The sequence below is a fragment of the Apteryx mantelli genome, chromosome 14 (genome assembly GCF_036417845.1).
Source record: "Apteryx mantelli isolate bAptMan1 chromosome 14, bAptMan1.hap1, whole genome shotgun sequence".
Classification (NCBI taxonomy): Eukaryota; Metazoa; Chordata; class Aves; order Apterygiformes; family Apterygidae; genus Apteryx; species Apteryx mantelli.
The window spans coordinates 13,426,460-13,546,989 of record NC_089991.1 but is presented as its reverse complement, the minus strand read 5'-3'; the positions used below and the strand labels follow the sequence as shown (position 1 = coordinate 13,546,989).

The window sequence follows — 120,530 nt, the reverse complement described above, 5'->3', positions numbered from 1 at the left end:
TCCCAGTGTGGCATGCAGACCCTGCGCTTCATATTCGGGTTACGCTTTTAAAGCAGCTGAGTACCTACCTGCTCTGCACATGCCTTCGTCATCAATGTAAGGGGTTAAGTATGTCTGTGCTTTTACTTAGTGGCTTTTTCCACTGCAAAAGTGCTAATAATGCTTCAGTTTTTACTTTGTAATTCGTTCCATGTATGTTCTGAATTACGAGAGGCCTGAAGAAAGTCTAGTGCAGCGAGTGAATCACTTATTCTAATCCTTACCACAAAGAAACAACCAAGCCAAAGGAACTGTAGCAAAGAATCCAAGTTTTAGTTAATTAAATCGCACTAACTCTTTTAAGTTGAAAGATGAATAATGTGTTAGTAACTATCAAGTAAAATGATCTAAAACTTTCGATGGCTATCACAGTTAAGTATACCTTAACAATTTCTTGAAGAAAAATGGTCTCATTTTGCATTAGGATACCACTGATATTCATAAAAATAGCCAGTCCTTTAAAATCCTTCAGCACTGTTTGCTTCAATATCTGGAAACACTTCCGAATGTGAAGAATACAGGATCTTCAACAAATTATGTATTCAAAAATACTACCTTTTCAGTCAAATGTTCAGTACTCTTTTTATTCCTTTGGAATGCAGGGTTAAGTTCAGACGAGCTGTACCCAGCCCCATGTACCTTTCCTCCCCTGTCTGCACAGAAAAGCATACATTCTCTGAAACCGAACATTGCCTAATACTTGCATTTCAGATGGAACCTTGAGCTGCCAAATGGCACATCAGTATTGGAGAAAGTGACACTAATTCCAAGGCAGTAGACTCCATGTCCATATCTTTTGGTGTTCTGAGAATGCTAAAAATCTTGTATTTAAGGGCCGTAATTCTATAGATTCAAACAGTAAACATTTATCCTTTCCTCAAGGTTTTAACCAGGTATGAATGGTGCCTAGAAGTTGGGAGTTGCAAAGGAAAGAAAAATGGTGTCCAGTTAGCTTTGCACCGTCAGACTAAGCGTAAATAAAAGCAAATTATACTGATTATTTATTTGTATGGTGCAAGTAGTTTAATGTTTAGAAATGTTTAATGTTCTGTCATGATGAGTTATGAAAGGGAATCTTCATTTAACAGCTCAGATACAAAGAGCTACCTCCCTTTCTCCTTCCCCAGTGTCAAAAGCATTAGCAGCTCTAAATTGCCAGTAATTTCAGAAATTTCCTCAGGAGTTTTAACTGAGTTTGAAGTATATGGTGACTCCAACACTAGCAGAGTTAATCCTTGTGAGGAGGGACATCTATTATAAAAGCATTAAGAGATGGCCTTTTGTTTAGGGACTCTACAGAATCCTAGTAAGAAACCACAAAACAGTCTGTTCATCGTCTTTCTAGAGGTATTGGCTGTGGAACAATTTGGCTCATCAAATACACTGTGTCATCTTGAAAGAAACAAGGAGACAATTTTTTCTTGGAATGCAAATACAATGATATTAAAGAAAAAATTCCGGACATTATTTTTTTTTCTGAATCACTGTTATTTTTGTTTTTTTTTTCTTTTCACTGAACACAGATTTTCTGAAAAGTGGGGGGGAAAAAAAACAAGTAAATATTTGAGACAAGTAAATCATTTAACTTCTAGCTTCTTTCCTCTTCCTGAGCTCCATATGGTATCAGGTTTTAAAGTTAATGTATTTCTGTGCTAAAAGAACCTTTGGCCCTAGAAAAAAACTGTCTCTAGATTTCTCATCCTCCAAAATCTCGTGCCAAGGAAACGTAATCTGAGATTTGCTGATATAAAAACATCAACATGTGCCACCTGCCCATCTCCCTTAGGTTATATGCCAAACCTGCTGCCTCTGTTTCTCCAGATTTCCCCATCATTTTTATGATAACAAATCCCCAGAGAAAGCAGTTTGTCACCATCTTTTAATCTTAAAAAACTTGGCACAAAACTCCCATTTTGTTCCATCATGCACATGATCCTTAGCAACCCCTCGCCCAGCACTTGGGCATTGTTACTGAATCACCTCCCAGTCTTGAAGCACTTCCTTCTTTTCTCTTGCCCAGCGGCTTTCACATGGTCCTGTTTTTCCCTGTGCTTCTTAGCAAAGAGCTCTTCCGGCTGCATGTGAAGGTTTTATCTTTCCTCTCTGGACCTGACTGTGCAATAGCTCTCCCTGGTCCTCTCCAGACTTCTAGCTTGGGTTTATCAGTCAGCAGATAAAGGCACCTACTGACCCACTGATTTCTCCCAGCTCTTTGCCCTTTTTAGGTCACCTGCTTATTCTTTGGCATAAAAGGCATCAGCAGGCACACTGTCCTCCTGACCTCCTTCTCTGACCACCTAGCTTGGATTCTTAAGAGTGAAATCAGTAAACCCAATTATTTGCTGTCACTAGCTTTCTCCAGTCTGAGCTTTGAAGCTCAGAAATGTCAATAAGCAGGCCTTTGCCTGATACGCCAACTCTAAATCTTGTGTAAGGAAACTCCTGCTGCTTTCTGTAGGATCCTCCTACTACAGCCCAGCTCACTGCTTCAGCTCCAGCAGACTGTGTCATATCCTAGTGGCTCTACAGCTTCATTACAGGACAGGTGGGCTGTACTGAAAGCAGCTAAAAACGTGTTCTTTTCTCCCTCCCTCCTTATCCTTCCTTCCTTGTACAATTGGCATCCCTTCAGATTTGGGCCCAGATTTGCAAAATACTGCATGAAGTTTGGAGATGGAGAAGGTGGAAACTGCCTAACTTGTTGCCCAGAGAGTCAAATCTCTATCTGCTTATCAGAGCTGATACGAACCTGCCTCCTGCCTTGGCCAACTTGTTCAGTCACTTACAAGAAAAGGAGGGCTGGTATTTCTTGTGAGAGACGAATCAGGATTAGTTTGCACCCGCCCATGCACCTTCTTCTGTTCTCTTTGGTGAGACCTTGCTTTTCCTTCACCACTAGCTTGATGGGTCTGATTAATGTAGTAGTGAGTGGGAAATTCCAATAGTAGGGCTCAGCCTCTCCTGTCTTTTTGCTGCCTGGTTGCACAGACAGTGAACACCAGTCCTGGAGACACTGCCCTGCCTCTAATGAGACTCCGTCAGGCAAACATGCCGAATTGCACTCTGTTAATTCCCAGGGGGTTCTTATAATGAGACAGAAATTATTGAGGCAGTCAGCTATAAGGTACTAGCCAAACTAAGGGGAGGACTAGCGGCATGGTCTTGTTACCTGGTTAAGCATCAAGAGCTGAAATGAAGAGACTATGTACAAAAGTCCCAGTGTCTGGTCATGGGTCTCCAGGCTCTCAAGCATGGAACCCCCTTGCTGCAAGCACCCTCTTTAATTCAGCATTCAATGAATGCAGCCATACTGATGGCATTTTACTAAGTGTTAATAGTTAATGTAAAGGAAAATAAGGACAAAACAGAAGAAACTTTAAGCTACCCTGAGCTTCTTGGACTTCAGCCATATGGGGGAGCAGCCAGGAGACTTAAAGCAATCTTCCTCAAGATATCCCATATTTTCCTATGTGCAAAATCAAAGTGATACCCCTGGAGTTTGATGTTTAACCTGCTGGTCATAGAAGGCCCCAGTGCCAGACACATAAAGGTCTAGATATGGCAAGTCTGCCTTATTTGGAAAACCCATCAGACTAAGTAGAAAGATGCATGTCCTAGCTTTTGAAAAGTATTTTATTTATGTATTTGATTATAAATTCAGCCACATCATGCAATGCTTGGCAGAAGCAAAAAAGAGCCATAAAATCAACTACTTCGCTCTCCGCCCTTCTAAAGATTTCTATCAAAGATGAGACAAATGCCAGATAAAAATGAAGCAGGTAAAGGGAAAAGAGCATAATAAATAATCAAGGATGCAATGAATCAGAGTCCTTAGGTAATCAAAATACTTTAGTCATAAAGATACCAAAAGGAAATAAGCTCTGTCCATGACTCAGGACTACATATCTCACAATTGTATTGCAATCAAGTAAGAGAGTGTTCTATACAAATATCTGTACAGAATTGCTATGCTCTTAGCACATGCCATAGTCCGATATTGTGTCCTAGAATCAAAAGCTAATTAGCTGTTAAAATTTTCAGTATATTCTTGCAGGATAGAAGGTTTAGTTAAATAATCACTGGACTCTAATATACTTTCTTACATTGCTTTCATCTCATCTTTTGCCTCTCTTTGCCACCCCAAGGTCAATATATGAGATATTAAAAATATGACTGGTCTCAAATTCAGAGGAGTATATCTTTGCTAATACTGTTGCAGGCCAAATGTATGGGGAAATACAACTGCACTGTCAGCTTAGTGTCTAACTCAGAAAATCTACCTTCCCAGATATTAATTTTCATCCCAAAGCTTTGTGAGCCTATGGCAATATTGAAAAATATATATTTTCCAATCTACTTGAAATGAAATCCTTTACTTTTGCCATATAGCAGCAATTACAAAGTTCTTATCTTCTGGATCACATTAATTTATCCTACAATAGAGCTACCTCCCTTTGCTCCATTTTGGCAAATTTTTGCATCAGCCACAAATTCCAGTCTAATAAGCCTAGCAGTGAAGAGCAACGTGCACTTTTCCATCCAAATTAGATGCTAAGCAAGTTCCATCTAGACAATTATCATCTTCGTTTTTGTCAATAAATCACATTGGTCCTGGGTTTTATTATGTTAAGCATTTCAATCTTAGTGTGATATTGTATTATCTGTGATGAGTGCTTCAAAGGCAGCATTAGAATTGCCTAGTGAGGGCTGCAGAGCTCTTCAGTAAGGCATGATCAATCTGAACCCGGCCTGCTCCAGAAATATCCTCTTCCCGCCTTGTCCTCACCCTTCTGACAGCCTCTGGTGAATGTGACTCCATTCATGAGAATTAGTCATGTATGGAAACCGTTTCTGCAATGAGCCTTCTCTAAACAGGTCATAGAAATTTTTACCAGGGTCTCAGAAATTCTGGGAGCCAAATGTTGGCATTAGAGGAAAGGTGAAATCACTTAGTTCCTCATCCTCCCTGGGGAAAATATTGCTGCCCCAACAGTGTCAGAAACGGTTTTAAAAAAAATGAGAGCTGCTTGCCAGCCAGGTGGTAGCCATATATCCAGGAACATGCTGGTGAGGCCCCCTGTCTAGGAGTGCAGGAACTGCTCAGCATCCTGCAGCTAGTTGCTCTTTCACTCTGCTAAAGAGAGGGAAAAGTAATGCTCCAGTTCTCTCATAACATCCTGTGGCTGGAGGCACAGGAATATGTGTTTGTAACATAATTTTCACTGGGGAAATGGTAAACTGGTATTTCAGAATTGGATACAGAGATGCTGACATTTCCTAAGTATCATCAATTTAGAATACGCATGAGATTGGGGGAATGGAGTTACTTGAAATAATATGCTGAGTAAATCTCTCGCTGTCTGTGCTGATTTGCAGCAGTTCAGTAACTTGATATCTGCAGCAGTAGCACTAAACTGCATTGACTGGTCATGATCCCTTTGCCTGGGGTGAAAGCAATAACTACCTGGCAGATAGAAAGAAGCCTAGGTAATAAAAGTGCCGAGGGACAGGCTCATTTCTTTTGCCTCATCTGAGTGGTTGAGAGCAGCTGTCCTTCGTGTCCTGCTGGCTTGGAACAGTAGGGAATATTTGCAAAGTCACCTTGAGCTACTGCTGAGCTCCCAAAATTTGGCCACACACTTTCTGCTATGCTGACAATTGATGTGTGCAGCAGACCAAAGGCTGCAGATCCATTACAGTTTGGCGTGTCCATTTAAGCCAGAAAGGGAAACATTGCACTAAATCTAAGATGGGTTTTGCTGAGGTTATTATTTTTAATTCCCACAATTGGTTATATATTGATTCCACAAATGACAGAATAGAGTTGTACCCATCCCTCCAATCCAGTACACTTGCAAAATAAAATGATGAAAATCCATCTGCCTTGCAGAAATGGAACCAGAATCTGAGACCACCAGGAGCTACGCTGGAGAATGGTAGTGCTTGTGCAATGTTTGTTGCTCATTTTACATTGGCTGTGCAGTGCCTCCAGACATGGCCCAGCAGTGGAGATAGCAGCTTTCCTCCTAGGGCAAGAATTCTCCACCTTTTAGTCCTCAGAAGAGGCAAAAGAAACCAAACCTGTGGAAATAATGAAAAGAAAAGCTCTTGACTTGACACAGGCATTAGTACTGTTGCTGCAACAGCAAGTCATCGAGAAGACTGAATGTGTTTGCTGTTTTTTTTCCCATTGGCCATTTTTTCCCAAGGCCATTTGTGATGTTAAGTGAGTTTCATTCCTTATGTGCCAAGTTTTATTTTCTTTATCCTAAATGGTCTTATTTTAAGTAATTCATCTTGTGTGAGCTCACTAGGCAAACTGTTTTTGCCCTACTGGGAGTCTGCCTGACATTTTTTCTCTGTCACATATTTTCTATGCAGACGATGGTATGTGAGGAGCTTTTGGCAGGTAGTAGAGACTAAATTCTTGATAAGATTAGCAATAGCTGCATCTGGTCCCAGTCCTCTGATTACTGACTGAATCAAGCATCATACGCCATTGCGTTAATTCTCCAGATCCCCTTTTGTGGAGGCTAAAGGAGCGGGCTTCAGTCCTCAGTTACAAGAAAGATTTGTGAATGCTATCTGCCAAAGAAGTTTGGCTATGGAGGAATGTGAATGATTCTCTTATTTGGAGTCATTTAGGAATTCATCAAGCCCAGCCCTTCTCAACCAGCACAGAAGGCTTTTGGGCCCAGTCTGATCTATGGCTATGGAGATGGAGCTCACATTTTTTGTTGCTCTGGAAAGGATTTGTCAATTAACCTTGATCTGTCCAACTTCCCTCAACCCAGTCTACGTTTACAGACACTATAGGCTGCCAGGGGGCTGCAGGAGACTTAGAAATGCATGAGATTACATAGAGCCTGCCCGGAGCAGCGAGGCACGTATGTGCATGTATTGAGGAGGCTGTATATCACTCTTAAATCCTCAAAGCAGGGAGATCAGCACCAACACAGACCATGAATCACAGAACCCTCTGTGAAATATAACACGCTTCCTTGTAATGGTAAGGGCAGCAGGAGATTACCAGTTTCATTGTACTCCCCATCATCATGTAGCCTTCAGGGGGAAAACCAGTGATACCACAAAGGGACCAAAACTGGTGAATTCAGTCATACCTGTATCACACTAAAAGGAGAGGGAAAGTGACTAATGGATAAAGTTCTGTATCAGGGTCAGGCCTTTTCCAGGCTGTGGCTTACAATCTCAGTGTAGTTAAAGACACTGTTAGTGACACCCAGGTGGATTCTCTCTATGTAGATCTCTAGCTATCTCCCTGCAATTGTTCTGGAAAAGCATTAATATGTATTATATTAATGTTAATATCTCTATCCACAAATCCTAATTTATATAAAAGCACCAAGAATTGTAGCCTTTGATTTCATAAAAACTTTTGTTGACAATCCTGGTTTGCAGTTGAACTTTTTTTATCATTATTGTCTTTTTGTGGTTTTCTTTACCTGTCTGGAGAAGAAACACCCAGACTATGAAACTATGTGTTAGATCTGAACCACTGCTAGGCTTTACAGCAATGAAGGGTGAGCTATCTGACTGGTAGTGCCCATGAAGTCCCTCTGTGCAATCAACATATGCAATAAAGGCGACATCTGGAAAGCATAGCATGTGTTTGATCAGAAGAGACTATCTGTATTCATGGAGATGTAGCTAGTAAACCATCTTTGTACACTGAAGATCTTGGTATTTTGCATGGTGCTCTGAGTCTTCTGTCGCAGAAATGTTAGAATGTGGCTTAGAGACTGACCAAGCTGGTTTCATACAAAGAAAATTCTTTGCTACAAAGATGACTTGTGTTAAATGTGATAATCCAAATATGTGGCATGGGCCTAAACAGCTTTCAATGACAGCCATCTACAAACAATGTTCCCAACAGTTACTTTCAGCTGGTGGTTTGAAATCAAACAGCCCTGCTTGTCTATATCTGTAGCCATTTATTTTGTCAGTCCAGCCATACAATGAGAACAAGTCACAGCAATTAATAGGATACAAATACCGTAAGTACTATGAGACAACAGTCCACACGTTGAAAGCCAACAGCAGCTGGAGATTTTCCTATGCTCATGTTAATTCTTAGCACTTGTTTTCTAAATTTGCATGTGCTACAGGAAGTGCTTTTGATAGTAGGTATGTGGGGGAGGTTGAGACACTTGGAAAGTATGCAGAATTAGAGGACATTTTTGAATGTTTAACTTTTTCTTTCCATCTCAGTTCTGACTTTTTTTCATCTCTCCTTTACTTCTGGGAATATGTGTACCATTCACTTTGTTCACATCTGCTGCTTCCAGCACACATCCTTTCAGTTGGTTTTATACTGTAGATATACAAAAGATGGAAAAGATACACTTTACTGTAATATTAAAGTACAATTTTATTACTGTGTTAATGGCAAATTTGACAAGTTCATTACAATTCCAGCTTTGCATTGGCTTAGAGAAAATATTTCTTCTCCCTCCCATTTTGAGTAAGTGTCTGGTTTGCACAGAATATAGACATTAATATGTCTGCAGAAAACTGGGCTCACAAGATAAATAAATAACCATATACTTTGATTAAAAATGTACTTCTAGATTTGAGGCTGAATGGATGTTAAGTGAAAGCAACAATATTGCTAAACTGCACTGTGTAGTTAAGACTCCCTTTAACAGCTTACCTGCATCTCTTGCCTCTTGTGCGCTCCATCTATTTCCAGTTATACAAAGGTTTGTGAATGAGAAAATAAAAACATTGATTTTGCAGTCTTTCCAAATATGTTTGCACTTAGGGCAGGACTACATTGTCCTGAATCCCCCTGATAAACAGCTGTTCTCAAGCACACTCTTTCAGATTTTACTACCAATCTGCTATAAGAAATGCTTGTCAGAATGCGCTTTTTTCCCTCCAAAATTAAAAAGTGGTGAAAAAGTAAGATTTTATTTTGAATTTTGCAGACTTCTTTGCAAACTGAACTTTAGTTGCTGAAGAGCAGCAATTAAAAATATTTAAAATTCCTTTTTCCTAAATTTTTTACAAAAAAGCTTATAGAAAAGACATACCATTTTCTACCCATCAGCACTATCTGGGCATTGAACTAGTAGTATCTGAAGAGAAATACTGTTTACAGACTTAATATATCCTGTAGCATTTGGATTTCTCTGGGAATTCCCTCAGGCACTAGGTTTGCTCCAGCTCCTTCTCGTCAATGGGAACCCCTCTGTGGTCTTTCCTAGGAGTAGGCTCAGACTTTTAACAAGTACTGAAGCAGAACCACTCTCTCCCTCAGGCTTGAAATAATGATTTCTCTGATGCATTTCCACAGACTTCTGCCCACTACAGTTTTTGAGAACTGTACCCTGCGCCCAGAGGCTGCACTCCTGCTGGTCTCACCTCTGTCAAGGAGAGGAGATACATGCTACAAAATACTGTTGATATTTTTAGGTGAGATATTTTCTCTGCAAGACTCACAGGCCCACACCAGAGTCCTAAAGAATAACTAGTATTTTTGAACACTTATGCTTTGAAGAGGTATCATCAGTTGAAATCCCATTATAAAGAAAAAGCATTGAATGTTAGTGCCTCTTAAAACACAAATCACATCTTGGAAATAATGAAATAGGGAGGTTAATAGGTCTGACCCTCTCTTTGGAAGTAAAGGACAGCCTTCTAGAATCTGCTTGGCCCTTCTTAAGACCAAATTGTGGAAGCACAGGGCATACAGTCCTTAAATGAACAACTACTGGAGAAATTTGCAGGGAACATTTCATAAGTAAAGAAAAGGATTTACCTGTTCTGCCCTATCTGGTTAGTGAGTTCACCTAATAAAGGCTAAGAAGAATGTTTTACAAAACTGATAGTGTATTCGAGATTGGGACTTGGTATTGCACACTTGGATCTCATTGTAAGGGATATATCTAAACTGGGGTTGAGGTGGGCAAATGAAGAGGATGTTTCTCAACAGTATGATTGAACATCCAAAGACTGTGGAGGCAGGTGAGAGCTGAAAACCAGGACTAAATCAGAAGAAGCAGGCCTCATTTGGGGTAGAAACAGATTCCTTCTTTCTTATTCCCAGAAATGGTCTTTTTGCCCCCTCCGTTCTCCTCTCTCCTCTATCCCCATGCTGTATTCTCAGCCCCCCAAAATCCCACTTGAGCTCTCACTTCAAATCCCCAGTTGATCCCTCAAGGCCACACACATATCCCCTATAAAAGAATCAACATTTGCAGGATGTGAGCACAGCTCACTGGATGGACCTTGTCCATGGCTTGCCATTTTCTGCTCTGGGTCAGTTGTGTGCTGTAGGTGGGTGCGGGCAGATCACTTACTGGGCACCTCCCGCATCAGCAAGTCCAGCTGGGACATGTATTCGCACATCAGGCTTCTGCATCTCTTGATTCTGGCCGGATCCAGTTTCACTACAAATATTTCCATCTTGCCAACCTTGAAATTCTGATTCTCAATCCTAGGACACACAAACAGTCATTTCATCAATGAAAACCATCTAGCATTGGACAGTTAACAAACTCTAATGTTAGGCAGGCCCAATTAATTAGGAAGGACTCTATAAAGAGGAGGATGTTTTGACAATACAGAGTATCACATAAAGAGGTCTCTTTATGCAAGTTATGCGAGTTGCAATTTTTATGAGTAACAATTTATTAGACAATACTTATTAGACCTGGATGGGAACTTTCAAATGCTGAAAATGGGAAAGAGGGAGACATTTTGCAAATATTCTTGTGTGAATAGTGTTTGACCTGTTGCAGGCAGACTATTATTGTAAGCAGAGTAACCACTGTTGTGAAAGAAAGAAAATGCCAAATATATTAAATGGTGTCCAGGCTTCTGGAAAATGACTTTGATCCCACAGGCTAGATTTTGACTTGCGGCACAGCTATGAGTAATGAACTGTGCTGCTGCCAGCACAGCCCCTAGGTACACAGTGATTCAAAGTTATCCTCACAATCCAAGTTCAAACTCAGCCTTAATTTGTACAAGGTACAGAGATGACATCTTAAAATCCAGCTAGATGTTAGAGTTAGCCCTTCATGTGACTGAAGAGTTTATTGCTGCAGCAAAATCCATAGAGGATCTTTAACTTATTGTTGGCATGGTTTTGCACTTCTGAGTTACAGCTGACACCCAGATGTCAATTAGGAAGTGATAAGTCATAAATCAAATGTACCACTTGCAAGAGAAGGCATAATAAAACTGTCAAGCTATTAAGCCTGTCCACAAGCAGAACCAAAAATCCATGGGAAAATGAGCCAGTTAATTCTGCAGCAAAAAGCTGTACACTGTGACTTAAGTGCAGCAGTGTCACAAACACACACCTAGTGAGCGTGTTCTTCTCAGTAACTGAACCCTATGGTGTTCATCTCTGGGAAAAATATCTTTGTGGTAATAAAAGTTAGTGGTTTTCATCAGAATTGAGTAAGCATGTAGCTGCCAAAGAAACTGAAACTAAAAGGGACCACTGGAATGATAGGCAAATATGTCTCCATTATCATTAATTGTGTGGGCATGGTGCACTCTTAACTCAGCTGAAATAAAAAACAGGTTTGCAGTGTAGGGTGTGAGGATGGAGGGACACAGACAGTGGTTTTAGCTTCCCAATTATCAATGTCATATTTTATTAAAGAAGAAAACAAATGTTTTTATGTGGAACTTACCTATCCTGTGCCAGTTTAAATTCCTACAAAGAGGATTGCCAAAAAAAGAAAAGAAAAAGAAAAAGAAATTGTTAGTGTGATGTCCAGAAAGGGCAGCCGGCTGAGAAATGAGTATATTGATGAGGAAAAGTGGAATGCTGCTGCATACTTTGAGGAAGAGGAAATCATCTGGTTGCTCTCTCATCTTCTGTAAAGACTGAAGATGCTGTGTAGCTTCATCTCTCTTCTGTTCCATTTTCTTCTTCAGTTTGGTAATGGCTGACAATTGTTTTTTCTCAATGTATTGGATGTCACTCAGGATCTGCTGCTCTTTCTGATTTATCTCTGCCCTGATCTCTTCAAACATCTTCACCAGCTGAGAAGTCACTGTTTTCGTATTGGTCTAAAAAAACAGATAAGAAAATGATGCACTGGCTCAGGAACTCAACAATTCAGCTTAGTGTGTCTGTTTGTTAATTAGGATTGTATCTGTCCTTTCCACTGCATTTAGAAGGAAGCAGACAATAAGCATTTGCTTAGAGTATCTGATTAAACAGAGGATTATGAAAATTATCTTGATATGGTAACAAAATCAGATAAAATTCAGCTAGCAAGGTGAGAACCACATCGGTTCACACTGAAAACCCCACTTGTATACTCAAGGTGCTTTTCTTTTATTAACAGGAAGAAAACTTTAAAAACGTGTAATGATACGTACAAAGTGTGGCCTGCAGATGACTGGGAGTCTGTCAGGTCTGCAGCCTGGTTCATGCAACCACATTACATCGTAGAGTTTACCAACTTTTTCCTTCTGTGTAGCTATACTGGGATGCCAGGAGAGAGCTTGAAATCTGCCAATTTCTTACAACAGTGTTCCTTACTTTGGACTGTATCTCTTTCTGCTCATCCGTTTCTCTAATTGTTGGCTGCATATATAGTCCAAAAAGGATCAAGAGAACACCTGAATTTTCTTCCTGAATCAGCCATTGTTCTAGCCCAGAAATTTCTCTGTTCCTCACTTCACCTATTTATATTGTAGATCTAATAGTAACAGTAGTTAGTACTTTTTATAAGGAGCACTGCAAGGATGAATTAAGTATTGTAAGTGAGCCAAACCGGATCCTGAGACTTGAATAACCCCTTATTAAAATAAAGTAGAATTGCAGAGGATTGATTTGACTGTTCCCCAGTGGTTTGAGGCGGGACGAGGAAGGCAGCACAGGCCACACTGTTCCCATTGGCCCAGGCCTGAGCCCAAATGCCCCAGTTCTCCACACTGCGCCATGGTGGTCCTTGGTCCAGCTCACGTTGCAGGGAGCCAGCTGGCTCCTCACGCTAGAAAATTTGGGTGCGGGCTCTGGCTCTCCCTTGAGTACTTCCCCTTTAGGTACTGTGGACACAAGTGGCCCTGAGCACCTGGGCTCAGCTCTCGAAGGCATCACCGAGCGCTGCAGTGGGGTTGTCTGCGACTCCGCAGGCTCATGATGGCAGGCTCTCCTCCCACGGAGACAGCCACGGTGGCACTGCAGCCAGAAACTGCTTGAAACTGCTGCCAGACAGCACTGCCGCGACCACGGGCAGCTGTCGGGCCCTGTCCAGGGGCATGCCTAATATTTTTAGCTATTATTAGAGTATCTTTGCAGCTGCATCTCCTAGAACATTTTGCTGAAGAAGATCCTGTGTTTTAGTTGCCGTCATTTATTTCATATAAATCATGAAGGAAGATGCCCTGAATTTGGTGTGACTTGGACACAAACCTTGAGCTGATTCTCACTTTTCTGCAGTTCCTCTAAGGCGTTAGCTATAGCGCTTTTATTTTCCTGCATCTGTTTCATGGTGTAAGAGAGAACGCCCTAGTAGAAGGAAAGAGAGCATTAACATTTATAATGGGGAAGCAGCACAGGTAATTTTAAAACAGACTGGCAGCTTATGGAGCTGATGAAATGGCACGTGTGACTTTTATCTGACTGTTGTCATAAGCACTGATTTCTTTACAGTGAGACCTATAAAAACTATGTTTACTTGCCTCATCATAAAGATAGGGCATAACTGGAAAACTGATGTGATTCTTGGAATCTTTGAACTCAATGTTTAATTTTTATATATGTGTGACTTAGGATGAAGAAGGTTAATAAATAAATAAATTTCACTTAAATAAACTATGTTTATTTATAATAATTAAATAAATAACTAGAGTGAAGAAATTTCACTTCATCTGTTACAGCTCTGTTCCTGCCAAAATCCCCACCTGTGCCTAATGTCATCCAGATCCTTAGTTTTCACATCTGTCAGCATTTGTGGGAATTGAGGACAAGATAAGCAACCATCTTTTCATAAGATCAGCCTAACACTGGTACTCGACTCACACAGCTGTTTATTTTAATGGATATCACAATCATTGAATGTTATTATAATGAATGACAGCACATTTCAGAAGGGATCTTAAACTTCGTTCTTCAGGGATTAAACAATCTCCAAATACTATTTATCGAGCTGTGGCGTGTTTGGGACTGGTTACTCTTCACCTGCCTTCAGCAGTGTTTTAACACCGGGAATATCTGTTAGGGGCCACTGACAGGCAGAGCTGCCACATTCCAGTTTCTTCTGTCCCTTTAATAAAAATGATGCAAGAAAGCTTAGGTTTTCTGTGAGATATTTGTCACAGCTGGAAAATGTTAACTTTTGAAAAAATAAAAGACAGCTAATCAAATTCAATTGGTTCCTTGCACCAAAAACCTTTTACATTTCCTCCTGAAGAGTTGCTTTCCTGGTTTCCTTGGCTATTAGCAGAATTTTTTCAAAAGACAAATACTGCCACTGAGATCTCAGCTTACTCACGGAGAAGGCGTCCTGGAAACAGGACAACGTTGCTCTTTCACCAGCTCCAGGGACACAGGAAATGACTATTTTTCCAACACAAACTACTTCCATTCAGGAGCCCTGAGTATTTTATATCTACTTTGGGGGAGAAGGTTAGTTTGTGAAACAGATAACCCCAAAGGATGTTTCTTGCTACTTCCCTAGGAGGCTGTGACCTGTCCTCTGCCCAGAGAGAGCTTTTCCTGCCCACACACTAGGTTCCTCCGAGATGTTTTTTCCTTGACTGTAAACTGAGCCCAGAAATTTCACAAGGACAGCAGCAAGTGAGCGTAGCGAGCGCATTACATCCCCCCGATCCCTGCTGATTGCGGAGCCTTTCGAGGCCAGCAGCTGGGTTCACAGGAGGGAGTTTGGGTGCTCCGGGGGAGCCTCAAGCTCCCGAGAGACCTGTGGGGAGGCAGCCGGGGTGTTTCCAGGGAAGCGCCCCGAGTGGGAAAACCTGTTTCCCAACCCAAAGTTTGGTGGAGGGCAACAAAGGCTCCGCAGGGGGAGAAACTTCTTCATCCCTGCAGGCAGTCGGATGAGCCGGAAAGACGGTGGTTAGCTGCGTTCTGCAGTGCGCCGGCGCTGCACCCGCGCTGAGTACACAAGACCGGCATGCGCGTCGGTGGCACCAACCAAAAGGGGCCCGTGCCTCCTCCTTGCTCCCTCCCACACACACATTCGCCTAAACGCCGCGCGGCCCAGCCTGCAGCTGGCGTTACAGGCTTTGCCCACCCTCGTTCCAGGCAGCCCCAAGGCCTTCCTCTGCTCTTCATCCTCGTGCTTTGGCAACCCACAGGCAGTAATGAAGGCAAACTCCACCGCAATGGACCAGTCGCCACTGGGGCGAAGGCTGAAATCCCCCGAGGCGATGCCTGCCTCCCCGATTTCTCTGTGAAGGCCTTCCTGCCACCTCCTTGGTATCCCCCTCTTCCTCCCAGTCCTTTCCCAGGAGCTGTGGACAAACCCCACTCGGGCTGGGCCGAAAGCCCCTTACCAGCTCTTTGTCATGCGCCTCCTTGAGGGTGATGATGCTGTGGCCCTTGTGGGACCCCTCAAAGGAGCACAGCATGCAGATGTACTCCCTTTCGTCCTTGCAGAAGCACTCCAGCAGCCTGCCGTGCTCCTGACACTTCCTCTCCTCCACAGAGTGGCCTGCGCCAGCCTCTACCAGGACATGGTCCTTCTGCGAATCCTTGGCATTGTGTTTGTTCAGATGGGCCTGGCACAAAGACCAGCCACAGGTGAGGCAGGTTTTTACTGCTGGCTGGGGTTGATCAAGGCAAAAATCACAGGGAACCATCTCCTTCCTCTCTTCTGGATAGCTCTTGCCTTCTTCTCCTTTGGAAGTGGTGGCCAGAAAGGTCTCCACGATGCTGCATAGCTGGAAATTCTTCTGTAGCTCCAGGATGGGCCCTAGCTGGATTTTACACATTGGGCAGGAGTAGGAGGCCTTGGATTGCTGCTGGACGCCGAGGGCCCTTTGGATGCACTCCTTGCAGAAGCTGTGACCACAGCTCAGTGACACCGGGTTTCTGTACAAGCACAGGCAGATGGGACAGCTGAGTTCATCTTCCAGGCTAGAAACCTCCCCAAATTCTTCCTTAGCTTTTGCCATGGCTGCAGAAATGACGCTTTAGCCAGTTGGTGAGAAATGAAACTGAAGAGAAGCCTGTGGCTTTGTGCCAACCTCGCAGCCCGGAGGCTGCAGGGCCTCCCTTCCTTCCTCGTGACCGGAAGGCAAAGGGAGATCTGCTGTCTCCTCCTGTCTGACTCAAAAACACCTTCTCCAGGCCTCGGCAGCCACTTTCAGCTTTTACTGTCACTTGCTGAGGGATTTCTGCAGCTGAAGGGCACTGTTCAGGCACCACCACTCTGGTGGAAGCAGGATGGTGCTAGGGAGGCATTTACAGACATGGAAAAAGACTGAAAAATTGCCCTACACCTCCTAGTAACATCCTCCATTCCAGGCCAAGGGGAACAAACTTAAGATAAAGCCAGCTGAGAACGTAATGAGGCCTGGTTGGGATAAGCTAGCACTTTCCTCTCTGTTGTTTGGCCCTTTTCTTGCCCTTCTCCACAGCAGTTACAAATGCTCCCCCAAAGGTAAAACAGAGAGAAGTCACTGTAAAAGCTTGTCAGGACTGGCTGAGGCTGCTCTCCTACCTCCACCCAGCTGACAAGGAGATGGGGGCACTGACAAAGCCTCACTGAAAGGGCCCATAGGACAGGACTCTCCCTGTAATGCGGCACAAGCCCTGCTCACCTCGCTCGGTGCCCCTGTCACCTAAAACCAGGCAGAGCAGCAGTACTGCGGAGCAAGGCAGAGCCCGCACATGTGCATTGAGGAAAAGCAGGCATTTGAGACCCTCCCGTACACATGTTGTTTTTCATACTGTTTTGGTGTAGAAAATGCAAAAGACAAAACAGAGCCACTTTCTTCTAAGACTAAACAAGGACAAGGGGTATCTCTTCCTCTCCAAAGCGTTTGGATAGGTAATATAATACAACCATAGGCATGAATTAATTCAAGCCCCATATGGCACAGACAAGAGGCAGAAGAGTTTTTCTCTTTATTCCTCCCTTTGCTAAGAGGTTTTGCCTAGGTTTCAGGTGAGGTCAGTCCAGCTATACACACCCTTACTGAGGGCACAGGAACTTTGAAAGTAGCCCCTGCCCCGAGGCTGTTGTAATGCTTGAGGTATTCATATTTCACAGAGAGGTCCTATCCAGTACAGTGCAGTTCCTGCTAGCAAAGCTAGTCCACCTAGTCACAATTAACACAAAATGGGCTGGGTAGATAAATCCACAACACTAATACTTGACTTTGATACAACATTTTAATTTCTGAAGATCTCAGAGTCCTTCAGCAAGAGTTTGTAAGTATTATTATAGTACCAGAAATTAAAATTGAGACAAGAACTACGTAAGTGATATACAGAGAGCTCACAGGGAACAATAGCAGCAGAGAGTAAAGGAAACCAGGTGTCTTGGGCCCTAGTATCTACTCATCTCTCAGGCCAGACTAGCTTCTGTAATGGATGGCTTAGATTATGCAGGACAGGAGGGAGAGGGAAGAGGTAAAAGCTGATGCAGAAGAGCAAAGATCAGCATTGTCGCTTGCTAGTTCCGTAGCAGTTAATGTTATGCCATAAACATTTTTATAAACTAAATTACCATTGAATTTTGCAAACTAAATTACTTTAATAACGTGCAGCCAACACAGCAATCTATACAGCTGAGCAAAAAAGTACAACTTAACAATATGTCCACCATGATTATCAGAACAAATAAGATATGAGCTATCGCAGTAAGCCTCAGAGCATTATGACACACTCCATAATGGCCTTGCCCTCACACAGACGTGTCATGCCAGCAACTGTTGCTCCTATAGTAATATGGCAGACACAAAAGAATGATCTTTCCTGGTTTTCTGAAAACCTGATAAGAAACATTTAGTGATACAGGACCCCTTCCAAACAAGTTTTCCCATTCTCTTCTCATTCATTTCAGCCAGTTGTTGCTGGAACATCTGAATCTTCTTACAGCTCCATGACAGGCCAGCCCACCCCCTGTCCACTTGCAACCCAAGTTGCAAATACATCAGATTAGCACAGAGCCTCTGTGCAGCAGCAGTCCCAATACATATAGAACCGAGACCCAGTAATATAAAACAGCCTTGCCTCCACATCACTACAAGAGCATCAAAGTGCCCGCAGACAGACCAGAGCTAGCAGAGACAGGATATTTTGAAGGAATGCCTACTGTTTTTATAAGCCTAATGCTCCCAGCAGGTATTCCATCCTTGACAGACTCATTATAAAATGACACTCTATTTCCTGTGCAGTCCAGCTCGACCCTGATCACACTGAGGGCTGTTTGCAAGTTCTGTTCTGTGATCACTGTTTCATCAAGGAACACACTGAGGCATCTGCCACACTTTTGCAGGTAGCAGTTAAAAGAGGGATGTGCCACTCCTAGTCTCCAACACTCTCCATGGCTGGTGTCCATCTCCCAGAAGTGCCAGCCTTTTGAGAAATGCTATATTAAATATATATACATACATACATACATATATATATATATATATAATTCTAAAGGGGGCAAATAGCAGCATTTCCTGAAATGAGATATTTCACAATTCCTCTTCCCCCTACAAACAGGGCAACTACAAGATTTTAGTTTTCCATCACTATCCTGCAGAGCTTCATTAGGCATTTTTAAAAACTCCCCAGATTAAATTCCATGCACAAGAAATTTATGAACAGCAGCATGGCCATTTTGCAAATACTAGTTTGATAAGGATCATTTGAAGTCATTTTCCAGAACTCTCCACACTTCCTAGTGTGAACAGTCACAAAAAGTTAATTCTACACTCAGGAATTTGCTTTTATTCAAACTTTTTCTTGCAGATAATGCATTTCAATACTGCAGCATTTTTCTGCTCTGGATGTTATCCTCTCAGGAAGCTGAAACAACAGCAGTGACCTGGGCAACTACCTGAAATTGTTCAAATGAGGTATATATTTACAAAAACATGGATACGAGGCTTTTTATAGTGAGAAGCCAGAAGAAGTCTGGATTATGTTTACAGGGGTCTTAGAGACTGAGCTCAGGAGCAGCCCTGAGCATTGTGTGCTTCTTAATATACCCAGGGCCTGGACACATGGCAGGCCGATTTAGTGTGCATTGCACACTGTCACGCATACTCTGGACAGTGACTTCCCACCCCAGCTGTACGCAGGCCTTGACCATAGGCTCACTGTCAGCAAGGGATCAAGCATGGTCAAGAAGGCAGTAACAGGGGAACTCTCATTTATTGAGTTCAACTGGACAAGGATCCCACTGCACACAACATCAAAACAGTACATAGAAAGAGTAGAGTATTTACATCTTAAGACAAACTCCACCTGTTTCTGTTGTTAGGAGTTCTCAGCTTTCTCCATGCATTGAATCAAAGTTACATAACTTGGATGCTACAGACACAAGATATAATTTGCTGTTCTCTTCTCTTAATCCTCCTACAAAATTCTTAAGACATCTGCATCTCTTTACCCAGAGCCAGGCTGTATTAAAGGCATGTCCCAAAGTGCTAAAGCCCCAAATAAGTTCCCCTTCTATGCTCACAAGAGAAAATAATCAAATATAGTGTTAGCAATCAGTTCTTATAGATGTCCTTGGCAAGCCTGCTGTCTTACTATAGTCCATCCTTAAATATGTTCTGTTAGTTTCTCCGTCTTCTCTGTCACTTAGTGAAATGGTTACTTTCCAGGTGGTGTTTTGAGTTACAGCCGCATCTCTGAGATGAATTGCTGGAAAAGTCTTAGAACAGTCTCTGTTAATTAATCCAAAATAATGAGTGGCGCTGGCAGGTTTACATCAGCTTTATTAGGAACTGCCTTCTTTCTCCTAGAACATTCAGAAAGGCATCAAAAGTGCAGCAAGTTGTGGAAGAAAACATCCCTGAGCAGAGAACTGCATCTCCTACTTCACAGCTGAGCTTTATGAGGAAAATAAATAAAGCAGCTTCTGTCCCACCTCAGTCCCTCTGCAGCCTTACCTAGGACTCCCCCTCTGACCAGTCCTTCCCAGAACTCAAATCTCTTCTACATCACTAGGATGAAGTTCACTCAATGGATAGCTTTGTCTCCCTGGAGGACTGCATCTCAGCCACCTCAGCCCCAGCTTTTACCAGCACACAAGCTATGGTTCAGATCTACAGTTATAGTCCTCAAGTTCACATGGCAAGAGCTAACTAGCCATCAGAAGCAGCCTCTGGGATTCTGGCAGAGCAAACTTGAAGTGTTGCATTATCACAGCAAAGATGCAACTGCTGCACCTGAACTGCAGGATGGGGCAAGGCCAGGATGGGGCAACCTGTGTGCACACAGCAATGGATTGTGTTGTGGGAACAGCACAGGGCAGGCACAAGGAGAATGATCCAGGAAGAAAGCAATGAATATTGCAGACTCGCAGCTTCTCTGCTGCTAGTGTCATATAGCACTTTTTGGCTCCTGCTGCATTCGGTTATGAACACTCATGGAGTGGCAGGTTTGTTCAGCAAAACAGCACCACGTCTTCTCACCCTTCCAGCATTGGCTCTCAGGGCCATCAGGAAGCAGCCGGAGAGAGCAAGCACTGCAGATGTCCATCTGCCCAACACAGACAGCAATGCAGGATGGAGGAAGATTCAGGATATCAGAGTTCATCCATACTTTGCGTGCCCACACAGGGACCTAAATATTCAGGAATTCCCCTCAGAATGTGTCTCAAGGGCAGATGCGGAGGGTACAGAAAAATAAGCCACATTGTATTTGAAGATTCACACATGACTTCAGTTAACATATTTGGGCTTCTCCAGGTCTCTGGTTAAGACAGGTTCAGAACATGCATGCTGAATGCGCAACCAGCATGAAAACGACAGCTGTGTGCCTCCAGTGTGTGCAAAATGGGCTAACAGCCCAGAACTGTTAGAGCATTAGTCATTAGAAGTGGAAGTGAAATGCAATAATAGACCATCCAGTGAAGAGTTTACCTGTCTCGGATTGCTTCAAAAACCTTCATTGCTTCAAAAGTTCTCAAAGCTGTCAGGGGCAGGATCTTGCATTCCACATGCTAAATTTCACTCAGAAATGGTCTGTTTTTTTCTGGGCTGAGAGAAGTAACTAGTAACTTAGTGCCTTTCCATATGATATACCAAGATGTCCAAGGGACCAAGGCCAAGGGACATAACTGGCCTTCCCCAACATCTGGCAGTTGACTACTAAACACTGCCAGCAGTAATCGGGATATGATCTCTTTACCTCTGTAGAGATTTCAGCACCTCTAGAGACTTTGGTTCACTGCTTTCACCAGCACCAGTATTAGATGGTAGATGAAAAGGTAGCAGTTCTTGCACTTTGCTTGCTACTATACATCCTTATTCTATGTTGAAATTTTTTTATTGATACATTGGCTTTTGTTCTTTTTAAAGAGGGGTGAGGAAAAACAGTTTATGTGCTTACTGCCTCCACTAAGCCTCCTTCATTGTTTGAAAGTAGCTACACTACCACTAGCAGGACACAGACGACATAAAAACAGGTTTGTCGTCAGAGTAGCCTTTAGACTAGAAGGGAACATTCCCTATGTCCAGGCCAGGACTTCTAGTCCCAACATTTCTACTGGTGGAGGAAGGCAAGTACTAATTTTGTACAGAGTGAATTAGGATTTGGATACCTGTATTAAACTCCTTGCTCTTTCAGAGTTTTTAAGGTAGGTATTTCCATGCTGGGATCAAAAAAACCTTTGGACAAGCTTTTAGCCTCATTTCTACCAATCTCTTGGATCCACAGGCTAACCTGAAAGAATAGCTGGTTGTAAAGAGGCTTAAAATCACTATAAAATGGTCTGCATCTTTCCCACAAATATTTTAGGAATCTGCAAATTGAAGGTTGAAAAATCAACAAACAGGAAGCATGGACTCATCAACATCAGCTTTCATGCCCAAAGGCCATTTGGAAACTGAAAATGTATTTCCCAGTCAGCGAAGAAATTTATTTATTATCCTTCCTCAAATAAGAAACCTAGAAAAGATCTGAGAATCCACCCAGGAACTGAAAAGCTTTGGGATCTATGATAAAAGTAAAAATAAAGAAAGCATTATCTCATCAGCCACCAGCAAACAACCATCACCTAAGCTGGGACCTAGGAACAAACCTTTATTTCCTTCTCTTGTCCCAGCAGACTTTCTAAGCTTTCATTCAGCACAGTTTTGTGTCTTTTCACTGTTTGCAGAATTTGAAGAAAAGCCCTCTGAAAATAACCAGAGGTAGGTATCAGAATAGCACAGACATACATGCCTAAAAACCAGCACTTTTTGGAGCAGAAAAAGTTTGTTTGCTGCACTCTCTCAAGACAAATGAATACATAAAAATATTACTGTAATATTTTATTGCCAGACAAATAGCACCATTATCAGCATGGAAAAGATACTTTCAAACAGAAAACTGTTCGCATGTAATAGCAACGCATAACGCTACTGTTTATTGGCACTATCTTCTTTTGTTATTCTGTCCTTAATTTTATATGGCTCAGGCTGATTTTCCTGTTTGAAAGTGCAATGAGGACTAGAAGCAGCAACAATAAGGCCTCAAGCACTCCATTAGGCACGGCACGATGGAAAGGTAGCTGTTCACGCCCCGTATTTTATATCCCGAGGGCCAAGCACATGGGCAACCTGGGGCAAAGCCAGGAGCAAACGCCAAACGTCCCGAGCCCTCGCACATGAAACGGGGGGCGCCTCCTCCACGCTCTGCTCTCAGCGAGACCCCAGACCACGGACACCCGCGGCCGGGCGGCCTCCCACCTGCGCTCGGCGCAGAGCCGCCGCCACGGTGACGGCAGCGCCGCTGCAGCGCCGCGCTCCGCAGCCGGATGCGGGGCTGCGCCCGGGCGCGCTCCCGGCGGCGGCGGCGGCGGCAGCGGCGGCGGCAGCGGCGGCGGCGACGCGCCCGCCCCGGGGCGCGGATGAGCGGCGCGGGCGGCGGGGCAGCTCGGCCCGCAGAGCCGCCGCCGCCGCCGCTGCCCCGGGAGCCGCAGCGCCCCGCGCTGGCGAGAGGCAGAGGCCGCAGCGCGAGCGGGCCTGGCTGGCTGCCGGGGGCGGCCAGGAGCAGCAGACGCTCTCCAGAGGCCGCCCGAGAAGCGGGCGCCTGCTGCTCGTGCTCCGCCTCCCCGCGCACTGGGAGCGGCGTCCGTGTCCTCCGCCCTGTTGCTTCTGTCTGGTCCTGCTGGAGGCATCTACCGCTTTCCCCCGGCCCCGCGCGCTCCCCCAGCCTGGTCCCCCCACTGCCCCCCTGGGTCCCCTTCCGCGGCAGCAGGGACCCGCGTGGGCGCCTCGGTGCAGCAGCCCGGCTGCTGCAAGGAAAGCGTAGCAAATAGTCAACACCTGCTTCAACACGAAGAGCATGGCCGAGAAAAGGGGCCTTTGGTGTTCATCTGTGCTCTGTGCAACTTCTCTTTATCCCCTTCCTCCTGTAGGTATTTCTTGAGATAACACCTGGTGATCCTCCATCCTTAAAGCCTGTCCCGGTGCACACTGGTCCTTTTCCCCTGCCCCAGCACTGCCAGGTTCTTTCATCCCTTCAGCATTTGAATGGAGAAAGGCAGGAAGGAAAAGGTTCAGTGAGTTTTTTCCCTCACCTGCACTTCACCCAGGTGCCCATATTCAGGATGGGCCCCAGGTGGGTTTATCATGGGCCAGCCCTTCTCCAGGGAGCTAGAAAAGCACCATGCTCAGGGCTGCTCACTTCTTTTCTCATTTGAGTTGCTAAGTCTTACAAGTTAGTTTATCCTAGAAAAATAGGAGGGAAGAAAGTACACCTTCATTAGGGGAGAGAGGAGAATAAAGGCAGCTTATTTATTTTTACTATTTTAGAAATAACTTACTTTTCTTTCTTCTCTGTTTGTATGAGTGCTCCGATTGTACCCAGCTCTTTGTACTGCTCTGAGAAGGACTAGCTGCAGGTATAGCAGTGTTTGGGGTTTCTCCTCTCTTGCAAACATGCTAAGAAGACTGTGAACAGATGTGAGAACAAGCAAGAGAATACATACATAGAGAGATGAAAAATAGAGAATAGGATTTACCTTAAAGATGAGGAGACGGGTAAAAATATATTGCAGGGGAAGAGCTGCGAAATGTCGTCATGAGTGGAGCAGCAAAAATGAAGGGAGAGCTAAATTCAGTTTCTGTATTAAAAATTTGTGATGGCCAATGATATCTTGGTGTCTACCTGCTCCTTTTTCTCCAAAAAAGAATAAACTCATGGGTTAGGAGAAAAAATGACTTTTTAACTAACACTGCTGTGAAGCTGAAAATGACATTAGCTCTTTGTTCTTAGCTGCTTTCATTTGACTTGTTTTAGATACCTCTAGAACCCCCCCTTCCATCGTCTGCTTTCCCCTTCTCTTTCCCTAATATTATTTCTCCAGGTAGTCCATAAGCTGGACTGCAAAATCCAAGGCTCTCACCCCCTTCTTTCTGAGAAGCTCTTGGCACAAAGCACGCTGTCGGTAATAGTGTCTTAGCAAAAAATGTTCCCTGTGAAACCCTTGTGACAGATCTTGCTGTCTGTGGTGCTTGCAAAGGCTGGTGTTATCATGCTGCTCTTGTCTGCTCCTGGATTCCTGAGGACTTGTTAAACAGATATTGCTTTTACCAACCAAGACTCCTGAGCCTGTGCCCAAGCAAGGATTCTGTACTTGGTTAAATGCCCAGAGGATCACTTCTCTGTGGCAGCAATATTTATTTTACAAGAATTCATGATATAAAGCTCCTCCTAGATGATATTGACCTCCCAGTCCTGTCTGACTTGATGTATCTGCTGAGGATGGGGAGAACTATTCCCTCCATATCAGAGTGCAAGCTTGTTTTCAGCTTGTTCCCCCTTACCACCTCCCTAATGCTTTCTTATTACCTTGGCCCACTGAATAGTGATGTTTCAGAGATTGTCTACGCTCTCCAGAGAATGTTTTTTATTCCGATTCCTAACCACACTGTGTCCTTCATCATTATTCTTCTCCCCTCCATGGTGTTTGTGGCTTTGTACTTCATTATTGCAAATCCCTGTTGCCAGAGTTGTCTCAAAAGTGAGTAACACTGAATTCAGTGCTCACCTGGCTTTACTATGCCAGTGTACCTGGCTTCCCCCAAGCCAGATGAAACTGCTGCTTTTCATTGCCCTTCCACACCTCCACTAACAGAGGCAAAAGAGCAGAACTTGCATTTGCAAAGGCTGTCTGTAGTGCTAACATCACCAGCTGACTGCTGTGCTGCTGCATGCATCTCAACCCTAAAGAGCTAGGACTTTGTAGGAAAAATCCTCTGCTTGATCTGTTGCTTGGAGCCCGTGAAGGCTGCAGAAGAGGTTTCTTCTTCCAGGAATCTGCATGTACTCTGTGCGTTGCTGTGGTCACTTACCGTGCCCTGCTTGCAGACACGGGCTGCCCTCTGAGAAACCGCTGTGCCACCGCTGCATGCCGGCTGCTGCCAACTGCACCCTCGCAGCCATGCATGGTGCCTTCCATTTGACTAGTCTGGAATCTTGTTTATTTACCCTTAATTAATTAAACTTATTAATCCCTTGATTGAAGAAAAATTAATTTCCTTAATTTCCTTCAGGATTTTGGATAGCTGGCAGATGCCAGAAGCTGCAGATAAAGACCACTCTAAATAATCTACTGTGATTCTGCGATTCTGTGGAAGGTAGCAGCTTCACTGTCTACCTTTTTTCTCATCTGCAAAGATGTGTGGGTCCCTTCCACCAGACATCACAGTTAGCACTGAAGTGAGAGGTAAATTCAGTAGCAGGAACAGGGCTTATACCACAAGTACATTGGAGAAAGCAACAGTTTAGTTGTCAGATGTGTATATTTTTCTGTATATTTTTAAAATAAAACAATATTTAAATTCTGGTTGACTTTGTTTGCAAAGAAAACTGAACTTGTGCAAAAGAAAATGATTTCTGTTTCCTGGATGTAAACTTGAAGGTGACCTGAAACCCAGGACTGCGGAAGCTCTCTGAACAGTGTCCCTTCCTTCACTGCGTTGGAGAGCAGAGGGAAAGAGCCCCATGCCACATGTATGCCATGGGTAGCATGTGTTGCCTTTTCTCTTCGGACTGCTGAGTTGTTGCCGGAGCTGAAATTTTGCTGTTCGCAGTGAGGAATGGAGATGGTGATGAAAACAAGGGCTTTCACATGAGAGTTTGCCCACTTAACAGTAGCAAGACAAATCCTTTCTATGCCTCTCTCCAGACCAAGACACTGAAATTTTGCAGACCCACAGAAATGCAGATTCCTAACACAACAGGGTGTCAGGCTCAAGGTGTAAATCTAATCCCACCTCTTGCCTTATCTAGCAGATTCTACAAGGGCACTAAATCTTCAGTGGTTCAGTGTGCTACCAAGAGCATGGGGGGGCATCATGTCCTCTCTTTTTGGCAGGATTAGGTCCCAGGCATGTGTCTGCTAACGCAGTGTGAACAGTTTCCCTTTAAAATCATTGCTATTGTTAAAGTGATGAGGAGGTGATCTTCTCACTGCTCTGCAGTCTGTTGAACAGCAGCCAGGCAGAGGTGAGCTCTCAGCAAATTTGTACAGTGCTGGCAGACCTCTTTTATCCCTGTTGTAGCAAGAACACCTGCGGGAGATCTGGTGAGGAGTCGGGTGACTGGCAGAGTACGTGATAGCAGCCCTGGAGTGTGCTCACTACACCTTGACCGAAACCCATCAGGGCCGGACATGCCTATTCCGTTTTGTCAACAACGTCTAGCTGCTCCTCAGCCAGTAGCTACCCACGCTTAGCATGATCGAGATAAAAGGGGCCCTTAAGATACCCATAGCGAGTCCTGTCTGGGTGTCCAACCTGTGCGTCCAGCAGCCTCCCATCAGCGACCCCTCCGTGTGGCTCCCAGGGCTCCTGGTGCAGTTTGGGGTGCAAGTCCTTCATTAAATCTACTCTGTTTAATGCCTCAAGGACCTTGAGTGTCCTTCTACACCTGTATCTGACCCTCCCTTTCCCACCTTGCGGTCACATGTCTTTTAAGAAGAAATCTTCAGAGTTTTGTAAAACTGATATATAAACATTTGAAAGCATAAAAAATTTTTTTGAGGGAGAACTCATTTGTCTGCAGTTGCTTTAAAAGAAATTTTTTTAAAGTGCTATTGTGATACAGAAGGCAGCCCATGGCTTTGTGTCATGCTAATCAATGAAAGCCACCAGTTACCTTGAGAAACTTTGCTGTCGCCAAAGCATCTGCTGTTCCTACAAGCAGTGTAAATCTCAGCACTCTTCTCTGCCCCATTAGCTGCTTTATTTTGAAAATCATGGGAAACGGCTCATCCTCTATGAATTTGATGCCCTCCAAGATCTGCTCCTTTGTGTGGCCCAGCTGACAATGGAGCTCTTTGGAGTGATTCTTCAAAGCTTCTCAGCTCATTTTCTTGGGTCTTAAAAACTGTTCCCAAAACAAGCAGAACAAAGAGACAAGTCCAGAGTTCAGGGCTGTAACTATTACTAATGCTAGTATTGTGACATGGAAATCAAAGGGAGGAATATTTTTTTTGTGTCTGGGACTTTTAAAAATGAGAACACCTACTTGAGATCAGAATTGACGCTGAAAAACAAAACCTGGAGTTTTTGGCTGAAAATTGATTTTTTTTTCTTGGCCATAAAAGACCCAAAGAAATATTTCCAGTTGAAATCTCAGTTAACACCTCCACCCTTTCCTCTCCCCCTTGCAAAGGTTGCAATGAAGCCTCTTCATTTTATTATTATTTTTTTGCACACATCGTTTCAGAGCTGCTTCTTTCAGCATCTCTAAAATCTTCAGATATGTTTGCAGTGCAGGGGGCATGAGCGAGCAGAGCTGAGCCAGACATCAGCCCTGCCCCGTGCATCAGTGATGTCCCCCTGCCCTCTCCAGCCATCTGCAGTTTCTTCGGTGGTCAACCTCTGCTTAGCAGCCGCTTGCTCACAGAGGCAAAAGTGCGACTGCAGAAGTGTTGAAGGGATTTGGTTGACAGTGCCAGCAGCATGAGCGGCGATGCTGTACCCCTCCCCTGAGGCTATCCAAGGGGCTGCCCTTTTGCAAACCAGCCTCTGCAGCAGAGTACACAGCCGGCTGGGCAATATTTTCACTCTAGCTTTTGGAGGTCTCTACTCCAGACTCCCAGAGGAGCGAGGTGGTGGCCTTTGGGCTAGTCAGCAAAATAGCACAATTGGGTTGTCCTAGCACAAACCATACAGCACCTCTTGGTCATTGGGAAAGGAAAATGAAAGCTTCCTTTTCTCTGGGAGCAGCTAGGATCTGCTGAGAGGCAGCCTACATGGGAAGTGTTGGTGGTATGCTTCTTCAGATACGCTCAGAAGATTGACGCAGTAGGATGAAGATGCGTCAGGCAGAGAGAGCAGGCGATCCCATCCTCCTGCTTTGGCGTTGACTTGTCCTTCTGCCCTCTGGGACCGGGGCTAGGAGTCAGCATGGTGCGACATGCACCCGGGGTTCTGCTGGCAGGGATGCATATCCCCGCACTTCTGCTGGCAGAAACCAACCCCCTCCTCGATGTGCTCTTGGCACAACTTGTGGCCACGGCTCAAAGATGTGGGGTCCTTGTAGATGTCAAACTGAAAAAGAAGCAGAGATGCTTAGAAAAGGGGAGAAGTGGAGAGCCCCACCACTTCTGCAGATGGAGCAAGATGCTTCCTGAAAGTCAGCGACTGGCTAAAGCACCTTACCAGCTGCAGCTGCCTGCTGAAATGGTGCCAAGCTGGGTCCTGTGGGGCATTGCACCCCTGAACAACAGGCTTGCAGGTAGCATCATTAGCAGCTCCATTCTGGGCTTTCTCTGGTTAACAGGGGCTGAGCAGGGTTTGTAAGTGCAGTCATATAGGGGTGCTGAATGTCACATGAACCAAGGTCTCTGCAGATACTAGTTGGCCCATTTGTTCATAACTGACCTGGCACAACAGTTGGGTCAACTTCCCTCCTGTTGTAGCGGTAGTTAAAGGACCTATTCAGCCAATCCTGACTGTAGCTCACTATGTAATGCAGGCAGCAAGACCATGCAAACATAAGGAGGTAGAAATCCTCACTCAGACTCAGCAATGTGGTAGGTCTTTGAGGAGTAGGATTAGTGCTAGAAAAGCAGGTGGCAAGAGGAAGTTATCTTCTTACCTGCAGGAGATTGCTGAGAAACACAAGGGATCCAAGTCTGAGTTTGAAAAGGTACTTGGATGTAGAGACTGTGAATGAAAAATTAAAATGTATCCAGCCAAGAACTGGGGGAGAGAAAAAGAGGGAACACAGGTTGCAGGACGCAAAACTAGCTGCAGCTAGAGAAAATTCCCCACTGGCATTTAAAGCAGCACAGCAAACACGGAAGGCAGAAGCTGCAAGTGTCTTATGGAGGGAGAAGCAAAGCTTCGAAGGGAGCGGTAAATAGCAGTGAAAGCTGTGAGGAATCACTTCTAGGCATGCGAGGCAGTTGCTGAGGACAGAGATCAGTATAGCTGCACAGACAGAGAGGTCCACAGAGCTGGCAAAAAGCAAAGAAACCAAACCTTTTAGCCATTTGTCCCTGCAAAGACACCTGTTAGACCTAGACAGCAAGCAGGGACTGAGGTATGCTGAGAGCAGGCAAATGCATACGTTATTCTAAGTGACGCCTCTCTGGTCTGGGCATATACCAAATAGCCGAGGCCTCCAGAGCCCTCCCTGACTGGAACTTGTGTCACACAGAAGCTAAAATCAATGTCTGAAAAACAAGGAATTCCTGAAGTCTGATTATAGCACAAGGCTGTGCTTTCCTGCCAAAGGAGTCCTCGTGTATTCGCCAGCACAGAGATAGCAGTTTGCCTGACAAGGCTGAAGGAAGGATTAGATATTGGATGTCTACGCCTGAGGCACTGATATAAATTGAAACTAAAAGGCCAGCCCGGGACAGCTTCTCAGAGACGAACAGTGAATTAAATCCCAAGTAGCAGCAGTGAGATTTAGCAGCACCCTGGACTTACGGCTGAAAATAATTTTGAGACAAGAGTAACTTTTAGTGCATGCACAATACCGGCCCTCAGAAGCTGTTTCTTTAGCAGAGCAGCCTGGTGAAGAGAGATGGGAGAGCCTGTCAGAGAAGGACAGGAGCTGGCTGAGACAGAGACCATACAAGAGTGAAAACACTGTAATTTTTTTTTCTGGAAAATCTGATTTGGAGAATGAGACATCCAAGTGCATATCTGAACCAGCTCAGGTGTCTTTAAAGAAAGCCATTCACATAGTGGAGCAGAGGTGTTACTGTGCAACACAGGCTAACTCATCCTTATTCTCTAAAGAAGAATCTCTGGAAGTAATGATGGGAACACAGGCCTAGCAGAGACCTCTTGGGTTACCAAGTCCACCCTTGCTCTCACTGCATGCTATCTTTTGTGTAAGCCCAAAGAGCTCTATTTTGAAGTTCCTTAGATGTCTTGCCTGTGATCCTACTGGGAAGCTCCCACTTCACAGCTTTACTGGCTAGCAGCGTCTCCTAATGTCCAGCCTAGCTGTGTCTGCGGCTGGCTTCCGCCCAGTTGTGACTATGACAGTGCTGTCCTTCAGCTTCAGTGATATTTGTTCCCTCTCAGCCTTCCTATTGTTAGGCTAAAGGGGCTACTCTCTTTAGCCTCCTCTCAGCGATAGTTTCTCCTTTCCCTCTGTCCTAATGCTGCTCTGCATCCTCCCCTCCGGGTGGGAACACTTTGCTCCTAGCCCCTGCATTCATTCACACTTTCCCTTGGGCAGTTCTGAATCCACCCCAGCAAATCTGACTTCTTCAACAAGGCAACACCAAAATCATCTTCAAAACACAGGTTTGTTAAGCTACATCGGACATTCCCTTCTTGGGCTCTAAATCAGAACAGACAAAGCTCTACGAGGGAGGAGCTGCTTGCTGGACACTGTTTAAGGTCAAACATTTAAAAGATGCTAAAGACGTTCCTTCTTAGACCAAGGGCATCTCCCCAAAAGAGCCACAACCTGCCTGTAGACCCTTCACTCCATGAGCGAGTATTTGGGTGCACGAGCTGTTTGCTCGCCCCAGCTTGGGGTTTCCAGGCATTCCTTTGCGGTGCCCCAGTTAGTCTGTCCTGCCTGCCTCCATTCACTTACAGAGCTTTCTGCAGGATGGGGCAGAGTATATCCCACCAAGGCGGTGGAGTATGGGACAGCCACAGTGCCAGCCGGCCCGGCCAAGCCTGGCAGGCGTGGGCTCTGCCGCTGCCCGCCTGGCTGGGCCGGGAGCTGGCTCTCCTCGCCTGGCAGGGAGCCTTTGCGGCTGGTGCCAGAGCAGGGGCACCCAGCGCTGGAGATGCCAGCCAGCCAAGGTCGGCAGCAAAAGTTGTCCCTGTTCACAAAAGCCGGTTATTGACTTCTTTTCTCCTCCAGTAATAGGAATGCATTGTTTCCCTGGAGCAAGAGAGAAGGCAGTCTCTGTTCCTCCGGCGGGCAGATAAAGGGGGAGAGGAGGCATACAAGCTGCAACAAAAGCAGCGGCCGGGTGGGTGAGAGGAAGCCGTTTTACCAGAGAGAAATTTATGCCAACATGAAGAACTGTCTGTCTTTTTTTTCTTTTTTTTCCCTGAAATTGATGGAAGTAATTGTTGGGATTAATTGATCTGCCAGATTGATTTAGTGAAGTATTCATAAACAACTCCTTTTCAGGCTTTAGATCTGCTTATGAGATGGACAGATAACAGTCAAGAAATGGCAAGTCCTTTGTTTTCCGTGAAGCTGCCTGGGAATGAAATGTCTAGTGATTTGGGTCACACCAGAAAGGACCATCCTTAGCTGCCACTCCGACCTTCACCACAGCCCCCTTTCCCCCCACGCACCCACCTGCGCCGTGCTGCTGGGCCAGCACACCTCTTCCTGTGGGATGGCCCTGGCCTCCGCCAGCCCTCGCTCCCGTGGCCTCGCTCCCATCTCCTCCTGCCTGCGTGGCCTCCAACACGGCGCTGAGCATCCAGCTGCGTCTGTTGCTGAGTTCCTGGATTTCGTCCTTGCAATGTCATGTTTTAATCTGTCGTGCCACTGGCAATGTAACTGCACCCTGCCAAATCTTAGAAAAACATTTCTTTGGTGGCCCTAAAGCCCTTTTTTGGTCTCCAGACCAGAAAATGGCAGGGAGATTGGCTTCCCATCCATGCTCCATTCGTGGTGCCTCAATCCCAGGGAAAAGGGCAACAGCTTTGGGTTTGGAGGAGAGTTTTGACTTGTGGCTTTTGGACAAGAGATGCAGAAGGGTTGTCGGTGGGCGGGGGACTCCCGAGCTGGGGTCTCCTGCAGGCTGGGCTGCACGGAAGATCCATCACCTACTACCCACACACCCAGCAGAGCCCACTGCCAGCCTTGCCTCAAGGCGCCGGCAGGTCTTGGACCGCTGGGACGGCCCCGTGCTCTCTGGATCTGTTATCTGAAAGCTACTCTTCTAGGAGGGCTGGCTAAGTTCGTATAAATCAGCAGAATAAAATGGCAGGGACAGCTCAGCATATTACAGAGCTCCTCAATTAGGGCTACCGAGGCACTCCCACCTGGTGGCATCACTGAATAAATTCTGGATAAATTCAGTGCAATGCCACTGACCTCGAGAGTCATCCCGGGCACAGCTGGGGACAGGTGTTTGCTTCAGCTTCCTGGCTGTGCTGGCACACAACTGAACAGCACTTGTTGACTGTAGGTGCTTTAAGTAACATTTCTGCCAAGAGTCTGGACTCTCTGTTTATACGACTACCGAGGACGCGATACGCCGGAAAATGGGTGTTAGCTCATCTTGGCCGTCTCTCGCTGACAGCAAGATGGGTCCCCAGAGACCCTTCTTCTGGTGTCGTGTCGGGGACTATATAAATACCTTCAAAGACTGGTGCTCTTAAGCCATATGGTTATCATCACCTGGGGACTTTTCCATGTAGTTTCAATTTTTTCTTCTGATCCAGCCCTTGCTCTGTTACAGCCTGTTATTCCCACTCAAACACATTCCAGGAGCTCCAGCACTGCCTGCCCTCCTCCCTCAGGCTCCTTCAGCACATGCTGACCCCAATCATTATGAATCCTGAGTCACGACATAAAGCTAGATGCTGAACTTACGTTGCTAGCATTTACTGCAAAGGGAGAAGTATGGTGTTTCACAGTACAGGCTGATTCTCTTTCCGTTAGCCAGCATCCAGGCCTGGAGCAATTCCCGCTGAAGTCTCCGGGAGCCTCTCCTGCTGCCGGTGCCATGTCTGCAGGAAAAGCAGTCGCCCCGCAGGGTGGCCAGTGTCTGTTGGAGGCGAGCACCGTCCAGGGGATTTCTTCTTGGAGGGCCAGCTGCTCATTTCACATGGGCTTCCCAAAGCCCGGAACATCAAACCGAGGCTTTTCCTGCACACTTAGCTTAAAACAGTGAATACTTCTATTTAACCAAAACAAGTCGCACTTAAAACAGCAGTATACAGGGCTTTCCTGCACTCCAACTGCACACGTGAAAGCGGTGCGGCTGCGGAGCGTGGCGCAGGAAGGACGGAGGCTCCGAAGGGGACGAGCCGGGGAGGCTCCGCAGTCCCCGGCCCCGCGCGGCGCTGCCCTCCTGCCGACCGGGGCTGTGGCACCCGGCGGTGCCCGCACCGTCCTCGCCGGCAGCTCCCGCTGCAAGCCGGGAGGCCGCAGAAAGCACTTCGTGAATCACGGAACACCTCCTCCCCGAATTAAGTGTGCGCTAGTAAACTGAAGTACTGTCAGCACAGACTTGTTGCTTTGTTTTTTTCCACTTTATAGTATATATGTTATAGTTTATTTATAGGCAGATCACTTCACTATTTACAGTACATGAGCGTAGAGATTCTACAGTCTTTGTGATGTAAACAAGTAACTCCACGGCAGGGGGAGTCTGAAAAAAGAAGCCAGTTCTGAAGTATTTACACAATTTAAAATAGAACTTTTATACCCACTGGATAGATATAGATAATACATTGAGCGATTTGGTTAAATTATCTATGAAACTATAGAATCTGACAATGTAAAAATACAAGAAAACGTTCTCTTGTTTTAGAAGGTAGACAGTTAAATCACACTAGAAATAAATCTCTTTTTAAAAATAATAACAATAATAATAAAGGAAAGGCATAAGAATCCATGCCATCTTTTAAGGTTAAAGTATATTACATAAATAAGGACACAACGGAACATAACTGGGGAAAAAAATTAAGTGAAATATAAAAAACCGCTACCAATTAAAAAAAATCAGACTAAAACCTTGATTCTTAATCACAGAGGGATCAATTCTGCTAGTTTTACTTACTCTGCAAATAGAAAATCACAGAGTTAAGTAGTACTTACTCAGCATGAGGAAGGGAGGCAGAATTGGCCCCTAATAGCAGTGTCCTTTTATTCAAAAAAAAAAAAAAGGAAGAATTTAGCTTTTATTATAAATAACAAAGCAGATGTGCCCCTTTTTAGGTGAAATTCTTACACCTTTCTCAAGAAATGCATCAATTTAATCTTTCTCTCTTTCTCACATGCATACACACACTCCCTCCCCCCCCTTAGTATTTAACTCAGTTTGGCTCTCTGATAAATAATGCCCCTTTCAGTGCCACCTGGTGTGTTACAACCAGACTTCCTAAGCTTTTTCCTGATTCCAGAACTGATAAAGGAAGAGGAATGGAAACCAGAAGGCTTTATTTGGTTCTATATTGCTTGAGATTGTCAGGGAGGGACTAAGATGCTTAGAACAGAAAGGGTTCCAAGGCTCAGCTACAAATAATGATGTGTTTCAGTATTCAGCGTACTTCCAAAAAGAAAAAAAAGAGTACAAAAAAAAAAGAAAAAAAGTGCTGGTCTGTAATGCTCCTTTGCATGTACCAGTGCTGAAATCGGCCACTCAAACTGTAACCTAGTGACTGAGCTGCGTGTCCTTTAAGGAAGATGCACAACTCAGAAAGCTATGCTGGGTAGGAATCGGGATAAACCTTTTCTTTGGGGCAACATCAAACTTAAAACCCTGGATTGTCCTCTGCATTCAGCCCAGACATTCAGAAACATTTACTCCTTTCCAAAGAAGTCTCAGGAATCCACTGGATTCCAAGCCAAAAAAGTATATCCCATCCTGAAACAATGAGATTTCATGGGGCAAATCTGTGCAAAAAAGTGAATGGGCATTTTGCCACTAAATTCTTCACATTTAGCATTTCCCCACAGTACTTCAAGGAAACTATCAGGAGACATTCTATAGTTAGGGAATTTTTAAAAAAATAAATCTCCTCCTTACTTATTGCCTACCGTAATATACCCTTTTGCTCCCATCTTGTCTCTGAGAGAGACCCCTTTTCCTGGCAGCATCCCCCTGGCCTTGCAGGCGCGGGCTGCGCCCCGTTGAAGGCCAGGGGAGCCCCGTCCGGGGCCGCTCGTGCCGCAGCACATGGCCCATGTGCAGCGAGCTGCGGCGGCCTCAGCACGTGCCCCCGCCGGGGCGCGGGAGACGGGGCCGCTGGGCTCCCCCTCTGCGGCCGGGGCCGGGCTCGGCGGCGCTTAAAGCTACTCCTCTGGCGGCAGTGCCCCTCGCCGCGGGCACCCTCCCCGGCACCGGCGGGCGAGGATCGGGCTCCCGCAAAGTGCTGCGTGCCTTTGGCTGCCCCGGCACTGCGGGTCTCCTCTCCCTGAGCAGTGCTCGGGGCATCTCTTTGCGGTGGGAGTTATGTGCCTGCCCCTGTGTCCTCTGTAGGATCCAAAACAAGATCATAATCCGCTAACGGAGGAAACTCCCATCCGCACCTTGTGCCGAGACCCTCCTGCCTCACCCCTTTGCAGACTAGAGCGCTGCGAGCTAAAGAAACCTTTATATTAAAAAAAAATAAAATAGAAACTTATCTTTCACCACAAACCTTGCGTGAGTGATTCTAAACCTAGTAGATATTCACACCTGTGCTTCTCATGTTAAACATCCTCCACACTCACCAAGTCTTAAGAGTCGCGGGCAGCCCTTGGAGCTGACCAGCAGGGACTGCAAGCCTCGGCCCCTCTGCTTTTACATTCAGCAAGGACAGGTTGCGGCCGCTGCATCGCCACCCAGCTCCTGCTGCAGACGGGAGCGCACTTCCTGCACCTCTGTGCATATTGCAAAAGTCCAGGAGAAATTTCTCAAGGGAGGAGGGAAAATAAGCCATCCAAATTCAAAAAAAAAAAAGAAAAAACCCTACCCCTTCCATTTATAGGCTTCAGGCAACACGAAGACCACTTATTGCATCTCTTCCTATCCTAGAACTGCAGTACTGATGGGCTCTGTGCGTTACGAGATCTTCCTTTCTCCTCAAGAGACCCTTACTCAATGTGCAGAAGCTCTGCAAAGGTCATTGGCTGCTGGCTGACACGGGAAGTCCAGCCTCGGAAAAACAGTGTGAAATTTTAAATCTGGGTACACGGAAACCAATGCTTGTGAAGCGACTGAGTGATTCACACAGGAGGAGGCTCCTTCCGGGCTCTGGAAAGGCCTCCCCCGGCTGCTGCATTCAACCCTTTCACGTTCGTCACGTTTGATGCATTCTCCATCTGGGACCAAGCCCGGCTCCGTGGGCTGTGATCCGGCCTTGGACTGAGCAAGGAGATGGAAGAATTCCACTTAGCTTTTTTTTTTTTGATTGATCGTTTTCTGAAAAACATCAGCACAGCACAGGACAGTACTACCCACCCTAAATGTGTCGCTATATACATTCTACATAAGCTCTATAGCAATCACATGTAAACATCATTGTTGTGAGGAAATACTAGGACAGAAAAAGGCAAAGCTACAATGAGGCAATTGCCAATAGCAGATGCTCAGTCTCGGCCAGAGTTACTTGTGTATGCTAAGTTGGGATGAGAAGTGGGGGAGAGCCTGTGGCTGCTTTACAGGAGTGATGTCGAACCTTGCTGCTACTCTGGGCTGAGACTGAAATGGCACAAGGACTATTCCCTGACAGTGTTTATCACTGGTGATAAGATTTGGGAACTGCAGTTCAAATCACCAAGAAGTCTGTGGGACGTTACACCACCTAGCTGGTCGTTTTCAGAACCATGGGTTCCACAAAAGAAGGGAGAAATAACCAGATAATTGTGCTGGTATCATTGCTTCTGGTATTCTTTCTCCTGCTAAAGATTAGCTTATGCTGCAAGTGGCGCAAATAAGTCCATAGAGCAAAGGACCACATCAGCAGGATTTGGGTTCTTGGAATTGAATCTCATGCAATTGCGGAGACTTTGGTCATTCTCCCTGTAAGATGAAATAATATCCCCACCAAGCAAATGAAAATAAAAACCCTAAGTCATGTATAGGGGAGACCCCAGAAGACTCTAATCTATCTATTGGCAGAGTTAAGGCTATAATATTCTATCTACATAGGATGGCTGAATCCCTAGTGGTCTCTGTGTCTGGAAAGCAAATGGAAACTATGGAGATGGCTTGATGAGTCAGCAAGACTTCCTCATCCCTCTGGGAAATGGTGTCTCTGGTCTGCTCTTGGTCGGGTTTCTTCCAACCAGTGGTGGGGTCTCTCCCCTCCCAGCTCTCCCAGAGATGGAGGGCAGGTTTGCAAGCAAATTTCACGGGGAGGCTGCTTTAGCATGCCTTAAATCCAGCGTTGCCGGGCGGCCTTGCCGGCCCCCGGCGAGAAGCAGAGCAGGTTCGTGCTAGCCAGCAGGCAGGCCAGCCAGGAGCCATGAACACACTGCGAAGCTGTGACACTTCCTTCACACTGCTAGACATGAGCCTTGGCTGAGGAGACAGAGAGGACGGCAGAGAGCAGGCCAAGATGGGTCGATGGGGGTAGGGGGAAGGATTCTGGCTGCCAACCCGGTGCTGGGAAAGTGTATGGCTTTTAGATACCAGTCAGAGAAAGGGCAGCGTGTTGGAAGGGGCAGAGATGTTCAGCTTAGCTGCCGTGTCCCCTCCCCCCTTGCTGCATATGTGGATTTTGGGCTTGCCGCCAGGCGGAGATGAAAAGAAGGATCTTCGTGCCCCGGTTCCTCTGCACGCGGTGGAAGCGAGCTGCAAGCGAGCCGCTCTGCCCCAGCTGGTTTCCCAGCCACTGGAGGGACTGGAGAGAAGCCAGTTACGTTGCACAGACCCTGCGGGCAGAGGTGCCTCTGCCCGCAGCAAGATCAGCCCGTCCCAGCAGGCTGCCCAGGCAGGACCGCGCTCGCCGTGGGCTCAGGCTGCCGGGGCGACTCCCTGCAGGCTTCTCTCTCCTGACCCGAAGGCAGGTGCCTCGCTGGGCCAGCGACGGCTTGCGGGCATCGAGCCCACGAGCCCGCTTTGGTAGTGTTTTACTGCTGCATCCTTCCACCGCTCTTTTCCTTCACGCCTACCAACCTGCACCGCTGCACGGCACGAAGGGCGCCAGGCCGGCCGCTCCCGACCCCTCCAACCTTCTCGCGCCCCAGGGCTGAGCTCCGCATCTGGGCCAGGGCTCGGGGGCTCCAGCCACGCGGGCGAGAAGAATGGCTTGGCAGCAAAGTGGGAGACCCCAACCCAACCGCAGAGCGCCCCGGTTCGCTGGCGGGGGAGGCGGGCGCCTCCGCGACCGAAGGGCGAACGCTGGCTCTGTGATTCTGCTCTGACCCCCCATTTGCTCAGTGGCAAGTGCCTCATTACAGTGCATAGTTAAAAATCAAGGAAGCGGTACAATAAATCTGAATTACAGTACATCTGAGCCATAAATACATTTTTTAAGTATATACTTTTTTTTCTTCTTCTATTAAAAATTAGTTTATAATCCTGATTCTATTCACAATTAACAATTTCATCATCACACACTACGGACAAAAATGTTATGGTGAACACAGCTGCAACTCCACGATGGGAGCACGGGGTGGGGGAGACGGGGGCAGGAGACGGGGAGAGGGGACGGAGGGCTCCTAGGCTCACCCTAAAACGACCAGTCAGAAGCAGGGAGACTAATGTGTGGCAGTGAGACATCAACACCATGGGGACTCACAGACAGAAGCAGCTTTGTTCAATGTAAACATCGATTGAAAGGGACAGCAGTCTCTCTCTCGCGCGTGCGTGCTCTCTCTCGCTCTCTCTCGCTCTCTCTCTCGCTTTTCATAGACTGAATAATTTCTTTGAAAACGTAAACATATTGGAAGTGCCTTGACTGAGGTATTGAGGTATTCCTCCAAGGTTAAGGCTGTTACCGATGCAGGCTTAGCTGGGCCTCCTGCAGCAAGCTGTCAAAATCCATGGTCTCGTACTTGCTTTTCACTGGAGTTGGGGAGGACTCTTCTGCGTTGCAATCTGGGAACGGCAGGGACACAACATGGCAGGGTCAGGAAGGCCAGGCACCCCGGCCCTGCAAGCCCGGGCACCTTTGGGGAGAAAGGTAGCTGCTTCCTGGTGCCTCAGGCTTGTACGAAGGTACTCGTTCTCCTACAGATAGGGAAACTGAGGCACGGAGGGGCACCTGCACGCTCCTGCATTACTGGAATGATGCATCGCGGGACCGCAGGGCACCAGGAGAGGGCGAAAGGGAGACGGGCTGCCCCATCCTGAGCGCAACCAGGAGCAGGGACAGCTCCTGTGCCACAAGCGCTGACCCATCCTTGGGCAGCCTCTGCGAAAGGGGGAGCCCAGGTACCCACTGAGCTGTGCCGCCTCAAAACGGGGGACAGTTGGGGCAGCTATACCCCAGGCTTGGCTTTACCGAAGCAAACAGCCTCCCAGCACCTGGGGGCTTGTTCCTGAGCAAACCCCTCAGGAGAGGGGATCTCCATGCGGGAGGCAGTCTGGGACGCCCCATCCCACCGCACTCCCCTGCCCAGCGTGGGGAGTGGAAGACCCTGAGCAATTGCAGGTTTTCACTCCAGGCTCTGAGCAAACCCTCGAGCTACAGCTCCCCCGTGCTCCCAACTGTGCTTTCAGCTGATTATAACTTTAGTGTTAGCCATCTAAACGAGAATTTCACAAGTAGGATGTCTGCCTCTGACTCTTTCTTGGAAAGTTTTGGTGCAGTCTCATGTCCAAGAATGAGCTAAAGTGGAAAAATGTGCTGTTTCTCCCCCATTTGAAAGGAACAAACAGCTGTTTGGCAGACAGGCTCTGGCACTGCCCAGCACTGCAAGCCACACATCAGCAAGACACCTGTTCCCAGGATCGCAAAAATCTGGCCAGATCCAGGTGAGTTCTGAGCCTCTGAAAAATGGCAGTTTTCATATCATCTAGCCAGGTTTGTGACAAGCGTTGGAGTCTGCCTGTAGTGTTCCCCCATCTCTCACATCAGAAGCTAATCAGGTAGTGCCATTGCAAAGCCCAGGAAATTTAGGAAATGCCAGAAATAACATTGCCTAATTTATGGCAGCTCAACCCCTGTGTGTGTATATTTTTGATAGAGACATTAACGGCATAATTTCATTTTGCTTTTTCCATCTTATCCCGTACACATGACAAATGGGATTTTGAGAACGAGCCAGGCTGTGCAGTAAGGAGGTGACTGTGGTCCTTGCAGCCATCAGCTTATGAGGAAGAGAAGGGCTGGGAGAGCTGGGACTGGAGGAGGTTCTCCTGCAGCAGAAAGGCAGTTACATGCCATCCTTGACCCCCCTGCCAGTAACACTGCACAACCATTTGCCAATGCTTTCATCACGGAATACTATCTGTTTCTTATTTCTCAGTGCCCAAGATGGGAGACCCTGGGATTTATTTGGGTGAATAAATGCACCCACAACCAAAATCAGAGTGAGAGCTGCTCTGAACAGATGAAATACAAGGTGCTGAAGGATCAGGCAGTACTGGTGTCAGAAAGGGCATCGAGGTAAGTCAAGCCTTATAGCTTTATTTTCTGGGCCTCAGTATCTCATCCATGAAGTGGGATAACAGAACCACTTCACCTCCTGCAGAGGATATAAAAATAAATGTATGGTGTTTGTGGAACACCTGAAGATCACAGTAACAAGGACTAAGCAAAGCCTAGATCACATTGCTCTTTCAGGACTAGCAGAGGGTTTTGCTCCTGTGCTTTACATAAGGCCCTATCACCCGCTGAATGAGCAGGTAAAACAAGACTCTGGCTGACTTTTTTACTGAATAAGGCAGGGGATCTGGTGAAAACAGAGTGTGTGCTTTCCCAAATCCATACAGCACAGAAAGAGTTAATGCAACCACAGCACATCTAAGTGTAGTCATTCTGGATGAAAAGGACCTATCCAATGTGGATAATCTGTCCTATGGAGCAATAAACAACCCACATCAACTCTTGGGCTAAGGACTGCTTTCTCCAGCAACTGGGAAGGGAGTTCTCTGCTGGAAAATGTCCAAACCCCTGAAGAAACACAGCTGAGGAAGCACGGGCTATGCCTCAGCTGAGACTCAGTAGTTCTGGGGTGTGATGTTATTTACAGCCAACACACTCTGGGTCCTCAGGCAAGTTGCTTTTCTTCTCTATACCTTAGCTCAGCCTCTAAGGCTTTGGAAACTAAGAACAACTACATGAGTCATAAGGAGAGCAGGTTTAATTACAGTCTCTAAAGAGGTTTGGGATCCTGCATGACAAGGGTTCAAAAGTACAACCTGCTGTTACAGCTCTGCACTGATAAACAAGACACTGTCGACAAACCAACTCTTGCTTTCTTACCCAAGTCAGTGTATCTGGTCCAGAAGAAGTGCCCGAGGCCACCAGAGCTGAGCTGGAACGAAGGCTCATTCCTCTTCCTTAGTGAGGGGCCATTCTTCAGAGATAAGGCGGCATGCTCCGAATACCGGTAGGTGATGAAGCCATATTTATCCCCCCTGAGCAACCAGAGAAAGAATTCAAGATGCGACAGACCCCACAGTCCCTCATTTCTTGTCAGCGTGCCTCCCTGAACCCCGCACCAGCCAGCTCCTGCCCCCCATGTTCTCCCTGTGCAGGGACACCCTTGCAGTGGGGACAGGTACTGTTTGGGGCAAAAAACAGCCCCGGGAAGAGGGATGCGCTGAGCCTCACCTCCCAAAGTGCTGAGAGCCAGGTGCAGCCCAGCTCAGGTCACTGAGGGCCTCCGGGTTGGGACCTGTCCAGAGCATTTCACCCCACCCGCACAATGTTAGCAGCCCGCCGACTTCGCACACTGCAGCTGGGCGCACAGACGAGCATGCAAAGTCTGGAAGCAGCTGCCGATATTGCTCCCGGGAGAGAGGGGTTGCCTTTTGCTTCCGCATCCCGAGGGGAGGAGGGCAGGCACACAGCCGCCCCATGCTCCGCGGGCTCCCCAGCGCCCACCTGTTAGTCCTGGACAGGACCTGACACTCCACGATTTCCCCAAACACTTCAAAGCGCTTCTTCAGTTCGCTGGAGCTCATGTTGCTGGAGAGGTTTCTGATATACACCACCCGGCCTTCCCCCTGGCAAACACAAGCCAAATGTTTTAGGCTCCCTCCCTGACCCCAGCCTCCGCCTTTGCTGATGGATGATGGAAATGCAAGTCTCCAAGGAGCCCGCCTGCCCTTGTGATGCAGCATTGTTGCACCCGCTCTGGAAACTGGGCTTCAGCAGGGTTATACCACACGCAGGCTCAGCCCTGCACTAGCCCCGTATGTCATTTCTGAGAGGCACAGTGCTGTCTGTTCACCAAGTCACAGCTAGTTCAGGTGTCACTCACAGGGAACCTCTACTGCAGGGCATAGCCATACGCCACGTCTCTTCAGACAGGGTTTCAGCCAGCCTGAAGCCACCACACAGCCTTTCTTCCCTTTCAGATTTCTCCTGCAGCTTCTCTAGCTTTTTCTATGTTAAGTTGCCAGGAAATATTCTTGAGAATTTCTGGGGGCAAAATTCAATTGTTGTGCAGGGAAAAAATGCCAGAAGGGTGTGTATGAATGTTTGTGTGTGTGTGTGCATGTGTACAGCAGTAGAGAGGAACAATACATTACTTCCCTGCACACACAGACACCACTCGCCCATGCACATACACACAGCATTGCCATGTGCCTCTGCTGCTGTCTCTCTGCAGTGAGGCTTTCGTCAGTAATGGCTTAGCAATTTCAGGGATTCCCCTCGTTCACCACCCTAATTGCCAATTCCAAGTGCGTAGAAGCACTGACGTAGGATGCTCTGGACAGTCCTGTGCCAAGGACTCTGTGTATTGCCAATTTCCAATTGCTTCTGTTTTACTTTAGGTTCCCCCCACCATGTCCTGGTTTAACACTGGCCTTGCACCAAGGGATGCTGAAGCCAGGGCTAATATGTGCTCTACCGTCTCTTTTCTGGAGCAGGAGATGAATTGGGGCCTGTGAAATGCTTTTTCCCAGTGCTGACACGAGCGGCAGCAGGAGGAAGCTGTCTGCTGCCCCTGGAAGTCGGGCCACTTCCGCCCCATTCAGTGTGGTGCCCGCAGGTTACTTACAATGGCCTTTTCTCTTCTCTTCTCCGTCTGGCCCCGGTTCGCGTTGCCACCTTGACACTGCTCACTGTTTTCACATCTGTGAAGCAAGAGAGGGGAGTTCAGCCCCAAAAGAGGATCCTGCAGGAAAAGCTTCAAACATCCGAAGGAAACTGAGGCACACTAAATTCTGCAGAGACGGTCAGGAGCTTGGGAAACACAGACAGCTAAAGAGAGTTGCATGGGGATGATCCAAAAAGCATTATGCTTTTCTGAGTCAGGCCACTTTCTTTTGCACCTGCTCTGACACTGAAGGCACTGGGAAATCCTTACTTACAGACGCTGTAGGGACTCCATAACCAGCCCTTGCCCTTTCCCAGGAACTGCTCCATCCTCTGCCCATGCCCTGTATGCTCCCAGCACTATGGAAACACATGGTATTTCGCTAAGATGTTGCTTTCTCTGGCCATAGCAGCTGTTGATGTACTATCAATTATTTTAATGGATTTTCTTTAATTAATTAGTATTATTATTACTTGGGCTAACAGACCAGAGAGATCCTGAGCTATCATGCAGTACCTTTGGCTAGAGCTTGGACCCTGGCTCATGCTAGCCAGGGTGCACAAGGAAACTTGAGCGATGCTGCCTCAGGGCTAATGCCAAAAGCAGGGGCCTCCAAGACTTCTTCAGGGAAGCATTGATCTCCTCATATCAGCAAGAAACAGAAGGGCCACCACGCTAGGTCAGGCCGAGGGCCCAGCATTGTCTCAAGGAGTGGCCAAAAGCAGGTTTCTAAGAAATCACAGGGCAAGAACTGCCCCAAATACTTCTGTCTGTAGCTCTTGTACTGGTTTCTGTGTATTTATCCACTCACAGTATACTTGTCATCTCTTGGCAGGCTTCCTGTTTATGCTGATTCAGCCTTCCCCTGACCCTAGGCCAATTTTTAGCATCCTCAACTTCCTGAAGAAAGGAGCTCCACAGATGCATGCAAGTTGTGTGATGAACCACCTGGCTGTGCTTGATTTGAATCTGCCCCCTCCTAGCTCCATTTGGTACCCTGTAGTTTTTGCATCAAAAACAATAATGAGTGGTCAGTTCTTATTTACCCCCCCCTTCAGGGATTTTACGAGACAGTTGCATGCAGAGTTCATGTCAGAGCTGGGACAGAGAGCTCAGTCAAGCGCTCTGTCCTGCATCTCTCATTAGCAGGCTGTCCCTGCCAGACACCTGCTGCCGAGAGCCACCGATCCCCTACCTGTCACTGCCCACCTGTACCTGAAGGTGCGTCTGCTTGCTGGAGATCGGGACCGGCAGCATGAAGACCCCGAGCTGGATCTGCTCCGAGAACAGTAGTGCAAACTGGTCCTGGACAGGGGGTTTCTCCGTAGGCAGAGCTTGGTGTCCAGTGGACTATCGCAGTGTTCTTCCTCCTCCTCCTCTTCCTCCTCCTCCTCCTCCTCCACTGGAGAGCCACTCTCGCTGCAGCTGTCATCAAAGACAGTGTCATACTCAGGGGTCTTACAGAAGGCCATGTCCTCATCATCAAGAGCACTGTCCAGAAAGCCAAAGTGCTTGGTTAAGCTGGCTCTGATCTCCTGGTCTCTCAGCTGTTTGATGCCATCCTTCCACAAGATCTCGCTGCTCGCCTCCTTGCCGCTGAGGTCCAGCCCCTGGTAATGTGCATCTGGGACCCTCCTCTTGTGTTCAGTCTCCACCTGACTTGGGGGCTCCCAGGACTTGAGCACCTTTCTCTGGAGAGCGGCCTCAGGCTTCATGACCTGGCAGTAGTCGTGGTCCCCAAAGGAGCGCGAGAAGGGCCGTTTCAGCACTCCCTGCTGCTCGGGGAGAGCTGGGCGTGTGGTGGCTCGGCTCAGGTGGGCGAAGAGCTCTGTCCTCTCAGGGTGCTTCTTCAGGGGTTTCCGGGGAGCTGCCACATCTGGTGCAATCCCAGGGCTGGTGGTGGTCGTATCCTCCTTCCCTGCCTCCTGGGGGATGTCTGGCTTGTACAGGTCCTCCTCAGCTGGTTTGTATGGCGGAGTGGTGGGCGGTGTGAGACCTTAGCCCCCCAGAACAAACCACAAGAGTCAACTCTCCAAGGAGAGTTTGTATCAATGCAGCACTACACTGTGTTGGGAGAAGTGGGCCCAGGGAGTCTCCAGAGGGGACCAAACCACTGCCCCACAGCAAGTCAATCCCTGCTCCTTATTTCTTGCCTCCTGACCTCAAAAGGCCCACCACAGCCAGTGAGTTGGAGGCCAGCATCAACCATAGGGGAGGCTTTTCCCTTCTCTGTCCCCTTCTTCCCCAACTTGAGGTGGTTTGGGGGCACCCTGAGCTGTGCTGAGGGACACCTCGGGCCAGGCCCTTCCTTCCCTCTGCCGCACATCTTGTGTGTAGTGTTAACGCCTTGTCTGATCTCAACACCTGAGTTGGACCAGACGTGCCCAGGGAAGGAGGCTGCTCTGGAAACCTCCCTTAATGTGAGGCTGTGTGGTGCCCCTCAACCTCCACCTCTGTGGCCTCAGCCATCAAATGGCAATTTGGGGAAAAACAAGGATGCCTGGTACCAAAGGGACCAGTGGATTCTTCCTGCACTCCCAGCCTGTGTAGAAACGCGCCCTGTCCCAAACATGTTCACAGCACCTGCATTTCTAAAGGAGAGGCCTGCAAGCTGCTCTTGGAGCTCCTGACACAGAGGCAGCACACGGTAAATCCCCTGGGTTTACTGCACTGGGAGGGCTCCTCGCATGGGAAGGATCAATACGATGCGTCCCTCAGCTGGGCACAGCTGAAGCCGGGTGACTCCAGGCTGAATTTAGGGCAATGTTACCCCCTCCCAGGATAAATACTGGTGATGTAGGAAGGAAGCACTGTCCTACCTGCTGTCCCACACAGCTCCACAGTCAGCATTGGCTCAAAGTTTCTCTTCCCAAAGGTCGGGTCCCTGGAGGAGAGAAAAAATGGGGAGAGAGGAGGTGTTTAGATGAACCACAATCCGAAAAAGGAGGCTTGTACTCCTTGGGCCTGCAAAAGAGCTCTGCGACGTGGTCAGAACCTGACGGAGCAATCTCAGCAGAGCACAGCTGCACTTGGGAGAGGGGACCTGGGTGAGCAGCGTGCCCTGGCCGCCACCACGGCGGGGTGAGCCACAGCCTGGTCTCTGCACCACGTTCTACAGGGCCCAGAGAAAAGCCTGCCCCAGCCCCAGGCCCCAGGACCGCCCCAGCTCCTTGCACTGGGGTGACGGGCGAAGCCGCAGCCCAGCACCAGCCTCCACCCCACTACCCGCCTGCGGCTTTCCTGGTCTGCTCCGTGAAAGCAGCTGCACTGACGCTGCAAAGCGCGCCCAGCCAGGCGCAGCGGGGCGGCTCTGCAGCCCCAGCACGGTTTACTGAGCTGACACAGACTCTGCAGGCACTTACGTTTGCGCCAAGGACAGGGTGAGACACCTGGGTGTTTCTGAAAGACAGGGAGAGAAGCAGCATTACTAATGGAGCCGTGCTCCCTCCGACGCTGGGGCGCGCGGGGAGCCGGGGACAGGCCGGGAGCGTGCCGGTCCCAACACTGCTCCGTCCCGGTGTGGCGGGTGGCTTGGAAGCAGGGGCTGCTCCTGCCTGCGGCGCGGCAGCGTCTGCAAGAGGGACGACGCTGGGCTGACCTGGGGGGCTGAGCCGCTTGCGCTGACAAAGCGCTTGTTGGTGAAAGGCTGTGGATAGCTGCATTTGGGGCAGCAGGAAGGCCGAGCCCCGCCGCCAGGCACAGGGGACACAGCGGGGAGAGGCAGCCCCGCGGGATGGGGTAGCCCGGTCCTTGCTGGGTTAGTTATAGCATCTCCTACAGAGTCTCCAGATGGAGCCGAAACCTTGTGTTTGTCTTGGGCTTTCCACTTGCAGCACTCAAGGAGCTTTCCAAGAGAAAGCCCATCTTGCTATACGGGTGGGGAAACTGAGGCACAGGCATGGGGGGAGCAGGTTGGGGCAGGGTCCCAGAGCGGTCCCCCGACCACCCATGGGGCCCAGCAGCGCGTGCGGGGCGGGCGGGGGCAGGGCTGTGGTGGCGGCCCCGGGGCCCCTCACCTGCTCGCTCCAGGAGGGCACAGCGGCGGGTCTCAGCTCCGTCGCCCCCCTCGCTGTCGCCCGGGGGCAGCGGCTGGGGCTCGGCCGCCTGCGTGGCGCTCCCGCTGTCCCCCTCCTCTGTGCCCCCCACCTCCACCTCCGCCGCCGGCTCTTCGGCCGAGAAGCTCTCCAGCGCCGCGCACGGCGCTGGCTCCCCGGGGGCCTCCCAGGGGCCTCGGCTCCCGGCCGGCTCGCTGGGGGCGGGTGGCTCGGGGGGCGGCTCGTCGAGGAACGAGAGCCAGTGGCCCAGCTCTGGGTTGAGTCTCTTGGAACGGCGGACGGCGTACACGGCGCTCTCCGGCCTGCGGGCCGCCTTCCCCGCAGCCAGCTGGCCGGCGGCGCCCGCGCGCTTCCCAGCGTCGTCTTCGAGGCTGCTGGGCTCCCGCAGGGCTTCTGCCTCGGCCTTGGGGCTTTGCCATAGCTCAGCCTTCTCCGGCGGCGTTTTGGCTCTGGATCTGCAGGCCCCGCTGGCGTCCTCCCCGTCCTGGGCCGGTGTCCCTGGGGACCTAGCACCAGGAGGCCTGGTCAGGGAGGCATACACGGGTTTGCTCAAACGGTATGGCTTGCTCACGTCACACAGAAGGTCCCGAGCTAGGAGCTCCTTTAGGATGGAGAACGAAGCCCTGGGCTTCTTGCAGCCACCGGCCGCCTGCCAGGCACAGCCCGTCCAGCTCTCGGCGCTGCAAGGGGGGCACGTCGGCAAAGCGCCATCCGGCTTGGCTCTCTTGAAGGGGCTGCTGCAGGGCTGGGGCTTGGCGTCGGCAGCGTCGCGGGCGGGCAGCTTTCGCGGAGGCAGGCAGTAGGTGTGCATGTAGCGGATGAGCTCCACCACCGAGTGCATCTCCTTCTCGCAAGAGAACTGGCTGCCAGTGCTGTCCTCTGAGGAGGAGGGTGGGGTTGTCACGATGTCGCCGGAGCTCAGTGAGTCCTCGCTGGAGTCACTGTCGTCTTCATGATGGGCGCAGTCACCCAGGGGTGGGTGGTGGCGGCTGCTTCGACACTCCTCAGGGGCCCGGGGGGCTTTGGTCTGCGGGCAGGGAGCCGTGGAGGTGAGGTGTCTGTGCAGCTCTGTGCAGCTCCGGCTCTGCGCCTGCTGGAAGTTTGCCTTCCTGTCCCGGGGACCCTCTGCCTTCAGAGAGGAGAGAGGAGAAACTCAGCCCTGAGCCCTGCAGCGAGCCACCTGGCACATGGGCAATTACTAGGCACAGAGGAAAAAGCCACCAGGGGTAACAACCCTGCCCAGCATCCTCTAACCACCGCCTGCTCCTCAGCCTGCCACGTTCATGCTAACAGCAGCTGGAGCGCCCGAGCGCAACGAGGACACATGCTGATCTCAAAGGTGAAATAGCTCCTCCTCGCTACTAGGCCTGCAGTCTCTGGGGAACCAGCCGTTTCTCTGAGCCCTTCATCCGAGATGGCACCCATTTGGGGTTGGGCCACGACTCCCCAGGAGCCCAGCTGGCTGGATGCACTGGGGTTTCACTGGGCTTCTCTTAAAAACATGGCAAACAAACCACCATACGATAAATAACTGAGCTGAGCTGCACTGACTCATGGGTCAGTCATCTCTGCCCTTCGCTAGCTAATTCTTCACGATGGCTTGTCCTGCCCAAAACTGTCCATGGGGCAGGCTCCCTCTCCCTGGCGTTGTGGTGAGGGATTGCAGCCCCTCTGGAGGTGACGGATCGCCCATCATGGCCCTCCTCCTCTCGCCCCCAGCCTGCTCCCAGGTCCCCGGTATTCCCCAGCCTCCAAGGCAGTGCTGCCTGCTCCGTGTCCTAGGAAGGGTTTCTTTAGGAGCCACCAGTCTGGCAGCGGGGACCACACCGAGTCCTTCCCCATTAGCAGCTGACATGCAATGATGAGCCTTTTCGGTAGGAGGGTTTTTCTGCTGTTCCCAGGCAATCTAATTTGCTGGGCCTAATGCACTGCCCAATTACCATTATCCAAGTAGAAAAATCTTTGATGGCAACTTCTGCTGGATTTCAGGAGATTAGTTTAAGTGACCGGGTTAGGTTCTGCAGTGCTGCATGCTACTCTCCTCGGGCTAAGCCCAGCCGATCAATACCATGTTTGATTGTAAGTAAGTCCCTCAGGGAGGAGGAAATGAGGGGCTGTGAGGGAATGTGAGGGTTTTCACAAAGCAGTGCTCAGTGAAACTGGGAAAGTCTGACCCGCACTGGGTCAAAATGAAATTGAAACATTTCTTGACAGAGAACAAAGCCTGAAGTTTTTGCTGAACCTGGACTGGAAGTAAAGAGGAATAACTGAAAACCCAGCTAAGCCCAAAGCAGAAATGACCAGAAAAAAAGCACTGGATTGACTGCCTGTGACAGACCCACAAGGGAAGTTCTTCCCGCTCCTGCTCCCAAACCCCTTTTTCCCTGTAATCCTCATGGGACTTGGCCTTGTCTCTTTTCCTGCCAGATGCACCCTGTGGTCCATGGGCACCGCTCAGGGGCTGTTCATGCTCCCCTGACACCATATCTGGTGATGTCCTTTAAGAGGACGGTTTCCGAGAGCTGGGCATTGAGAGGCTCTCGAGCGTTCCCTGTGGGGCAGGCCCGGGCTCGCCAGCATGAGGAAATACCTTTGTGCAGGGCCGTGTGGGTCTGGACTTAGGGGTCCCCGGGCGCCGGGCACTCCCATCTCTCTGAGCCTCGCAGCTCGGAGGCACGTGCGATGGAGAGAGAAGCAACTTCTTCAGCTGCAAAGAGAAGCGGTGAGAAAAAGAATCGTACTTGCAGCGAGAGCAAGGCTCACGAGCAGACCCCGAACGGCAGCGGGATGGTGGCTCAGCTCCCAACCACTGCAGCCTGAAGGGTCACAGGCCCCACGGCTCACACCACCGCTGGCCATCTCCATTGCTTTGCACTGGATTCAAAAAGGGGAAAGGAAAAATCAAAAGCAGGGAGGAATGTTTCACACCTCCCTGGGTGCCCCGTGGCTGCAGAGAGCACCACAGCCTGTGGGAGCGGGCAGGTACGTGCAGTGCTCGGCACTTGAGGTGTTCAGAGCAGCTGCTGCCGTATTCACCCGCGTTTCCAATTAGCCCCCCACCAGGCAGGCTGGGGCGGGTGGGAAAATGAGGCACAGGCAGGGGAATTTACTTCCCAGGGCCATCCCCACTCCGATGAGACACGCTGTGTCTTGGCTTCCAAACTTCTCACTCCATCAATTCTGTCCTTAGGTGACAGAGACTTTACATTTGCATGAGTGACTGATTTGGACAGCTCACTTGGGTCCCCTTGCAAGGCTCATTTAGCTGTAACATGCAAAGAGGTCCTCGATTCATTAATTAGCTTGCAAAGCATTCTGCAGATGTAAGACCCTATGGGAAATGCCAAGGATTTATTGAGGATCTTTCCCCACATGATTCTTTCAAGAATTCCACTGTGATCCCATCAGGAGGGTCAGAGTGGGAATTTTCCTTAGGTTATGCACAGCATAGTTATTTCTGATTGCAAGGCTAGCATAACTTTCTTCTACTCAAAACTTCTTTTGTTAAAAAAGCACACCCAGCAACAACAGCATTTCTTATTCCACCCATGTTGCACTAACAACTGAAGGCAACAACAGATCAATAGCAAGACGACTGCGTAGGCTCCGTGGGACTGCACGGAGGAGACGGATCTAGGGCTTGGTCTCCCAAGCTGGCCTGCAGACTTGGAGACCCCCTTGTCAGGCGCTGTGATTTTTAAACAGTGATAGAAATAGGAGGTTCCTGGGGAGGGGAATGCCAGGAAATTTCATCGGGGTGCCTGCCGCTTTAGGCGTGCAGCTCCTGTTGGTATAAGCAACCAGCACCTTTCTCCCTCCCCCCCTGTAACGTATACATCCTATATATACACATACATATTGCGTGTGATATATACACCCACCTGCGTGCAGGGCCGTGGGAGGTGGAAATGCACGCTCTCACCACTGGATGTCACTCCTCCCCGCCAGAAACCAGGGCTTTTGGGGAGACCCGGGGGCAAGACTAGGGGGTCCCTGGGGGGTGGGACAGGTGCCACCAGGCTGCAGCCCACCCACAGGGTGCCCGTGTCCCAGGGGACCTCCTGGGACAGCAGTGATTTGCGGCAAACACCGCTAGCTAGTCCGGGCCAGGATGGGGAGCGGGGCTGGAGCCCTGTTATTGCAGGGTCCCAAGAGGGATGCTCAGGCTGAGTCCCCTCTGTCCCTCCAGCGAGCGCAGAGGGGAGCTTGGCTCTACCGACCCCCAAGGCAGAGCCGGGGCAGCAGCGACCCCCCTCCCCAGGGCTGCAGTGACAGGGCTGTGCCTACCCCGCTGTTCATGGGAATGGGGCTGGGATGTGCTAGAGAGAACCCCCAAACAACCCCACACCTGGGCTTCAGGTTAAAAAAAGGCATGAGTCATGCCAAAGCAGCCACCATCCATCTGGCACCCTCTGCGGTAGCCCAGAGCCCAGCTCCCACCCCCTTAATATATATATTTGTATACACACAGCAGCAATCAGCTTTTTCCCATGAGGATGGTGATGGAGGTGACAGCAATGATGCAGAACATGTATACGTATACAATACAAGTATATGCTTTGGTATTGACGGTTAAAGAGAGTTTTAAGCCTAGAATGAAAAAATTCAGACCTTTGCTTCCTATCATACCCATGCAGCCGGCTTATCAGGGGCTCATCCAAATCCACCTTAAACAGTAGGAAGTGGGTTCTTACTAGAGACAGCTCATCAAACTCGGGGGCCTGGGACGGCCCCCCTGTGACCGGGGCGGCGGGTTTGGGGGAGGGGGCAGGCGAGGTGTAGGCATGGTTGAGCGTGTCCCCCTCTTCCATAGTGCGAAAGGCAGCCAGGCCCATGTCATCTCCCTGTATATCATCCAATGTCTCGGTGAGGGCTGCCAGCAGCGCTTCATTCTCGCTGTCTATTATCTGAAAGGAGCAGGCAGAGAACAAGAGAGGGAATTAGGCTGAGCAGAGGGAGCCAGGAGACTTTTCTTTCGGGAGGGACTTTGGGAAGAGGGGCAGGCGCTGCGTGGCAGTGGTGGCTGAGCCTAGTGGCACCCAGCACCATGGGGCTGAGGTGCATGCAGGTGGCTGTGCCACCAGCACCCCTGCCTTCCCATGATCCCAGAGGGGAACTTGGAGGGATATTCCCAAATGAAGCAATAAGACAGGGCTAGAGGGAGGAAAAACCCAACTGGAAAAGGGCTGGAACATCCATCCATCCTTCCCACCTACCCCCATGGCAGCCCCAGTGGGAATAATAACAGCTCAGAGCATCTTCCTCTCCACCTCATCACGAGATGATCAGTAGAGCATATGGGCCCTGCAGGAGAGCTGTGGTTAAAAGTCTCCTTGCCCAAATCCTCCCGCTTTTGAGTTGTGAGCCCACAAGCTCCTGGTTATCCCCTCACCGCTGAGCTGGGCTCCGCAGCTGCTCTCTCAGCACAGCCTCAGAAAACAGCACCCACCAGGACAAGACTGCAAGGACAGGCCAGGCACAGCTCCTCGGCCCTCCATGGGGGACCGTGGGGCTGGAGGAGACCCGAGGGGCCACCACCATTCCTGTGCAGCTCTCCAGAAGGGCAAGGCAAAGGGAGGGAAGAAAATGTCGAGGCCTGTAAGCCCAGCTCAAGGCTGCCCAGCGGAAAAGAGTGCATGACTCCACTCCCAGAGGGCAAGGACTTGCAGGCCGGCAGCCTCCCGCGGGCATCAGGAAGCCAGACACGTGCTGCATTGCTGGCAAGTTACCACAACTTGCAATAAGCAACACGGATTTTGTTTTCACTTAAAGTCTCCAAATGCAGGAATCTCCAGTTCACCTGGGAGTCTCAGCCCTCATGTTTTACAGACAGCTACTCCTAGCCTCTGCCTGCAGAGATGAGAGAGAGTGGATCCTAAAGACTCCGAGCAAGGCCAGTGGAATTATATGTGTCTTACACTATAGCTCTTCTGATCTATTTTTTTAAGTGCATGGCATGATCTGGGGATGCTGACAGGCGATTTGTGTTTGGGGCTAAGGCCACGCTGTCACATTGCAGTGCTATGATGTGAGGCCAGTGTTTGATGGGGCTAGAAAGGCACCCGCTGCCTCGAGACCGCCCTGTGCTCCCCGAGGAGGCCCCGCAGGGCCACGGCTCCTCCGGTCACGTCTCTGCCCATCGCTTTCCGCCTGACACTGCTCAGCCCACTGCTCCCAGCCCAGCTTTGGCACCGGCTCTGCTGATGCGCCTCGGCCACAGCCCCCAGCCCTCCCAGCACCATCCCAGGCCTGCACAGCTCTGCAGTTCTTCCTCCAGTCGGAAAATATAGCACAAATGCACAAAACAACGTGCAGGAGCAGAGGAATGGCTGAAGTGAGCCAGGAGCTAGATCTTTTTGGTCCTCCTCCATAATAGTCTTAATATAAACCGTGTCCAACAAGAAGCAGGATACCATCAGATATAAAATTAGCATGGGGGTAAATTCAGGCTCCCAGGGAGGACTGTTGACTGTAAACGGCCTCCCATATTTCTCTTATTTTGTTTGAAAATTAAATATCTTTTGTTCCATGCCCTAACCCTGCTTGAAGATACTAGAGCAGACTCCAGGGAAAGGCAGCAGGATACTCCATTTTTGGCTCCATTTCTTTTCCTCCTGTTATTGGCACGAGACTGCTGTGCATACAAGTTCAGTGGGATACATTTCATCATATTCTGCTGCTCCTAATGGGCCTGCCTTTTGCATTTCTTTTCTGTTTATCTTTTCCCCAGGAAGTTCAGCGGAAAATATGCATCTCGTGATGAAGGTCTGTCAGCTGGACTGGACCATTTTCAAGCACAGCATCAGCACAGCATAAAAGCCAGAGGGTTGTTATTATGGCCAGGTTAGCAAATATTGGGATTTTTTTTTCTTCTTTAAAAATAAATTCTCCTCCCTCCAAAAAATTAACCAGTGCCAAGTCCCACTGCTGGCTGCTAGCGGGCACCAGCAAGCTGCTTACAGAAGAGGAGGGGGGCTGCTCTCCTGCACCCCTCAGGAGGGCACAGCAATCCCATCTTGTGAGGATGGGGCTGGCTGAGGACACAGCGGGAGAGGAAGGAGGGCCTCAGGGTTTGGGGTGCAGACTCCCGGGCCTGTCTGCTCCCCGATCCCGGGGAGCCTCAGCAAGTCCCTTGCACGAGCCTGTGCCTGGGGCCTGCACTGTGCTGACAGCTGTCCCGGTCCCCGCGGAGCACGGTGAGCTCAGCTCTCTCATCAGCAGAAAAGTGCATCTTTGCCTTCTAGAGTGATGCACCCGAGTTTTATCCAGCACTCCAAGGAGTGCTTGCTTTCTTTAGATGTAGCTGTAAATATCGGCTTCAGCAATTAAAAATAATCCAGACTCATTTTTTTAAACCAACTCTTGACTCTCTGGTTTCCTCCACCCTGCTGGTTGCTCGAGGTGGCGGTGGCGGTGCTTTATGGGCACAAGTGCCCTCCTCCCGCTGCAGCAGTGAGCGGGGTCCCTGCCTTGTGTCCCAAGCCGAGACTGGAGCCAGATGCAGACAGGTGCCCGGGGTTGCCCCCACACATGGGTGCCCCCAGTTTGGATTTCCCACAGGGCCTGGCCCCGGTGACGCTCTGCTTTACATGCCAGGCGCTGGTCTAGGGACATGACACCCATGCCTGCCCGTGGCACCTTTACCCAGCATCAGTTCCTCCACAAGCTCACACCGGCACAGTGCCGCTGCTTGGAGCAACTCCCTTGCTCTCAAACAGTGCCGGAGGCGCCCGGCATGCAGGGATGCAGAGGGGACGCCGCAGCCAGGGAGCCGGATGAAAGGGGCTGCTTCCCGCTTGCGGGAAAGACGTATTCCTGCGCTGTGCCGCCCCATGTGCTGTGGCCCCAAGACTCCCCCACAGCCTCCCCAGCACAACCTGCCAGCTTGGGAATCAAGCAGGATGCGCTCCGCACTGGCTGTAATTCCTTTTTAATAATACATTACAGGAGGGCTGGCTCAGCAGCCCTCCTCTACTCTGCCACCTCCTCATTAGCCTTACTCCGCTTGCTCCATTTAGACACAGAGCGCAAATTAATGGAGCGCTAATCAGCTGGGGAAGAGATATTAATAGTCGCCACCTTTCCTCCCTCCTTCTTCCCCCTGCGTTCCCCCTACCTCTGTCCTTGGGGCCCCTGTGCCGGGCTGTCACCTGAGGGGGAGCGAGGGCTGGCTGCCCTCGGCCGCGGCTGGCGCCTGGGAGGGCTCGGGCTGTACGCGCGCTTGGAGAACTCCCCGCAGAGGCTCTGCACCCGAACTGAAACCCGAACTTCAAAACGACGGCGAGGGTTTCCCACTGCTCCAGCCGGCGCTGCAGGAGGCGCACAGAGAGCAGCGCGGGCACAGCGCCCTGCCCCGAGGGAGCGGGCACGCCAGCCCTGCCCGAGCACGCTTTCTGCAGCGCGCCAGCCAGCCCCGGGGCTGCACGCGCAGCCGCGGAGCGGGAGACGCACCCCTGGGGCCTGCGGCGGCAGCGGCGCCTCCCGCGGCGGCTGCGGTACCTGGAAGAGCTCGGAGTCGTCTGTGCTGTACTGGCTGGACTCGGTCTCGGAGTGCTCCGCGCACCACTGCAGCTCGCTGAAGCAGCTGGCAGAGTCAAAGTCGCTGGCATCCAACTGGGACAAATCAATCTCGGGGAAATCGGAGTAGAGGTGCTCCTCACCAGTCACCTCGTACTGGGGAGAAAAGAGAAAGGAGGTGAGCCCGGCCACTCTCTCCTCCGCTTGCTGCCCTTACGGAGAGCCCAGCTGCGCACAGGGCCTCGCAGATCGCCCGGGAGCATCCAGGCTGTCCTCCCACAGTGACAGAACGACCCTTGCTGACACTGGCAGATGGCAACAGGCTTCAGCCTCCTTCTAGAGCAACAACCTGTGGAGATTGCAGGCCAGTTGTGAGCCCAGGGTTGAGCTCCAGGTGGAGCCGTGCACGGAAGGAGCGGGAGCCTTAATGCACCATCTTCACCACTCAGTCCATTACTTGGACCGCAGAAACATCTCTTTAAAATAAGCCTTGGTAAATGGTGCAAGAAGGAGCAATTACACGGCAGTCAAGAGAGCAGAGAGCACCTCTTCACTGTGTGTTTAGCAAATCGGTTTGTGCAGCCTGACACTGGTATGGGTTGTTACTAAAAGCTGCCCTGCAACTGGCAGCAAATCCTCCCGAGTCCCTCTTGCGCGAAGCTCTGTGGCAGGTGTTGAAATAGCAGACTTTGCATGGGGAATAGCCTTGTCTCCTCTGGTGAGCATAAGCTCAAAGCACAGCCACCCAGGCTATGGCAAAACAGCTGTTTGCGCTCTTAAATGAAACTTAAGCTATTCCAGCCTTTGGTGATGTAAGAGGGACATCCAAGGCTTATCTAGCTGCCTGGAGAATCTGCAATAATAGAGGGAGGCAGGAGACTTGGGGAGCACACAAGATAGCAAAGCACGAGGCAAGGCTCTGGGTGGATGTCTTCACAACCGGTCAGCTCGGCCTTCCCCATCCCCTCATATGAGCGCCTCGACCCCATCCCTACAACGTGGCATCCCCCAGTGAATGCCCAACACTCAGTGAAAATCCTTCATGGGAAGGTGCATCTCCTGCCAGCTGAAAGTCACTGTGAAGGCAATACAGACCCTGACCCCAGTATCTCCTACCACGTCCACCTATCCATGTGCACACAAAAGGAGAAGAACGGCATAGAAAAGAATCAATGTCTGGGTGCACACAGGGCAATCTAAGCTCTAGGAACCGAGCTAAAAATATCCATTTAATCACAGAAAGCAGCTGAGACCTGCCCTGTTTCTACCTCATTCCCAACTGCTGCCTTGCCATAAAGCTTCATGGCTCTCTGAGGAGCAGAACAAATGATTGCATTAAGCACCAGAGCGGTGAAAGCCTGAGCCACCGAGGGCACAGCCCCAGATGCCAGCCTGCCACTGCCCTGCCGGGGGGATGCATCAGGCTGGTGGCACTTGCTGGCAGCAGGGGCCAGACCTCAGCAAGGGGGAATGCAAGGGGAGAAAATCACATTTAAAGTAAGAAGTGGCCTTGGGCGAGTGCTAATTCGAAGCCTTCCCATCCTGTTTGCATGCCCCAGATTACACATGCAAGCGTGCACAGGGGAGGCATCTGGTCCCGGCTGACGCTCGCCCCTGCCGCGCATGTGCCTTTGGTGACACTGGCTTGCATTGTGGCACTGCTGCAAGCTGGCACGTGGTTGGGGTCTCTATGCCAGCGAGACGGCAACGCTCCCAGGGATGTCTCCATGGACAAACCCCCATGCTGGAGGGGCCGGGAGGCAAGGCACAGATCTGAGCCTGGCTCCTACCGCATCGCCCATGCCTGGCCTGACCCGGCTCCCACCACTGCCGGCAGCACAAAGCCTGCCTGCACCGCCACCTCACTGCACGCTACCGGCCCCAGGCCCTCAGCTTGACGCTGATTTTGCCCCCAACATCCAAGCCCAGGGTTCAAATCCAGAGGTGAAAGGTCTGTTGCAAAGGCTTCTGGTATTGGCTGACTGGTGGGAGTTTTCTGGTGATGAGGGAAGCAAGTTTATTTACACAGCAAATGGATTTCGAGCAGACAAACATCTGAGCACATATGAGAGGCTGCAAAGAGAGAAAAACACTGTGGCCTCCACTTCTGAAGTGCCCTAAAAGGATCTCCTCTACAATTCAATGGAAAGAAAAGGCAACTTCAAATAAGCTGCAAAAATGGAAAAGACAGGATTTCTCTCTTTCTCTTCTCTTCTTTTCTATTTTGTTTTAGTTGGGATAGTCTGGGATTCTTGATTTTGTTCCCATAGCCTGAGGGAACTGTGTGCCAGTGCTCCCCAGTTGGGTTTAGGACACCACATACCACACCACAGGACGCTCCTGTGTACATACATGTGCCACCTTTTGCATTTTTCATCCACTTTCCTCCCCTTCCCCCCCCGGGGATAGCAGGAGAAAGGGTGAATGGTCTGAGGACCCTGCAAGGGCAGAGGGGAACGGCTTGGCGCCCCATCACTGAGCGAGCCCCAAACCTGGGCACAGGAGCTTACCAAAGGCCAGAGTCTGGCCGACCACCACGGTGAGGTTTGCCAGGCTCTGCGGGTGAACTTCAGACACCTGCTCTCACCAGCCAGAGCAGGGCAAAGCGCCAGCAAGGAGCCAACAGAGAAACCTGATCTCCAAGCTCAGGGGGGCATCGTTCTCCCCAGCGTCCTTCCCTCTGGCAGGGCTGCCTGAGATAGCCTCCAGGTTTACCAGGTATATGCACTTCGTGCCAAAGGACTTCTTTGCTTTGCCCAGCTGTGCAGAGGGGCCCACGTGCCTCCAGCAAGGGAAGAAACAGGACTGGACAGAAGCTCCTCTGAAACGTGCTCAAATAGCTCCTGCTCTCCTGAAGGGCAGCAGTGAGCATGCAACATGCTGCCAAAGATAAAGGGCAAAAATAATGTCTAGGGCAAACCCTTGGAAGCCTCCGGGATCTGTATACTCCATGCATGCCTCCCAAAGCTGAGGCTTTTAAAACTTTCCCTGCAAAACGCTTCTCCCCGCTCTCAGGTGGCCAGAACATACAAGGCGGGAGGAACCGCCGAACCAGCAGCCCAAGGGTCCTGTCCTCCGCACTCCCCGGTCTGGGGGACACAGTTTTTACTTTTATCCTAGCTCTCCTTCCCCCTATCTCTCTCTGTCCCCTCAGCTCAGGGAGGGATCCTGGGACTATTCCGGGATTAGATGCCCTTTGCCTTTCAGATGTTTCCATTACCTGTTGTGGCATGCCCCTGCTCTGCTTCCACCGCTCTTGCGCCTGCTCCAGAAAAAGTCTCGCAACAACTTTGGCTCCCCCTTTTCCCCAAATCTTTCCATGGGAACAGAGGCAGAGGCTTTTATTTTTAGAAAAGCCATACATACGTGCATATATATATGTGTGTGCGTGTGTGCATTCAATTAAAAATAGCAAAGCAGTCAAATTCTCCTGCTCCTTTTGATATGCCACAAGGGAAAAGATCCTGGTGCTGAGATCACAAGGAGCAGCTGACACCAGTGCTTGGGACGTCTTTTGATCAACTTCACAGATGTGACATGTCCCCATTGGCAACAGAGCTGGGTAAAAATAAACTCCTGCAATCTAATGCCACCTCAGGCGCCGAGCTGCCCTCTCTTGGCACCCTAGGGACCAGCAGTCAGTACCCTGGCACTGCCGTGTTGCTTGCACCCATCCCAAGGCAGCGGCTGGCTCAGCTTCCCAGCAGAGGAGACTCCCAGGTTCCCACCTAGCACGAGTCAGGAGTGCCTGAAAAGTCATGTCTGCCTGTATCAAGCCCCCTCCTCCGATGAAGAAGAGGGGAGAGCCTCTGTTCAACCAGACAGCCTGCACAATCATCCAGCCCAGAGCTCCCTGTGCTGTAAAGAGTCATTTCAGGTCAGGAGTGCAACAGGGGAGAGAAAGCTGATCCCGCCAGCGCAGTACCAGCCCCATCAACGGAGGACTTCAGTCTCTAGAGGGAATCGATCAATTCAGGCACCTTTAGCCTGGCATCCAGCTCACTCAGCAGTGGGAAAAGCACTGCCTCTTGGCCAGCTGCCATGAGAAGGGAGACTCAAGGCAGGGTGGGGGACAGGGTTCTCAGTTCTCCTTTCGGGGACAGGACGATGGCAGGGGAGATGCAGAGGGCTGACCTTGCTGCCTGTGGGCACTAGATCTCATCTGCTCTAACTTTCCCTTTTCCCACCCTTTCCATTTCCTGCTGCCTTGGGAGAGGAGTGAACTTTTGTTCTAATTTTACTTGGGAGTTTGTAGGAAAATCAGCCATGGGTTCTTGGTGTGCAGCCAGCAAACACCCATGGAGACATGCTTGAAAATTCGGAGCCATCCTCCAGTCCAGACACCTGGCCTGTGCGCACTGCAGCATGGCTACATCCAGAAAGTTGCAGGGAACTTTGTGACTTGTCTGATCAATCTCTGTAAGGGAAGAGGGAAGCTCAAGCAATGAGGACTCTGTACCAGTGCCACATACCTACATCCTTTGGGGAAAAACAGGAACCAAAGCCTCACCACCTCCTGGAGCAGGAGTGAACCATAAGCAGCACCACACAGAGAACTTGATGTGAAAGCAAAAGCTGAAAGGTGGAGGGCATTCGGGGCAGACTTCTTAAAGGCTTGTACTCTGGCCGGGCACAGAGTGCCACTCCATATAGCACATGATATCTCACCATAAATGTCAGGAAACTCATGAAGTTCAACAAAGGGAAGTGCAAAATCCTGCACCCGGGGAGGAATGACCCCATGCACCAGGACTGGCTAGGAGCCCACAGCCAGTTTGAGGGCAGCTTTGCAGAGAAGGACAGGGGATCCTGGTGGACACCCAGCTGAACACGGGTATGCAATGTGCCCTGATGGCAAAGAAGGTTAATGGTACCCTGGGCTGCATTGGGAAGAGCATTGCCAGCAGGTCAAGGAAGGTGATCCTCTCCATCTGCTCAGCACTGGTGAGACACATCTGGAGTGCTGGGTCCAGGTTTGGGCTCCCCAGGACAAGACAGACACAGACATACTGGAGCAAGTCCAGTGAAGGGCCACAAAGATGATTAAAGGACTGGAGCATCTCTCATATGAGGAGAAGCTGAGAGGGCTGGGCCTGTTTAGCTTGCAGAAGAGAAGGCTCAGGGGGATCTTATCAATGAGCATAAATATCTGGATGGGAAGGTGTAAAGAGGATGGGGCCAGACTCTTCTCAGTGATGCCCAGTGACAGGAAAAGAGGCAATAAGCACAAACTGAAACACAGAAAATTCCAGCTGAACATAAGACAAATGTGAGGGTGGTCAAACACTGGAACAGGCTGCCCAGAGAGGCTGTGGAGGTTACAGCCCTGAAGATATTCAAAACCCAACCGGACATGGTCCTGGGCAGCCAGCTCTAGCTTTCCCTGCTTGAGCTTGGAGATATCTCCAGAGGTCCCTGCCAATCCCACTATTCTGTGATTCTGTGATCAGCCTTGTCCAACCTTCATTCAAAGATGGCCTCCTCGGCTTTCTTTAAACCATGAAACCTCAGCCTTAGAAGAAAAGCAGTCACAATTATAGGACAAAGAGGCAGCTGATACTCACTTGTATGTTGCAAGGAGCTTCGATTCTGTAGAGACTTTGCTTACTGAGAGGACAGAGCATCAAAATTTTTATTAATTTACTACTAAGCATGGACAGTACTTCCCTGCCGTGAGGAGCTTATAACTTAAATCATGAAAACAGGGATTGCTCTGGGCGGCCGGCAAGGACTCTCCTGCTGAGAGGTTTGTGCTTGTTTCATGTCCCTTCCAGGGGCTGGAGGCGTTTCAGAGCACTGATTTTGCGAGTTCCTGGGGATAGTTTGGAAAACATGAGCTCTGGAGCCTTCCTCTCGAGTGCCCAACACACAGCAGCACTCACCCCGCTCTGAGCCTGTAGCGTACATGTTCACCATTGCTAAACTAGCAATAGAAAGTGCGGGGGGCAAAGCTCCAAATCGGCCAGTGAAGGACTTCCAGAGGTCACCTAGACAACAGTCCTATCCTGGGAAGCATCGACTGTACCTAAACTTTTCTGGACAAGTATTAGTGTAAGTTCTTCTTAAACATTACAGGTGATGAAGGCTCTATGCCTTCTCCTGGAAACCCAGTACAAGCAAATAAATCCGAGTGTTTCTGGTAGCTTTTTGGCAGGTATTCACTGTATTCCTTGGGGCAGTGATTTAAAGGGAGCAGCCCAGGCGCTGGCTGATGCCAGTCAGCTCCCTTGACTTCAGAGGGGCTCTGAGGAGGGCACCGACAAGACGATGTGGTGCTCAGACTCCCCATCACTTTGGGAATGCCCTTTTCTCGTAGCTGCTTTTCACAGCCCTTTTCCCTCGCATTGGCAGCAGCCCTTGCAGAAACAAGGCAGAGGGGGGGCTGGCATGGAGGTTAGCTGCCTCTCCCTGCTGGATCGGGAAGGCGGTTGATGGGGAAGACCTCTCCTTGGCACCATTGCTGTGGGCTGTTCTGCCATGGCTGGGGAAGGCAGCCCAGGTAGCTCCAATGTGGAGATTTTTAGAGGCCAAGTTCTGCAGCAGAGCGTGGGCAACTGCTGGCCAGAGCTACATCCAAGGAGACTGTTTTCAGCAGAGCTGTGACTTAATGCTAGCCCTGGACATCGTGGGGACAGCAGGGGGGATATTTCTCCAGAAAGTTAATTTTCAGATCTTTCTTCTGCTTTGGAGCAGCTTTAACTCTGGTGCAGGCACATGTGAAGTCTTATCTTTGCAGAGAAATGAGGTTTCTCTCCAAGCCCAACTCTAATTCAAATATTGGATTAATGAGACAGGAAATGTTTTCCTCTTTTTCAATGTGAACTTGGGCTCCTTGGACTAAACCACTCCCCCCGCTATTAGCGGTGGTTAGAGAGGCAGGTTTGGGACCTGGCTGATGACTTTCCATGGGCAGCAGTACCTGAGCCAGGCTGCCAAGAGCAGAGAGCTTAGCTCCATTTGCTGCAACCAGCTTGCTCTGGGGAGCAGCCAGTGCCACACGAATGCAGCCTGTTCACTGTCTTCTTGCCCACAAGGCTAAAAACGGGAATTTACCACCTGGAGTACAGCAACCTTCAGGGCAAATGCTTATGCTTTGTTTTTGCCTTATCTGTGGCAGTTGCAGAAGTCAAGCTTTAACCCCATGCCTCTTCAAGACAATGTGCATTTTCACCTCGGAAAGAAACAGAGCGACGATGCTTTCTCTGGACAGGGTCTTTGAAAAACTGTAGCTTTGCTACCATGTGAGCACTGAATTAGTGCAAGCCAGCACTTCAGCAGCATCAAAGCCAGCTGCTCTGCGCAGTGCTGGGCCCTGCTGGGCAAGCAGCATCTCATTTCTCCTTGCCACTTGCTTACCTGGGCTTTTAGCAGGCATATGACAACCAGACCAAACCCTGCCGTCGCTGGGGGGAGGGGGCGGGGAGAGTATTAGGATATCTGAAAAGGCACAGACACCGCTGATGAAGAGATATCAGGCAGTGATCTCTAATTTGTGTTGTAGAGGCAACCTGTCCTTTCTGACATGGCTGGCAGCCACGGGCAATACAAAGCTAAAACTGAGGCCAACCAAGAGAGCTAAGTCTGATGCCTGCGGTGCTTAATAGCTTAGTGCGGCTGTCGAAGGGGCAGGGATCGTGAGGAAGAGATGTGCAGGCCCTACTGGCATGGGGTTTTCTTCTCTATCGCACCCTTCCCATGTGGCACCACCAGTGCATATACCCGCATCTCACGGTGCAGCGCACGTGCATGGGTTTCACTGCCCCTAGAACAGCACAGGTGGAAATTTCCCTTATCTAGAAAACTCTTGGTTCCAGCCCCTTGAAGTTGTGGCCAAGTATTTTGCAGCAAGGCTCAGAGCACCCTGGGCAATCACATACAGACTGTGCTCATGTTTAGTGAGGCTGCAAAAGTTTAAGCTTCTGAAGTCTGCCGGCACTAAAATGCTGCTGGAGTGAGTGCAGCAGCTTCTCAATAACTTAATCCCGTTTCAGCCTGGAAGGCCAGATTTACATTGTCGTTTGCATAAGTGTCCCCAGGATGCTTTGCAATTGCCTTGTCACTCACATGTCACTTTGCTGCTCTCTTCCCAAACAAAAAAAAGGAAGGAAAGCAGCGGTTCCTCGGGAGGCTGAAGGAGCCGACGATGCTGGTCAGAAACAGGCAGGCCATCTACTTGCAAAGGAACAGAAGTGGTGACTCATCTGTGCGCAGAGCCTCCTCCCTCCCCACAACTAAATGCCTACTCAAAGCATTAAGGGATAAATATACATTCACACACGCACTGAAGACAGAGAGCCCCAAATTAGCCCGTAGCATTTAGGCTGGGGCCCAAACCAGCACAAGGTGAGAAAATGCAGCGAGCGTGAAGTGTTGGCTCCCTACAGCTTCTCCCTCGGAGCCACACAGGCAACACCATCTCCAGATCCACTGGTGCTTGCTCTTGCTGAGGGGCACTTCCAAGGCAGGAGGAGCTTCCCCATCCCCATCCACACCCCAAGTCTGTTTTGGAAAAGGAAATAAAATCCTCGGGCAGGGTTTTGGAGAGAGCCGCCTGGGCTTATCAGGGAAATCCGTAATTACCAACTGCCTGAAACACAGATTAGGGCCATCCAGGGAGACAGACTTTATGTGGGCGACCTCTCGGCCGGACGGCGAGCGACAGGCACGCTGGTGGCACTGCAGGCACGGCCACCAGCCCTTCCACGACCTTCGGTACGTGATCCCCAGTCAGGGTGCCCCTGCTGCGGGGACGGGATGTTGGGCAATGCACGGCACCTCCACCTTTCGCCCCGGCGCGAGGAAGAGGAGGGCGAGGGGAGCCAGCGCCAGCGCCTGCCCGTGCACGCAGGAGCCGCCGGGCGTGCGGCGCCGTCGGGACGTGGTGCCGAACCCGGCACCCACGCGGAGGGCCCAGCGCAGCCCTGCAGCGAGTGCGCTGCCTCCCAAGGAGAGCTCCCAGTTACGCCAGAGCTCAACTGGGCGCAGGCAGCCGGCGGTCCTGGCGCCCGCAGGCGGACCGTGGAGGGGGCGGCAGCTCCCAGAGAGGAGGGACCAGCGCAGGGCAGAGGTGGGCACGGAGGAGAGTGCTATAAATAAGTGTAAATACAGCAGGGAGGCACCTGGCCAGAGCTGTGAAGGTCACCACGGCGCGTGCCAGCAGATAAGCAACCCCCCTCCCCACTGGCATTTGACAAAATGTCACTCCGAAAGAGTGAGACGCGGTGTCGGGTCGTGCCTTTTGTCAGGCCGCCCCTCGGACGCCTGGTATTTATAGCGCGAGGCACAAAGCCGAGGGCGAGCGGCTCCTCCGCGGGAGGCAGCGGGGGGAGAGGAGACCCTGCCCGCAAGCACAAATATTTGAGGCGGTGGAAGGAGGCAGCGGGAACGCCGCCCCGCTGGGCGCAGGGAGGAGCCCGCGGGCCCCTCGCCGCCGGGCGGCTCCCGCCGGGCCTTCTCCTGGCAGAGCGCAAACATCCCGGCTGCGCGCGCTCGCAGCCCCGTGCCCCTCGGGACGGCGAGGCAGGGCGGCAGCTGCAGCGAGCGGGGCCGCCGGCGCCGCCGGGCAAGGATGCGGCTCGCTCCGGCCGCCCTCCTGTTTTCCGGGGGCAGCAGCGCAGAGATCTCCCGGCTCCCTGGGTCCGCCCAAAGGGACATGCAAGATCTGGCCATCCTGCTGAAATGGGGGGATTTAGCCCTCTGCACTCCCTGGTTTCTTTGTTGTTCTTAATTTGTACTAATTCATTTTAATGATTCAGCCCAGCCAGCAAGAGGGAAAAAAGCACACCACTATCATTTAAAGCCTGGACAAAATAAATAACAGGTTCATCCTTTCTGCCTCAGAAATAACCATTATTTGTCCGCACCGCTGCAGCGCATGGGGGCCCCGGCCAGGTTCAGGGTCCCCCGGTGAGAGGCAGCGTGCAGAGCAGTCGCCCTCCCCGAAGAGCCTGGCAGGGAAGCGCAAAGCAGGAGAGACGCGGTGGGCACGGCCGGGCGGCTCGGGAGCGCAGGCGCACCAGGCGCCGCTGCGGGCACCCGCCTCCGCGCCAGTCCCGAGGTGCAGGCTGCTGGGAGGGATGCAGGAGCCGGCGCCCGAGCGGGGAACCGGGGTCTGAGGCATGGCCCACAGCCCTAAACATAAAAGTGTCCTCATCCACTGCCTTTTGTCTTACATTAGAAGGGTATAATTAAGATCAACCACGAGATGCGAGTAATAGGAAATATTAAACATTAACTGCAAACAATAAACATGAACTTGCCAGGATATCTTTGATATGGAGGAAAGATGGAAGAAATTGCAGTAAACCATCCCTGAGTCATAGCGTGGACCCAGAAAAAAGGAGCCTGAGATACTGGTAATAAGGCCCTGAATAAACAAAGGTGCATTGGAACATTTTAAACAAAGGTGTGCCGAGTTTAGGAAGAAGGGCGGCAGCAAAGTACTCGTATCACAGGTTACAGAGTTGCATTTTTGTGCTATACTCAGCAGCCCTTTATTTCGGACTCCAAATTACAGAGTCCACCTTATTTCTGTGTGAACTCTGGAACCATCCAGTTAACGGCCGCGAGATCCATCGCCGCTCGCCGCACACCAGACGAACAGAGACGGCAGCAGAACTTCAGCTGCATTGGCCCGGCAGCTTTCCCCGAAGAGCCTCGCCGCCTTCCCCTGGCGCCGCGGGGGAGATGCGCTGCCCCGGCGCCGCACCGCCGCTTTGCAGCGTGCCGCGGCTCGCAACACGGGGCAAGGGCAGGAAACAAGGAACGAGGGTTATTTCCCCCGCTGCAGGGACAGGGGGAAGCAGGGCAGACGTAACCGAGAACGTGACATTCCCAAAGAGGGACTCTCGTCTCTCCACACCAGCTAATGGAAACAGCACCTGTTGCCCGCTGCTGCGCTGCCAAGCGCGCTGGCCGGCCGCGCCGCGCCGCGCCACGCCACGCCACGCCACGCCACACCACGCCACGCCACGCCACGCCGTCTGGGGAGACGTGTCCCGGTGCCGACGGCTGTCTGGGCAGCGCCAGCGCGCAGGGCACATGCGAAATGCTGACGGCGGCGCTCGGCGCGCAGCAGAAGGACAGGCGCCCTGCCGAGGTCGCGCGCTGCCACGCAGGTCTGGCCCTCCTCGCTAGAAAAGCGGGACGGCTTCATCTCGTTTCCCCCGGCGCGAAACTGCACCACGCCAACCCCCCCAACAGCCGGCTCAGCCGCGGGCAACGCTGCCAAGACCCCGCGGCAAAGAGCAGCACCCCCCAGCACGCACGCCCCGGGGGCCGCTGGCAGGTGAACCTGCCTCCTTCGCTCGACGCGTTGCCCCCTGCCTGGCTGCAACGCCGGCAGGGCCGGCACAGCTCGAGCGCCCAGGGGCCCCATGCCGAGGGCGCCGGCCAGGCACGGTGCGGCCAGGTGGGGATCAGGCTGCCAGACACGCTGCTGGCATTTCCTAATAAACTCCTTGCTATCTGCCATGCGCCAGAAAGCAGGATCGACAAACAGCGACCGGCGCGTGCTACGGCAGGTACAAAAACGAAGGGGGAATTGAAATCTCAGATGGGAGCAGATGGGCTTTGGCAGTCAAGCCAGTGGCAGCAGCAGCAGTGTGGAGGTTTGAGCCTGCCTGGAAAAGCCTGTGCAAGGGCTAGGCATGGGAGGAGGAATCTGTCGGGATCTCAGCTTGGGAGTCGTTCCAGCCCAGGCCGTGCACTCCATGAGCCTTGGAAACAGGGAAACAGCCAGGAGGCAGCTCTTATGCTCCAGTTCAAAGCTCACCTCCTCATAGCAGCATTTCTCCAGCAGGAAAGTGCAGATTGCCGGGGGCCGCGCCAACTGGGAAGGAAGTTTTGGAGCAAGAGGTCACACAACAGAGCAGCTTTGAGAGGTGTTTTGGCCCAGCAGCTCTCCACAGATGATGCCTACAGGGCCAGGAAGCAGTGGGTACCTTCACTGGTGGGGGTTGTTCAGCTGGAGACGGCAAAACCCCATTAAACCTCCTGGGAATCTGCTTTGCAGTGCTGGCTCTGCAAACTGCAGATATGTTCAGTGGGGTCAGGGAGGCTCGAAGCCGCCGCCACGATGCCGCGGGACAGCCCCAACCTGGTCACTGGGGAGCAGGGCTTCCTCCCTGGGGGTGCAGGCCTCAGCAGTGCTCAGGGCACATGCCTGACCGCCTGGAAACCACAAACCCTGCCATACAGCACATGATGGATCCCCCTCGGATCAAGATCCTTCCCTGAACCTCCCACCTGGTGTGGCACACTGGTCAGCAGAAACACACCAGCATCTCCCCCAGCGCTTGTGTCCCCACGGCTCCTGCGCCAGCCTAAGGGAAGTCCACATCTAGGCCGAGCTCCTGCTTTATGGAGACATCTCCTTCCCGGGAAGAGGAGGTGAAGGACTGTTCCTGCTCAGAGACCCGCACCTGGACAGTGGGAGGAAACGCTCTTGCCCACATGAGGCAGGCTGGGGAAGCCGAGTGCCGGGGGTCGCAGTCAGGCTGGCAGCAGAGCAGGAGGCAAAGCCCCCGGCATCTCCCCGCACCGCCACGCTCCGAGCCGCACCGGAGGCAGGGGGGCAGGCGTCTGACTCATTAAGGAGCTGACTATTAGCCATCTCTGCTTGTCACAAAAATTCCCCACAATAGCAACTCTCTTCTTTTGAAAGGCAAAAATGACCAGGCAATTATTTTCAGCCCTTCCTCATCTGATGTTCTTGGAGCCAAGAGCCACATGACGGCTGTGGGCAGAGAGACGCCGTGGAGACGGCCTCTCCAGGGGACGAGGTGGGTGCGAGGGGCCGAAGGAGAAGCAGCCCTGCCCCCTGGCCAGCAGCCCTTTCATCTGGTCACCATCCTGCGGGCTGCCTTCAGCAGCGGGGCACCCAGCCTCGGGGCATGGAGATGACCCACATCCCTCCTCCCCTGCCCACTGCACTGCTGTCTGCTAAGAGGGCAGGAGGACAGCACAACCCTCCTGGGTCTTTTCTGTCCTGAGGATATTGCAAACGTCCTCCCCTCGCCCAGCGCTCCCCAGCTAACACCAGTTTAGCTCCATGGGCACCATTAGCCCTGATACCAACAGATCTTCAACAAACTCACAGGCTCATCTGCCCCCCCACAGCTGGTCTGATTGGGGAAGAGCAAAACCCTGCCAGGAGGCAGCGAGCAACTGACTCTCCGGCTCCCAACACTGTGAATACCAGTGAGGTTGAACCAGTAATAGCACTAGGAGGAAACCAGAGACGTTTCCCGTAGGGAATGTGGTAGAAATCACCATTTAACTGCCGCATTGGGTTCTCACTCTAACTCCAGAGCTGCCCGCGCTGCAAAGGCAAGCGCACCTTCACCCACACTCCTCCACAAGGCATTACATGCAGCCACAGGCTCAGGATGTTCAGTGCCATCCTGCTCGTAAAACTCCTTTTGACTTTGCCAGAAGCCACAGTATCGGCCTGTGGTCCCCGGGAGTCCATGAACCACTTCTCAGGGGCCTGCAAAGGCAATGTGGGAAAGCCAGTGTCCACTGGAAAATGGTAGAGAGAGGTGTCCAGCAAATAGCCTGGAAAGGGCTGACCTCCAAGCCCTGGAGAGGGTTGTGGAGGGACTGCTAGGTCAGGCTCTCTGCAGAGCCTGTTCTTGCAAGGGTTTGCACTGGAGCGGCTCTCTCCTTCGCGGGCTGTGATTTCTCCCCTCCCTGGGACTGCATTCCCAGCCAGGGCTGGAAGAGCTGTCCCCGATGGGCCAAGAGCTCTCCGACGGCAAGGTGGCGGGAGCCATGGTCTTGGCGCTCATTGCTGGGTTTCCATCTTTAGGCTGACAAATGACAGGAGAGGGGAGGACGGTACAGGGTGAGCTATAATTACTGAAATACCCTTCTTCCCTGGCTTGGGACACAAAATGCAGGACTTTGTGGGTGGCAACGTTGCGTTCAAGGGAGGTAACAGCTCGGCACACAACCCTAACTCTGGCTGCCACAACTGGAGGGAAGGCTGTAATTTTCAGCAAGTTTTGGCGGATTTTCATGACGAGGCACTCTGTGTCAGCAGAACCGTGGCCGTGAAATGGGAGCTGAGGTTAAAGTCAGGCTGAATCCTGGCCCTTTACATATATATCTGAAGGGGGGAAGGGGGACATAATCTGCTGACTGCTGTACAGCAAAGCCCTGCGCTATCACTTTGTTAGGTCTAGGGCCACCGTCTCCAGGATGCTTTTAACTTCCCAGAGCAATCGGCGCCTTTTCAGATCTTGCAGTTTCTCCTGCGTGCAGCAGGGACTGTCTGGACAGCTTGCCTCCATCCTGGGAGCACTTGCAGTCCACTTTGCCAGGGAGGTGGCACGTAGGGGAGGGAGAAAAGCCCCTCTCCTGCCTGCCTGCCTGCCTGCCTGCCTGCCTGCAGGTTTTGTGCAGACGTACAGGGACACGTGGGAGGACCCCTGACTCACCTGCCCGTGGAAGAAACCACGTGCCCCGCACTCACTCGGCGTCGCTGCCTGCGTCGCAAGGCAGCCGAGCACCATCTTAGGGCTAATCAGGACAAGGCAGGAGACAGGGAAGGTTCAAGCCCAGACTAAGACAGCGCAAGGAAGATTTGCCCCGCATCAGCATGACCTCCGGGCAGGTCACAGCCCCAGCACACCTGCTTCTGCAAGCACCGTCAGGAACCGTTGCTGAAAGGCAACTCAGTGCCCATTGCTCCGAGTCAAGCATGGGCACTCCTGGCCCCGCGGCCGGCTGGAGGCGAGCTTGGGGAGCACACAGTTCCCAGCACCGCCGGCACACGTGCCTGGCCCTGCATCCTGCCGGAGAGCCCTCGGCCTCCCTTTGCCGCTCTGCCCCGGGGTGTGGCGGCGGGCGCAGGCGGGTGGCGTGCCAGGCTCCCCGCTCCGCCTCCGACGGGGCTGGAAGCGCCAGCTCTCCCCAGCATGGCACAGCACGCAGCGAGCTGTAAAAAGCAGGTATTGTTCCAGGCGAACAACGGGGGGGCCGGCTTGCCAGCACGGGAACACGCTGTGCTCGCCCCCGCTACCAGGTGTGGGGGCTCGGAAGAGCCTGCGCTGTGCCGAGCTCCCACGTGAAAAGTAGAAAGTTTTCAGCTGGAGTCGCGAGGCGCCTGAGGATTAAAAGAACCAGGTGCTGAGTAGAAAGGGCAGAAGCATTCGGATCTCTCTGCACCCTCCCGCCAGGCCTGTTTATTCGTGCCCGGGCCCATACCCCAGCGGCGGTCGGAGCGAGGGCCCCGCCAGCCCTCTCTGCAAGGCTGGCAGCCGTCAGCCACCGCTCGCTGCGCCCCGCCGCCGCGGGACACCTCAGCGCTGCCCGCGCGGGAGCCCCCGGCAGACGGCAGCGTGCCCAGCTCTCCCCGCCGGCGTGCTCCGATGTCCCCCTTGCCAGGGTGCCCCCGCCAGCCACACGAGCGAGGAGCGGGGTTCCTGCCTGCCCCTTCCTGCTGCAGTGCCCCAAGAGCACCCACGCTCTGGATTGGAAACTCCCTCGTTTTTCCCTGTCGGCTGGGCTCGTTAGCTTGGCACTGCAATCTCCCTTATTAAGTTACTGTCCATTTTCTGGAAAGCGCCTGGAGGTGTCCTGACCTGAGGAGACATGTCCCGCCCCAAACGGTAACCACTTTGCTCTGCTCCAGCACGATTCCTCCCGCGGTGCCCGGGAAGCCTGGCGGAGGGGGTAGGCGGAGGGGGCCGCGGGGCCGCCCAGCCCCGGACGCCAGCGGGAAGGCACAGTGTGAGCCCGGCTGCTCTGCCGGCTCTCCAAGCAGGGTCGGTGCCTCCGCTCAGGCCCCAGCCCTGCCGCCAGCCCACAGCATCTCCCTTTCCCAAAGCAGTGTCTCAGGCCAGGTAAAAAAAGCGGTAGGGAAAGGAGATGCCAAATGGCTGGGTGTTTTCCAGGCTGGGATAATCCAAGCTAAGAAATCCATGGTATTAACTAATCAATGGTGTTGATCTATGGTACCGTTCCAGTTGTCAAGTGGGGAAACTGAGGCATGGGAAGGTGAAATGAAAGCAGGTTATAACAGGACTCAGGCCTCACGGCCCCAGGCTGTGCACACAGCCCTGCGAGACGGATCATGAAGGTGTGATCCCTGACCAACATCCCCGGGCCCGGTGTGCACACACTGCAAACACCAGAGCTGCGCTTTCACTAGTATAACCTGTTTTGCGTGGGGATTTCCCAGCACTACACCAACAAGCCCAACACACCGCTTTGCCCATGCCCACGCTGGCGGTGCTCTTCGGGCTCTGGTATCCCGGGAATACGCTGGTATCCCCCAGGCCAGGGCTCTGCCCGCTCTGCCCTTCCCCGCCGCTCTGCAGGGAGCGACTGCTGGGCCTCGCAGCGGGGAGCGGGGCGCCGAAACAGGCACCATGAACCCCCTGGCAGCCGAGCAGCGGCGCTTCTGCAGAGATCCCCCTGTCCGGACAGGGCCAAGGACCCAGCTGCTCCCTCTCCTCCCTCTCACCCCGCCAAAAGTGACTCACCCCAGAAAGAAAGTGCTCTGAGATCTCCAGATAGAAAAATCCCTCCAAGGGCAAAATGCTCATTTAGGAGTACATGCAAACACCAGCATGATCACACCGCACACAAAGCTTCGCGCCATTCAAAATTATCCCCTGCGAGGAACCACGCCTTTCACCTCCCGAAAACCCCAGCCCAACAGGCACTGGCGGGGAGACATAGGGGAGCTGCACAGGGGTTTTTCCGCCAGCTGAGGCCATGGCTGCTTCGTGCCGCGGCTGCTCGGGGAGGACCCGTCTTCCCCTCCGCGCTAACCAGTGCAGGCGATGTCCAGGAATGTGACTCCCAAGGAGACTCAACCAGGACGTCCCCTGTGCTTCAGTCAGACCTGTCGGTGTCCCTTTTACCTGCTCGCATCCTGTGTCAGCTCCCCCACAACGGTGCCCACTCCCGAGCTGTGTTCACAGAATGGTTGAGGTTGGAAGGGACCTCTGGAGATCATCCAGTCCAACCCCCAAAGTTCCCACCCAAAGCAGTCATCTTTGACACCATGTCTAGGTAAACTAGGGATCAACCTAAAGCTATTGATACTGGGGCAGGCTGGCCTTGAAATCCAGACTGCAGTCTGGATCCAGGAGCTTTGCGCCCTGGGAACCGGTCTCACTCCAGATGCAGGCTCAGCCGCCTCGGGGCCAGATGAATCAGAGCCGAGGGTCACCTTCACACCAGAGCCGAGCACGGGAGGCAAAGTGCGCTGGCAGCGGCGTTTCCTGGACGGGCCCGAACCCCTGCGCTGGCACACGAAGGGGTTAAGGCGATTGCTCAATACGCCACCTTCATAAACTTTGAATGGCTCCAGTGCCTGGCAGCGGCTCCCGAGTCATGTGAGCGGCTCCAGTTACTCGGGACCCACCTTGCTGCGCCTTTGCCTTGTTTTTATCCGATCCATCTCCCCGCTCAAAGGAGGCCATCAGTCTCTCTCAGCTGCCTCCGCTCTCTGTGTCAGGGGGCTGCCGGGAGGCAATGCAGCCAGGTGTCCTTGGGCAGAGGCGGCTTCACCTCCAACGTCACCTTGGCGAGAAGTGCGGTGGCTCGGCAGGCCAGCAGGCAGCGCCGGGTCAGTGGGAGCGCCGCACACACGCGGCTCCTGGCAAAGCACCACCGGGAGCCTCGCGCAGCCCCGGCCTTGCAATGCCGGCAGGGCAGGCACATCTCCGCAGCAAACGCCTCGGCCTCCTGACCCAGCACTCAGGCTGTAGCCTCCTGAAACGTGGTTTCCAACCATAGGCAACCGGGTGGAGCCGCACATCCCCAGACAGGGCTGAGCCATGTCTGGTTATGTAAACGGCCACAGGAGCTGTTTCAACTAGTTGGACTGCTGCCTTGTGGTCAGGTGCCTTCTTCCTCCTCCCGAAAGAGCCGCTGGCTCCTGGCACGTCGTGGCTGCCCCGGCGCCCTTGGGTGCCTCTGTCCTCCGTGCTGAACGCGCCACGGCTCCTCGCACCACCCACCGGCACATGGCCTCCCGCGAACAAGGGTCTCTCCTCCCTTGGGTGTCCCAGGAGCTCGGGGCAGGAGCGAGGGCTCAGCATCGCCCAGTGCGGCGTGCTGTTCTCCTCTGACCGTGCTGCACGGCAGCACCAAGACGCAGCTGTGAGCCAGCCCTGTCAGCGGGTTTCGCAGACCTTGAGGTGTCCTCAAGCATCCCCGTATTGCCAATGCACAGCGTGCATGGAGGAAAGTTCACCCACGAGCGGCTCGCACAGACTCATCCCTCGTTGCGCTCGGCCGGGAGCAGAGTCAGGGGCCATGCAAACCCCAGTGTGCAGCAGAGTTGGGAAAGGGGCTGTTTGCCACGTCGCTGATGAGGTTTGCCCATCACTGCAACCACACTGGGATTTTCCACTCTGTCTGCATCCTTGGCAGGTTGCAGGAACCCAAGCAAACTGCTTCTTGCAACCTGCTGCAATCAAAATTTGAGGGATGCAAGAGCATTGGGGGGGGGGGGGTACAGACAGAGCAGAGGCAGGCAAAAAAAAATGCTGAGGTGCTGTGAGCCACAAGGGAGGCATCTGGCAGAGACGGTCAGCCTGTCTATCACAGGCCAGACAGGCCGCTGGCTTCTTCAGCCACATTTAGGTCTGAAGGCAATGCCTCAGCATTTGGTTTTCCCTGTAGAAATTCTCCCCAAGTTTCTAGGAGGTGAGAGGATCCGGCACAGGAGAGCATATGTTCCAAACAGCCGCCGACGCATTGCAGAACAGGGGGAAAAACCCAGGATCTGAGCACCATGCATCATCATGCAAATCTCATCCTACCCATGCCGGTACCAATCTCACTTTGCCCAGGATGGTAGAAAACCTGCAGCGCAGGCCACGTGCGGCTTCACTCTGAGCAGCCAGCTTCCTCCTTTGCACAACACTTCTGCCTCTCCTTAAATTTCAACATGGATTGCAGGGAAGTTCACATGTTCCTGTTTGAGTCAGTAGGGGCCTTGGCAGCCTTGGCTCCAACAGGGAAATTTTGCCTAAACACCCCCTGGCTGCTCGCACCAGCTCCAGCTCCACCGTTGCTAACACTGCCGCGGCCAGTGCAGATGGACTGCTGCCGGCAGTTTAAGCGCCATATGGATTAGCGTAGCTCTGAGTGGCATTCGATGACAGAGTGCTGAAATGCCAAATGAAGCCAGCGGCTCATCTGCACCAGGGGCTCCCCGCGCTCCTGCCGCAGATGGTGTGCAACCCAGGGGACCCCAGTGGGAACCTGGAGGGGGAGGATTGCTTTGTGCTGCAGACGCAGCCTCTGCACTGCTCTTTGGAGAAGAGATAGGAATCAGCCAGCAAAGCACATGGGAGAGTGTGGGGAGAGCGATCCCGGCCTGGCTGCATCGTTGGCTTTGCCAGGAGAGGAGCTGACACCGGGCTGGGATGACACAGAAGATGGCTCCAGCCCTGGAACGTGTTTCTTTAGTACAAACTTCTGTGCAGCTAAATGAGGCTTTTGCCAAACCAGATGGGCTCTGAGCCAACTCTCTGCCAAGGCTCCCTGGCGAAGGATCTGCTATACATCTCCCTCACCGGGTGCCAAGCTCTTGATGAGGGTGCTGGGTTTACTGTGCGGCTGTTGTTGGGGGGGGTTTCCGGCTGGTGCTGGATGTCCTTGACAAGCTTTTCCACAAAGGTGGCATCAAGCTGGAGGAGCAGGGAAACCTGCCTGCACTGAATAGTAAAATCCACTGGCAACACTGTGACACTTCTCCAGACGCTGCATCTAAATATAGACTCCTCATTTATTACCCTGCTGGCTGCTGGATTTGGTGCAAAAGGAGCCAGGGTGCCTGCACTAACGCTTCCCTTGCCTGCAGCCTCTGCCAGACTTCAGCCAGCATTAGCAACTCGATCAGCACACAAGCATGGCACGGCCACGCTGCTCGGCTCCTCTCCGGCAGGCCCACTGCATGCAGGCGTCTGCGGCAGGAGATAGGAGAAGGTGGGGAAGTTTGGCAACTGTAATATTACCCTTTGGCCATGTACTTTCACTAGCGTCCTGGCTGTACAGAGCCTGAGGGCTCTGTAAGCTTCTGAAAATTTGCCGGAAACAGGAGCTGAGATTTGCACGCAGAGAGCAGTCTAGTCCGGGTCTAACTGCAGGGCAGTTCGCTGGGATGGGAAAAGACTTCAGAGGATAACTGGGCTCCTCAGTGAGGGTTCATGCAGGAGCCATTTGGTATCTCCACAAGACCATTTTTGGAAGGCTTTTGACCAATTGGCCCCTCAACCACAAATCAGCATGCTCGTGAGAGACTCAGACAGAGTTCCTTCTTTCTTGGAAGATGTCTCAATAACCAGAAGGGCATCATGTCCCAGGTCATACTGACAGTGGGATGGAAAAGCCAGTCCTAGCTGGGAGGGATGCAATCTGCTATATAGGGTGGTCATTTGTGTATGCTTTTTACCAGCCCTGAAAGGAGCAGCTTCCAGCAGGTGCAGCAGCTGCAGAAAGAGCAGCACAGTTACTCCAGAGCATCTGAAAGAAAAAGCGGGCGATGCTGGCAAAGTCTCTGCAGCACCTTGCTGATCTAAGCAAAGGACAGTAGCACAGCAAGCAGGAGCAGCCGTCCTCCTGCGAGGCGGATCAGACCTGCCACTGCACAGCAGTCAGGCTGGCAAAATTCAGCTATGCCTCGTCACTGCTGAGAGGACCAGCCTGGATTATAGTCACATCCCATAGGGAAAGCTGATACCAGCACCAGCTTTTTAAAAAAACCTCACTGAATCAAAATGTCTCGGTGCATCCCGCCACCCTCCTTCTCATGCTCAGCATTTGATTAGTGTAGGATCTCTCAGAGTCTCGTTCTTCTGCTCTCATTGGCTTAAACGGGGTGCAAAACATAAAATCTACTATGAGACTACTCTTTTTGAATGTCTCCCAAGAAACAGGAAAGGCACTGGTCTGCTGTGGGTCTGAATCCCCCAGCTGTGTATCCCAGGGGATTTCTAGGGATGCCTGCAGTGAGCAAGTGCTCCCTCAGTGCAAAGGGATTCCCTTTGCTTTTCATGAGACAAACCGTAGTATCCATAAAATCTAACTAGGGATGCTGAGCCAGCCCCTGAGAGATCTAGTTTGATGTAGCTTTCCTGCTGATGAAATGCAGGTATGCTTCATAAGCCAAAACAGCCAAGGATGCCAGGGATCAATCTGGCTGCACTTACTGTCTCTCTGGGACTACGGGCGAGGGATCATTTGTGCCAAATGCTCAGGTCGCACAAGGATTTGTTGCTCTGTCCATATTCCCTGAGGGGAAGGAAACGTGCCCCACAATTTGCTGTGGACCTGCATCCTCCTTGAGTCCTTGTCACGACCTTCCTGAGAGAGATGGTTCTCCTATGGGAAGGGGCTGGGAATGGAAGGGGTCAATTCTCAAGGCTGAGCCAGCAAGGAAGGCGGGAAAGGATGGAGAACCACGTCTATATGCCCTAGGAGAGCACAAAATACTGCTCCGCTGTGGGAGATGGTGTGAAGCAAGCTGCCCTGAGGCCAAGGGATGAGCAGGAGGAAGGGCAGGTCCAGGCCTGGATGCCTTAAAATGCTGGATGTCGCCCATGCTCTCACGCAAGGCTGCGGGCTGCCGTGCCAGAGCATCATCCCCCTCATAATCGACCCCACGCCCCCATATTGCCCCCACGCAGCCACCCTATGACAGTACGGGGCTTTTTTGTAAACCAAGCAAAATTACACATCCCCCTTAGCCCTCACCCCTGTGGAGGAGCATTGAGGGGGGAGTGGGACTAGGTGTCAGCCCAAGCTGGTCCCACTGAAACTCTGCATGAGACCGCCCTGACGCCATCCCCTGTCCCTCAGAGACATGCTGCAAGGGGGACGAAGAGCCTGACCCCCACACAAACCTCCTGCCCGAGCTGTCCCCCAGGGCCTCCAAACCACGGAGGACAGCAGAGTCCTATCAAAGCAAGCTCCTGGGATCTTTATTGGTGTTGACTGGTGTCGACAGCTGAACAGGGGCCTCTTGCAAGAGGCAGGGAGGTGGCAGCAAGCTGCTGTCTCTCCTCTGGGTGCCATCAAACACTGCACTGTCATGACAGCTGCGAAAAATGGGTGAAACCAGGGATCTGCTGCGAGGCAGCCCCTATCCCTGCACCGCCGTGCAGCTGTGAAAGCTGGGCTGGAAGAGGCGCTGCTGGCTGCTCGGAGCAAACGTCTCCTCCGCGCTTGGCGCAGAGTCCCATTGAGACGGGGCCAAGGAAGACGGGAACTCCAGGCATCCTGCTTCCAAATGCCAGCGCTTCCAGCCGGCCGGTTCACGCTGGGACACCTGCACCCTGGGAGGCCGGGGCCGGGCTGCGCTGCCTGCCAGCGTCGCTGTCCCATGGCGATGTCTCCGCTCAGAGGATGCCCGCCTCGTGACTGGAGCGCTGGCCAGGGGCGCCGGGCCAAGGGAAACACCCCCCGGCTTCCCAGCCCACCCGTCTTTTCCCCCACCGCCGCCCCAGGATCAGGCGGGACAGTGGAGGGAGGACAGGCGCGAATCGACTCATCGTCTCTGCTGCGCCCAGGCAGCCAAAGCGCGCCGGAGAGCAGCCGGGTACCTTAGCGACTCCACGGGTCCCGGCACCCTACAAGCGGGTCTGGCAAACCGGCTGGCAGGGCCTCGGCGCTGCTTCGCATTCGCTGGGGGCCAGCGCCGGGCTCCGTCTAGCACGGGGCAAACAGCCAGCCAGGGCGCGCAGCGGCTCTCCCGGCAGCGATGGGCACCGCAAAGCTGGCCCGGCAGCCGCGGGCTCGGCAGGCTGCTTCCCGCCCGCAAGGACACGGGGCCGGCGGGGCCGAGGAGCGCGTCCCCCAGCCCGCATGCCCCTCCGCGCCAGCCGGCACGCGCTCTCCCGCATTAATCACATCATTTCAGAGTAGCCACAAATGCAGGGCTGGCGCCTGCGTTACATCTGTGCCGCGGCTCACGTGGGGACGAGGCGGCTGCTGGGCTTGCCCGGCCCTCCCGCCGCACACCCCTCCTGTTCCCGTCACACCCCTCCCGTTGCACAGCCCTCCCACCGGACACCCCTCTTGTTGCACAACCCTCCCGCTGCGCACCCCTCCTCTTGCACAACCTTCCCAACGCACACCCCTCCCATCACACATCCCTCCTGCCGCACATCCCTCCCATTGCACACCCATCCCATTGCACACCACTCCCGTTGCGCACCCCTCCCGTTGCACACCCCTTCTGCTGCACAACCCACCCACTGCACACCCTCAGCCCTCCCTCTGTCACTGGCCTCCTTTGCTTCCTCATCTCTGCAGCCCTCAAAGGCCCCTCTCCCTCGTGATCCCGAGCCCAGAGGCGTCTGGCTGCCGGCAGCACGGCGCAGGCGCACCGACTGTCCCGGGGCAGCGGCAGGGACCACGAGCAATGCCTCCCCGTTTGCATCTCATGTTGGAAACACGGTGCCAGGCACCCGCAGCGACCTGCAGGACGCCCAGTCCTCCCCCACCTGTCACGCTCCCCAGCAGAGGACGGCCAAGGGCAGCCGGGGATACCTGGGGCTCTGCAGGTCACCTACGCTTGGGAACATCCCGCAACACCCAGCCCTGGTCAGCAACCGGACGCCGAGGGCTGCTTCCCGCTCCGTGCTGACCGCTGGGCTGCTAAGGAGCAGCCACACTCCAGCCCGGAAGCAGCGGCACGTCAGCATAGATGGGAAAAAGCCTCAGACACACAAACGATCTTCCCGGCCCGCCCAGCCGTCCCTTCGCCTGCTCTCCTGCTGGACTCGGCCCTCGAGCAGAGACTGCCCACGCTTCAGCCATTGTATAAGGCCAAGCATTTAACGCGTATTGTATAGTAATTACACCACACTCAAGAGCACTCCTGGGACCAAGGGACTTTACCAAGGAGCAGGATTTTTCCCAGTTTTGAAATTCCATTTAAGTCCCCATTTCAGAACCAGAGGGAGGGGATATGTTTTTGGCCCTTCCCCCCCCATCTTACAATCTTCCCACCAACCTAACAGCACTGTTTGCTTTTCAGATTGCACGGAAACACTAAAACGATTAGGTTCTTATTGCCTCTCCACATTTGGGGTAAGGTGAGAGTTTAAATGCGGTGTTTCTCAGCCGTACCTTGCAGATGGCAGTAGTCCATCTTTGGGGGGAGAGCAGATGCAGGAAAACAAGGACGAGAAGGAAGGGCTCGCACAGCCCCTGCACATTAGGAGACCTCCCCATGCCTTCTCAGGCTATTCCCCTGCTGCCCCTCTGCCCATGCTCGGGGATCTTCCCAGCCAAGAGCTTTACAACAACCCAAGAAACACCTAGATCTGGTCTCTCAGGTGCCTCTCCTCTTCCTGAACTGACTTCTGCTGAAGCAGCAGAAGAGAGAGGGGAAGAGATGGGCATCCCAGGGAGCCAAGCAACGCAGTGGGGAGCGCGGCCCATGTTCCTGCCCACCCCCAGTCCTCGAGGCCTTTCCCCTGCTGTCCTCTTGCTTGCAGGGGGCATAAACCCTTGCGTGACTGCTGGTATTTGGGTAACAGGCCACCAAGCCCCGAGCAGCAGGGACACAGAGCCAGGAGCAGCTGAGAAACAACACACTAAAATAAGAGTTGGCAAGTAGCAAGTCCAGCTTGGCCGTGACCAAGGGACGTGCTCAAAGCAGGGATGGGGATGCAGCTAGCGGCTCCCTTAAAAGAAACCGAGATAGACTACAGCACCCCACGTCCAGCCAGGCAGGAGCTGCCTGTCTATGCATTTTCACCCCAGTGCTCCATCCCTGCACAGACGCCTTCACTGTCCCAGCACTGGACTCTTTCCTTTCCCTGCTCTCATCCCTGGGGGCACGGCAGGTTTGCTGAGAAAGGCTCCTAAAAGGAGGTGATCCCCTGCTGGAGCTGGCGAGCGGAGCCAGGGCAGCAGCGGGGCCGGGAGCACAGCTGCGGGGCCGCGGCGCCCCTCCGGCCGACAAGCGACAGCAGCAGCGCATGCGCCAGCAACTCTCCCACGGTCAGCGAGTAAACATCCCGGGGACGCCCGGCGATCCAGATGTTTGGGGGGGCGGGGGGCGGCTGTGAAGGAGCGAGGGCATGGGTGGGCAGTGCCCAAGGGTCTGCCGTGCCGCGGGCTCGCTGTCCAGCGCACGGCCGCATCTCAGCTCCCATTCCTGGCGCTGGGCTCCACAGCCTCCTGCGGAAGGGCTGCTTTTGCCCTCCGAGCCGGGCATGACCGCAGTTTATTTCGGACGGTGACATTTGCCGGCGGAGGCTTTGCTTCTTCCCTGCTGGAACGAGCCGTGTCTCTGCCCTCCCCGGGGACGGCTCTGCAGCTCAGCCGTCTGCGCTGTCCGCTCCGCTCCGCTTTCGCGCCCTCCCTTGTGCCCAGCCCCGAGCATCCCCCTTCCACCGCCGTCTCCCAGCCGCGAATGGTGCATGCCGCTCTCCCCGGGCAGCACCAGCAGCCGAGGCATCGCCTGCTCCTTATCCCCCCCCACACGCATGTGGGTCGGGTCCATCTAGGTCTGAATATTTCACATCACCTGGCTGTGCCTCAGTTTCCCCTTCTCAGTTGTCCGGCTCACGACAGCAGCCCTCTCCCACCTTTCCCTGCAGGAGGATTTTGCTAATGCCTGTCAAGGGATTTGCAGCTATAAAGGGCTCGCTAAGTGCTAACCGTGCCGGGGAGCCGGCTGGCATCCATCTTGGCTCCGAGAGCCGTCCTCAAGAAACCTCTGCAGGAATCACGCCCCGGCCCCGTCGCCCCCTCCTGCCACCGCGTGCCCGGCATCCAGAGCAGAGCCGCGGGCCTCGCCATGGGCAAACCCCTTGCGCGGGGCAATGGCCGCAGCAAGGGCTGCGCGAGGAGCACGGGCCAGCCTGAGCGACAGGCACCGAGCCCTGAGGACAACCAAAGAAGGAAAGGAGCAGGACGGAGGAGACTGCTGGGCTTCCTCGCCGGCCGGCCAACCCATACTGTAAAAGGAGTGGGAACGGGGCTGCACGGCTCTGGCTGGGGCCGCTTTAAGACAGCTGGGAAGCAGAGAGGAGGAGGAGGAAATTAACCCTCCACACGCCGTGCTGCTGCTGGGGGCACCGAGGGGAGGATGGGTGGGAGGTTTCCTAGCCCACTCCCAAGCTCCGCGCAAAACCACACCAACAGGCCCCCCGACTCCTGCCCTGATAAAATGCACCATGTCAGCCGCAAGCTTGGCTGCTTTCAGGCCCAGGAGCGCCGAGCCGGAGACGACCCCCTACGACGAGCGGCAGGAAGGCAGAGGGAAGGCGGAGGAGGAGGCTAGCCGGGAGGGAAGAGGCAGCTCCAGCCACGAGACCTGCTCCCGCCGTGCCAGCAGGAATGCCGGCATGCCCGGCTTCCTGGCTCTCACCCCTCTCCTGCCCGCACACCCTGGGGACAGGGATTCCCCCGGTGGCCCCCCCTTTGCACCCCGAGGTGGTCGCACCTCCATGGCCACGGAGGTGGCCCGCAGAGGGTGCACCCTTCCAAAACACGGGTCAGCTCGGCGAGAGCAGGGGAGGGTGGCAGCAAGGGGGACCTCCACATCCTTGAAACCCCGCTCAAGCACCAGCTCCCCAGGACAGTTTCCCAAGTGCCCACTCAAGCCCCAGGGAGGAGCTGACGGGGAAAGCTGCCCCCCGGCACCCTATGGCCAGGGCTGCCCCACACCTCCAGCAGGACCACAGCTGGGGGGGCCGGAGGGAAGCGGGGCCTGGAGGAAGGGACGGTGGCCCGTGCCACCCAGTCGAGCCCCTGCAAAGCCCTCCAGAAGGGCCTTTGGGCACTTCTGTCCCTCTTGAGCTGCGCAACAGAGAGCAGAAGGGCCGAGCGTGGTTTCTCAGCTTCCCATCTCTCTCCACCATGGATGCGCAGATTAATTAAGCGCTTTTCTCCTGCTTAATTTTTCCTTTGGAAAACATCAGACTTGGCTTCTACTAGATATTTTGTTGGATTCATCAAAGCTTCAGGAACTCAAACACAGTGACTGGAGGAGCAAAGTTACTGGATATTTAACCGCAGCTTCCTTTCTCTGGAATGTTTATTGGTTATTGACGTCAAATAATTATTAAGAATTATTAATTAAGAAAGCACTTAAGAGTGTTGCTTTTGTTGAGGTTTTGTCATTACAATTATTTTATCAGCCAACAGCAAAAACATCAGCCTTTCCAGTCGCTTGGAGTGAAGCAAAGCTCCTATAATTAATTTCCTTTTCCGCAGCAAACATTTTACTTTGACCTACCTTAGGGACTTCCCTTTCTCCAGGTGTGCCAACAACAGCTCCAAAAACGCAGAGCCAAAGGGTACCCAGTGGGACCATCAGACAGGTCTGCAGAACAAAATGTCCCCTCCAGCCCGTCAGACTGGACTAGCCACGGCTGAGGAGAGATGACCTCTCTGGGGAAGCACCCAAGAGTCCCGAACCTAAGGCGGCAGGAGGAAGCTGCGGGGAGGGTGCAGTCGTGCATGGCCCCAGGGGAGCCCTATCGCAGCAGGGAGGCACTCGGCACCCTGGGGCTCAGCACCTGAGGGCTCCTCCAGCAGCACCTGCACCCGTCCTCGTGCCCAGGACTGGGGCCAGGGGGCGCGCGAAGCCCCTTGCGACCGCACAGGAGATGGCTCTGCCCCGCAGTCGAGAGCAGCTCTCTGAGAGGCTCTTGCCTCAGGGCCTCCCGCCACCGCGTCCTGGCTGGGTGCTGCTTACAGGGCAGAGCCGTCTTCAGCTCACACCCAAATAGTTTCTGAAGTTCTACCTTCCATCTTTCCTCGTGGAGAAATTCCCCCAGGGGAAGGGCCCAACCTTCTCCTACCAAACCACATCCCGCCTGGCAGACACCACCTCAGCCCCACTCCAGAGGACATGTCCCGGCTCTTTCCTGTGCCCCAGGAGAGCGGGCAAAAGCTGGGCTGGCCAAAGGGCTGGTGAGCCCAGAGGCCTCCTCTTGCACCGCTGAGCAGTATGAGTCCACCCAGACTCCACATCTTGCCTGGTAGTGACCACTTCTCGTTCCTAAGAAACCGGCCAACACACACGAAAATACAGATTTTGGAACAGTCTCTCCTTTACGAGCACTGGTGTCCCATCCATCTCTTGGCTTCATGACCCGCAAGCTGCACATATCATGTGGCGGGGAGTTCCCCAAGTTACTTTAAAGTAGATTTTCATATCTCCTTTCAGTCCTGGAAAAACAGCTAACTTCCAACAGCTTGTCACCAAGAGGCCTGGTTTGGAAACCAAGTGGTTTTCAAAGACTGTCCCAAGTCCTTCTTACCCCACCAGCACCCAATCCATCTTTCAGACTGCATGGGAGAGAATACAGGGAGCTCCTGGTACTGGTGCGAGAGGCAGGGTGGCAGCTAGCAGGAAGAAGTGATGAGTTGGGGGCCAGGAGGGATTCCCAGTGATCAGACAACACTACGAGCAACACGCAGCAGAGGGGACAGGAGATTAGTCCTCAGAGTTGACAAAAGCATGAATTTCAGAGGGTTATTGCTCCCTTATTTCCTGGGTCATTACAGCCCAAGGAAATGTGAGCCCCATAGCAGGGCATCCATCTCACCTCTTAGTTACAGGCCACCCTCCTGTTTCCAGTTGCTCTGCTAGTCCTCGTCTTTGTAATCTATCCTCTCTGGGAATCCGACCCTTGGATGCCACCATGCTGCATTACAAGGCTGTGCCTTTGAGATGATGTGACCCTCAGCAAACAGCATGGCATCCCCGAGACCGGGACATATCGCTGGAGGATGCCAAACGAGGGCGGAAAGCCAAAGGGCTCCAAGGGGTGATGCAAGAGACAAACAAGGTACTTGTGCCTCTGCCTCTCCGTTTCATCCATCCCAGCCCTCCGGGGCGCAGAGAGGGCCATGGCTGGGAGGATCACTCGCTCTTGCGAGGGGGCAGGGCAGGAAGAGGAGCAGGATACCCTATGTGTGTCGGGGAGGACTGGCGCGAGGGCACGTGTAATTACGCACCCACACGGCGTGTGTGTCGGGAAGCCTCGCTCCCAGCAGGCAGGAAAGGGACTTCACGCTACAACTCCCGTCTTGCATGTGCATGCACACACACGTTCTCGAGCACACTGCCTCACGCGGGTCGGAGACTAGCAATGGCTTTGCTGCTCCAGCGCTCAGCAGCCCCAGACTTACAGCTGCCCGAACTCTGGCTTGCCTGGAGGGGAGGAGAGGAGCCCAGTGGGCAGGCAAACCCGGGCTACTCTGCGGCAGTGGAGAACCTGCGGAGAGCTCCAGCGCCCCAGGAAGGCCTGCCACAAACACAGCCCAGACCCGCGCAGCTCCTGGCTCTGGCCCAAGCCGGTGTTTTACGAGGTGCAGAGTGACAGTCAGCCGGACAGCGCCGTGGGGAGAGCAGGCTGAGCACCTTCCCCTCCTGGAGGAGGGAGCGCAGCGGGGGTCCCTGCACCGAGCGACAACATCTCAGGCAGCTCGCCAAAGGCCAAGCCGCAATCTGCTTTGAGCAGCCCTGGACGTCTCGCCACCGCTGCACCTTCACTCCATGGAAAACCTTGCAGAGGGGCCGATCTGGTTTGTGCTGCTGCTTCTCCTGCTCCCTGCTGGCACCCAAACCCATTCAAGGACGGCAATGACCCCCCTCCCCGCTCGCTCGAACTCTGGCGACAAGCTCCCTGCCGGCCCCTGATGTGCTGCATCACTGGCCTCCGCTGCGCTACCTCCCCCAGGCAGAAAACCTGCCCCTCCTCTCTGGGACCCTTCCCCAGGCTGGGATCTTGCCTCAGCTCCTGGCACAGACAGGACAAAGCGACGGAGCTGGCCCCTCCAGCGGCAGTGCCTGAAGGCTCATGTCTCTGCTGAGGCACCAGGAGGCTCTTCCTTCCCCGGGAAAGCTGGGGCAGTGGTTTGGCAGGGCAGGCTCTGCGGGCTGCTGGGGAGGAGGGCAAGCTGCAGAGATCTGCGTGCCGGGGGAGGAAGGAGGGCAGGCAGCACATGCGCCGCCCGCGAGAGCAGCGTTCCCGGAGTCCTTCTGTAAATCAGGACGCAAACTACCACAGCACACGCATCAACACCCACAGGCTCCCTACTCTCCACAGAGACGCGGTCCCAGCCGTGGACACACGTGCACACACAAGCTAGTGCTGGTGCAGAGCCACGCTCACCCCTGCGCGCACGCACGTGCCTCATGCACGCTCCTGGCACCCTCCTTGCACTCCTGTGTGCCAGCACCCACGGGACTCCCGTCTGTACCATGCGTGGCACCAGGAGAGCATCCATGGGAGGAAACAAGCCACAGCGCAGGCAGCAATATGGATGGGGTCTGTGCCTGCACCCACAGCTCCCCATCTTGGCAGCAATGCAAAGCCTCGATTGGGGCCCGGGGCGGGGAGGCAGCGAGGGAGAAGAGGAGGCTGCTGAGAAGCATCAGCTTTTCCCCGACCCTCTCCTCACCATGCTGCCTTGCCAGCAGCCCCCCACTGCAGGCAGAGCCTCTGGAAGTGGGTCAGCTAAATATAAATGGAGCAGCTGAAGCACCCTGGGCACCAGGCACCTTTCTGCCTTGCATCATTGCCACCCTAAAAACCATGGCCTCAAGACGAAGGCTGGCTCAGCCTGTGCTGTGGCAGACATGAAATACTGTTGAGGCATCAAAGCCACTAAAACTGCTCCTTCACAGCAATCATCCCAAGGGCCTTCAGCCCTGCACACCCAGCTTGGCCGGGGAAGCAGCCACAGAGGTGGCGGGCCAAGATGGGACTGACATCTACAAGACAGACATTCCCATGAGGCCAACGCTGGGAATAAACCAAACCATTTGTGTACTCCTCAGCACAGCATGGGCCCCAAGGAAGGGGATTTAAATTTCCATTTATTGAAACCAGTTAGCTGCCTAAGCTCCTAAGCAGACAGACAACAAGCTCAAAACCCATCATTAAGGTTTGACAGACCAACTCAGCACCTGACACACACACACATGTGCCAGTTCTGGGGTGCACACTGGTAGGTTTGGCTAGAAAGGTCACGTCAAGCATCTGAATGTGGTACTTCAGTGGATAAGGACATTTTGCAGGAAGATGTGGCCCAACTTGGCTACGTGGGCAGCAGGACAGTTCAGGTCCAGTATCTCCAGCCTACTCTACCTCCAGGCATGATGCTCTTCGCCCTCAGCAATCTGTCCACCACCCTCACTGCCTCCTCCCCAGGTGCACTACTGCAGTTTGGTGGGACCTGCAAAACCTGGTGCTCTCCCCACTAGCTGCAACCTGGGTGCTGGCAGGTTCTCTGGGGACCAGCTCCATGGCTAGAGACCGAGAAAGGCATCATGTTGGGGGTACTTTGGCCTGCTGCCGCAGAGTGGCATCCCCACTACCCCTCTTCACAGCCTCATTGCAGTTTCAAGCAAGAAGGGGCACTGTGACTGTGCTTGGCAGGGAGCCCCTTGCTGGTAGAGGACCCGGCATGCTCTGTGTGGAGCAAGCACCACTAGCATCATGCAGGTGGAGATGATGTGATGTTCACCCTTGACCCTAGCAAACAGGCTGGAAAAGGCAATTTTTGCAATTTGAAGGTCTCCAGTTGTCTACAATCTAATATCCCCAGCCTTCAGACTAGCCTGGAGGGTTGGTTATTAGGGAAAAACAGTCTAATGATGCAGCTCGTTAAACTCACAAACAGATTAGCCTGGGAACCTCTACGACTACAGAGTCCAAGTATATGATAGATAAGCCATCTCCTTACAGATGTTATGAGACCCTGCCTTAAAGCAGTGGAGTGATTGATATGAATCCTCAAAGTCCCTTCACAGTCCTACACCCTTCTAGAACTCTGTGGAAGAGCTCTAGAGATGGATAAGGTAGGGAAAGGAGAACCATAACTTAAAATGTATCTTGCACCCACTGAAATACAACTGGGAAAGGTCCACTCCATCCTGGACAGTCAAGCTCAGGCACTGGACCTCCAGTGATCAAGCAAAATCCCACCACCAGTCTGGTCTTCCAGCAGAGATGCTTCAGGGAGAAAGTCTTTGGCACAAAACAGCTCTGCTGGATGTGAGCAGGGCGACGTGGGAGGAAAGGCAAAGGCAAGCAGAGTTCAGAGAGTTAAGGTCACTAGAGAAAAATAACCCTGGAAAAAAAATCCCACTCCATTTCTCATTGCAGGGAAAGGTTTGTTAGAACATCTCTTTCCACACTTAAACGAAACACTGGCAAGAGGCCGAAGCGTGAAGCGAGCCTGGTGAGTGGGGGATCCCACACCCGGGCAAGCTCCCATGATGGCACCGGGGTTACTTCACGGGAGCAGAATCAGACCCGTGTGAGTGCTGGCATGAATGAAGGTGGGAGCAGTGCTGCTAAAGATAACTTGGTGAAAAGGTACTATTAATAGCAATACTATGGGGCTTTTTAGCTGCTTTCTGCAAGGCTCTCTCTGGGATTGGCAAATGCTGATGGATTAGGCCCTGCTACAACTCCAAGAAAGAGAGAGAGAGAGAGAGAGAGAGAGAGTGTGTGTGTGTGTGTGTGCGTGTGTGTGTGTGTGCGCGTGTGTGTGCGCGTGTGTGTGCGTGTGTGCGCGCGTGTGTGTGTGCGTGTGCGTGCGTGTGTGCGTGCGTGTGTGCGCGCGTGTGTGCACGTGTGTGTGCGCGTGTGTGTGTGCGCGTGTGTGTGCGCGTGTGTGTGCGCGTGTGTGTGTGCGTGTGTGTGTGCGTGTGTGTGCGCGCGTGTGTGTGCGCGTGTGCGCGTGTGTGTGCGCGTGTGTGTGCGTGTGTGTGCGCGTGTGTGTGCGCGTGTGTGCGTGTGTGTGTGTGCGCGTGTGTGTGCGTGTGTGTGCGCGTGTGTGTGTGTGTGTGTGTGCGCGTGTGTGTGTGTGCGCGTGTGTGTGCGCGTGTGCGCGTGTGTGTGTGTGCGCGCATGCAGGGGCAGCATTACTCCGCAGAGCTGATAAGGAAGCCGAGGCCCTGAAGAACTAAAACATCAGAGAAGTCGCTGACGGGCGCGGGAGCAAGCCCTGCCATCCTCACTCCCGGTCAGGCCGGTCGGCCCAGCTCCTCTCCCAGTTACAAGCGGCTCATCACCGTAACACCAGCGAGCGCTTCCCCGGTATAGTGGGATTACTGGAGTAGCTGGCATGGGAGCCGCACAGCACGACTGCAGCTGCACCCGTTGCCATGACGACATCACCACTCCAGTGCAAGATGGAGATGACGGGATCGGCGAGGAAAGTAACGGAGCAGAGCCGGCATCCTCCGTCTGCCGCGGCACGGGGCCCGGGCTCACCGGCGGCCACGCCGCTGCCCCGCGCCCCAGCCCGGCTGGCGCTCCTGCGGTGCTCGAGGCACCGAGCAGCCCCGGCTCAGGATGAGCAGCGGCTCCGGGCTGCCCCGTGAAGCGGTGAAAATGCAGGATGCCAGAGCCCAGCCCCATTTTGGGCCGGGTTGCGTCCCGCACCGCGCAGCTCATCTTCTGCCTCCCGTGGCATGCTCTGGCCATTGGGCCGCGTTTCTGCTGCCAGCGGCCGAGGGCCCGTCTGTGCAGAGGCACCTCTGCAGCGCCGCTGCCTTCGTGCACACGTGTGGCTGCACATCCTGACTCGCATGAGCGGGTCACCAGGCCAGCAGGCTGGGCAGGAAAGCCCAGGAGCCGAGACGGGATGGGCAGCGACTCCCCTTCCCACATCAAGAGATGCTCTGCTCTGCTCTGCTCTACTCTACAGCCGAGCCCTTGTGCCAAGGGAGCTTGCAGGGAGGACGCACGGCAGTGGGACGCTCGCGGTTCAGGAGAGTCCCGACCCTGCCATCCCGCAGCCCCGGACAGGATCCCGCAGAGGCTTTCCCCGGCTTTCTGTTAATCCAAGATCAAGAGCTCCAGCAAGACATTATCAAACTGCTTCCCAGGGACATGCGTGCGAGAGGGAACCAAATGCTCTCCAGAAGTGGCATGGATCCCTCCCAGCCCAAAAAGCCACCTGAGTCCAGCCGAAGACCACTTTCCAGGAGCCCGCTCCTCACCAACCCCGTGCTCCTGCTGTCCCGCCGGGCATGTGCCGGTTCATCAGGGCACTCGCAGGCCAGGGCAGCACTGCGGCCGGGGGCCCGCGGCACCGCCAGGCCCACCCCCCACCTCCTGCCCCACGTGCAGGATCCTGCAGCGTGCCCTTTTATTACAGCAGTGCAATTAGCCTTGCTGACCTCTGAAATCCTCAGCCTCTCTAAGCAGCCATGCATTAAATCCCGGATCCAAGAGTGGAAATAGACTTCGTAAAAGGCTTATGGCCCTATTTATTACATTTTACGCATGACGGAGTCCGACAGCCCAGCACAGGCGCTGTGGCCGGCGCTGGCTCTGCCTGCACGCTGAGGCAGACAGACAGATGGGCAGGTGGGCTCCGGCGCGGCAGCGGAGCCCTGGCAGGTGCCTGCTCCTGCCCCGGCTTGGGCTGCCACCCGAGTGCTCCCTTGGACACGCGCGGGCCAGGATATCGATCTAGGTGAAAGCTAACACCGCTCTCAGGGATGGGTTACCGTATCTGCCGCACATTTGTATTCCTTAGAGCAGGGTGTGGTGGTTTTAGCCATCTGCCTGCACAGTGTTGGGGTCGAGGGGGAAGTCACAAACCCCCGGGCTGGATCCCTGCCATGCCACCGCCTCCCATTTCAGATGTGCAGCTTCTACCTTCTCTGTGTTGCTAGGGCCAAATCTCCGTGGGGTTAGTAACATGGACCTGAGGAGAACGTCACCCAAAAGGCAGAGTCCCTTCCTCAAATCCAGGCCGCTTCAGCCTACCGAGGAGCCATGAGGTGCCATGGAGCACAGCCAAACCTGCCTGGGTCCATGTCCATGCAAGGAGAGCCGAGGGGGCACCACAGCAGGGGTGTTGCAAGGTTATACAAGGGCGCTGTGCAAAGCCGAGGTGCACATGCTTGCTGACGTGTCCCAGAGGGTCCCACTGTTTGGCCAGATGGCTCATATGCCGGTGGGATGGCAGGCAAGGCTGGGCATTTGGGCTGTGTTGGCCTGGACCCTGGAGGTGTGAGGCTGCTTGGCTCCTACCCTAGCACAGCCCCTCGGCCGGGGCACGGCAAGGGGGGCAACAGGGCTGCAGGGGGGGTTTCTAGGCAGGTCTCCTCCCGCAATGAGCTGTGACGTGAAAAGGGAAACAGCCAAGTAGCTGAGGGACCCTCCACTTTCCTGCAGAAAACGTAAGGCAGCCTCATCCCATGCACGCCTCCATCAGAGGCAGGATCACAAGAAGATCAGTTAGCACTTCCAACAGCTCAGCTGAGCGACAGCGCCGGGCCGGGAGGCCACGGTTTCGGTGTCAGCGCTACAAAGCACGGCGGAGGGGAGGGGGGCATGCGAGGGTGCCCCTCTCTGAACGCTTATAAATAGCTGGCTGCAGAGACTCAAGTGGCACACCACGTGCCTCATGCCCAAGTTCCTGGGAGACCAGCATGCACAGAGACAAATGGCAGCTCCCCTCTTCCTCTGAAGGAGCCGATCGAGTGACCCTGGCACCCACATCACAGGTCAGAGCAGAGAAGTCAAGAGGCAAAAGCAAGGGCTGCCCTGTGCATCTCTGAGAAATTACATTTTCATCAATATTTGGTGCAATATGCAAGTCTTGCTGGATCCCCAGGTAATACAAGAGAGTTCCACTATGCCACACAGGGCAAGTTAGAGAGATGATCAAACAGCTTGGGCCAAATCCATCTCCAGGTCTCTGCTTGTGCTCACACAGAAGGCAACAACAGATCCTGCAGGTATCAAGAAGCAGCAGCTAGTCCATGAGTTGTGCTAAGTGCCCGGATCCTGCCGCCACATACATCTTTGCCAAGCATACGGGATGCTCCCAGGCACGTGGAGCTGGGACAGGAGCAGGGCTGATGGGGCAGGGAAATGGCCCAGCTACAAGAGGGGTGTGTGTAGCCTTGCAATGGTAGATGGGAGAGCTTTGCATTTCAAGCACCACCTTCCAGCGGTGAAGCCAGGGTTCAAGGACAGCTGAGGTCTGAGCCTGCGGTCCAAGGCGCTGGAGAACATCCATGATAGAGGCAAAATGCACTTGTAAGGTGCCCTTCATCTTGGCATTTTTAAAGGGTAATCACACATTTTTTATTAAATGAGCTCAGTGGACTTTGATGTGTGTTCAGTGCCCTGTCTACCCAAAAAAAGAAGGACCTTTGCTTTTCCTTGCCTTTCCTTCTCTCCTGCCCAACCCCATGTCACACTTGGCAGCTCTATTCCAACAGTCTGAATTCATCCTCACAGGATGTTGTAGCCCCACCAGAGCCCTCCTGGACAGGACCAGGAGATTTTGTCCTATAGCTAAGCCCTGCTTGGTATGTTTTGGAATACGACTCCTTCCTCCAGGAGGAGAAGGCATATTTACAAATAGCATGTTTGGGCATAGATGGGCTCTTGCCTCAAAAGGCACTGAGACATAAAAAAAATATCTGCAGTTCACCTTTCAGCACACTCCCTGTTCCCTGCACACCCTGTTCACCGCAGGGAGCAGCTGCCCCATGATAGCTGCAAGCAAGCACTGGTAATGGCAAGGGAATAACTCCAAAGGGCTTGGCTGAAGGAGGTTTAAACTCCCCTAACACCCCTCCACAAAGGTCCCACATCCTCCAGTGCACTCCCATGCTGATCCTCTCTCAGGAGCCGCTGCTATAATTAGGTATCTAAATGTGGCAGAGTGGCTCTTTCCAAAAAGAGTTAGTTTGGGTAACATAAATACAGAGAGACACTTAAAAGCTGTGTTTTCAGGCCCTTCGACTGTCATAAGAGAACAGCAGAGATGGGGATGGTCCCCTGACAACCTGCCTTTCGTTTGTTTTGAACTCTGCTCGATATGCTGCCCCTCAAGTTGGACGGGTTTCTAGGCTCTTTAGGCAGATTGGCCCCATTTAGCATGTGGCAAGGGGTCCAAGCTGCAGCGGGAGCACCCTAGCAAGCCAACCTTTGCTTGCGGCCTCCTGAGAGGCTCCTCTGTGCCCAGGTCACCACGTGGCCAAGCAACTGTAAACCAAGGGGGAACTGGCAGAGGGATCTCACCGTCCCCTTGGGCACTGCTCTGGACTGTTCTTGGCCAGGGCAAATCTCCCCGTCTCCGAGCGGCACCGCACCTCGGACCTCAGCTCACATGTGCGCAAGTGCCACGTGAACAGGCGAACGGGAGCGCTGCCCTGCAGAGACGAGCAGCCCGGGGGCTGCCGCCGGGTCCCCAGCACGCTGACACCAGCCAGGCAAAGGGGAGTCACACAAATGGAGAATTTATAGCCACAGACAGACCAGAAAGCAAGAAGAGGAGGAATACAGAGAAGTAAAGAGGCACCCAGAGCACTGCTGAAGATCAAGCAGTGAATGAACCGAGCAGCTTGAACCCTCCATGTCTGCACCGCCCCAGCAGTTCCCCTACGACATCCCTCAGCTCAGCTACTAACTTCCTTCCTCTTGCATCTAGTTTATCGAAACCTCTGGTCCGAGCAAGGAGGAGAGACACACACACGAGCACGTCCCGTATGCCCACCGCTTCTCCTCCTAAATCCACGGGGTGACTGAAGGGCAGGGGCTGTCCCTGCTCCAGAGCACCTGGGGCGCAGGGTGCCCACCAGGGCCGGGGCCGGCAGGGGCTACTGGAGCAGGCTGGTTATTAGTCATTAGAAAAGTAACTTCTTCACTAGAGCTGTTTGGTAACACTCATATCTGGAGTTTCTGAGGACATGTACCAAGTGCTTTCGTTTTCAAAATATATATAAATAGACATAGACAGTCCTTCCTAAAAGGACATGACCACAAGAAAAAACAGCCTTAAAAGCTTTAAAATCATCCAATGTTTTAGACTAAGAAAACCACACAGTTTTCATAGGTCTGAGTTCTGCTACCTGGGAAACGGGTGATAGCACAAACACATGCGCCAGTCTCCTGGTGGGACCTGTGTGTACACAGAACCTTCTTTTTTTAAGAAATTCATTTGCAATTTTTTCTTTTCATTATTAGCACAGTTAGGTCGTGGCTATCTGTGTATAAGCATGCTCGCAAGGAGACATGATACTAGTTGGTTCAAGTCTCCAGCTCAGCAGAGCTCTGTGGTTTACATTTTTCAAGGGAAGGTTTAAAAATCCTCTTGTCATTAAGATGCTAGAACATGCCTCTCCGAAGCACATGCACCTCGCAGGCAGGGCTGCAGGCCTAAGAAGAGAGAGGGGAAAAGGAAAGCAGCTAAGTAGATGTGGTTTAAAGGGAGCCGATAGTAATGCAAAGTTTAATTAGCTTAAATCAAAGGACTATGAAAGTTGCAAACATTTGCACTGAGGCTGTGCGAGTCCCAGGAAATCAGGAGAGAGGGACTCGAGCTGGAACAAAGTTCAGCCCAGCCGCGCCGGTGCCAGGTGAGCAACCTCTGTGTGGCAGGAAAGGGCACCGTCAGCTGGTCTGGTACAAATCAGTGCTCAGCCCCCCCGCCGTGCTCTTCGGTGTCCTGGTTTGCCCCTGAGCGAGCGCCGAGTGAGATCAAGCAGACCAGAGCACAGCGCCTTAAATCACCCAGTATGGCTAAACGTCCCCCGTGCAGGCGTAGGGACAGTGCCTCCTTCCCCCCGTTTGCCGTGCAGGGACCCAAGGAGCGCGCCGCCGCCTGGACAGCGTGCTAGAAACCAGAGGGCTGCGGCGACGTTGCTCCCTCCGGCCCCGCTTTCCAGGCGGCGCAGCCGAGCGAGCCCACCGGCCTCCGCACGCAGTGCCCGGAGAGGGGCTGCCTTTCGGAGGAGAAAGGAAGGCCAGAGCCTCCCTCCGCTTTGGCCTTCAGTGGGAGCTGCGAGAGCGCAGTGCTTTAAACCCTTGGCTCATCACTCTTATCCAAGTGTGTATACAACCATCGCTCCAGCTGAAATCATGACTGCTGTTGCGCTAAACCAGCCTAGCTGGTCGCAGTCAGGACGAAGCCCAGACCCGCTCGTCTTTTGGGCGTGCAAAGGCCACAGTGGTGTCCCGCTGCGATGTCTCCTGAAACACTTTACGGTTCCCCTTGCACTTTTGTTGTAAAAGAATAATGTAACTCACTCCTACCTAGGCACTTTGATTAAAATCAAAGCAAGAAAGGGCCCAGCAAAATGACTGCTGGAGCCAGGGCTGTGCTGCCTCCTCCCTGGCAGGAGCTCCTCTCCACCCGGGCTCTGGCCACTGGACTTGGCTCATTCCAAACACAACTCCCCTCCCGAGAGGGCAACCAGGTGCCACTTGCAGGCAGTGGACCTGTGCTCCCCCTCCCCCGGGCAGGGGGGAGAAGAACAAATGCGATTCGAGGCAGATGGGCTTCCTTCCGTCCGAAACGTGCAGCCGGCTTCCCCCTGCAACCGCTCCGACCGCAGCATGCAGCCAGAGCTCAGCGCCCGCTGCACGCGCCGGGATGCTCTGCCCTCTCCCCTCCACCTCCCCCCGCCACAGGATTTCCTTGCTCCTGATGTGCATGAAAATTCGGAAATGAGGGTTCCTCAGGGACCAGGCAGGGAAAGCAGTTTTTGGTGTGGTGAATGGATGACACATGCTCCCCACCCCTCTCCCACCGCCCCGCCTGCCCAAGTCGAATGGGGTCCTTCAGCCTCTCCAGACAATGGCTGGGAAGCAGAAGCAGCAGCAGCAGCAGCAGCGAACTTTCTGCAAACTGAAACAGGAACTGAGGTGTCTGACCAGTGAGGCTTTCTCAGCAGAAGGGGCTTTTCTGTCCAGCATGCTCAGTGTCGCTGCAGGCAGTGAATTCACAGCATAGAAGCGACGCAGGGGAAGAATTCAGAAAATGCATCCTAGCAGAGATATGCTACCCTGCAGTCTTATTCACTGCAAGAGCTAGAGGCACCGGTTTTATCCTAAGCCACCTCAGCAGGAAAACATGCATATATAAAGTGTGTACTGCTCCGTCCCAGGGGAAGCGAGAAGTGTCACATCAGCCCTCGCAGCACACCAGGGTCTCTCCCGCTTACGTTACGAGAGGAAGCCACCATCGCACAGGACTCCTCCTTGCCAACGGCAAGAGGCCCTCTGGCTCCCTAATGCGCAAAGGGAAACGCATGCCAGGTGCAACCGCACAGGTAGGAAGGGTGCTGGGAAGGAAGTGTGGGTACGCACGGGTAGATATAAAAAGCGCCTGTGAAACTTCAGCAGGATCTTTACTGTGCTGCCCTCCCGCACTCTGCACGGGGACCATCTTCCCCTGCAGAGCACAACTCTCCCCCAGGCGCAGCCCAGGCACTGGGGAGGTGCCCAGCACCCAGCACCCGCCGGCTTTCTCTCAGGACACAGGGGAAGCAAGATAAGCAAAACGTTTTCCCTAAGCCTCACAGGGCCGCCTAGGAGCCAGCAGCGATCAAAGGTTAGTCTGGCTACTGGATGGGGCCATCCGACATACCCCCTGGGGCTGTGGCGTCTCCGTGCCCCTCCGCTTGCATGCCAGTAGATATTCAGGACACTGCACGGGGAAGCACCCCCCCCCCCCAAGGATTTTTCCGGATCCTACAGAGCCAAAGGCTAAATGGGGAGATTTCCAGCTTTTTTTTTTTTTCTTGTCTTAATTCTAAAGTGAATTGGTTTAATGCAAGAGTATTGATAGCAGCAGCAGCTCAAACACAGTTGCTTTCTGCCTGCAGAGGTGAAGGGAAATGGAGCAGGAGTAGGGACAGGGCTGATGAGACTACGAGCAGAGTCAGATCTGTGCAAAGTCCTTGGCACTTCTTGGAAGTTCCCATTATAAAAACAATAAATAAATAATAATTTGTGTGATCTCATGGCCGGAGCTTAGAAAAAGTGCTGAAAAGCAGAACAGCCTAGCGATAAGCTAAGGAAAACGCATTGGGCAGACCATTACCTGGTGCCTATGGCACAGTGGTACTGCTGTCCCTGAAAGTAGGTCAGTTTACCTCACCTGACCATCTGCGCCATTAACTTTAACCTTTAGTCTTTGGCTCATTACTACAAGCAGAGGCGGTTTAAAGCATACCCTTCCAGACGCCCACAAGATGGGAGTTTGCCAGTTTGCAGTTGATGGGAACCAACTTCCTAGCCCTAGTTTCAAGGGAGGGGTGCTGGCCACCGGCTGCCTGCCGGGGTGCCAGCGTGGGGCTCCCCCGTCCCCTCTCCCTGGGCGGGCAGCAAAGACCAAGCGCTTGCCGTGCTTCCACCGCGGTGCACGGCGAGGACGAGGTGCTGCCCGGCCGGGGACCCGCCGCCGCCAGCCCGCCCGCTCAAGCGCCAGCTCCAGGGCTGCCCCGCCAGCAGCTCCAGGGCTCAGAAAGTTCCCCCTCTGCTCAGTCACTTCGTTCTGCCAAACAGTCACGAGAAACATAAGCCTGCACCGTGTTGCCATGGAGCGGGGCTCAGCCCCGGGGGCGGAGGCCCGACGTGGATTCCTCTGATAAACGCATCCACCCACCGGGGTCCTCCCGGCACCTCGGTGCCCCCGGCCCCATGGACGGGTGGGCTCCTCTCGCCTGGCCGCTTCAGCGGCCGCCCCAGCGCGGCAGCCAGGGACGCGCGCGTCGCGGCCCCAGCGGAGCCTTGTCTCCGGGGACAGCCCTTCGCAGGGACGCGGCTCCCTGTCCCCGCTCCCGAGCCCACGTCCTCCCCCCCACTGCTGAGCTCTGCCACGACCACAGGAAACACGCAGCACTTCGGAGCCGCGCGGGCTCCCGTGTCTCCCTGTCAAGAGGCGGCAGAACGACCGGCGGCCCGGCACGCCGGTATCCAGGAGCCACGCGGGGGGAACGCGGGCATCGGCTCCCCAGCGCTGACCGGCTCGCGCGCAGCACGGCAGCTCCCGGGGCACAGGCGCCCTCTCCTCCACGGGGGGAAGGGGCTTGGGGAAAGCACGGGCTTCCCTGGGCCCCGCGGCATTTTTCACTGGACAGCCGACAGCACTTTAAGTGCCAGAGCAAGCTGAGTTTCCAACTACAAAGAGGCTTTTGACATTGGAAAGGTTAATGTGGGAGAGAAATCAGTCTCCTTCACAGAGCTCCTTCTGCTAGAGGCGGGAGGTCGAGACCTTAATTATTCACCTGTTGGAGAGGGGCCTTTCCATCACGGCACGAAGCAGGGAAGGGATGTGCAGGCACAGCTGAGAAAAGCCTCACCGCGGCAGAGCCACCGGGGCCCTGCCATGACGGGAGACACCGGCGAGACGTGCTCGAAGGCGCAGGACCTGGAAGCAGGCAGCTCTGCGCAGAGGCTCTCGGAAGGGGCCAGATTTCGGGCCAGTCCTCCTTCCTCCCCCCTTCCCCCCCCCCCCAGCTGCTCCCTCCCTCCGCTCCTGGCGGCTGCTATCTCCCGACAACGGACCAACCCAGCAGCACGCTGCGCTCTCAATCTCTCCCATCCACCGCCGCGACACAAACAGCCGCCGGGATCCCAAGCAACCGCCGCCGCAGCAGAGCATCCACCCGCCACTTTGCAACGCACCAGCGTGGCCGCTGCTAACTGCCAGATCCGGTAATAACAGCTGTATCGCCTTCTCGCGGGGCCCGTGCTACGCACGGACCTCGCTTCCCTGGGGCAGGCGAGGAAGCTCTGCAACCTCAGCGATGCAGGGAGCCTTCGACCCAAATTGCAGCAATGCAGCCGGGCTCGAAAAAAGATACGCTTTGCGCAGACCCTTGGGCTGCCTCAGTAGTCCAGGCCCCACCACAAAAATCTTCTCCGACAAAAGAGCCACACACAGCAAAGCAGAATATCAGTCCGCTCAGTGAGGACTACCAGAAATTATGGATGCGTATCCACTTCATTATTAACAATAACAATTCACCTGATGTACTCCTTTTCAGCTAAGGGCTTCAGTGTGCTTTCTGCACTCATCAATGGATTAAGCTGTTAGCAGGAGGCTGAGAAGTTAAAGAGGGAATATTGTATTTCAGTTCATGTGATCTTTAAGCATCTCTCCAAGAAGCAGCCTTGTTTTTTCCCCCCCTGCACTTTGTTTGGGGTTTTTAAACAAATAGAAACCAGAAGAGTCAAACTGCTCCTCACGCTTCCAGGGATGGCGAGGGGACTCCCTAGCCCCTCTGCAGGGCTCTCAGTAGAACCTGTATGGCTGGCACAAGCCAGCTACAATCAGCTTTACCCCTTTGAGTTGCAGAGTTACACAAAATGGATTAAGTGGGCCCAGAAATCACACATTTTGAGTCACTGTAAAATAAACCCACTTTTTTTTGATAAAAAGGAAAAGGGGGTGGCAGGAGAAAGGCACATATCAAGTGAAAAACCCTGATTTTTTTCTGTTGCAATGCAGTTACCACGTGAATCATGACTGTCCTCGGTATGTAAATAGAGGTTAGCAGGCATCCTCAGCACAATCCCATATAATTAAGAGACCGATGCAAATGCTCATGTTAAACCTTCACCGCACATCTCCCAAAGAGCCTTCCTGAGGATTCCTCCACTGGGGAGGATGGGATCAGCTGGCACCTGCATGCACCTAACTGTGCCTTTCTGTAAGCCTGCTGCGAAAGGAAAGATAGGGGAGGAGCAAGGGGAGAGAGGAGGAAAGATAGTAGGGAACAGCCAGAGTTCTTCAAGATTTCCATGAAGGAAATGGATAATATTCATGATCTCGTGGCCTCCTGACATTGTAGCCTCCTAGGATAATCTGATCCTGTGCTGGAACACTGGGGACTTTGCGGAAGCAGCTTTCAGGCTTCATTGAGAAGTCAGTAACCCAGTTGTAAGCAGAGGCTAGTACAGTAGTAATGGGGAGAAACGTCAGAGGCAAGCTTGGGACCCGCCTCCCGTTTATAGTTATAAAGAAAGCATGTGACAGCAGCCAGGACTGGAGCCTTCACTGCAGTTTCATCAGAGGTTAAGGTACAAGCACAACACACTTACAACTTCAGTCATTTCTTAAGCAAATGCATGCAAATCATAGCTGGAGGATCTCCCCCCCCACCTTTCTCTCCTCTTTTCTTTCCTTCTTACACCAGCCCTTAACCCTTCTGTGCACGTGGGGGACAGAGAGGAAATGCAATTATCCAGAGCAACCTCTGTGCCATAAAACAAACACAGGCTGCATAGCACTTCTGAGGAAACCTGCAGCAGTCTGCAAAGATCTATTTGCTGCTCTTAACATCATACACCCAGCAGACGTCAGACTAGCACTAACTCTATGCATGCATGTACAGCATTCCCTCTAATCTAGTGCATGTATGAGAGAGGGAGAGAAAGAGAGGGGACAAACGTAATAAACCTTATTTCAAGAGATGCCAAAAAATGGTCTTATTTCATCACAGGCCATTTCACAGTCCCAAATTTTGCAGGGGATGTTCATAACATGGTGGTTTTGCACCAGAGAAGGTTGACAGTTCTGATTTTTTTTTCCCCTTAACAGTCCCCTTTCGGAAGAAGATTCTAAATTGAAAGGTCAAATGCCAACACAAAGAAGCAAAATGAACTCTTCAGATGTGTGCTACAATCATACAAGCTTTTCATTTCATGCCAAACACTCAGGGAACATGCATGTTATCACTGGGACGCAGAGCCAGGAACTTTCACCTGCCCAGAGAGTAATGAGGCTGGTGGGAACCACAGCCTTTCTGAAATACTTTGTAGGGATGACATCCCACAAAATCAGCCTCCTATTCTCTAACCAACAATTCCCCCCAGTAATAATAAATCCTTCCATATCAGAAAACACAAACTGCTTACAAAGTCTTCTTGGCCCACTTCTCACCTTTCCTGACCCTTCTTCTGTGATCAACCTGTCAACAGCTCTTAGTTAACAACCAAAGTTGCCACCTCCCCCTTCTCTGCCCCCGGCAAACTGACCGGGTTCTATGCCAAGCTGGAGCGCTCTAGAGCTGCTGTGTGCAAGGAGAGGCACTGGGACTACATCAGTCTAGCTGGTGGCAAGATCTGCCTGGTTCTGTCTGGCACATGCACCAGGGGCAAATCTGATTTACCAAGTCTTGAAGTCTTAATTGTTTTGAACCCAAACAGCAAGATTAGTCCCCCCTGCTTCCCCCTCCCTGCCCCCCCCCCCACGTTCCTGGTGTTTGCAATCCCAAAGCTAAACCAGCGAGAGAGCAAGGGCTGGGATGAATGTGTTAGCTTCACAATCGAAGCTCTTTTGTAATCTGCAGTTATGAAAGTGAAGGGCTGGAGGGATGATATATAACTACAGAAAACTCTTCCCACTTGCACCAGGCTCATCAATCCGACTGCAAAATGCGCGGTTGTGCTCCAGATCAGTCACGGCTCTTGCTACTGCCCGGCTTATTGTATAGTGTCTCTCTTCCACCCCCCAAAATGGAAAAGCATGCAAGCCCTATAGCCAGCACGGCTCGCTCTCGTGATTGTGCAGGAGCTGCCAAGGAGCCTTAATCTGATTTTAATATCCAGCTCCGTCCAAAAGGGAGCCGATCCAGATTTTGGAGTTGCTTATTTGCAGCATGAAGACCCCTCTCCCTCCCCCCTCCTTCCTTCCCTCCATCCCCCAGATCCCAGCCCGTATGCGTGTAACTGACGCTCGGCATGACTCATCCCACAGCCCGGCTCTTATCTGCCCCCACCGCGCAGCCCCCCGCGGCTCCCTGCGGTGCATCGCGGCAGGGGCCGCCGCTGCCGCTGCCCCGAGCCCCGGCGCGCCCGGCAGCGGTGCCCCGCCACCACCTCCGCACCGCGGCCGGGAGCTGCTGCCGCCAGCCCTCGGGGGGCGCAAGGCAGCAGCCCACCCGCCCGGCAACTTTGAGCCGCTCGGCGCCGTCGCCCGAGCCCCGCCGCGGCCCCGCAGTGCCCCCGCCGCCGCCGCCGCCGCCGCCCGCCCGGGACGGTGCCCCGCCGGGGCCCGGGAGTCCACGTGCGAGTGGTGCTGAAAGCGCCGCCGGGCTCGGGGCTGCCGCCGGGCACGGCCGGGCGGCGGCGGGCGCCCGGGGGCTGCACTCCGCCGCCGGCGCGCGGGGCGCCCACTGCAGCGGCGGCGGCCGCCGGCGCACGGGCAGCCCGGCGCCTGCAGTGCCCCACGCGGGCCCCGGCCCCCGCTGCGCGTCCGCGGAGCGACCCGGACCGCCCCCTCCCCGGGGCACCGCGGAGAGCGCCGGTGACCGCGCCCCCCGCGGGGCGCCCCGGCGCCACGGGGAGGGGGCTGCAGCCCCCCCGTGCACGGCGCTGCCGCGGGCGGGGGGCTGCGCGCCGCAGCCGGGCCGCGCCGGGCCGCGCCGCCGGCCGCCCTACCTGGCTGTCAGCGAGGTAGTTGAAGACGAAGGAGGAGAGATCCTCGTCGAGCAGGGCGCTGCAGTCCGGCGCCGGCTCCGCCATCTTCCACCTCCGGCTCCGGCTCAGGCGGCACCGAGCATGCAGCAGGCGCGGCAGCGAGGAGCCGGGCGGCCGGCGGGGCGGAGCCGGCAGCAGCCCCCGCCCGCCGGCTGCGGGAGCCGCGCCGCGCCGGAGGAGGGGCGGCAGCGCGCCGCGCCGCGCCGCCCGGCTCCCGCCCGCCCGCCCGGCTCCGCGGCCGCGCACGGCGCCCGCAGCCCCGCCGGAGGCCCCTTCCGCGGCGGCGGTGCCGGCGGCCCCGCGGGCGGCGGGCGGGCGCGGCGATGCCTTCGAGCCGCGCGTTTTGTTTCCCCTCCCCGCGCCGGGATGAGCCCCTCAGGCGCGAGCACGTTTCTCCTGCGCCAGGCTGGACGGCTTTAACTGCGCCGGCAGAGCTGAGGCTGCCCAGCCTCTAATTGCCACCAGGTAACTGGCCTGAGCTGGCCTGAGCTGCAGCGTTCGCTGCTCGGAGAAGTCCTCTGGACCTCGCTGCGCTTGTTCATGGCAATAAACGCTACGCCCGGCGCTAAGCAATGGCAAGACTGGTCCGTAAAACTGGGAACGCTGGGCTCCCGTGGCGCTTCAAGCGCTGCTGCGAGCCTGTCAGCAATCTCTGGATTGCACCTTATTGACATATAAATCCTGACAGCTACTGGATTTGCTGAGCGGAGTACATTGAACTGAACTTTATAGCTGTAAGATCAGCCTTGGATATACACAGGAACAAGGTCAGGTGACTGAAAGTGAAAAGTAAAGAGGAGCAAAAGGTCTTCAGATTTCCTTTATTTCCATTTAAATGCTGTTGTGTCTGTTACAGCAAGCATCTTGATGTCATATGCATCATTTTCTGTCTTGGGTTTTGAAGCATACACTAAAAGCCCTTTCAGAAATAATTAATGACTGGACCAAAATCTCATGAATGTTCTATTTACTTACCCTGAGCAATTACACAGGAGACAACAGGGCCTGGCAATGCAGGCTGAATTAGCTGATATACAATCAACCAAGTGGCAACACCTGCAGACTAATGGGTCCAGATCCTCATATCCCATCTGAGCCTGTAGGATACTTAGGTGCATAAATGGCTGATGAAGCAAGGTGATATGGAGTGATCTAGGTGGAGAGCTTTCTCATGTGCTCTCAGGGATGAACAGGAGTTGCTTCTTGTTGTAACCCTCCAGGGGTAAATTCTTGCTGCTGATCAACTTTCTGGTCTTGCTTTTGTTTCAAAGGATGGGCTGTTCCTAGCCTCTCTTCAGACATCCTCTGCCTCCCTTTGGTTCAGGACGTGCTCTCAACACTGTTCTATGCAGCAGCATTGGATTTTCACAATGACTCTGAGCCTGGCAAGCAAAAGAAGATGTCAGCAGACAGTATATGTTATATCATATGGCGGATGAGAGCAGGGGGCAGGGGCAGCTTGGCTGCTGGGATGCAGAGAAAGCATGAGAGAAGCCGCCACCAACTCTTCCTCATTGCTGTAGCACTTTATTACTAATTACTGTTATGAAGTAGTATAACAGTTACACGAGGTGCTTTTCAAGCTGAGTTGTCAGTGGTGAAATTTCTCTTTCCTTCAGTGGGAGGTTTGGGCCCAGAAACTCTGCTTCCAGTATTCACATATATTACTCATAACAAGCATGGCACAAAGTGGCAGCGTTCCTTGTCTGCATTTCAAAGACAGGAAGGGCCTAGAGAAGAAAATTGCCTTGCTCTGGGGCACATGCAATTACTTGCAGGCCAAGACTCTAATTCCCAGGTGACTCTATTGCCCAGTGATCTGGAGTATGTTTCCCCCAGTCCCTCCTTGCAAATGATACGTGTAGTGAACGCTGCAGAATGAGAGGAAGCTAACTGTAAACAGGAGGGACATTTGCCCTGTCGGGGGAAACGCAGGACTAGAAGACCTCACAGTAAAAATAGTCTTTAGGGAGGAATTTGTTGCACAAAATTTGAGATTCTTTTTCGAGTATCTTGTGATTTCCTATATACAAGTTGTACTCTGATAGGAAATAAACATTCATGTGAATTACCTGCATGTGTTTTTTTCTTTAATCAAGCCATACATAGCCTTATAGTTCAGAAATACCTTTTCTCTTCTGAGTGTGCGTGCAAGTGAATTTCCCCTCTCTTTCCTTTCTAACCTGAGAGGGTGAACACTTTCATGACTGTTCAGGCACAATGCAACCATCAGCTGGCATTGAGCAGCCAGGCCACAAGACTGTCTGTCCAGCTGCAGCGACCCACACTGTGCAGTGCTACATGGCAGAGGCTGAGGTGCAGGAGAAGCACTGGGAAAGCAAAGCACAGCTGATTCTCTGGCGCTGGCTGATTTCTCCTCTGAGCAGAGCCAGTCAAGGGCTTCTTCCAGCCAGGCTGACAAAACTGAGCAGGGGTATCCAAGCTGGGCTGCCCTTGTGCCAAGAAGTGGCCAGAGATCATCAGAGCTGGGATGAAGAGAGACAGGGGCATCTCTGAGAGCCGGACTCACTGCTGGTTCTGTCCCTGAGTTTCAATGGGATCCTGGAGGATGAAGTACAGATGCTCACGTGGCTGCAAGTCAGTGTTAACATGTTCCCAGCCCTGCTCCTGACTGCTCTGGACTTTTGGGCAGTGTGGGTATTTTTCTGTGCCTTTTCTTCTTCACCTATAAAATGGAGATCACAATACTTCCCTGTGTCCCAGAGCTGTTGGGGGGATTGATTGAATAAAGTTCATGAAGGGCTTTGGAAGCACCGGGAGAAAGGCAAAGGAGGACAAGATGTTATAGCTGGCGTTATTTCCATCTCCTTAGAAGCCAGTCATGTGGCAGCCTCAGAAATACCCATCGTGGATATAGAGCATGTCAGCTCCACAGTGCTTTGATGCAATGGTGTGAATGGGATATTATATATCCCATATACATGCACCCCTCTGCATCTGTATATATAGAGTGACTGAGCAGTTTCACTATTAACTGATTGCTCATGACTTTCTAAATCAAAACCTGAGTTATGCAAGCAGAAGAGCTGACAGCACTTGAGCCTCTTTTGTTTTCTATATTTATATAATCAGAGGTGTCAGCCACAGTCCTGCAGAGATAAACCCCTTGCTAGGGCAAATAGGCCTTTCTCCTACTGTTTTGTCCTTCAGCCCAAACCAGTTGCTCTGAACCCCAGAGAAAGGACACTTTCCATTCCACATCACTTGTCAGAGTTACACACCCGTGGCACTGATGAGGAAGAGCCGAGCGAGCCCTTTGCTGGGAAGGGCTTGTTGTTCTTTCCACTTGTCATAAGACAACTACATTTCCTGATTTACCTGAAACAAAGTGGCACACAGCTGAGGCCATTTACGGCGCAAGGAGCCTCCCGAGCTTCTTCGCAGGGTGGCCCCAGGCTGCGTGCCGGGGCACGTTGCCCTCAGCCCACAGCCCTCGGTGCCCACCGCTCTGGTGCCCAAGCCTCTGCCCTGTCGTCACGTCGTGTCGCGAGTCAGGGGTTATAACCAAGCCCTCTCTGGCATTTAACCGGCTTTGCAGCCAGCTGCCGCGGTGCGATGCTGGGCCCAGAGGGGCTGAGGATACTATTACCTAGGTAAAATATAACAGGAAAAGCCTGCAAATGCCCTTTCAAAACAGCAGAGAGTGAGTAATGTCATTAGGCCAGCGGTCAGGAGGGGACAGGGTTTGAACATTCCCGTAGCCTACCAAAGGCCAAATGTGGGACACTGACAGGAGCCAATGAAAGTCGGCTGAGCCGGAGACACCCAGCGCTGTGTAAACTCCCGCCTTTGGTTTCGTGTTTCAGCTGCCTCTGTCTGTGGGTTTGAAAATGTTGTAACGATTGGAGTGTGCGCAGAGTGAAAGGCAGGAGCAAATGGGTCTCGCTTGGAGTTACCGCATCCTCAGCCTCGCACGGGTCTCCGCCGGCCCCCCAGGGTTTGACACTCTCTCCTTGTCACTAAAATTAACCGGCGGTAAATGCAGCCCCAGGGCAAATTCGCAGACCTCCCGCTGAGGCCATTGGGACTCCCGCCCTGGTGGACCAGCTTGCTGGGGGACGGCAGCGGAAGGAGGCCTCCGCGCTTGGGTCAGTCTTTGCACGTGGCAGGGTAAGCCGGGAACCAGCTGAAGGGGGAAATGCTCTTGAAGCTCTTCCAAAATCCTTCCATAAAAATAATCCCCATTCAGGTGGGGTGCTAACCGGAGGCACTGCTCCCCATGGAGCAGACAGTGGTTAGTAATGCCGAGGCCATGGGTTTCACTGAGTTTCTCCATCAGACTCCTTTCCGCCAGAAGGAAGCCCCAACGCTCTGCTCAGCATTCGGGTTAGCATCGTCCTTCACTGGCAGGTACTGAGTGCAAGGGACCCAGCAGCACTTTTTCTCTGTATTTTACCTGTCATATAGCTCCCGATCAGCCGATCAGCCGTGTGCACCTGAGAGCTCCCACCTCCTCCTTCTTTGTTCAAGAGATGAAGTATCCACAATGCTTAATGATCAGCGAGGAGTGAATTCCTGTGAAACAAAACAAATGGGGCAATTTGCGCCACTTGGAGGAGTGGTCCCTCACTCCCTGCACACCTAGGTAGAAACCATTCCCTCAGTTCTTGTTCCTTGTGTTCACTTTACCACAAGGCTGGGGAAATTGCCTGTTAGGCTAGAAGAGACCTGGGAAACGAGAGAACAGCTTCAGAGGACAAGTGGATGCCGGCTTGGGATCCTGGCTCTGAGCTTTGGCTTGTCCTGGGAGTTGTGCAGTGGTTGTGCTCGCTCTGAAGTTGCCGTTCCAGCTCCTAAACCCAGGCCGCACTCCAGCCCTAGCTGTGTCGAGGGGGCACGACTGGTGAGCGACACACCTCTGTGCTGGCAGAGTCCCTTGTGCAGACACACTTGGTGGGATGTGGACAACTGGGGTGATGTTGTACAGGACTACAGCTATCCTCATTTTGCAGTATACCCGTCTCCAAAACTGCATCCCAGCACATACTATAGCACTAAAGTCATGCAGTTATTGTAGAGGAAACCCATGAAGAAAGAAATGTGGTGGCAAAGGATTGAGAAGCTGGTTGTCGATTAGCTATTAGAACAGATGGGAATTTCCTGAAGCAGGGAGCAGCGTGCAGGCAGAGCAGAGGAGGGTAGGAAAGGCTCTTGGGTGATGGCTCATACTGCCCGCTAGCTGTGTGGGCTGAGCAAGGAGCCCAGGATGCCCATTGACTCCTTATGGCATTTTTAGTGACTCACGTTTGCCTGCGGGAAGAAACAAACAGCAGCTGAAGCAGGCTGCTCTCCTCCCCGGGCGCTCCGGAGCTGGCCTCCCAGCTCGAGCATGCGCCTCGGCATCACATGCCGCCGCGAGGACCTGTGTGCCACCGTGATAACCAGCCCCGCTCTGCAAGGGCACAGGAGCTTTTCAGGAGCTGCTGCAGCCCCAGGTTCCCAGAGCACTCAACTCATGCAGCCCATCACTTTATCCAGGAGAAAAAGCCCTTGCTCAGAGACTCTTTGCTGCTCTTTAAGCCTGTCTTACATCCTGATGCAGAGACCCACGCCTTCCCCTTCCTGTTTTTCTGGAGATCAGAGACATGTCTCCCTGCAAGCAGCACTTGCTGCTTCGAAGGCAATCTGGAGTGCTAACACTGGAAAGTGATTTGCTTGCAGGGACCAAAGGGAACTGCGCCGTATGGTAAGTGTCCCTCACGCTTACTCTCTCGGTCTGGCTGAACTCTGCCTCCCTGCTGCACTGTGCAACTACTGGCTCTTACACCTGCTTACGGTGGCTGTCAAATCCCATCGATGTCACCTCGCCGTCCCCTTGTCGGCCCGCCTGCCTCGTCTTTCCTTGCTGGGATGCCTCTGGCCCTAGCGGCGCTTCTTGGCATCCCTTCGCTGCAGGGTCCCCGTGGTGAGTGGTGTCATTTCATGCAACAGGCACCGCGCTCTCTCTCTGTGTGCTGGAGACGGATCCAACCCTGGGGCTGTCCTGCGTGTCCTCATCTCCCCGGCCCAGGGAGTATCCAAGGACCTTCGCTGGGGGCAGGCTGGGGCTTGGTGTGCCCTCTAGGCAGGACTCTTATCTTCCTCTGTATCTTGCAGAGCATCATGTTCCCAGCCGAGCCTCCCACAAAGAGGAGCAAATAACCGTTGTCGCTGTCGATGCCACAACAGTCCCTGCGGGCTGCCAGCCGTCGGGGACTGGCCGAGGCGATCATGCAGCAGCATCCAAGGAAATACTGTTGGTTTTCTTTGGAAAGCCAGGGTGGGAACAAGCAGTCACGGGACTGATGGGAAGGGCTGTTGTGGGTGGGAGAGAGTCTGAGCGGGGCTTATCAGTGTGCAAGGGACAGGGAGCATGGGCGTCCCCAGCACCGTGCCGGCACCACTCGCCAGCAGGATGGCTGCTGGGAGCCAGAGGCATCTCCCCAGTTCCCCCCACTGCCGGCCCTTAGAGCGTGGCCGAGTGCTTGCTCCTCTGCCCTCCGCCCCGGGAGGAGTGAGGGGCAGGCAGGAGGCTGGCCAAAATCCCAAACTCAAAGTGCCTGGTCCTGCTGTCCTCTGCTGATCCTGGCCCTGAGCAGGGTGATTCCTCACGTCTCGCCCCAGGGGGCTGTTAGGGTTTATCTAAGTGCTGGGCTCACTGTTTTTCTTTTCCTCCCTCTGTTTAACTATCTCCTCCTAAAGAGGCATCATGATCACCCAAACAGGTCCTGATTTTGGTGCCAGCAAAGGTGGCCAAAGGGGGAAGAAAGGCGAGGGAAGCCGCTGTGGACTCAGAGCACTGCTGAATGAGGACTTTTTGTTCTTTAAACAGCAGCTGCCGGCAGTGCTGTCTGTGGGTCCATCTCCTCGCCTCATGGCTCGCAGCCCAGAGCGATTGGTGGCCAGGCTCTCCCATCTACGTCTCTCAAAGGGCCTTCTCGGCAGCACCTCCCTCCAGACCATCCCTTCCGCTTTCATTAATCCAGTTCATAAAACCCACCTTGGTGACTGACAGTGACTGTTCCCCCCTCCCACCATTCCTGGAAGCTCTGGCTTTGGAGACACGGCGCCGAGCACCTGCGATGGATGAGGGCTGGTTACCCCTCAGATTTCTGCTTCCTCTGACCCACCACAGAGCTTAGCAACCCGTGACTGCAGGCTGCGGCTCACTATGTTGGTGGATCTGGGGGTGGACAGAGGATTCAGCGAAGGTCTAAGCATGCCAGAGCCTCCCAAGAGGCAGCCAGTGATGCTTTAGGAAGGGAGTAAAGTGGGTGCTCTAGAAAGACCAGCTACCAGGCAGCACCTATGACAAGTGGGCAAAGAGCTGGAGGTGCAGTCTGGGAGAGCAATTGGGTGGTCCTGCTCATAACTATTCATCCTTTTCATGCACTGGTGTTGCAGCAGCACATCCTCAGCAGGTATCCCATCGTGGTCCCCTGGCCCAGCCTGGGTCACAGACCTTGTCGCCCACAGCAGCTGTCACTCACGAGAGGTGCCTGCAGCCTGTCAGAGAAAGGTAGAGATCAGGACGTAAACGCGGTGCAGGCTCAAGGCCTCGGGGTGGCAGAGCCAGTGGGTCCTGGCGTGCCTCCCAGGCCCCGTGCAGAGATGGCTCTGCTGTTCCTCGCAACACCTCAGCACTGTGTCCCTGCACAGGAGACAGTTCAGCTCCAGCCAGCTCTATAAATAAAATCATGCTCTTTTGTCCCGCCAAATAGGCTCTCATTGATTTTACTGATTCCTCCTCCTCCCTCCCCTCATCCCTTTGATAAGCGAAGTAAGCTGCTAACAGCACAAGGATCCTGCATAGTCAGCCTCATGGTGAAAAAATGCCACCCCACCCTCCAGTATCTCTCTTTCAGAGATAGTTGCTCTCCCCCATTTTTCTCTCTCTGAACAGGCAACACCACTGGAGAAGAAGAAACAAAACTCCCCGGTGGAAGTTTGCGGGCTAATTATTTATTAATCTCTTCCTCACCGCACAGTCGCTTGCAGTGAAGTAGCTACCCCAAGCCACCCCAAGCCATGGTGAGATTGGTGGGAGAGCTCTGCTCATACGAATTTCTTGCCACAGTCAAGGGAGTTTGGGGTGAACTGATGCATCGCTTCCATCTCCGACATCCATCGGCTGGTTTGGTTACAGCTGTACGGGCAGTCGAGAAAAGGGAGCCCATCTTGGAAACACAGTGTCCTGATCTTGGCACAGGCTGAGGGCTGGTCCCAAGGGGATGCGTGTCCTCACGAAAGCAATGCCAGCCAGGGAGAGACCTCAGAGCATCCCAGAACCAGGCTCTGTGTCAGCGCCTGCTTGCTGCAAGCAGTTATTTGCACATAGGAGCTCCCTGTGCAGAGATAGCTAGCGACAGAAATAATGCAGCAAAATCACAGCTCACACAGTCTTCTTGGCACTTGAAAGTGTCTAGAGAGCTTAAAAAGCTGCAAGATGCTCTCATTACCACCCTTTTCCCTGCTCTCTTTGCTACTCACTGATTGCGTTTCTGGAACCCCCTTTCTGGTGGGTGCAGCACTTTCCCAGACAAATGATAACAAATTCACCATGGCGAATTCTCCCCACATCTTGCAGCAGGAGGCAGGGAGGCCGGTGTGCTGCCCGCCAGTGCGGGGCTGCGGGTGACTCATCGACATGCAGTATGCAATTACAAAGGCAAGTGCAGGCCCCTACTGTTTTGCACAGGTATCTGTGTCAGCCAGGGCTATTTTGATCTCTTCTGTGCACTCTCAGCTCATTAGAAAGGTAAGGAATACAGCCACATATCTGATTTGCCTGCCACAGGGATGGGCATGATATTCCCATAAGCAAAGAGATGGGGGGGGGGGTGCATATTGCATCCAAATACCCAAATTACACAACTGGGGGAGGAGAGAGTGGTGTGCAGTTGCCCACACATTTTATGCATTGAAGAGCACACACACAGACATAAACTAAATGAAGACACAAAGAGATGCAACATGACTGCACAGGGCCCATTATCAGGAACTAAGTGGCAGGCGTGGAGAATTTAGAGCTGTTATTATTAGCAACGCTGGTAGCAATAAAAAGGAAGCATCAGGGATGGGATAAAGCAGAGTTTGTAAAATGGTCTAAGGTGGAAAGGCAGGGGAGGTATGAGAACAAAAGGAGCAGAGCAGTGAGTGGCAGCGATTTTTTCTTTCCCTGCTGAAGCAGATCAACTGTAGGCTCCACGGGGCAATGTCTCTTTCCCACGATCTGTACATTGACCATGCTCCATCTCCTGTGAAGCTCTTAAGCCAGATCAGACTCTGAGAGTGAGATCTTTTGATTTCCAAAATGTTTGCCTAAGACTTTGCTCATTACTTCTCCCTCTCTTCTCTGCAAGCAGGAAGCAGCAGAAAGCTTAGGCGTTGAGAAGTTCTTGGACCAGCTCCAGAGGAGGGCTATAGCCCTCCAGCTGCACGCCTCATTTGCTCGAGGGGTTTAGCAACAAGGGTTGTCACAACAGGGCAGCAGCTGCGACACAGGCCTTGCTCCTGGGTTGCTGCAAGCCGGCAGCGGGAGCGGCTCCACCACTGCACTAGTGCTTTGTGCAGCGAAGTGTGGCCGCACTGGGGTGGACTGGGAGCCAGCCCTCCTGAGCAGGCTGAGCTTCTCTGGGGCAGGAGAGTCTGCCTGATTGCTCCCTCCACCTTGGCAGTAGCGCGCGTCCCTCAGCAGCTGCCTCGCTGGTCCCCAGGGTGCTGGAAGCTTGCTTGGCTCCACCTGAAAACCTTTGCATGCAGCTGGTGTGCAGAGGAGGCCCCTGATGTGCCTGGGGTGGGGGGCTACACAGTGCAGACCACTTTGTGTCTGCAGTGTGGTGGAGCTAGGTGTATCTGTCATTCCTGAAGCTCCGGAAATCCCATATGCCACTTGTTAGTGTGCTTCTTATGTCCTCTTTAACTGCCTTGAAGATTAGTGGTGCTCATTGCCCATCCGGGCTCAGGCACACAGGTCTGGTGCAGGCAGGCACGGGGAGCAACGGCCAAAGCAGCAATGAAAGCAGAGCAGGGACCTGGAGAAAGGCTGAGAGAGGCTGAGAGGGCCCAGCACCCCAGCGAGCAGGTGTTTCAGCCTGCTGCCTTGGCTGGAGCTGTGCTCTGCCCATGCCGGTGTGGCCTGACGCCTGCCAAAGCCTGGGCTGCTGGCGACAGAGGGGGCAGGAGCGAGACCTCTCACAGCTGCGGGGAAGGACCCTCTGCGGGCAGCCCACAAGGCCATGGCTGCTGCCAGCCGCCTCCTGCCTTCTGCATCGCTCCCCTTCCTTTTCCCTTTCTTGGTGGTTAAGCCCAAAGTGACACACCCATCTTCAGCAACTGCCAAACTCATGTTCCCGTCCCGAGCTGAGTGGGGAGGCAGAACGGGGCGGTTTGTGAATATCCATGCTGCCCTTTGGCAGCCCCCTGCCTCCCCCCAGCTGCTCCCGTGCCCGGCAGTGGCAGTGCGGGCTGCGGCTGTGGGTTCCTGTCGGGAGCTGGAGGAGGCTCCCGTCTCGCTCATGTCCTGGGGCAGCTGTATGTCGCCCGCTGGCATTTTGGTGTCACAGACCAAACGGCCTGCAGGCGCCCTCCTCGTGGGCACCTGCCCAGAGCCCAGAGCACCTACACACTCATTGCACAGCTGTGACAGGAGAGGTACCATGAGCTGAGGCAGTGGGAACAGGGCCACGGAGGTGCAGTCAGCACAGCTCCCTCCAAGGGAAGGGGAGCAAGCAACACGAAGTGCCTTCATCTCCCCCGATCCTCCCAATATAGCTCCTGAAGGGGGAGAACTGCTGCATTGTTTTGCCTGAAAAAATCATATTAATCATCTTCAGCACCGACTCCTTGGCCTTTGTCACAGTTTAGTGCCCCCACTGCCAGCTTCGTTTTAAAAGCGTTATTTATTTTTAATACAATCTAATCTAAACAGTGACATTGTCATGATGGTGAAAATAAAAATGCAGTGGTTGTCAAAACCGTCAGCATTCGCCGGAAATGGGAACCCAAAGGTGAGGGCACAGGCTGCGACCTAAGAAAGGGGCATGAGTGCTGAGAAAGAAAAACTGAAAATGGTCAGTTTAATTTCACAGTCCAGCCTGAGTTGCAACACGGGAAAAGGAGGAAATGTCCAGCTATTGTGCAAGGCAGCACATGTCTGCAAGGGATGTGTGGTTCCAGAAAAGTGTGCCTGCAAAGCAAGACTACATTCTTTTCTCTTATATACAGGTAGGTTTCTTACATTACTTGTTATTTTCCAAATGGTTAGTAACACTGATTTCATTTACTGCATAAATAAATTAGCAAATATGTCATGTACAAATGTTGGAAATAAATTAGTTTGTTAAGCCCCTTTATAAAAGGAACTGTGTAAAATATCTAAGGTGTATTAAGCTGATTTTGTGTTAATAACAGTAATACACGGCATGGAACGGCAATGTTGCCTGTCCATATGAAGCTAGATTTTCAGCGCACAGATTTGACAGTGTGCATTCAATTGATGCATGGCTGAGGACATGGCAACTGGCTGTATCTGCATTTGCCCGTGCAGCCGTGGTTGTTCACGGGGCAGCATTTCATCCCAGACTGGCTCATGACCAAGCCAAGATCTTCACCTTGAGGTTGTCCCTGGAAAAGTTTTCCTCTCTCACATCTTGTCAAGATAGCTCCTGCAGAAAGCATACACGGCTTCCGTTCCCAAGGCTTAAACCCAAAACTGTATCAAATTAGGCAGGCGAAGAGAGGAGTTTGAACAGGAAGTGCACATTGCTCATTTCCCAAGCGTGTCTCCACTCCTTCCACCTCTCCTCTGCTCACTCTTGGAAAAAGGGGATATGAGGTCCTTGCAGCTCATCGTAACACCAGTGCTGGGCACAGCCACCGCGTTCCTCAAGGACTGTGCCTCTCTTTTCATTTGTCCTTCTGGAGGACGGTAACAAAGTTTTGCCAGAGCATGGTCCTTGGCAAAAATAATGTGTTTTCACGCAGGAAGAGGCAGGCCTGTGTTTCCGCAGGGTGGGCAGCGTTGTACCGGGTGGCACAGAGGGCAGGAGCCCCCAGCCCGCTGGGGCCTGCAGGCTTGGCGAGGGGCGGCCTGAGCCCTGGCAGCTGCGGTGCCTTTCCCACCTCACCAGGCTCTCCGCAGAGCCGGAGGGCAGCAGCCGCGCGCCTCGGCGAGGAGGAAGCTCGGCTGCCCCAGCTTGGTCCTGCACCTCACGGCCAGAGCCTGGTGGCTCCGCAGCCCCTCTTTTGGGCTCCAATGGCACCTCGTCATCTCCAGGGCCACGGCCTGGCCCAGCCCGGCTCACGCGGCCCTGCGCCGCTGCTGCTCTCCCCCTCCGGGCTGCTCAGCTGACTTCTCCAGCAGAACCTTTGCTTTTGGCAGGGCCAGCCAAAGGCAGGATGCCACTCCAGGACTCCTTTCAAGCACAGTTTCTCCCCGGATTTTCCCGACTGGCTTTATTTGCAGGCGAGAATCCTATGATCGGTTGCATTTGAATGCTGCTTCACCGGAGCAGAGTGCAGCCGCGTCTGGGACGAAACAAAACCAGCATTCATGGGTGGTCATTTAAATTCTCAGCAGCTGTTCCATCCCAGCACATTCGTGCCCTTTCTTATTTGCTCTTCAGGGATACGTTTGAGGGCTTTTTCCCTGGGGCAGTGGGAGAGCTGGTCTTTGAGCCGGTTCACCTGTGACCAGCATCTCTCCTTCTCATCCTCCCTGCTAAAAATACGGGCTTAGCCCTGCTGGGTGGGTGGGCAGTGCAGAGCCTGGGGCGCTCCTTGCCCTGGGGTCTGTGGCCGCTGCGGGGTTCGACTCTCCACGTGCACCTCTACCCCGCACCCGGGGGGCGGTATGTTGGATATCTCCCGCCCGGGGCTCTGTTTCGGACACGGTCCCCAAAGCGGCCCCGACTGCTCCCCCTCGCGCGAAGGGGCCTGGCCACAGAGACGACGCCTCTGCTCCAGGGACGGGGGGTTACCTGCACAGTTTTGGCAGCAGTATTTGAGAACTGGGCCCCTTGGGGGGGATTGCTTTTAAGCCGTCCCCAGTGGCGTGCCTCCTCCGCCAGCCCTGGGTGTCTGTGCAGCGTGCCCTGAAAGCGCCCGTCTGCGAACAGCTGAGGGGGACGGCGGCGAGAGGGGGATGGCGGCGAGAGGGCGCCGGCACCAGCCTCCAGCCGGGCTCCCAGCTGCTCCAGCCAACTGCCGCAGAAATGATTTCACACCTCATCCCCAACGGGCCCGGGAAGGAAGGAGAAAAATCCCCCCCAGCCCACAAAGCCTGGAAGCAGCCCGGACAATCCTGCCATCCACACTGCCCTCGTCGGGAAGCGAGCGGCTGCAGTCAGTGCTCGGCGGTTTCTGCCGGGCCGGCTGAGCCTGCACGCTGCGGAGCGACGCAGGCCGAGCGGGGTCCTCATCACGCCGGCGGCACCACCGCCACCGGCCCCCCCGGCGCGCAGGGGCTCACCGGCAGCCCCCAGCCCTCCGGCCGGGCGCAGGTGCCCTTCAGCCGCTTGCGCTGCCCGGCCCGGGACCGGCCTCGCCCGTGCCCGCTCTTTCCCAGGCTCGCTCCTTCCTCGTGATCTCGCCTCATCCCCTCCGCCTCCCCCGAGGCTCAGCCGCGCCGCGTGGGCGGCCGCGAATCCAGCCCTCGAGAGCGCGGCACCGTCCTCTCTCACGGCAGAGCCCGTGCCGAGCCCCGAACGGCGGCGCGAGAGCGGGGGCCGCTCAGCCTCCCTGCCGCGGCGCGGGGCACGCAGGGCCGCGCGCTCCCTGGCGCTGGGATCGGCCCGGCCCAGGCTGGCTTTCGGCCAGCCGCGGCTGTGGGACTCGGAGCGGGATCGGAGCTGCGCGTTTGGGATCCTGCGCGCTCACGCGGAAAAGAAATTACTCGAGAGTGTTTTGCCTTGCTCTGCTTTGGTTTACTCTGACTGCTCTGCTTTTGCGGGCGGCTGTAAATACAAAGGCCCTTTCAGAGCAGCAGGCAGCAGCAGCACGCCGGAGATGCGGCAGCGGGAGCAAGCCTGCTGCATTTTTCTAGACGGAGACAGGCAGCTGCTGTGAAGAGCTAGTGGGTGAAACACTGCCTGCAATCGTATTATGGCTGCAAGTGCGAATGAGTTTAGTGGCCTCAATTTAATTCCCATTTGTACATGTTAGCAAAAAAAAAAAAAAAAAAGAAAGAAAGAAAGAAAAAGCAGCAGAAGAGCGAAATCGCGGATCGTCCCAGACCAGGCAAGCCAGGGCCGTGCGAGCTGCGGCGCTCCGTGGGAGGCACGAGCCGTCTCCGGCAAGCAGGCTGGCACGAGAGGTGCTGCCCGGCCGGGGCGACGGCGGCCACTGAGGCCAGAGGGGCACAGCAGACACTGCTGGCCCAGCGCCTCCCGGCCGGGGCTCGGGGAGCCGGAGCCGTCCGGGGCGAGCGCAGCCAGGGCACGGGGCTCACCCCCAGCCTGCCAGCGGAGCCGTTTCAGCTCCGCGCGCGTGAGCTGCCCCGGGGCAAAGCCAAGATCTGCGCAACAGGCACCCTGGTCCCCTTCCTCTTGTCACCCACCCCGTGATGTGCCTAAGGGTTTAAAGGCCCTCAGCAGTTTAAAGCCCTGAAAAGCCCAGGCTCTGTTTTCAAAACCTAAAGCGAGGATTTTCATCTGTATTTGCTTAGCGAGTTAATGACTTTATTTCTGATTTGATGCTCTTGTCTCTGATGACTCAGGCATGAAAATGGAGAGCAGATAAGAGCAGAAAGGCCCGGCTGGAGGGATGCTCAGCCCGGGACTCCTCCAGGCCTGGACCCCGTCCAGTGGATTCCAGAAATGCTGTCAGTAATGCGAGCAGGATCTGCCTGTCCTCAGGCACGGGGAGGGCAGCAGTTCAGTGAGGTGAAAACAGAGGCAGTGTGCCCTGATAAGAGATCAGCTCTGCCCCGTTATGGCTATGGCAACTGCACTAACAAGAGCACTGGTTATTTTATCCTCCACGTGACCTGCCCAGATTGCGCTGCAGCATCCCAGCGCTATGACCTCTTCCTTCTTCTGGGAGGAATAAACGTCTAATGTTGATGAAAGATGAATATTTCTCCTTGCACTGATACCTCCTAGCTTTGTGGAGGTACCACAGCACCATGCAGCAAGGCAGGCTCCATCCCTTGTTCTTTCCTCCATGTGAAAGTTTTGTGATTTTGATCATGATTCTCAATACAGGAGAAATTGGCCCTGGTCTTCCTAAACTCCATGACCATTTCCCTGAGCCCTGAACGGAATAAAGACTGAGTCTCTCTCCAGGCAGGTAGTTCCAAAAGCTCCTGCTATAACTCCAGCCTTATGCTTGGTTCCAGGGCCGGCAGGGCTGTGCAATCATCTTTTATAAAACTGAGCCCCGTTGCCAGCAGAGCTCTGCAGCAGGTCTCAAAGGGCAGCATCCCCAGCAGCTCACGTGGGACATGCCTCGGTGCTTGGAGGCAGAGGCATCCACCACATTTGCATGGTGGAACTGAGTCCGTTTGACTCTGGCTGGCTATTTCACAGGAGTGTGAGTCCCGGGGATGCTCCTACAGCCTGTCTGCAGACTGGGCTGCCAGGGAACTGGTTGCCAGGCCCTTGCATTCGAGCGATTCCCCAACCCCAGGTGGGCACCTGAGAATGCCCCCCCCCCCCCCCCGCCAGGCCTCACTGTGGCCAAGGGCCGCAGCTGGGGGGTCTCACCAGCACAGATAGAGGAGCTCTGGTGGGGGGGGTTAATCAGTCACAGAGCAGTTTAGCCCTTCATTGTTGCATTTCCCCATCACGAGGAGCAAACAGATGCTTTCAGCCCGAATTACCCATTTTAGATTGGGAGGACAGAAAAAAAACAAGGAGCTGAAGAACAGAAAAAAATAGTGCTTTCCTTGGGCTGGGAGGCAGGGGGGGAGGGGGGCAATCAGGCTTATAGTTTTAGGGGAGAGCACAAACTCAGTCCTCCACCACCGCAAATTATAGGGTCGAGTTTCTTGCACGTGTGGAAACTGTGGAGGTCAGCAAGGCTCCTCTGCCAGGTTAGCATAACCTTCCTGCAGTTGCGGTTCTTGAGCGGGAGAGGGAATTGGGGCGCCCTCTGACTCGCCGTGAATGCTCTGCGATGGCCACAGGGCCACGGCAGGCACTGTCACCCCTGCACCCTGCTCTTTCAGCTGCTCGTCTCTCTGCCCCGAGCTGCAAGAATAAAGCCCGTAGCTGGGCACACCAAGCCTGCAACTACGGACCACCTGCCCTTTGCTGGAGTTATGGCAACCCCGTAGACAGGAGGCTCTTCCTCGCAGCAGCATCCCTATGGTCTAGCTAGCACCTCAACACCCCAAAAGTTCGTGGTCCTTGCTGCACTGATTTTCACTGCCCTCGGGGGGGGCGGGGGGCAGATCAGGCTGTTTTCCCTGTAGCAGTGAGGAGGAATTGGTGCAAGGCAGCAGTAAGTGATGCAGAAAGTCAGCAGCAGGGGATGAACTGCCCTCTGATCTCCCAAGTCCCAAAGCAAGGCTGTCACTGCCATGTCGTCCTTCTTCCTGCAGCCTTTGGCAGTTAGAGACCAGGGCTGAAGCAGCAATAGCGACTTTGCAGTGAGCCAGCCCAGCAAAAGCAAAGCTTTTCCCTGTTTTTCAGAGCCGCGGGGCAATCCACGCCTCCATCCATCCCTTCAAGTGTTTTGTTGGACTGATGCAGAGCAGTAGTAAGGACAATCAGTCAATTAATTAATAACATCTCATGTCATCATAGAAAGGCTCCTCAAATGCTTTGGACTCAGTCACTTCATCCATCACAGAAAAGCAACTTGAGAAATCAGACAACTGGCAACATATCAAATTTGGTAAACAACATCTAATTCCTCAGGCAGCCTAAACAAGAAGCTGGGCAAAACACACATTTTATTTGGTAAGGGGAAGGTTTCTCCTTTCCCCAGTCGTTTGCTTCCAAGTTCGGCAAACCCCGCAGAGATGTGAGCAGTGCTTTCTGCAGCTGGAGGGCTAACATTTCAGCTATTCCAAATAAATAGAAAATGACCTAGTTTTTTTTTCCTTTTCTTTTCCCAAAGTTCAAGCACCCAAAAAAAAATGATACAGTAAGTGGAATCCACAAATAGACTTCGCATTTTCTGGTGGGGCTGGGAGATAACACAAAGTGAAGCGGCTCCTGCCCGCTCTGCTCAGAGTGGCGGGCCCTGAGTACGGCCAGAGGCACCTCCTGTGCTAGCATCAAGTTTCTCAGGTTAAAGAAGCAGGATAGACAGAGCAACTTTGGTTTTGACCCCCAGTTCAAGTCCCACGTTCCTGATGAATAGCATAGGAAAGCTGCCAGCCCCTGCTAAACCCCAGGGACTCTTGTCTGCTTTGCTTTTTCACCTGAGCTGTCTTGGATGGGCTGACTCAGCCCTTTTCCTTCCAGCGTGGACACAGCCAGCTGCAACCTCCTGGTGTCCTCCCAGGGGTACGCAGCTCAGCTTGGTGCCTCAGCATAGGCACATGACACCAGCGTCCCAGACAGACCTTCCTGCCGGGGGCAGAAGTCGAGCAGTGGGGCCGGCCAGGAGACACTTCCCTGCAGCTCAGCTGCCCTGCAGGGCTTTGCGTGCTTCCCTCTGAAGCACCCGGTCCAAGCCCCAGTTTCTGAACTAGGTAAGATCCCCGCCTGCTCGAGGCTTGCGCAGGCTGGATCCTGTCTCACTGGCCCGATCCTCCGAGGAGCAGTTCACTGCAGTGGTTTAACCACATGGCCTCGGGCTCTGCGGCCAGCTCGGGTGCAAGTCAACCTCGGTGCCTGCGGCCAGGTGAGAGAGCACAAACCAGTGCTGCCAGGGCAGGTCCAGCCATGGGGCCGGACTGTCTCCGCTTCCACCCAGGAACGGGCTCAGGTGACTGCAACTCCTCTTGCTCTAAGGTATTTTCCTCTTTGACCGATGCCAAGGAGGACTGTGAGGTCCCCACATCCCACAGGTACGGGATCGCTCTTCCAAAGCAATGAAAGAGAGACCGAGCGTGGGAATCTTTCGCCATGGTTGCTCCAGTCGGTGCTGCTCAAAGTATTAAGGTGAGCAGCAGAATGTGGCCAACTTTAAACTATTCCTATCACGTCCCATCTGGAGACAGAAATCTGCCTGCTGGCTTTACAATTAAAATTGAAATGATTTGATTATGGGGCTTCATTAGTAAAAACAAATGCCAGGCAGTCTTCCTCCATTCCCCACCCCCAGCCCATCCATTCCTCCCTGGGGTGTGTTTTAGGTAAATTCTAGCCAGGATGCGGGTTGAGC

General features: G+C 53.1%; 2 protein-coding genes across 4 annotated transcripts; both read right to left on the bottom strand.

Annotated features, from left to right (window-relative positions):
• Nucleotides 1-7,995: 7,995 nt before the first annotated feature.
• LOC106493566 (E3 ubiquitin/ISG15 ligase TRIM25-like) lies at nucleotides 7,996-16,240 on the bottom strand. Of its 3 annotated transcripts, XM_013953627.2 has the most exons (6): nucleotides 15,547-16,240; nucleotides 13,445-13,540; nucleotides 11,857-12,090; nucleotides 11,709-11,731; nucleotides 10,362-10,498; nucleotides 7,996-8,371 (listed from the first exon to the last, which is right to left on the bottom strand). In XM_013953627.2, the coding sequence occupies exons 1-6, from the start codon at nucleotides 16,165-16,167 to the stop codon at nucleotides 8,367-8,369; spliced, it is 1,116 nt and encodes a 371-aa protein (XP_013809081.1). In that variant the 5' UTR covers nucleotides 16,168-16,240; the 3' UTR covers nucleotides 7,996-8,366. The 3 variants fall into 3 exon arrangements, with proteins under 3 accessions (XP_013809081.1, XP_067160775.1, XP_067160776.1); XM_067304674.1 differs by lacking the exon at nucleotides 7,996-8,371 and having other exon boundaries at nucleotides 8,378-10,498; XM_067304675.1 differs by lacking the exons at nucleotides 7,996-8,371; nucleotides 13,445-13,540 and having other exon boundaries at nucleotides 8,378-10,498.
• A 22,647-nt stretch (nucleotides 16,241-38,887) lies between these two features.
• On the bottom strand, nucleotides 38,888-102,296 carry PPARGC1B (PPARG coactivator 1 beta). The gene is made up of 12 exons (XM_067304754.1): nucleotides 102,213-102,296; nucleotides 56,035-56,208; nucleotides 52,230-52,442; nucleotides 50,126-50,242; nucleotides 47,497-48,664; nucleotides 46,843-46,879; nucleotides 46,300-46,364; nucleotides 44,696-45,476; nucleotides 43,442-43,517; nucleotides 42,319-42,440; nucleotides 41,695-41,849; nucleotides 38,888-39,362 (listed from the first exon to the last, which is right to left on the bottom strand). The coding sequence occupies exons 1-12, from the start codon at nucleotides 102,294-102,296 to the stop codon at nucleotides 39,259-39,261; spliced, it is 3,096 nt and encodes a 1,031-aa protein (XP_067160855.1). The 3' UTR covers nucleotides 38,888-39,258.
• Nucleotides 102,297-120,530: the final 18,234 nt, after the last annotated feature.

Coding starts and splice junctions, on each gene's coding strand:
- LOC106493566 (XM_067304674.1), bottom strand. CDS start 16,167: ATGGCAAAAGCTAAGGAAGAATTTGGGGAGGTTTCTAGCCTGGAAGAT. Junction 12,091..13,444: donor AAAGTGAGAATCAGCTCAAG/GTTTGTGTCCAA, acceptor CTGTTTTTTTAG/ACCAATACGAAAACAGTGAC. Junction 10,499..11,708: donor TTTAAACTGGCACAGGATAG/GTAAGTTCCACA, acceptor TGTGTGTCCTAG/GATTGAGAATCAGAATTTCA.
- PPARGC1B (XM_067304754.1), bottom strand. CDS start 102,296: ATGGCGGAGCCGGCGCCGGACTGCAGCGCCCTGCTCGACGAGGATCTC. Junction 45,477..46,299: donor GGAGCTGTGTGGGACAGCAG/GTAGGACAGTGC, acceptor TGGGGGGCTAAG/GTCTCACACCGCCCACCACT. Junction 43,518..44,695: donor GCAAGCAGACGCACCTTCAG/GTACAGGTGGGC, acceptor CTTGCTTCACAG/ATGTGAAAACAGTGAGCAGT.